The 134,050-nt window shown below is 48.1% G+C and overlaps 3 protein-coding genes across 3 annotated transcripts; 2 read left to right on the forward strand and 1 right to left on the reverse strand.

Moving 5' to 3' along the window:
• The first annotated feature begins 6,222 nt into the window (after positions 1-6,222).
• On the forward strand, positions 6,223-52,617 carry ACOT11 (acyl-CoA thioesterase 11). The gene is made up of 16 exons (XM_019742864.2): positions 6,223-6,388; positions 29,223-29,430; positions 30,417-30,486; positions 34,132-34,192; positions 35,196-35,294; positions 35,750-35,885; positions 37,752-37,908; positions 39,053-39,172; positions 40,616-40,760; positions 42,147-42,202; positions 43,038-43,104; positions 43,460-43,543; positions 44,190-44,323; positions 46,352-46,483; positions 47,104-47,230; positions 48,455-52,617. Exons 1-16 carry the CDS (start codon positions 6,260-6,262, stop codon positions 48,608-48,610), a joined length of 1,881 nt encoding a protein of 626 aa, XP_019598423.2. The 5' UTR covers positions 6,223-6,259; the 3' UTR covers positions 48,611-52,617.
• FAM151A (family with sequence similarity 151 member A) lies at positions 48,749-60,153 on the reverse strand. Its single transcript, XM_019742866.2, has 8 exons — positions 60,030-60,153; positions 58,816-58,962; positions 54,936-55,088; positions 53,593-53,752; positions 51,572-51,796; positions 50,691-50,830; positions 49,812-49,955; positions 48,749-49,422 (listed from the first exon to the last, which is right to left on the reverse strand). The coding sequence occupies exons 1-8, from the start codon at positions 60,151-60,153 to the stop codon at positions 48,749-48,751; spliced, it is 1,767 nt and encodes a 588-aa protein (XP_019598425.2).
• Positions 60,154-87,052: 26,899 nt separating this feature from the next.
• MROH7 (maestro heat like repeat family member 7) lies at positions 87,053-132,048 on the forward strand. Its single transcript, XM_019742859.2, has 22 exons — positions 87,053-88,283; positions 96,582-96,655; positions 98,874-98,957; positions 99,858-99,937; positions 100,265-100,394; positions 102,303-102,398; positions 102,892-102,996; positions 103,206-103,341; positions 106,401-106,513; positions 106,873-107,049; positions 107,420-107,574; positions 109,803-109,941; positions 112,969-113,156; positions 117,581-117,718; positions 119,529-119,643; positions 123,830-123,970; positions 124,624-124,803; positions 125,367-125,522; positions 125,785-125,907; positions 128,915-129,017; positions 131,144-131,206; positions 131,756-132,048. Exons 1-22 carry the CDS (start codon positions 87,053-87,055, stop codon positions 131,998-132,000), a joined length of 3,972 nt encoding a protein of 1,323 aa, XP_019598418.2. The 3' UTR covers positions 132,001-132,048.
• Positions 132,049-134,050: the final 2,002 nt, after the last annotated feature.

Here is a 134,050-nt window from a genome sequence, read left to right on the forward strand (position 1 = left end):
CATTAAAAAGGTTTTTTTTTTAGTTTTTTTTTTAATGGATACCCATAAAAGCAAGGACAGTAGTATGTCTTGCTCAGAACCTCATTCTAACACCCAGCAGCAGTGTTTGGCACTTAGTAGGTACTCAATAAAGGGGTGAATGAATAGCGTATTACTTTTCAAGACTGTGGGGCTGGATTAGCAGTAACAGGGAAGGGCTTTGGCACCAGGGAACCTACCCCACTCCATGTGGACCCACCAGGTTCAGCGCCCACGTTTCTGCCTTTGCCGGGTGCCTGAGATAGACGCCTGCTTCGCGGGGGCGGAGTGTTTGGCGCCAGCCCTGGTGCCCTACCTCTTTGTGATCCGCAGGATAGGCAGCCCTGGGGCCGCCCCACCCGTGTGGGTGAGGGGAGGGGAGGGGACCAGTCTCGCCCAGGAACTCGCCGGTCTGCCGCCGCCTGTACCTCTGCTCCCGCGCTTCCTGCGCCTGCCTCCAGCTTCCTGCAGCGTTTCCCTTAGACTCTGCTCTAGGACCTCGGTTGCCTGTTTCAGAGCCTCTCCCCGCGGACCCGTTTCTCTGCCGTCCCCAGCGGACTCCCCTGGCCTCGGCCCTACAAGCTGTTGGGTCTAGAGTGTCCCACCACTTGGGTAAGGGCCCAGCTAGCTTCCCGCAGCCCCTCCCCCATCTCAGTGCCTCAGACGGGCCACTTTCCCTGGGATCCTCCTGCTGCCGGCTCCTCCTCAGTCCAGCACCCCCCTTAGCAGAACTGCCTCTACCCGGTTGCTGGGCTCCAGACAAGCCAGATGGTGCCTGGCACACTGGTGTTTGCGCAGGCTGGGGCAGAACGCATCTGGGATTTGAGCTGGGATTGGTGGGCCTCTCAACAGGATGGCGGGGGCTGGCCCTGGGGAGGGCCTAGGGGCACAGGACTCAGAGTTCGGAGGGTGCAGCCACTGTTGACTCACTTGGGCATGGGGTGGGGTGAGGGAATATGAGCCCAGGTTGTGAGCAGCTTTCCTGAAAGGGCCCAATCCAGGGTGTCAGGCTTGGTCCAGTCCCCACAGTAGGAGGTGGTGAGAGGGGGAAGGGAGGGCACAGTTGAGCCCCCCTGGGCAGGATGGAATTCAGGACTGGCTGGCCAGCATCCTCAGTCTGGCCTCCATGACTTGTTAGCATTCCCTCCTCTCCATCTCCACCAGGTGACATCTTCTCTCCCCTGGACCATTGAACTGGCTTCTCACTGCTCTTCTAGTTCAGCTTTTCCTTAAAGGGCTGTGGTTCTGAGGGAGGCCTGGCCTGGAAGTATTAATAACATTTACTTCACCTGTACTTCCTCTCTTGCTGGTCTCACTACCCCCTTCCTTTGTTCCTCCTTCTTGTCCCACTCCCCATGTCTCCCACCACTTCCTTTATTCTGTCATGCCATGCCCAAGGAGCCCCCAGAAGGAACTAGGAGTATTCAGCTTGAAGAACAGGAGAGGATGACCATTCTTGCATTTATTCATTCACACAAGTATTTACTTCCATTCAGTCACATGTTCTTTCATTCTTCCCCATTCATTGACTCATTTCTTCATTCTCTGGGCACTGACTGAGCATCTACACTGATCAAGGCCCTGAGTGTTTGGCGGGAGGGGGGCAGGATAGTCTGATGAATCATTACCATCCTTGCTGCCAGCTTGCTCAAGGTCAAGAAGGAGAAATCAGCACAAATCAGCCCAACTGAAGAGAAAAAGCAACGTGGGAGAGAAAGAACAGGCAGTGAAGAGGAATAAAGGGCTGTGAAGTGTGTGCGTCCTTGTGTGTGGGGATTAAGGGTACAGAGGAGGATGTAATTTCCAATTAGGAGGGGCCCAGAGGACTTCTTGGAGGTGGTGTCATTTGAGCTTGGCCTTGATGGGGGCAGGGTTTGGATATAGAGTTATATAGTATTAGAGAGCATCAGAGTGGTGGGAACAGCAGGAACAGAGGAAACCTCAGGTGTGTGAGGCACTAGTGGGAAGCTCCGTTCATGGCTTGGGAAGATTAGAAATAAGTCTGGACAGAGAGGCCAGGGTCAGGCAGAGGGTAGGATGTGTGCTCCCATATCTCTGCCATTGTCACAGGCCAGGGAAACAGCTTTATTCTGGGTGACCCAGAGCCATGGTCATGAGGTGATGGCAAGACCCTTCTGGCTAGTAAAGCTCTTTAATTGTATAGGCAGCCTTAGATGGAGTGAGATCTTCAATTGTGGAATTATGTAAGTGAAGGCTGGGACACCAGGGGTGAGTGTGGAGTGGGGAGAGCTGTCGGTTCTGGCCCATGGACAGTGCTGAAAGCAGGAGCTGGAGTATGTGATGTCAGAGGTCCCCTTCTCCCCAGAAAGTCTGTGGTCCGAACTGGGAAGGCCAAAGTTCCAGCAGCGGGAATTCCTGGGAGTTTGGTTATTTATTCACACATTCATTCCCTCATTTGCTCCTGTGCTCACCAACTCCTTCCTTCCTTCCATCCATCCTTCCATCCATAACTTAGTCACTAAACCCTTGCTCGGGGCAGACGCTGTGCTGAGGACTCAGAGGATTCAGATGAGGTCTCTGTCCGTGTGAGCTCCCAGTCTGATGGGGGAGACAGACAGTGGCATGTCTGATGGTGACAATGCAGAGTCACCGTGGAATATAGATGGAGATTATTTCATGGTGTTTTTGCCACTGAGTGTGGAGGTAGAGCTGGGACACGGACCTGAACAATTAACGCAGACATTTGTCCTCCAGCCAGGAAGGCCCATCGGTGGGGTCAGATGAAGGACGTATTGTGGGAAAAGAAGTGTTTGCAGGAGAAAAGACTCCCGGTTGACAGGGCTGAAGAGGCAGGCTTTCTGCAGATGTGGCACACCCTAGAGGCCCACTCAAGGACCTTTGGCTGAGGGCACCACAAACTCATCCCACACCAGAAATGAGCATATTGGAGAATTCTCTCTAGAGAATTCCTTGGTTAGCATAAACTAGAAGCAGATTGTGTAGAGTGGTGGTTAAACCTGTGGGTTCCTGACTTAGGTCAGGGTTCAAATTCTGGTGTTAACTCATGTTGGCTGTGTGACTTTGGACAAATCACTCTTTACGTCCGTTCTTTTGTCCTCTGTAGGAGAATACTAATCATAGTACCTTCCTCTTTGTGCGAGGCCCAAAGCTGGTAAGGCACATGAAGTGCTTGCACAGTGCTGGGTGTGTGAGAAGGGCTATAATGACAATGACAGTGATGATGATGGCGGTGATATATACTCTCAAGAGCTGCCTGTAAAATCTCTGGGCCTCGTTCTCCCTGGCTGTAAAAGGGAGGGCTGACCTAGCTCACTGGACCAGTGGCATCAGCATGTTAGAGATGCAAATTCCTGGGCTCTCCTGAAGTTCTGCTGGAGACAGGGCCCAGCGATCTGTTTTTTCTTTCTTTAAGATTTTATTGGGGGAAGGGGAACAGGACTTTATTGGGGAACAGTGTGTACTTCCAGGACTTTTTTTCCAAGTCAAGTTGTTGTCCTTTCAATCTTAGTTGTGGAGGGCACAGCTCAGCTTCAAGTTGTCCTTTCAGTCTTAGTTGTGGAGGGTGCAGCTCAGTTCCAGGTCCAGTTGCTGTTGCTAGTTGCAGGAGTCACAGCCCACCATCCCTTGTGGGAGTCGAACCGGCAACTTTGTGGTTGAGAGGATGCGCTCCAACCAACTGAGCCATCCAGGAGCTCAGCGGCAGCTCAGCTCAAGGTGCCGTGTTCAATCTTAGTTGCAGGGGGCGCTGCCCACCATCCCTTGCGGGAGTCAAAGAATCGAACTGGCAACCTTGTGGTTGAGAGCCCACTGGCCCATGTGGGAATCAAACCTGCAGCTTTCGGAGTTAGGAGCGTGGAGCTCTAACTGCCTGAGCCACTGGGCCGGCCCCAGCAATCTGTTTTTTAACAAGCCCTCCAGGTGGTTCTGATACAGGCAGAAGTTTGAGAACCACCGACTTAGCTATCACTTGAGACCTCTTCTCGGTCTGCCTTTCCAGGACGATGGTTCATCCAGATGTGTTTCATGTTTCCTGCATTTAGGCTCTGGTCTGGGGGCTGGTGGGGAGGGGGTGCAGAGAGGAATAAGATGTGGTCTTAGCCCTCAGGGGGCTCCAGGGTGAGTTGGAAAAGGGAGGCAGATATCCATGGAAATATTCACTGGGGTAACATATACAAACAGAACTGCTGAAGAGATACAAAAATCATTTCTGTAATAAATAGTAGAGAGGAGAGAGACATTTGTGGTTTTGAGGGGTCTCTGCAGAAAGATCTAGCCCTCTGTTGCTTGTTTCTGGTAATAATATTGATTGAACCTTGCTGGAAATCCTGTTATAAGTCTAACGGAAGCCTCTCCTCTTTTATGCCTCGTGGGGTGGGGTGGACAGGGCTCTAGACTTGAGGTGATGACTCCTGACCTCACTGTGTGACTTAGGGGGGCTCACTTTTCATTTCTGGGCCTTAATGTATCCATCTGTAAAATGAGGAGACTAGATTGAGTCCAATGCGTCTGAGACATTGTGGTTCTCTGGAGAGAGGGTACGGTTGGGCACCAGGAGGAGCTCTCTGAGCTGCCATTCCTTCATCTGCATAGTGAGGGGCATGAGGTTGTCCTGGCTGCCTGCCTGAATCCAATGAGATTGGGGATTGAGTGAGATGAGCTGTCCCCTCTCTGGGCCGGTTTCTTTACCAGTCCAGGGTGGTCTCATGACACCTGTCCTTTTTACCTCACAGGGCTTTTATCCTGTCGACCACGTTCTTCATTCTCAGAGGCTTGTTGGTGCCTGGCATTAGAAGCCCTCTTCGACAGATCCCCAGCTTCTTTCTATACGTTGAGGATCCTCACTGCCTACGAGGGCATCCTGTTCTGTTCCCGTTAGGCCTTTCCCCTCAGCCCTCTTCTCAGCCTATCCAAACTTATTCAATCTCCAGGCTAGCTCTAGTACTACCTCCTCCAGGAAGCCTCCGAGCTTGCCCCAACCCTCAGTGCCATCCTTGGGCCATCCAGCAGTCTTTCTGGTGTGACTTTAAATTCTCATTTTCAGATCGTGAACTGCTGACAGACCATAAGCAATTTGAGGGCAAGGCATGAGCTCTTAGGGATGGACATTGGAGTCCTTGACTCCTAAAGCGGGGAGGGCCAGAGACAAGAGAGAGCATGCCCAAAGCCACATAACAAATTATGTGAAAGAACCCGGCCCAGAACTCATGTGTCTCAGCCCCAGGGGGAGACAGTGTTAGATATGTGGTGAGGAAACGAGAGGCAACGGGTGCAGAGGAAAGGGTAGCGGCCTCAGACTTGGGCTGACCTCTGTTGCAGCATGGCTCTGCACTCAATAGCTGTGCCACCTGGGCCATGTCACCTACCCTCCCCTAGGGACTCCCTGTGGCGTTGGAATGAGGACTAGTATGAGGCCTGGCACACCGTAGGTGCTGAGTTACTGTAAGGAACTCGTTATTCCTCCCAGGCCACTTGTCCATCCCAGCTCCTCTGCCTAGAACTCTGCTCCCCTTCATGTCTTAACTGCCAAGCACTTTAGTTTATTGTGCTGTAGTGAGCAGTCCAGTGTGAGTGTCAAGGCCTCCTTGTTAAGTCTCTTGCAGGAGTCCTGCTCGTCGCTTCGTCAGTAGTGGCTACAGATGGGTTAGGGTGAGTGCCAGGGGCTGAGCCCTGTGGGGCCAATGGGGTAGGATTTGGCAGGTGCCACTTTTAGAAAAGTCATACCGCCTATTTTGAGGCAATGAGGGGTGCGCCCTGTCCTTGGCCAGCAGCTGCTGGACGCCAGCAGCCTGGAGGGTGGCGCTCCCAAGGGTGAAGAGTACTAGCAGGTGGGTCTGGTGTTTCTCTGGGACACTACTGGCAGCTCCCTGGCCTCGTGCCACCTTCTGGCCTGACCTCTTGTGGACGGATGGAAGCCTGGTGCCCGTTCTGCCAGTCTTCCTGGTCCCTGGGAACGACCCCAGAGCCAAGAGACCCCGTGGGGAGGATGTCAGGGGCTGGAAGTGGGGGTAACTAAGTTTGGCTGTGGCTGGAAACTAAATGAGTGTCCGGCTAGGTGCCCAGTGGGTGGGTACAGGGCCCCCTGACTTGGCTGTAGCCCAGCTGGCAGCCTCTCTCCTTCCTCTCCACCAGGCGGGCCCAGGAACCTGCTGTGCTGGGACTCTAGGAGGAGGGGGCAGAGGGCAGTCTGAGTGGAGGCTGGGACCTGGAGTCAGGAGGGGCGGGAGCCCAGGAGGAGGAGCAGGCGGAGAGGCAGCTTCATATGGAGCTGGAGCCTGGCCGCTGCTCAGGTGACCCACGTCTCTCTCTGTCCGTGTCTCTCCCTCCGAGGCGACCAGCTAGCGGGGTCTCAGCCACAATGATCCAGAATGTCGGAAATCACCTGCGAAGGGTATGCAGGGTGGGCTGGGGGTGGATTGGAGGCGAAGGGGAGGGGACTGGAGGCTGGGAATCCCAAAAGAGAATTGAAGTTTCTATTTTAAGTCAGAAGTTCTACATCTCCTCTCTCATTTTCCACAGGCCATTTTCTAACTCTCTTTTGGAAGGAGAAATTGCAGGACCCCTGGGCTGGTTTATTATAAGCAGCAATCCCCAAACAAGCCCCAGGGGCCATTAGCCACCCGAGGGCGGGCTGTAGTAAGGGCAGTAATCTTCTGCAAGTTCTTTTTGTCTGGAATTCTATTCCGGGGGTGTGTGTTTCTCCCTCCACCCCAACCCGAGGTCTGTGTGTGTTTCTGCCAGGACATCTGAGCTCTATGGTTGTGTGGTGTTTAACTCTCAGAGTTCAGGGCTCAAAGGCCATGGAGCTAATAGACTATAAGGTTTGAGGTGTGCTTGTGAGTGAGTGTGACTCCGGGGTGAAGCCGGGGGTTCTTGAGGACAATAACCTCTTGGGAAGAATAAGCACAGGAACAAATGAGGGCTGTTGGAAATGTGTCCTGCAAGGTGACCTTGCAGAGAACTTTCCCCTGGAACCTCTTAACAGGGACTCTCAAGCTGAGATTAGATGCTGAAGCCTGAGACAGACCCACATCTGTGGGCTTTTGATCTGGTGAACAGAGAAGGGTTCAGGACAAACTGACAGAGGTTATGCTGGGCATAGAGTGGTTGTCCTCTGAGGATGTTTTCGGGAAAAGCCTATTTCAAAGGAGCAAGTAAAGAAATCTATCTGTCGCCTCCCTCCATCTGTATGATCGCCACTCACCTCAGACCCAGTGTGCCTTCTCCTTCCTGGGTCCCCTGTCCCACGTCCCACCCCCTCTAATCTACCATCCACTGAAGGGATGCTTCTAAAAAGTAAATGTGATTATTCTTCACTTTCTCAGATGGCTGCTCCTGTATAACTTTCACATTCCTTACTTGATACAAAAGGATTTGGGTAATCTGCCCCTGCCGACTTCTCCCTCCTCATTCCACCTTCCCCACCCCTATGCATCCAGCCATCCTGGACTGCTTGTCCCTGCCTCAGTGTACCACCTTTGTTCTCTCCTCCGTGGTGTTGTACATAATGCGCTTTCTGCTAGAGTGACCGCCAGTCTCCTGTGGCTCACAGCTAACTTGTCTCCCTGGAAAGGTGCTTCTGAGCCCTCAGTTCCCAGCTCAGATGCTGCCTCCTCTGGAAAGCTTTCCCAGATTTCTCTCAGCACAGCGAACCTCTCTCTGGTGTTAGATCCTTCTCACCCTGGATTGTGTGGTGGACACACATGTCCATCTCTTCCACCAGCCAGTGAGTTCCCCATGGCTGTTCTTCGTGTGCCCAGCACAGTGTTGGGTATGACCAGAGTACCCAGGAACGCTTAATGAATGAATGGTCACAGGCAACTTTGCAGCAAGGCCAAGGGTGGGATCTGAGCAGCAGGGCGTCTTGCTTCTGTTCCCTGAGCATAGAACAGAAAGCATCTTTCAGGTGGGTAGGGCTGTTTGTCCTCTTGTACCGTGTCATCTTTAACCCTTTATGACTCTTTCCCCATTGAACCTCATCAGTAACTGGCGAGAAGGCAGTGGGGGAGGGACATATCACTGTCACAGAGATAACAGTATCATTTTATAGAGCAAATCCTTACGTAGCATTGATAACACTAGGCACCAGACCATGCATATATTAACCCATTCATTTCTCTGTGAGGTAGGTAGAGTTATCATCCCCATGTCCTAAGTGAGGAAACTGGGGCTCAGAGAGGTTGAGTGACTTGCCCAGGATCACACTGGTATGAAGTAGCAGAGCTGGGATTTGAACTCAGGCAGTCTGGCTCTAGAGTTCCTGAGCTCTTAGGGAACCAGAGGCTCAGCAAGATGAAAGCCGAGAGATTCCAATTCGCATGTCCTGATTTGGAGCCCAGCTGGCATTCTGCTTCCCCTTACTTCCCCCCACTCCCCACTGAGTGTGGGAGTGGAGGTGGGTGTGGGGTGTGGAAGTTGGGTCCACAAGGTGACACCATTTACCTCATTCCAGCTGAGAACACTCTGGCCTGGATTGCCACCTCTGGCCTGTCGCCTGCCTGGCAGGTCTCCCTGGACTCCCCTTGTTCCCTCCTGAATTCCCTAAGTTCCCCAGGAAAATGGGAGGGCTGGGGACTATTTTCTGGGTTGTTACCAAAGCTGTTTTTAATGAACAGCAAGCAAACCAGAAAACCCCACCGAGCTCTCTTTACTGGGGACTAAGGTTAAACCAGGAACAGAAGGGAGGCCTGTGTCACAGGGTTGGGGGCCCTTGTCAGTATCTTGTTGTTCTACAGACAGTGGGTGTTTGGAGTCGGAATGTTCTGGCTCTTACCCACCACTGGGTACCCAGCAGGCACTCTGCACATGAAAGTGAGTGAATGAGGTGGTGTGTCTGCTGCAAAGCTGGGGCAGGGGGCTGGGAGAGCATGGAGTGTCTGTCCAGTGGTGCTAGAAAGGTCCTCCTGTCCTGTCTCTCTCAGTGGAGACTCTTCTCCTTCCCCCATTCAAGGGTCAGTCTATACCCGGCACCAAGTCCCACACCCCTGGGCTGGCAGGGAACTGCTGGCCTACGAGTGGGAGGCCGGGAGGCTGGCTGGGTATCTCTACTCAGCATGAATTCTAGCCCAGCCCAGGATAGCTCCCAGGCGGTCCAGGTACTTCATTTACTCTGGAAACAAGCATGGGGCTGTTTGTCCAGCTACCCTGAGAACCCTGTGTGGGGCAGTGCTGCCGACAGGGCGGTGGAAGACCAGGAACAGCATGTCTGTGCACTCCTCGTGTACCCACACACCTACACGCTACTCACCACCCGCTGTGGTGACGCACTGCTTCACCTTGAAACTGAGGACCGCTGCAGGTGCTCCTCCCCACCCCAGCCGCCCAGTCTCGTAAGGGATCTACTTCCCAGTGTACGGAGTTTTAGGGCACAATGTTTGGTCGCCCTGGATTAGAATTTTATCTTCACCCCATTGCTCACATGTAACATTGGGCTAGATGCTTCCCCTGTCTGGGTTTCTCTGAGGTCCCCACCAGCCTTGACATCTTTGGAGTCTGGATGTTTGTGAAGGATTTGTGCATCACCTTGTAGTTGGTCCTGATAGTGAAAGGCAGGGGCTGCCTATCTAATAGTGAAAGTGGGGCCACAGTGAAGACCCCACTGTGTGGCTGTGGAGGGGAGACCCATAGACATAGTAGGAGTGCAAAAACTACTGAATGAATGAGTGACAGTGGGAGCTTAAAAGGGGCCTGAAGTGGTCTCAGAAGGCTTCCTGGAGGAAGAAGACTCAGACATGCAGCTTCAGCCTATTTGGGAGCCACATTCGAACCCTAGTCTCAGCTGTGGACAGACTCCCTTAGTGTTCTCAGTCCGTCTTGGAGGACTCTTCTTTATCCTTTAAAACATGGCTCAGCCATTATTTCCCCTTCCAATTCCCCATCCTGTCTGCTCCCAGAATTAATGTCGTTTCCTCAGGAGGTTGTCCTGACTTCAGTTGTTTTGTCCATAGGGATTATCACGTGTCAGGTGTTGAGCATACTGTGATGAACCCAGGCTGTTGTATGGAGCTGACAGCTAATGAGGGAGACACAGTGAAAAGGTAGTCAAAGAAATACACAAGGAAAAGCTGTGCTAAGTGCTTTGAATAGTAATAATAGGAGTGAATATGATTAAAGTACTAGCTATGTGCTAAGCATGCATGAACTCAGTCAGTTATTCCTTATAACAACTCTGTGAAGTAGATACTGGTATTGTGCCCATATTAAAGATGAAACTGAGACAGAGAGGTTAAGTAACTTGCCCAAGGTCACACAGCCACTTGCTGGCTCTGCTGAGATTAAACTCAGAGAACTGAGAACTGTTAGAGAATAATGAGAGAGGTCAGGGGAGAGCTCTTTGAGCAGGTGACAATTGAGCAGAAACCTAGCCAGCCGCTGGGAAGGAGGCAGCCATGGGAGGAGCTGGGGGAAAAGCATTACAGGCAGAGGGAACAGCAATCATTTGCAGGCTCCAAGGTAGGGGGAGTTTGGTGCATCTGAGCTGCTGAATGGAGGCCAGTGTGGCTTGGAGTGGAGTGAGTGAGGGCAGAGCAGCTGAAAGAGGCTGAGACATGGCTGCCATGTGCAACAAGCTGGGGGTGTGGGCCCTGTAGGCGGGGTTTGGGGTTTGGAATGGGTTGTATTGTCTTGCCCACCAGACTGTGTACTCTCTGAGGACTCTCTGGTCCTCCAGGCTTGGTGCCAAGGTACACGGTCCCTGCACACTGAGCTCAGGAAGCCAGGAAAGCACATCATCATGGTTCCTCTCCTCTGAATGGCCAGTCTCCTGAAGGTCCCATCTGCCTTTCCATCTACCCTGAGCCCTCATAATAGGGAGGTGGGCATAGGATCACTCTCCCCCCACCCCAGTACAGATAAGACATGGAGTAATAAAATGATTTGCCTGGGTTTGTACAGCTGCCAAGGGACTCAGAATCTCTACCTACGAGGCTGGGACCCTTTTCCAGCCACTGTCTTGACCTGGAAGGCATCTCTAGCCTCTGTGCACCCGGAACGTGGTTTTACTGTCTGTCATACTTAGACCCATCTCCTCCCAGCGTCCTTTGCTCACTTCATACACTGACAGTGCAGATCCAAGGCTACCTGCCTCCCGTACCTCTCATACTCGAGGGTCCAGGGAGGCTGCCCCACCGCCCTTCACCTATCCCTTGTCCAGGGGGGGCCAAGCTGGCCTCCCTGGCACCTCTGGATGGCAGCTCACTGCCCTGCCTCACAGTGTCAGTGTCCAGAGACCTGTCTTGGAGACACTAATTCACTTCACCCCTGAGGCCTCAGTTTTCTCATCTGTGAACCAGGTCTGTTCCTGCAGATCTTGCTATAGTATTGGTGAAATGAAAGATTTTGGAGGAACGTAGAACTTGGCACATGATTTGCCATGGTGAATCTTGGTTCTTTTCATCTCATCTGGACTTCAGTTTCCTCAATGGATTAATGACGGGGTCAGTTGGTCGGATGAGAAGGTAACAGTTAGGAGTACCTGCTAAGTGTCAGGCATGTTTAAACTTCCCAACAGCTCTGCCAGGCTGCTGGTATTATTCATCTGGCTTTACAGATACGAAAACTCAGGGTCTGGCATTGAGCTGCTTTGAGCTAGTTAGATAATTCCCCGTCTTGTCTGACCCAGGCTGTAGCTGGGCGGGCACTGGTGCTGTGGCTCTTCTCCTTGTCCTGGGCCGACCTGGCTGAGCCGAGGAACTGACACTGTTGCCTTATGCCTGCTCTGTCCTGCGGTTCCAGGGACAGATGGTGCTGGCGGCTAGGTCCTCGGCCAGTTCCCTGGCTGTGGGCCTGCGTGCTTCTGCCATTCTCTAGGAGCAGCTTCCTTTCGAGTAGGAGGTGGCATTAGGGCAGTGATGGAGAGGACCAGAGTCTGGTGCTTTGGGGACACAGGGATGAGTCAGACTGGGCTGTCTTCAGGTGTCCCCAAGCTGATGGGGAGACAGATGAACAAACTGATGATGACAGCACAGTGTGGCCACAGTGAGGGAAGCCCAGAGGTCTAGGGCGTAGGGCAGGCTCCCTGGAGGAGGTGATGGGTTAGCCCTGCAAGCTTTTCCAGGTTAGGAAGCATAGTCCAGGTGGAGGAACCCATGTAGGAGATGTAGGAAAGAGCGCATCCACAAGGAATGGGGAGAGAATTAGGCAGTGACCCTTGAGGAGTCTCTCCCTGGCCCCCTTGTCCAAGTAATATGTACATCCTGTGTGGGGCTTCTTCAATAACAATAATTTGACCTCAGCAAATCAGACATTAAATATTAAGCATCTCTTGATTGTGGTAATCATTTCACAATGTATAGCTATATCAAAACATGACATTGTGCAACCTAAATACATACAATTTTTTGTCAATCATTATCTCAATAAAGATGGAAAAAAAAAGTGTAGTGAGGCACTGGGTCTCTACAGAGACGTGGGACCTGGCCCCTGTCCTCATGGAGTTTCTTACTTCCTCATGTGTGCACCCACTTTACAGTCTAGGAAGCACATGTACGTGCTTTACCTTGTCTGGTTGTTTAGAAGCCCAGAGAGTCAGCAGGCGGCCGGCAGCACCTCCCCTGGGGCCCATCACTCAGGATGCCATGCTCACTGTGGGTGGCAGTACCAAACCCCAGATCTCTCCATTCCTTGTCATTGACCTATTTGTGACCTCTGGAACAGGCTACAATCCTCCCTGGGGTGTGGACACCCAGGTGTGGCCCTGCTTCAGGCCTGGAAACTGGTCAGAGGTCAGAAGGGGAGTGGCCCATAGGCCTTTCTAAAGCAGCCTGAGGTTTCCAGCACACGCCAGGGCTGAGCCGGACCAGGTGGGTCTCTACTTGCTTTTGATTCCTTAGGGAGGGTACAGAGAGACCCCACTCCTCCTTCTCTGGGGATATTGCCTCTGTGAGCTGTGGAAGGGACAGATGGATAGTCTGGAGTCAAAAGACTCCGGCTGGCTCTTGGCTAGTGGGTGGCAGTGACTCCTTTCCCAGCCTCAGTTCCCTCATCTGTAACATGGGACGCAGGGGTAATAATGGTCCTTGTCACGTGAGCCTGCTTTGTGCTAAGCAGTTAGCTCTCTGCTGGCATTTACACAGAAAAGATGAGTTTTAAAAGATTGAATGGCATGCCTACACACCTTGAGAGTAGTGGGGTACATGGAAAAGGGGTGCCTGGAGAGAGGAAGGGGCCTGAAGATTAAATTATTTTGGGCAAGGGGAGGGACCCTCCCCTGAAGAGAGCAGGACGGGGGCAAACACAGCACTGCTTCCCTGCACCCCTCCACCCCTGCCCTGAGGGCCTCTGGGACTCTGGGTTTACCTGATCTCCACTGCCCCACCTTGTGTTTGAAGATAAAAGGAGAACTGGGCAGCCAGACTAAGAGAAGTGTGTCTTACTGTATAAACTGGTTCTCAGCTAGGCAGTCGGGAGGCTGGGAGGGACTTCTGGGCCTGCTCAGCCCTGTGGATAGGCCGTAGTGGGGTGATGATGGTGGGGGTGCTGAGATCCCCATAGCCCACTCCCCCTCCAGCTCTTTTCCAGATCACCTGGAAGGAAGGAGAGCTGAAGGCAACCCACAGAGGGTCTCCAAAGTCTCAAACTCTGGCTTAGAAGTCCTGTGGGCTGGTGACTGGATCTCCCTCCAGGGCTGGTATCCCCCCAGCAGCACCCCCACTAGCTCTGGAGTCAGAGAACCCAAGTCCAATCTACCATCTGCGTTTTACTGGCCATGTGTCCTTGGATGGATCTTTCCATGTTTCCTGAGTTTCCTTTTCCTCAACCGTAGAATGAGAACTCCTGCTTTAGAGTGGTGAGAATTAAAGGATCCCTAAAGACGAGGTCCGGCACACAGTAAGTGCACAATAAACGGCAGCCATTGATTTCTAAAAAGGGATCTTTGAGCGTCTGTGAGGCAGTTTTTGGGCAGTCCCTGGGCTCTAGCAGCTCTCTGGCTCGGGGAACTCTCTTCTACTGGCTCTGTCCCATTCGCAGACAAATGAACTCTAATACCTCCCAGCCTCTCCCCCTGTCCCCATGTCCCCTTCCAACTCATCTCTTGTTTCTTTGCTCCCCTTTCCCACAAGTCTCTAAAAGAGTTTTCTGCAGTCCCTGCTTTCACTTCTTTCTATCTCCTGCTTTCCCTAATCCGCTCTCACTGGACTCCTTTCTTTCTCTGCCCTTCTTCTGCTCCCTTGCAGCTTCTCTCCCCATCTGCCTGGATCTCTCAGCAGGTGCCCCTCCTTCTGGAGATCCCCCTTCGCCTGGTGCTCCTCCCCTCTCATCCAATGCTCCTTCTCAGTCCTTTGCAGGCTCCTCCTCCCGCCTGAGCTCCAAACAGACTGTCTTTGCTCTCTCCTTAGATGATCTCTGTCCTAGTTACTATGGCTGTGTGACAAACTACCCCCATACTTAGTGGCTTAAACCAGGAACAATTTTATCATATCTTGAGATTTTTGGGTCAGCAATTCAGGCAGGGCTTGGCGGGGTGACTCTTCTGCTCCATGTGGCATTGATGGCGATTACTTGGTGATATTCAGCTGGTGGACAGGCTGGACTAGGGAGTCCAAGATGGCGTCACCGGTATCTGGCTGGTTGGCATGGCTAGCTGGTTCTGTTTTCCCAGCACCCACATGGAGCCTTTTCCAAATGATGGTCTCAGGGTGGTCAGATTTCCTATCTTGCAGCTGGCTCCATCAGAGCAAGGGTTCCAAGAGGCATAGGTGGAAGCTAAGAGGCTTCTCATGATCTAGTCTCAGAAGTGCCAGTGGAAATGCCACTATGAGTGACCCAGATTCAAGGGGAGGGGATTAGACTTGACCTGTCATAGAGTAGCAAAGAATTGGCAGCCGTGTTTGATCACAGGGTGCTGTGGGTCTTAAATGCCCATATACTCTCATGTATCCAGGTGCAGCCTCTTCAGTGTGCTCTAAACTGGAACTTTCAGTTACCTTCTTGGGTAGCTCTCTTTAAGTGTTTAATAGGATCTCAAAAATTGTTGATTCCATCCCGTACTTATTTCTCCCCTGGTCTCCCCCAACTCAGTAACTAGCACCATCATCCACCAGCCATTTGTCTAAAGCCTGGGTCCTTCCTGCAGCCTCCCTTTCTCTCACCTTTCACAAGTGGAATCCATCGGCAAATCATGCTGGCCCGTGTCCCAAGTACTCCCTTGGGCCATCACCTCTCTGGTCTCCAGTGCTACTAACCCAGCCCAATCTCCATCATCTCTCCTTAGACTGCAGTGGCCCACTGAGGAGTCTCTCTGCTTCTTCTCTCACCGTAAAATCCACCCCCACACAACAGCAGAGTGATCTTAAAATGCAGGTCAGGTCTCCTCACTCCCCACTTGCAGCGTCCAGTTCTTCCCATCATGCTTGGAGTAAAATCCAAACTCTGTTGGGACCTACAAGGCCTTGGGTGACAAGGGCCCTGTCTGTTTCTTTGACTGCACTTTCTACCACACCCCCTCCCTGACAATGCTCCTGCTACTCTGGCTGCCCTGCTGTTCCTCTGGCAGCCAAGGTTGTCCTTGAGATCTTTGCACCCGTTTCCCTGCCTGGAAGCTGGTGCCCCCAGAGCCTTGACAAATCACCCCTTCTTGTCATTCATTCAGATCTTGGCCGTGAAGCCTCCCTGATAACCCAACCCAAACTACCTCCTCCCCATCCATCACCTCCTCTCTTGATCACATCTGCTGTATTTGTTCCTTAGAGCATTTTTCACTCTAAAATGACCTTGTTCCTTTTTTTGTTGACTGTCCATGAGAGAAGAGTTTGTGTCTTTGTTCAATGCTGTCATCCCAGCACCTAGAAGGAATGAACAGGAGTTTTAAAAGGGATCAGTGTTGATCCCCAGCCAGAATTGTCCTCTTTCTAACCTTGTCCACCCCTGTCTGGTCTTGGTTTTGTACCTTGGTTTTGTACCTAGGACCCTTCCTGTCCTCTGACCCAGCTGGTCCTTAGATTTGCAGCCAGAGGCCTGTCACTCAGGCCACGTGTATAGGCCAGCCCCTCCCTGTCTCTCTTAGGGCCTGGCTGTCCTGTGCCACTCCCTGTTCCCTCTGTTCCCCTTCACAGGGCTGGGCCTCATGCTGCCTACCATACCCCAGAGGGAGGCTGTCTCCTCCCTGCCACGAAATCTTCCCTGCCCTAAACACGCCCCCACCCCGCACCAGAGCAGAAGCCTTCAGTCGCCACCGGGTGCCCGTTTGGTTATAGCAGAAGTTGTCACTGTTGCGTTGTTAACAGATGAAATCATGTGGTTGTTTTTTTTCATAAAGAACCATTAAGCTAGAGCCACCCCAGCATGCATACAACTTACAGCAAAGTGACTGCAACGGAAAAAGGTAAATGCAGCCCCACACCATGAATCTTGTTTCTTTTCATCTGCTTGGTTTTATGTTTGTTGCAGTATTTCAGGTGGCCATCTAGGACTGCCTGTGTCTTCGTTCAAGCCATTTGATCAAAATGTTGAACAGAGCAGGCAAATGTGGCAGGCCACTGGAGATACCTCCCAGGTTCAATTTCACATATGTTTACTGCACACTTACCATGTTCTGGGTCTGTGCAAATGAAAACCATGCAAAATATGTCTTTTGTTGCCCCAGTGATCTCTTCCCTTGTGCCTGGAATGCCTTGACCCCAGTGAACCTGAGCTGGTTTCTAGTGATCGCCACCTTCTATTCCGAGAAGCCATTTCCTTCATGAGGCATCTTAAGCCTCCCTGGGGCCCAGCAGTCCCTGAGTCTGGTTAAAAACTCTGTGCGGTTAAACATCTGTGGGAGGCCTCTGTGGAGTGCCACAGACTCGATCCTGTTCAACGTCTTGATTCGTGGCTGAAATGAAGCCCTGGTGCTAGACAGATTGCACGGTCACCTGGCAGTGATTGCATAGAATGGGGAGGAAAGGCCCATTTCAGCCCCACCATTGCTGGGAGCTTCCCTGCAGCTCTCCTGTCCACCTGAAGGTGGGTCTTCATCCTTAAGCTTGGTGAGGGCTCTGCAAAGGCTGCCTGGGGTCATGGTGGATGTCTCTTATCCCTGAGGACCTGTACAGCCTCCTCCTGGTTCGGATGCTTTCCTGTGTCATTCAACAATGCCTCGCTTTTTAACAACATGAAGAGCTGACATTTTTCAAGCACTTTCAAAGGGTCTGATCCTGTTCTAAGCACCTTGCACATAGAACCTCATTGAATCCTGTCTATGATATTATTATTCCCATTTTATAGATGCAGAAAGTGAGGCTGAGGATGGTTTACGTAAACGGCCTAAGGTTTTCCAGGGAGATGGGAGGGGCTCGGATTCTCACACAGCTTTGTCTGCTGGGCCTTGCTGCGGCCTTCCTGCCAGCCCTGTGGGCCTTCCTGTTTTTTATGTTCTCTCTCTGTACCCTGCTCATGATTTCTTCAACAAAACTTTTTTGTGGGCTGAGATTCATCTGAGACAGTGCAGGGCACATGATGGTGGAGGTGGAACTAGGACAGGTACCTTGCAGCCAGAGAGCTTGAGGCTGAGGCTGGAGTGCCCAGTGGAGAGCCGGTGACACACCTGCTCAGCTCAGTTCAGCAGCCCCTGCCAGAGATGGACCTGGCAAGCCCTGGGTCTCACCCTTAGACCTGGGGACTCTGGACCTTAGAAGCAGCCCCTGGAGGGTGGGTGTCTCCTTGCTAGGCCTCATTCTGAGCCCTGGTCCACCCCTCACACGAGGAAGGGAATGTATTCATGGATGTCAAATCCAGCTCCGCTGAGGAATGGTTTCTTGAACACATTGGGGGGAAAAGTTGGTGTGTTGTTCGAGGGAAAGCTGGGTACGAAGACAGGAGGATTGCAGATCTGGGCAGCAGGAGAACTGGGGTCTGGTGCCTTGAGTGCAGGGGATGTCACCCCTGAGGTGCTGCCTGAAGAGGAGCATGGGTAGGGTGGGGGTTGTGGGAGGACACCATCCCTCGGCAGAAGGGGCCTGCAAGGGCTGGAGGAGTGGCTGGGCCTCCAAGGGGCCACCCTACGTGCTGCCAGCTTCCTGGGGCAGGAAGTTCCAGCTGTGGCCAGAATCCTGCAGGGCTGAGAGGAGCAGCTCAGGCCTGAGGAATGTATGCAGCCTGGGAGGGTGAGAGGGGCCCCTTTCCTGCTTCCGTTACTTCTCTCTGGGGGGGAGGAGGAGTGAGGGAGTGAGAGAGAGAGAGAGAGAAAAGAGAAGAGAGAAAGAGGTGCTTTTCCTCTCTTCTACTTGCTCTGTTCCCTACCAGCCTCTATTCTTTGACCTCATGGTTTTTCTATTCTCTCTGTCTTTTCAGTCCCTCTCTTTCCCTTCTTGCTTTGTCTCTGTAACTTGTCTCTTCTTCTCCCCCTTTCCCTCTTCTCGTTCTCTCTCCCTCTCCCTTGCCTTCCTGGAGGGGACTTGTGATCCTTGTAGCTTGTGTGCCCAGCTCCAAGGTTAAACATGGTTGTTGGATGGCCGGGCCTGACACATCACCTGGCCACCCGTTGCCATGGTGACCCAGAGGCAGTGGCAAGCAGCAGCCTTAGCTGTCTGGCAGGGAGGGAATGAAGGACTCGGAGAAGAGAAAGGCTGGGCCTGTTTTTCACAGTTTCTGAAGGGCCCACCCCACTGCCAGGAGTTCCAGCATGCGGGTCTTGCTCGTGAATGTAGGTTCCAGGCTGGGTGCTATCAGAGCAACTCTTCTGAAGGGCCACAGGCGCTATCAGAGGGATTGGGGCCAGTGATTGGGGCCAGTGGGACTTATGGTCGGATTGCCTGTGTTCAGATCTCCTGCCTCTTTGTGGGGTCTGCTGGAGGTAGGGGATGGGATGTGGCAAATAGCCCCAAGGGAGGAAGCCACAGGGAGGCAGCTGGCAGCTGTGTGGAGGGAATGGAAGAACTCTGACAGGCAGACCTGCTCCTCAGTGGAAGGGTCTATGTCATAAGGGAGTGAGCCTCCTGTCTCTGGGAATGAGCAAGCTCATGTTGGAAGCCACTGGAGGGAGCCTGGTAGGTAAGATTCCTATACCTGAGAGGGGCATATCTATCTGACTAGGAGGTTTCCTCACCTCCTAGTCAGAGAGTTGAGGATTTACAAAGTCCTGTGTTCAGCTCACAAAGAGCTTGCAGTTTCCTCTCTGGAGGTGGCCACCTCATAGGCTTCTGGGCCTTGAGTACCCAGTAGGACAAGTGCCTTTGCCCTGGACTGTGCTGGGAGGAGGTATTGATAACATCACCGTTTCCTGCAGAGGATGTGAAGATGGACAGAGCATCCCTGTATAGGTCCCAGCCTGGCATATATGGTGAGGAAGGGCCGTGCCTGGCATTAATACCTGGGATGTAGCAATAACTACTTTCCCTGTCAGATGAGACAGGCATTTACAGTAAAGTAGCCAAGCAGCCTCAGCCTTTGAGTTAAATAGACTTGGTTCAAGTTCCAACTCTGCCCTTTACTGGCTGTGTCATTGTGTGTGTGTCTATGTGCAAGTTACTTCCACTTTCTGAGCCTCCGTTTCCCCATCTATAAAATGGGAATAATAATAACATTCAACGATTAGGGCCATGTGAAGACTGAATGAGGCAAGGCATAGAAAATGCTTACAGCACAGTGCCTGGCACATATTAAATATTTAAGCAAGGGAGAGAGATTGTTCTCAATCTCATCTGCACACCTATCCTTTCAATTTTATAAAGGAGGAAGCTGGGGCCAGAGAGATGAAAAAACTTTCTAACGTCTCATCGGTCTTTACTTGTGGGGCATACTGCTGGGACAGCACCTAAATAATACAGAGAAAAGGTGAGGTGTTGGTTGAGACTAAGTTGAACCCACAGCCCCACAGTGCCAGTCCCTTATGCCACAGGCTCTGCACACATACCCCTGCGGCCCCGGGTCTAACAGCACCTCCTAAGTCACCCCTTGTTCTATTGCGGTCTTCCCACCTAGACCTTGGCTCTGTGAGGATGAGGACCCACTCAAGCCTGTCCACTCAGGCTTATCCACTCAGGCAGCCCCTGCTCAGACGCTCAGGAAGTGCCAGAATAAAAGGAGGGCAGAACCTTTGCGATTTACAAAGCACTTTCCATATGTCCCCTCCTCTGCACCTCAGGACAACTCTGCAAAGTACTTATTCATGTCGTTTTACAGACAGGAAATGGGCCTGTGGGGGTACTCAGTTGTTGAACACATGACTAACTGGATGAAAGGGGAAATGAGTTGGCTGCCACCCCTGTGTTTCTGAGGGTAGATCTGGGGTTGTCATGCAGCTGCAGAAGCCACGATCCCACGCTGCCTCCCTTCTCCACATTTCCATTTCCCCAACGGTGAAAAACAAAGGCTGCTGGAGTCTGTGGTGATTTAGGAAAGACAAGCCCTAGTCCAGCCCAACCGATCCATCCTCTCCAGCCTCCTGGAAAGGATGCTCCCTCACATACACATAGCACTTCACAGTTAGCTGGGTGCCTTTAGTTTGGGGAGCTCTTTGGGTTCTCACACTACTCTTGGATGAGATGGAGTGGGGATGTTTGTCACAGTTTCTCAATAACTTATCCAAGGTCTGCCTGACTCTAGGCCTTTTACTTAAGACCTTGGACCGGTAACACCCCCATGCCTCAGTTTTCCCAGCCATACAAGCAGGCAGTTGTCCTCCTTACTGTCATGGTGAAGGAAAGGGCTGCTGTGTAGGTAGAGGCAGGAGGCCTGTGCTGAAGCCCAGCTCTGTGGTGCAGAGCAGGGGGACCTTGGACAGGACTTGGGACGTCTCTGGGCTCTGGTCCCCTGTGTACCTCGCCAATGACAACACCACAAATATGTGCTCATGGGTTAGATGGGTTCGGAATGGAAAAGCATTCAGGAAATGCCCTCTCCCTGCTCTGGCTCCCGGCAGGCTCCTCCCTGGGGCAGGGGAGTTCTGAGGACCCGGCTGAGGGTAGGTGTCAGATTTCAAACAAGGTTATTTTTTACCCTGGGGGTGTGGAGGGGGCCAGGTGATGTTCAGGCTCTCTGTTCTAGAACGGGGTGAAGGGGCAGGGGTGGGAGCCCAGCCTCTCCTGGGGAACCTCTCTTGACCTCATGGCCTGCGTTCTCCCTGCCTACGTGGGCTGACACTAGTGGGAATCTGGGACTCACTGAACAAACTCATTCGTTTGGTCCACGAAGGCTCTGTGCTGGACCTCATGTGAGATAGAGGGCTCCAGTCTGGTGGATCTTCTGGTCTGGTGTCAACCAAATACTCCCTCAATAAAATGAACATTGTCATTCATTACAGGGGAAGGCACACAGTGCCCGGAGTATGAGGATGGGGGAAGACATAATAGAACTGAAGTATGATTAGGCAGACGGAATGGCACAGGCAAAGGCCCTGTGGTGGGCGGTGGCATGATGAGTACGAGGAACTGAAGAAGCCTGAGAGGCTGGGGGCGCGTGGTGTGAGCAAGCCTGGAGGTTCTGTGTGGGGCCTTGAGGCCTTGTTGAGGAATTCCTCCTGGGTGCTAAGCCCTGAACGGTAGGAAAGAGTCCTGGAGGCTAGAGTTAAATGCTCCAAGATGAGGAAACTGAGGCCCAGAGAGCTAATATAATAAAAGCTACCTACCATGTTTACCACGTTCCAGGTACCATGCTAAACAGTCTGCTTCCAACATCTTTTTTTGTTAACGTAGTTGGCATTTTACATTTAATTTAATTTAATTTAGCAGACTTACCTGATATTTATCTAAAAGGTTTTTCTGAAGAATTAAAACAATTTATCAAAGTGAAATATAATATACAGTTACCCATTTTAAAGTGTAAAATTCAGTAGCATGTAGTACATTCACCATGTTGTACAACCACCCCCTCTGCCTAGTTCCAAAATATTTCTATCACTCCAAAATAAAACTCCTTACCTATAAAGCAGTGTCTCCCCATACCTCCTTTTCCTAGCCCTTGGCAACCACCAATCTGCTTTCTGTCTCTATGGATTTATCTCTTCTGGCTATTTCATATAAGTGGAACCATGCAATATGTGTCCATTTGTGTCTGGCTTATTTTACTTAGCATAGTGTTTTTGAAGTTCGTCCACATTTTAGCATATATCAATATTTTATACCTTTTTATATGTAGTATTCCATTACCGTGTTTTCCCCAAAATAAGACCTAGCCAGACCATCAGCTCTAAGGTGACTTTTGGAGCAAAAATTAACATAAGACCCAGTCTTATATTATATTAGACCCAGTATTATTATATTATATTATACCCAGTATTACATTATATTGTATTACATTATACCCGGTCTTACATTAAATTAAAATAAGACCTGGTCTTATATTAATTTTTGCTCCAAAAGACGCATTAGAGCTGATGGTCTGGCTAGGTTTTATATATATATATGGCAATCTGTTTATTCATTTACCAGTTGGTGGACATTTGCACTGTTTCTACCTTTTGGCTATTGTTAATAGTACTGCTGTGAACATGTGTGTCCATGTACTATTTGAGTACCTGTTTCCAGTTCTTTTGGGAACATGGAATTGCTGAGTCATATGGTATTTCTATACTCAATTATTTGAGGAATCATTCAACTATTTTTCAAGCATTTTACATTCCCACCAGCAATGTATGAGGGCTCCTTTTTTAAAAAATTAAATTTTATTTTTTTACATTGAGGTATAATTGACATACAACATTATATTAGTTTCAGGTATATAACATAATGAGTCAATATGAGGGTTCCTTTTTCTCCACATCCTCACCAGCACTTATTTTCCATGATTTTGCTTATACCCATCCTAGTGGGTTCATTTTCTTGTATAATCCTCACTATAACCCAGGTTCTTTTATTATCCCCATTTGGCAGATGAGGAAACTGAGGTATAGAGAGGTAATATAACTTGTCCAAGGTCTCCTGGGGATGATGAGCTGATAAACGTTTCATTATTACTGAGCCTTACAGGAGGGCACTCCACTGAACATGCCCCCGTGTAGCTCTCCTTCCAAAGGAGAGGTGGGGCTGGACTGGAGAAGGCTTGTCCTCAGCTCAGAGTTTCCAAGCTGCCTTCCTCACCAGATTTGGTGTGCCTTCCAGGACTAGAAGGCCGAAGGCCCTCGCACCCACTGTCTCCATACTAAGAAGGCCAAAGAGCTGGCTGTCAGAGGAGGGAAGCCCACTGCCTGATCAGCCTGCACCAGGCTGTGGGCTCTGGACGGAGACTCAGGGCCCTGGCCTCTGTTTTCTCCTCGGCCACTGGCTGTCTGTGTGACTTGGGGTAGTTTGCTTCCCTTCTCTGAATCTCAGAAAGAATTTCTTCCGTTTTTCCCATCTCCAAGGCCTATGGAGGTACTATAGAGACGTAAACGTGGACTTTGGCTTGTGGATCTGGGAGTGTCTTAAACTCTATCACTTCCCAGGTACTCAGAAGCAATATACCTGCTCCCAGCCTTGGTTTGCTTCATCAGTAAAATGGGTAGAATAATACAGGGTAGATATGAGAATTACTGAGATAATGTATCTGAAAGCTCCTAGCATAGAACTTGAGACATACTAGGTGTTCAATAAATGTTAACCAAATGAATGACATATAGAAAAGAAATACTGGTTTCGTTCTTTACCTTTTCTACCCCAATATCTTGAAAAATGTAAAGTGCCAACACACCCTGTAGCTAGAAGTAAAATGAGGATGTTTGTATAGGGCACTGGGACTATAGAATGAAGATATGATCTGATTTTATATGACAGTCAGAAGCTTATGGAACAGTCCACTGGTGTCCTTTCCTCAGCCCTCAGGCTGGCCGCATGGGCGAGTGCTCCCTCTTTTTAGCTGAGTTTGGGACCCACTGCTACCCTTTTATCCCTCATCTGCTGGGACTCTCAAGACCCAGTGCAGTTCTTTGTGGCAGCACCTCTGTGCCATTGGATTCCTAACTCAATCACTCCTCCCTTATTTGGTTTCTTAGCTCTGTTTGCATTTCGGCTCCTGGCGCATGTGTGTCCTGTGTGTGTGTGCAGGCTGCCTTAGAGCCTTTTGTGGGAGGAAGGTCGTGAATAGACCTGAAGGGGAGTTTAGGATGTTGACAAATATGCCTGCTTTGCTGGTGGGGAAACCAGAGGGAGGCCATGCTGGTCTCTCTAAGAGGCTGGAGCCACCTTTGTGGGGACAGGGCATTCGTTTAGGCAGCTCCCCAACAAATCTGCGTGGTCTGGCTCAGACAACCAGGCCTTTCATGGGGCCTGGCTGTGGGCCCCCAGCTTCGGCCAAAGGCTGCTTTTCCCTGCCCCTTGGGCCTGCCTCCTAGTCCCCACCCCCTGGGAGAGGCAGCAGGGGGAGTGGGAAGAACAGGCTTTATGGTCTCCCACCCTGGGCTTGAGTCCCTGCTCCGCTCTCGATGGCTTTTTGAATTCTCACAGAACCTTTGAAACAGGCTAACAGTCTTGCCCCTTCCCCGTAAAGCTCTGGTGAACTCATGGGTGAGAAAAGTCTATATAAAGTCCAGTGTGAATTATGTTTGGGTCTTTCCCCACTATAGTTCTGTAGGAAGTCTAATCTCAACTTTATGATGCTAACAGTAAGTGCTCAACAAACGTAAACCATATGGCAGGTATGTGCTAGGAGCTTTAAACATTGAATCTCATTTAATTTCATCCTCAGGTTGACCCCTGGAGGCAGGTACTATAATCTCATTTTTACAGATGAGGAAACTGAGGCCCACAGAAGTTGAGTGTGAGTAGCTTGCTCTAAGGTCACACAAGTTAGCTGTGGAATTGGATTTGAACCCCGGGCCAGGCCAACTTCCAGTGCCTGCCATGGGTTTAGTGGGTTAGTTGAGAGGTCACCCAAATCTGCTCCTTCCTGCCAGGGCTGGTGGGTCCCTCTGCTCTAGGCTTGCTGTTCCTGGTGGTATCTCTGCAGGCTTGGCTCCTTTTCTAACTGACCACTGTAGGCCACGCCCCTCTCCAGCAGTCTTCCATGGTTTCTCGGCCCCTTTCCCTCTGTCTCCATCCTCACAGGTACCTAGTACTTTACCTCATGCTCCCTCTGCCACAGCCGTTCCTATCACTGGCGCCATCACCATTTCCACTTCCCCTTTCTGCTGCCTTCATGTCCTCTCTGCACCTCAGCCCTTCCTCATCTTCAGGTCTCAGCTCCAAGGTGGCTCCTGTCATCAGTCTCTTCCATAGGCGTTTATTTGGCACCTGCTCTGTGCCAAGCCTGAATTTGTCCTTGTCCTGTGGGAATGCCTGTCACATGGGAGAAGCGGCTACAAAAAATAGTTACTGCATCACTTGGTCAGTGCTGTGATGGAGACAAACAAGGCTGCAGGGGCCAGGAGGTCCTGACTCTCCCTGGGGAAGACACAGGGATGGAGAAACTCGAAGAAGGAGGAGGAGGGACTCAGTGGCAGATAGGGCAGATAACAGGGTCCTAGGCAGGAGCAGCACCCACATGGCAGACGAATGAAGGGGGATGAGAGTAGTGCTCTGAGTGAGGAACTGCATGTGGTCAACCTGGGAGAGCAGCTGCTGGGGGTCGTGGCAGGAGCTACAGAGTAGGGCCTTGATCTGGAGAGCAGTAGGGAGCCATCGAGGAGTCTTGAGCAGGGGAGGTGCCTGTCAGGCTTGCTCTTCAGACACGTCTGTGTCATTGTAAGGGACAGAACAGAGTCCCATGGTGGGAGGAGTTGTAAGGACTGGACCTGGTCTCCCTGCCAGGCAGGACATAGTGTTATGGTTGTTGAGTAGGTGGATTTGCATTTTGGAGAGATCCCTCTGGTGTTGCACGGAGGCCGGAAGGAGGTGGAGAGACTGGAGGGCTGTGGACAGACTATGGAAATAATCCAGCGAGTAGCAGTGCGAGGGCCTGAGTGTGTCAGGGTGGTGGGGTAGACTGAGAGCTTTAGGAGGTTGGATCCCTGGGACTTGGCTCCTGGGGAGGGAGGAAATCCAGGTGGAGTTGGTTAATGTGGTACCGTGGGCAAATTGCCTCGAAGGAGCCCTGGGCCAGGAGGGCTCATCCGGGTTCCTGAGCTGTGTGACCCTGAAAAAGCCTTTTCCTCCATGTGCCTCCATGTGAAGGAATTGGGAGAAGTGGCCTCTCCTGCTCTGACCAGCAGGTCTGTGGCGTGGCTGGCCCAGAAGGAGGGACACAGAGCCCATGGTGTTGCCAGTTGAGGCCTAGTCTGGGATTATCAAATCTGGCCAGTGCTGCTGTGGCTGGGGGCCAGAGCCTGGCATGGCTGCCATCTGAGAGGGCACGTCTCTGATCCTCACATGCCCTCTCCACCTTCACGGTAGGCTCTGCCCTCTTTGTCAGCTGCCTTGGCTCAGCCTGTCTGGCTACCACCCCAGAACCTGACTTCATCCAGGGTCTTCGCTCTCCCCGTGACAGGCCCTGGGAGGAGCAGCCTGGCTCTGGGGCCCCATTGGCCAAACCCTGCCTGGCCTGCACACGCCCCTGCCTCCCAGGCTGGCTGCCTGCCCACGTTGGGATGAGAAGGAGGCCTAGCCTGGCTTGACATGAGCAGACTGCCTTGGAGCCAAAGAAGGAGTTGGAGTCTGAGAGGCTGTGTCCTGGGCCACCATTGCTGCTCTGTCCCCTCCGCTGGTGCTCCAGCCTAGGGGCTATGTACTCCTCTCTTTGAGGAGAGTCGGGGGACAACCACAGTGAGGCTTGTCCCTCAGCTTGCAGGGGGTGGGGAGGGTGGGAGCTCAGCCCTGCTTGAAGGAGCTCAGTATTTCCTATCTGACAGGGTGACAAGGCTCCTTAGCTTCCTCACTGGAAATCTCAGCTGGGAGTGCCAGAGCCCTGCAGGGTTAGACCCCAGAATCTTGGAACCAGGGCTGGCATGTCCCTGCCTACCTTGTGAGTGATAGAGGAGGCGCAGGAGGAAAGGGGACTTGCTGAGGATTACACAGCACCTGAAGGACAGGGCTAGAATTTGAACTCACATCTGTCTCTGTTCATCCCACAAACCTTTGATGAGGTCCTACTGTGTGGCAGGTGCTTCTAGGCAGGAGCACTAGAGGAGGAACTTCTCAAAGGGATTGGCCCGCTTTATCTTTGCATTCTCCGTGTTTGGCCCAGGGCCAGTACAGAGGTGGTGCTCCGGTGAATGAGTCAAGGATCCTGCCTCCAGGCAGGTAGAGTCCATTGGAAAGATAGGGACTCCTTTTCGTAAACAGGAAATAGGAGGCTGGTGGGAGTGGGGATTGACCAGGTGAGAACTATTATAGACAGGCTAGGAATTCAGGTGTCCTGATGGCTGGTCTAGGGCTTTTTCCATCCTCAGTTTTCTCATCTGTAAAATGGGGTCAACAGTCCTTACCCTCTGCCTTCCTGTAAGGATCCAGTGAGGCAGTGGATGTGAAATTATGCCTGTGAAGCAGGGACATTGTGTGTGCGTGCTCAGAACTGCCCAGAACCCCCACACGGTCTGCTCTCTTTCTTCTGCCCGCTTACCCTCTGCATCTTGCCTCCCTCATTTCCCAAGCTTTCTCCAGGGCTGCTTCCGGGAATGTTCTGTACAGAACCCCTGGCTGAGGGAGGGGTTTGGGAAGAGTGTGGATGAATGCAGTCTGCCTACCTCATCCCTCTACTGTATCCCACACTCAGAAAGGCAGCCACCCAAATAAAAACAAAAACAAAACAAAAGGCAGCCCCCCTACATCCATCTCCATGCAGGCCCCCAGTGCATACCAGGCTAAAAATTCCTTGGCAGTGGTTACCATGGTTACAGTCCTGCTGCTTGGACCACCGCAGCCTGTGAGATGCCTGCTAGAGCCTGCAAGCCTGGCAGCCTGGCAGCTCATAGGCCTCCACCCAAGCTGAGAACTATCCTCCTTTTTCTCCCCTCAGTGCCCAGCACTGTACCTGGTACCCAGGGGCTCATGGGAATGAGTTGCCTTTCTGGGGACCCACAAGCTGTTCTGGGTCAGACAGGCCTCGTTTAAATCCCAGTTCTGCCACTTAGGGGTCAGTGACCTTGAACAAATCAACTTGGTGTGTTTCGAATTTATTGAATTAGCTATGGAAGCCTCTTAGGGGGAATTATCCAAGCAGTACAGACCCCCAGTACAAGACCTGTCAATGCCCTGAGCTGTCACTGCCCCATCTGCAGCGGTGGCAGGGTCAGCATCGTGTTGTGTCACTCTTTGCTTATGAATTCAGGCCCAAGGCCCTGGCCTTCTTCTCTTCTCGTCCACAGGAGGCCCTGCAGGTAGTGCAGTGTGGTGGGTAGGACTACAGACTGCAGCCAGACCTCTGGGGTCACAGCTGGGCTTTGCCACTTATTTGGACCTCAGTTTCCTCATCTGTAAGATGAGGATAATAATGAACCTACCTTGGGGGTTTGTTGTGTGGATAAAATTGAATTAGTATATGTAAAGTGCTTAGAAGAGTATTTGCTACTTAATTAGTTCTATACAAATGTTGGTGGCAACCGTTGTCGTCACCACAATTGGCAATGGCCATGAGAATTGGAACTCATGTGCTTGCCCCTCCTGTAGTTTTTCTCATACATGCAGAAATATGCAGTTCTGTTCACAGTCTAATTAGGAGAGTGGGCCAGAGAGAGGGGATGGCAGGTTGACGCCCCCTTCCCCATCCCACCCCATCTAAGGGACTGCTGGGCACTCGCCACTTCTTCTGCCTGGGGACTGAGAGAAGCTGGGCCCTGGGCAGAAACTCTACCTCTGATTCATGAGTTTGAGGATTTTCTCAGCTCGTTCTCCAGCTGGCAGCTGCTGCAACCCTGGCCGGGTTCACACAGCTGCTCAGTGACTGCCCAGAGCCCTCCCAGTCAGTAGAGCTAAGTGCTAAAGACAAATGAGCACCCAACAGAGGTGTCATATGAAGAGGAAGGGACCCTTGGGAGATGAAATAGGAGCTGCTTCTTGAAACACTGTTGAGAACAAATCCCCAGGCTTGACGGCTTGAGGGCTCACTAGGCCTCCCTGTGTAGAGAGGGGAATCTTTCAAGAATGAAGGTCAAGCTGAGGCAAAACTTTAAAAAGCTGGTTCACAAACTGAAGCAAGGAGGATTGAATTCTCTGCACGATTCTTCTCTACCGTCCCCCTCCTTTGGGTCCAAGGTCATGTTAACACTGGAGTCCTTGGCTTAAAGGAAGCTGGGTATAAGTGACACCCAGATGGCCCCCTGGGATCCGAGCTATGGGCTGGAGGGTGGTGACCACTCCTGGAGTTGGGGTCCTCTCCCTTCGGCCCTCAGGTCTCACAGATGAGCAGACGAGGGGACCCTGCCGTGAGCTGACCTCTCTGTCCCCCCCCCCCGCCCCGTTCCCCAGGGCTTTGCCTCTGTGTTCTCCAACCGCCAGTCCCGGAAGTCTGCGTCACGTGCAGAGGACAGCAGTGCCATGGCAGACAGTGACGGGTACCGGAACCCCACAGAGGTACAGATGAGCCAGGTGGTGCTGCCCTGCCACACCAACCAGCGTGCCGAGCTGAGCGTGGGGCAGCTGCTCAAGTGGATTGACACCACGGCCTGCCTGTCTGGTGAGCCTGTGCTTGGCATAGCCATGTTCCACCCACTGGCCCACATGCTCAGAGGAGAGGCCTTGATTTTTCTGAGCTAGTTACTGTCCCCAGGAGTGCCACATGTGTCCCTCACCCCTGCCTTTGCTCATGCTGGACCACCTGCCTGAAATGCCTTCTTGACGCTCAGCTCTGGCTCCCCCTCTCCCTCAAACCCCCCAGCTCTGAGTGCCCCTAGGTCCCTGCTCTGACACAGTGTGGCCTTGAATGTGGCTGCTCCAGGACTGGCGGGAGGGCGCTGTGAGCCAAGATCATGCTGCCTGCCGTAAAGAGCTCTCTACACTGAGCTGAATTCAGTGGAGCTGAATTGAACTTTTTTCATTCCTTTTGGTATCCCAGTATTCTCCAACTCACAGGGAGCTCATAGTCTTGGGGCAGGGGCAGACAGGTGACCCAGCTGTCCCCCAGCACTGTTTTATGGGGACTGGGGAAGGGAGGTGAAATTGGGGACGTGGGAGAACAAACCAGAGACACTGACCCAGCCCTGGGGGCAGAGAAGGGATTCTAGAGGGACTAAGGCATGGGAGCAGAGTCCTGAGGGTAAGAATGACTCAGGCAAGCAAACAAAGGTGGGTGAAGGTGGGCAGAGGTGCAGCCGCTCTAGGTCAAGAAGTAGAACAGCAAGGTGTGATCATTCATCCATTCAACAGCTACTTATTGAGTGTCTACTGTGTGCCAGCCACTGTTTGGGGACTGGCACATGGCACTGAACAAGCAGGCAAAAATCCTTGCCCTCAAGTAACTTGCAGTTGAATGGAAGGGAGAGACACTAGGCAGACAAAACTCGGAGGTATAGTGTAACGGTAGTAACCGTGGAGAAGAAAAGTGAAGAAGGGTGGGGGTGCGGGTGAGAAGGCATGGCCTTATCTCAGGGTCTCTGACATTTGCTCAGAGACCTGCGTGACATGGGAGACTGCTAACGCATGGCTTTCTTCCTCTGATGCCAGCGGAGAGGCATGCTGGCTGTCCCTGCGTCACAGCCTCCATGGACGATATCTATTTTGAGCACACTATTAGGTAAGTGGCCCCTCCTGCCTCTCTGTCCTTCTGGGCTCCCCACCATGAGCTCAGGCCCCCTTTCCTGTCTCCTGCCTGGAATCTGACATGACTGACCAAGGGCCTTTGCAGATGGAGCAAGAGAAGCCTCCTGGGGAGCAATGATCCTTCTGCAGGGTCTCTGGGACAGCGGGGGGCTGGGAGCTGGCCTGCTGTTGGGTGCTGTGGGATGGGTTCTCTTGGTTAGGGTGGCGCCAAGGAAGTTGCTTCAGGGTTGGAGTTAGATGCTGTGGAGACAGCATCATGGGGTGCTGAGTGACTTTGGGAAAGTCAGTCTCTGTCTCTGGGCCTCAGTTTTCTCATCTGCAACATGGAAGGGATTACATTCAATCCGTGAATGCCTTTTTGAGCTAGGACATTCTCTGTGGGTCACTAGACTGTAGGGAAGTCCCTAGATAAGGTGCCTTAGCAAAGCCTGAGCCAGAAGCTTGGGTCATTTAATCTCTGCTCACATACCTTCAGGGATGAGGAGCTCACTACCTCCTAGGGCTTTTTTCTTTTTTCTTTTTTTTTTAAATGTCTGTACTAGTAGAAAGCTCTTCATTACACTGTGTTGAGCTTTGTCGTCACAGAGCTTTGCTGGGACCCAAGGAGCACGCTAAGCCCTCAGCCCAGCACCGTAGGGGCTGCATACATCACTCTTGCCTCTGGGCCTGCTCCTAGACTTGCCATTCGTGCCTAGGGCATCAAGTGCAAGGGCTTCCTCAGGACTTCCTGGGTGCCCAGAGCGTTGCCATCAAGGAAGAAGTGTGGCCAGTCCTGTATTCATTTATTAAGTCCTTCGTCATTCCTTGCACATTTTCCAGACCAGGGCCCATGCTGGGTCCGTGGCCCGCAGAGTCTCTGTGCACCAGCAGCTCCCATTCTGCAGGGAGGCAGATGTAGAAACATAATTCCAATTAATAGGAGTAAGTGCCAGGCTAATAATGATCTCTGATATATGGGTGCATTGTAATACTTTTCCTAATATCTTTTATAATGACTCAGTTTTTGATTTACAAAAAAGCTGTAGATAGGACAGAGAGTTCCCATATACCCCACATCCAAATCCTCTATTAACATCTTATATTCATATGATACCTTTGTCACAATTACTGAACCAATATTGATGCATTATTTGAATGCCTTTTTAATCCTCAGAACAACACTATTAGGTCCTGATAATTAGTATCCTCATTTTACAGGTGAGGAAACTGAGGCACAGGGCAGTGAAGTAACTTGCTTAAGGTCGTATAACCAGTGGAGGACCCAGGATATACTACTAGGCAGGCAGTCTGGCCCCACAGCCCTTGTTCTTAACCAGTGGACTACGTTTCCTATATGTCTGGGGGTGGGTGTAGTTCCACAGAAGATAGTCAAGGGGGGATTCCTGGAGGAGGTGTTTGAACTGGCTCCAGTACTGTCAGCACTGTATGTAGTGACACTTTAAAGAACCACAGAGCTGTTCTGGGCCAGCTCTGGGTCTCTGCTGCCAACACAGTTTTTGGCACTCAGAGGAGCTAGGGATAGAGAGGGCTGGCAGAGGGATGCATGCATGATGGATGGACCTGCTGCAGAGCCCAGAAGAGTGCAGGTGAGTCTGGGCAGAGGAGGGTGTGGGTGGAAGGGAAAGCTGGAGAGGATCCTGGGTAGGAAGATAAGCTGGGAAGGGGCCTGGAGCATGGTTGGCGACCAGGAAAGGTGGGGAAGGTTTTTTGTTTGTTTATACTTTTGCAATTTAAAAATATTTCAAAATATCACTAAGGGATAAGAACTCTTTTTAAACTTAACCTCAGGGCCATTATCACACCGAAACAAAATTAGCAGTAATTCTCACAAACATCACATAGCCACACCGTCTCATGAAGTCGTTTCTATTTTGTTTTGCGTCACAGTTTTTGTTAAGTCAGGATGTAAATAAGGTTACAATTGGTTGCTATGTTTCTTAAGTTTTTTTTTTTTTTAACTATAGATGCTACGCCTCCCCCTATACTTTCTCCCCACCATCTGCCTCTCTCCCTTGCCACCCCCTCCTTTTTCCTTGAAATTTATTTGTTGAGGAAACATTGCTGTTTGCTCTCTAGAGTACGCCATCGTCTGGATGTCGCTGTTAGCATCACCATGACATCATTTGACATGTTCCTTTGTCCCCTGAGAGTTAAATTGGTCCTGGGGAAGACCTTGAACAGTGGTCAGATTTGTTTGTGGGAGCTGCTTCTCTGTGATATGGAGGGGTGCTGGGGAGCTAGGGGCTTGAGGGTGCCCCCAAGGAGGCTGGGAAGTGACCTTGGGGAAGGAGCCAGTTTCAGCCTGAGCTGTGGGATGGAGGACAGTCAGGCAGGAAGAGGAGCGCGAGAGTCCAGATGGGTGTCCGCTTGGCTTTTGGGGAAGCTAGAGAGGAGGAGGACTGGTAGGGGGTGGGGAGAGTCACACATTTCTGTCTTTTTTTAAAAATAATACTACAGAAAATAAACGTTTACTTTTATTTTGAGGATCATGGAAGCTTTAATTTAGTGTTTTTTTTTATCATGAAAATTTGCAAAATTCTAGAAAAGTTGAATAGTACGATCACCATCACTGAGAGTCAGCAATGGACATTTTGCTCAATTTGCTTTATCTATGTACAGATAAACACATACATATACTTCTCTCTCTCTCATTTTTGCTAAACCATTTGAAAGTAAGGTGCAGACATCATGACACTTCATCCCTCCACATGTCACTAAAAGTGACAGTCCCTTACGTGACTGTCAGAACAGCTGAAAAAAATGAACAAGTCAGAACAGGGCAGGATAGGTGGCTCCTCCAGGGATTCTAGTTGTGCCTCTGGAGGTGGGCATCCTTCCAGCGGGACAGGCTGCAGCTGCAAAGAGCGGGGCCAGTGCAGTCAACAGAATCAGTCTAGAACCCTGGCTCTGTCACTTTTTAGCTGGGTGACCTTGGGCAAGCAGCTTCCCCCCTCTGATGTTCAGATTCCTCTTAAACCTCTTTGCCATGCTTGTTTGGGGGCTCAAATGAGGTAGTACGTAGTGCTTGGCACATAGTAGCCATCCTTTAAGCGTTTTCATTTTCCTTCCCAGCCTCTGCTAATAGCCCCTTGCACTTAGTAGGCATTCAATAACTGTGAATGCAGTAAGTCAGTGGGCCACTATTTATGGAGGACCTACCCTGTGCTAGGTCTTGAAGAGTCAGTGGTGATCCTTGCCCCAGTGGAGCTTAAGGATTGTAAGGGAGACAGAGGCCAATCTGCTGGAAGAAGTGTTAGGAGGGTGAAACTTCTGGGGCTACAGGAAGGTGGGGAGGGCTTCTGTGAGGAGGGGACCATTGAGTCGAGCACAAAAACAAGTTCAAGCATTCATTGGACAAGGGGGAGCAGCAGAGAGGGGGCAGATGAATGAAATCATGCTACTTCTCTCACCCTCAGCTGCCCCTGCTGTAAAAGGGGTGTTAACACTATGTTGCCAGTTTGCTGTGAGGCCTCAGGTGACACTGTAGACTCAGGTTGTACTCTGTAAGCCCTGACATTCTCCTGCCAGTTCCCCTCAGCAGAGGCCCACAAGTATCTGGGGCCCCTGCTCCCTCCCTCCCTCCCCTCTGGAAGGCTCACCTCCTGCTTTTCTTTCCCAGTGTTGGACAAGTGGTGAATATCAAGGCCAAGGTGAACCGGGCTTTCAACTCCAGCATGGAGGTGTGTGGGGCGGGCACTGCCTTGGGGTGAGTGGGTATTGGGCGGGTTTTCTATCTCCTCTCCATTCTCAGTCCCCAGCCCAGCTGCACCCACACTTGCAGAGCCCTGGTTTAGGCAGCAAAGTTCTGGACCAGCAGCAGCAGGATCCTAAGGATCTTCCTGTCCAACACCCCATAACACAGAAGGGAAAACTGAGGCCCAGGGAGGGGAAGGGACTTGTTCCAGGTCACCAAGCCACATAGCTCCCAATATAGGACTTGACTTCCAGCTTCACACCTAGCCTCAGATCCTCTCTGCAGCAGTCAGGTGGTTGCAAAAATGCAGGGAAGACGATCACTGTGCCTGACCCTGGAGGCTGCGGGGCTGCAGCAGGGAGAGCACTAGGCTTAAGTCCTTTAGCTTACTTTCAACAGTCTCTGTCTCCTTATCTGTAAAATGGGAGCATGATTCCTATGCTGCAGGTTTGTTGAAGGACTCTTTGGTGATGCACAGGGCTCTGTTAGGGACTCTATTTCCCGCCCAGGACGTCAGACCCAGGTCACTTCACCCTGATGGGCCAGTGGTTACTGAGGGGCCACTGAGACTGGGAGAGCAGAGTCCTGACTGTGCCTCTGGGCAGCCCAAAATGCCCAGACACCCCTCAGACACTCCCCACATGTCTGTCCTTTCAATTTAGCCAATACTTTACTCACTTTAAGCCCTTTCCTAGACTTGGTCTCATTTTAATCCTCTCAATAGTCCTGTGAGGGTCGGTATGATCATCCCTCCTTTGCAGACGAGGAAACACGCCCAGAGGAAAGTGGCTTGCCCAAAGTTTCCCAGGGAGCCAAGGGCAGAATTAGAACCCACTCCAAGTGTCTAGCCTCCTAGACTTGATGAGTGATACAGAGATTGCAGAGGCTAGGCCTGGGGTGGGACCTCCTGTCTCACTGGGCTGTGGGGCCTCAGGTTGGTGAGCTGTATTTCTTCCCTCCTCACCTCTCCACCTACTCTTCCTCTCCAGGTGGGCATCCAGGTGGTCTCTGAGGACCTGTGCTCTGAGAAGCAGTGGAACGTGTGCAAGGCCTTAGCCACCTTTGTGGCCCACCGGGAGCTCTCCAAGGTAGGTGGCTACACCTGGTTGCTAGATGCTACTGGGCCACCTGGGTGCCTATCATGACAGGCTTGGACCAGGGAGGTAAAGCTAGCGGTTGGTAGAGGAGTGAAGGTAGGGGCCCCAGAGTAAGGCCCTCCCCCACTCTGATTTGACCCCAGTTGCCCGCCCCCCCCTTTTCCCGTGTCTTCCTGTGCGTCTCACATGAAGCTTATTCAGGTCTCATTCCCTTTCAGGTACTGCTGTGACCCCTCTGCCCATCCTCTGTGCCTTTGCCCAAGAAGGGGGACTGGGGACATTTGGAGGATGAACATGATATGTCAGACCACATAGAGACAGGAAAATGGGGACAAACTTTTAACCATCCAGCAGCCCCAGGCGTGAGATGGTAGCTGCGGTGACAGGCCCTGGTGCGAGTTCAGGGAACCTGTCCTGAGCATCTCCCACCCCACACCTGCCCACAGGTGAAGCTGAAGCAGACCACGCCAAGGACAGAGGAGGAGAAGACTGAGCACAGTGTGGCGGCTGAGCGCCGGCGCTTGCGGCTGGTCTACGCAGACACCATCAAGGACCTCCTGGCCAACTGTGCCATTCAGGATGGTGAGCGGCTGGGGCTGGGGAGGGCACCTGGCGTGCTGTGTGCTCCCCTCTGCCCTGGGCCCCACTGGGCAGAGGGACGAAGGGAATCTCCTTGGGATGTCCATCCACTGGTGGCCTCAGGCCTGGCTGGCCCTCTTGCCTCAAGGCCTCCTGCAAGGAAAGGGGGGTGTTTGGGCCTCTCGCCCAGCTCCCAGCAGCCATGAGGATGGAATTCAGACATGTGGAAAACACTTTGACATTCACAAAATTCATTTGGGTCTCTAGGATTTAAAGTATTTGGGAAGGTAGTATCGAGCTTGGCCTTGAAGACTCTAGAATTTTTTTAAAAGCATGTAGATAGATGATAGAAAGATAGATAGATAGATAGATAGATAGATAGATAGATAGATAGATAGATAGATAGAGGCGTAGGTGTAGGTATAGGTATAGGTATAGTGATATAGATGGAATAAAAAGCAATACTCCTACCCCAAATGCAGCCCCCACTCCCTGCCGGCACTTATTGTTCCTCATTTTGGGGCATCTTTCTAGAAATATTTCCTGCATATTTAAGCACACTGCGTATTATTTAGTGCCCCCCCTTTTACCCAAAAGGGAACATACAGTATATATTGTTCTGTATCTTGCTTCTTTCCCCTTAAAAGTGCATCTTGGAGCTTGTTCTATACCAACACACACAGAACTACTGTGCACTGGTAGGATTTTGACAGATAGAGAGATGAAGAAAGGTTTTCCTGATAGAGGACACAGGTTCAGCAAAGGCCCAGAGGGGGTACCTCGGATTTTTGCTCACTGATCCCCGGAACATTAGGAGGTAGAGTCTTCCTTAAAACCTAAAGGAGGCAATTTTAGGACAAGTCAAAGGTAGTTCAGCTGTCCAGAGTGGGGAGGGAGCAGATGGAACTAGTTAACCCCAGTGAAATGCCCTATTTATGTTGGGCCTGGTGGCTGTGGCTGGGCAGGCCCATCCCTTCCTACCTCCATCGAGCTTCTGGAGCCATCCATCCCACTGCAGCCCTCCTAAGTCCCTTCTGTCTTGACAGTCCTTCTGCCCAAAGGTCAGTCTGAATGCCCCAGCCTGGCATCCAGGCCCTTGGCTGACCACTCAGCCTCATCTGATGCTGTCCCTTACTTGCCCTGAGTTCCAGCTGAGCCAAGGCCTGGTTGCTCCTCGTGACTGCCCTGCCGTCCTGCCTCCAGACCTTGGCTCAGGCCTTTCACCTCCCCTGCTCCCTGCCTACGGCATCTCTGAGCAGCCTGCAAGCCAAGCACAATGTCACCTCTTTGATTGCCCTCCCTGACAAGGTCTTTCTCCCTGGGAGATGAAAGGTGCAGGGGCACCTCTTTGAGTTGGGTGGGGCATGATAGCATCTGCTTCCTTGACCCCCCCAGGGCCCTGCCTCTCCTATGAGGATGTCCTAGTCCCATTGCCTCTGAGGGAAAGGGCATGTCAGGGCAGAAGCAGGGAAGAACTCAGCATGCCTCCTGAGTTTGCACCATGCACTTTAGAACTCTGATCACATTTCATCTTCACAGTCCTATTGGGTTGGGTTTGACATCTGCCCTTTACAGGGGAAGAAATTGAGGTTCAGAGAGGTTACTTGACTTGTATGGGGAGGAGCTGGGGTTCAGACCCAGATGTGTCTTGTCTCAACACTAGCATTCTGTCCTCTGCTCTGTGCCAGCCTCATTGCTCTCACCTGCTTTCCTCCCATTCCTTATCTAGGTCCAGCTCACTTGGTGCTGAGTAAATAAAAGCATCTGGGTGGGGTGGAGTGGTGGTGGTGGGTCCCGGGCTGCGCATGGGGAGGGTCTGCCCTTGGGAAACTGCTCACCTCCCCCCGCCGCCCGCCCCTCCTTGGTCAGATCTGGAGAGCAGAGATTGCAGCGACATGGTACCTGCTGAGAAGACCCGAGTGGAGAGTGTGGAGCTGGTCCTGCCCCCCCACGCCAATCACCAGGGCAATACATTCGGGGGCCAGATCATGGCCTGGATGGAAAACGTGGCCACCATCGCTGCCAGGTGAGGGGAGAGTGTGCTGCCTCTGCTTCTCCTCCTTTCTCCCTTCCTTCCCTTGACCACCTCCCTCTGGGGGAGAAACCCAGGCTTGGTCTTGGCATCAAGGCTTCAGAATCCTGGCTGTTCTGTTAGAGTAACCTGGGACATTCAGACCGAGAGATCCACAGAGCAATGATTACCTGTGAGCTGGCCATTTCTTCCTCGACTTAAAAAGCCCTCCATGGTTCCCATCTCCTGCCTGGGAAATGCCAAGCCCCTGGACCTGGCACCAGGGCCTTTCTTGACCTGGCCCTGCGGCTCTCTTCCTTTTTTTTGCATTCTCTGAAAATCAAGCCATTTGCCCTTCCCCTTCCCATCTTCCACGAAGCCTCTCTGACTGTTCTCTTCTCCCTAGAGGAGAAAATAATTCCTTCCCTTTTCTATAACCTCTGCCTGTCCTGGGCTTATTCTATCCTGAATATTAGGGCATTTTTCATAGTTATGATAGCTGACGTTCACTGACTGACACTCTCGTACCTCCATGACTTCGTACTTGCTGGTCCCTCTGCCAGGAGTGTTCTTCCCAACCCACACCCTCCTTAGGCAAATGTTTCCTCACCTTTTAGAACCCAGCTCTAGTGGCTCCTCTTCTGTGTTTAATGGTGGAACATAATGCATATAAGCAATGGCCTTTTGGGCAGCCCGGGCTGAGTGCAATAAGATCTCAGAGGAAGATCAGAGCCCATATAGTCAGGGAAGGCTTCCTGGATAGAGGAAGAACACTTCAGCTGGGCCTTTGGGTAGCTTGGGTAAGGGGAGGGCTTCCAGGCAGTAGGAACAGCAGGTGATAAGGTATAAAGATTGGAAGGAAAATGGGGAAGGGACTTACTCGAAGCCCTGCCCTAGGCTTTTTTCTGTCACCTTAAACTCAGCTGCTCTCTAGCCATGCACTTAGACCTCAGTATTCTAAGCTGTGAAATGGAACTTTAGCCCTGTTCCTCTGGACAAAACTGTCAATGGGTTGGCTAGGAGTGGGTGGGCTAGAGTGTGGTGCATGTGGTTTTGGCTGGGTCTGGGGATGGGGCCGGGGGGCAGGAGGTTGGCTCAAGCCAGTGGCTGAAGCATTAGGGACATTTCTCCTGTCCTCCCCACCCCTGGCCTCCTCCAGCCGGCTGTGTCGTGCCCACCCTACACTGAAGGCCATTGAGATGTTCCACTTCCGGGGCCCATCCCAGGTTGGGGACCGCCTGGTGCTCCAGGCCATCGTGAACAACGCCTTCAAGAATAGGTGAGGTAGGATGGGCGGGACCGGGGTCCCCCTGGGCTGAGGGCTCTCCCTGACTAGAGAAGGGACCCAGCTGCAAACCTGCCAGCAGCCCTTTGCTCTGCTGCTGAGGTTTAAACCCTGTCCTGCTGCCGGGTCCTTTCCCCATCACCAAGATTCAGCTCTGACGTTCCCTCCTCTGGGCTCCCCCGTCCTGGGCCTCTTGCTGTCGTGGATCGCACCACGTGTTCAGTGCGTGTCTGTCTCCCGGCTCCTGCCTCTGGTCTTGCCACACTGTGGAGGATCAGATCACAGGGCCACCTCTTGCCAGTGTTCTGTCATTATCAAACCTTTTCCCACCCTTTTCCTAAAACAACACTTTGTTCCCCAAGCCCTTACCTTTGGAATGAATTCTGACACTTATTCCCAGACATGCTTACTTTAAATACCTATCTTTTTTTGGCAATTTCAAAGATCGTGTTGTAGTTGTTAAAAGTGAAAGATCTGGAGGCAGGCTGCCTGGGTTCAAGTTTGGCTCACCTCTTAACAGCTGTGTGACTTTGGGCAAGTTACTTAATCCCTCTGAGCCTCAGTTCTTTCACCTGTAAAATGGGGCTCATCACAACTGTCTTATAGTTGTGAGGATTCAATGAAGTGTTACTAGAATAGCAGAGAAAATGTTCAGTGAAGGTCAACCGTTGCTGCTATTATTATTATTACTATTATTATTCGCAGTCTGGCCAGCACACATTCTGCTGCTGTGCAGGGTAAAAGCCCTGGCCTGGTTTCCGGTCCAGATGTTCTTCCTGACTGTTGTGTGACCTTGGGCAAGTTATTGCCCTTTTCTAGGTCTTGGTGTCTCCATCTGTATACTGTCTACATTCTGGGAGCACAGACCTTCTTAAAGGAGGGGGATGGTGGTGGCTGCTATTTTATAATTAATCAAGACAGTCAGATAGAAAGAAACAGCACCCACTGACCTGTCAGGATCACGGCTGTTAGAGCGCTGGCGAATGAGTGTGTAATGAACAATTTTTCTAATAAGGCTTTGTACCTCCACCCCTTTGCTCATGTCCTCCCATAACATATTTTCATTTTCATATTATCATTACGTGTTTTATATATATATATATATATATATATATATATATATATATATATATATATATATGTTTGTTGGCCCATCCCCTGGCTGTCAGCCCACATGGGTGTGGACCGGTCAGGCTTATTCATTTCTGTGTCCCCAGTGAGTGGCACAGGGACAGGCATGCAGTAGGTGCTCTGCAAACACCGATGAAAGGGAACAGTTCTGGGTTGCCTACCGGTGGGACTCTGATCTGCTGCTGGGAGACCTGCAGGAGAGCGTGTGTGTGCACGTGCGCATGTGTGTGCGAGCCCGCGTGTTGGGGGAGGGGCATGGCCTCGGGAAGGTCTGTTCAGCATGAGAGCGGCCCTCCTTGCCCTCAGCATGGAGGTCGGTGTGTGCGTGGAGGCGTACCGCCAGGAGGCCGAGACCCACCGCCGGCATATCAACAGCGCCTTCATGACCTTCGTGGTGCTGGATGCAAACGATCAGCCCCAGATGCTGCCCTGGATTCGGCCTCAACCTGGGGTGAGTCAGGGCAGAACCTGCCCCCCACTAGCTCCCCTCCCTCTCGGCCCAGCTTGGGGCTAGCCCTTAACAGGCCCTGGGAGAATGGGCCCAGCCCTGCCCCTCTGCTGGGGCATAGCCAGTAGTAAGTGTTCTGGTGTGATCCCCAGAGATGCCCCTTGTGCCAGGTGGGCACCTTGTGCTGCCTGAAAGAATTCAGGCTGTGGGTGGGCCCGGCTCATAGTTAGATGTTAACAGGCATTCATGGGCCTGCAGAGTTGGAAGAGCACTGGCTTGGGGGTCAGATGTGGATTGGAACCGCCTGTCATGTTCTAGCAGGTCCCTTCTGTGGGCTTTCAGTCCCCATGTGTAAAGCAGGCATATCTGCAGCCCCGACCTGACGGGGCTGTGGTGGCATCTTGGGATACTTAACCTGGGCCTGGCTAGGGCCTGCAGGCACTCAGGAAGTGGTGAGTGTTATGACAATGGTGACAGGAGAACAAGGAGCACAGGGACAAGAGTGAGGGGCCTGGGTTCAAAGGCTATCCCTTAAAAAATGCTTTCTTGGGCCTCCTCTTGGCCAGGCCCTGGCTTGCCTCTGGGGGGCGGGGGGCGGGCAGGGAGTGACCTTGGAGAGGCCTTTCCCTCTCTCTGGGAAGGTCCCTGCCCTACCTGTCTGCCTCACAAGGTCGAGCACAGGCTGTGAAAAGCCCTTGCTCTGTAGCTGAGTGTTGGGCAGTCAGGACTGAGTGTTGGGTGGAAGAGTAGGGAACCTGGCAGACAGGTGGTATAGTGTACAGTCCCCAAGGTCCTTTCAGGTCTTTGCTATTTAATGCTCATTAGTGGGGAGACATAAGAAGTCGTGATTAAGAGGACGAGCTCTGAGCTAGGCCATCACACTTTTGATCCATGCTCTATTCCTACCCTTGGGACCTTGGACAAGCCACTTAACCTTTTGATGCCTCAGTTTCCCCCTCTGTAAAATGGCGATCGTACTAGTTTCAACCTCCTAGGGTTGCTTTGAGGCCTGGATGAAATTTTGCGTGAAAAGTACTTTAGAAGAGTGCCTGGTACATAGCAAGTATTCAATAAATGTGGATTCGTATTAGCATTGCAAGTACCCTTAAGATCTCCTTCTCTGGAGGAGGAAACAGGTCCAGTGAGGGCAGCTGGAGTTCCCAGAGTCACTCAGGGAGTCTGAGGGAAAGCTGGGGTTGGAGCTCGGTGACCTGGCACTTTCCTGTCCAGGTTGCTCTGACTCTGGCGGTCCCAGTGAGGCCTGAATTCCACTGGAGGGTGGCAGGGCCTCTTTGGGTCCTTGGAGGGGAGTGGGGTATCAGTAATGGGGGCGGGGACAAGCTGGTTTGTCCTGCCTGCACCACAGTCTGTCTCTGCTTCTCTCCCCAGGATGGCGAGCGGCGGTACCGAGAGGCCAGTGCCAGGAAGAAGATCCGCCTGGACAGGCAAGTCGGGGCTGGGTGGTGGGAGGGGACACAGGGCTCAGGGCTGTCCACCGGCTCCCCAGGCCTCAGGGCCTCTCATTTCTGCAGTGCTGCCCCTGTGCTGGGCATTGGCTGGGCCCTTTGCATCCATGCAGCCTCATTCCACAGTGGTCTGACTGGCTCATTGTACAGGCAAGGACACGGAGGACGGAGGGATTAGGTGGCCACAGGCACACAGATAGGAATGATGAGCAGAGTGAGGGTTTGAACCTGGTCGGATGTGGCCAATTTCAAATCCTGTGTTCCTCCCATTGAATCTGATGCCCATTTGACAGATGAAGAAAGTTCCTGAAAGGAGAAGTGATTGCTCAAGATGCAAACCCAGGTGTAAATGACTCTGCTAAGGAAGCACTTTACAAACTTGAAAGAGCTGTAAACACACCAGGGGTCACCATCACCATCCATTGTTAGTAAGGAAAATGTGCATTCCTGGAGTATTTGCCATATGCCAAGCACTGTTCTCATGACAACCCTATGAGGCAGGTGTGACTACTGACCCCATTTCACAGATGAGGATACTGAGGCATAAGGGTGAAGTAGCCTTAGCTTAGCAAGGGTGTGGGTCACTGAACCTTCACCCAACACTCTTAACCCCCTGTCCCTTCTCACCCCTGACTGAGTTTGTATGTTCTCGCTGCTGTGTTCTGTGTGCCTGTCCAGTCTCCCTGGCCAGACAGGAGTCTCGCCCACCTGCTGGGCTGAGCACAGGGCTTGGTACACAGTAGGCCTGCACTGAAGTCTGTCCAAAGAGATGGGCTCCCAAGGGACCAAGGTTGTCCTCTTCCCTCTCTTCCAGGAAGTACATTGTGTCCTGTAAGCAGGCGGAGATGCCTCTCTCTGTCCCCTGGGACCCAAGCAATCAGGTAAGGCCCCCTGCTCCAAGGGTAGAGTCCTTGGGCCCACCGCACCGCCCCCCCCAACTTTCCCCTGTTGTTGGAATGGGTTTGGAGATAGGCCTGAAGGGGACCGGATATTAACACCTCAAGATTGGTATGGTTGGCAAAGGGCTCTCCTGTGTTCCTGTTTGGGGAAGGAATCTGAGCCCCTAAGAGGAGGAGCAGCTTGTCCAGGTTCACTGGGCAAGTCTGGCCAGGCCTGGGCCTCCTTCCCCAAAGCCCAGCTCCTACCCTTCTCCATGACCCAAGTTCCTTAGCATGGCCTCAGCACGGAGCCCCGAGGAAGGGGAGAAGGTGAGGCCTCTGTGTGTGCCCTGTCCAGGTGTACCTGAGCTACAACAACGTCTCCTCCCTGAAGATGCTGGTGGCCAAGGACAACTGGGTACTGTCCTCAGAGATCAACCAGGTAGCTGGTCCCACCTATCATTTCTCCTCTGAGCAACCGGAGGTGACCGATTGCAAGGAGCAGAAACCCTCTCAAACCACTCAGGTCTACAGGGGGTTTCTTAAAAGGAATGGGATGAAATCATGGAAACATACCTGCCCCCACAGAGCCTGGAGCAGAGAACCCCCAAATCTTTCTCTGCTCCCTGCCTGCCTTCTTGCCCCCATTTCTCATTCCTGCTGTTCTCTGCCCAGCTGCTTCCTCCCTCTCTCTCTGCGGGGGTGGGTGGGTGGGGGGGGGGCAGTGAGCAAGCATGGGCTGAGGGAAGATGAGCTCTGTCACTCTTGCCTGAGTCACTTCCCCACCCATGACATTAGGGGGTTGGATGGGCCCCTGGCTCTGAGGATCCATTCCATTGTTGCTTCAGTCACTGCATCTTGGACAAGATGCCTTCTTGTCCACCTGTGCTAAATTCTCTCAACAGCCATTTTCATAGGGAAATGACTGAGGCTCAGAGAGGTTGACTCTGTTGTTCACAGCCACATAGCGAGTCAGTGGCAGCCCTGAGCTTCCAGACTTCATGTCCAGCATCCCGGTCAACCCACCCCACCATCCAACATAGTCTGGGAGGGAGTGCAGGAACGAGGCGGCCCTCTGTCCCCTGCAGGTCTCCCTGTACATTCTGGAGGATGACAAGTACCTCTCCTTCCACATGGAGATGCTGGTGCATGTGGACACAACCCAGGCCTTCCTGCTACTCTCAGACCTGCGTCGGAGGTCTGAGTGGGACAAGCATTACCGGTGAGGGACCAGGCACAGGGGGGCAGGGCCCCTTTTCAGGCCTGAGGGGGAGGGGAGCCCTCACATGTCCTGCTGAGTCATCCCTCATTATGCTCAGCCCTGCTGTCCTTTAGCCAGGGGTGGGGTGGGGGACTGTAGTTATGTGTTAGGTGGGAGTCAGGGTCAGGGCTATTCTGAGCCTTCTGGGAAGAGACTGAGCCAGGAATTGGAGTCGAAGATCTTGTCCTGTTTCTCGTCCAACTAGCTGTGTGACCTTGGGCAAGTCATTTCCTGTCGTAGGCCTTAGTTTTCCTCCTCTTAAAATGGGTACTTGAGGGGAGGGTCATGGATTTGCACTCATGGATGGATCTGTGATTTTCATGCTGTGTTCTATGGCGTTTTTCATTCCAAGAGGAGTTTCAGAAACTAAGGGTGGGAGTAGGAAGGCTGAAGGAGTGGGTGGGACTCCCTCCTAGGTTCAGGCCAACTGATGGCCAATTTGCTGAATTTACCAAGTTTGCCAGTTCTTTTTATGGATATGTACATGAATATGTTATTTTTGAATGTAGTGAATGACTGACTATAAATATTATTCCTGTGAACACATTTGTTCCCCAAATTTACTGATTCTTCATATGAATATCTTTTTGCATTTAGTCAAGGAAGATAAATTTGTTCTTAGAAAAACAGTATTTTCCTAAGATTTCAGTGTTTAATATGAGAATGTTAAATTGAAACTGGTAATTTTTCAAATTCCTTTGAAATCATTTTTTGTTATTGCCAATACCCCATTTTGGGGGTAGGGGGTTCTTTGATCATTTCTCCAATGCCTTATTACGAGGACCCTATATTCTTGAGTTTATCCATAAGGAAGACCTGTGCATTTGGAAATTCAGTGAGTAGGTCGCTTGATTTTTGACAAATTGGCCTTTGCCCTACTGCCCCCATCTGTTCTCATCTGAGCAGGTCCTCTTGTAGCTGCTTATACATGGGCTTTCTGCTTAAGGTTTCTTTGCAAAAGGGCTATGCTGCTTTAAAAAGCCTGGTCTAGGTGACCCCAGGTCTGCTGGCAGTGCCATTCAAGAAGCCTGAGAGGTGATATGGTGGTGAATGCTGTGGGGCAGTGGAGGGTTGGGCATATGGTAGGAAGGCTTCTTGGAGGAGGTGGGCTGGTGTGGGCCTTGAAGGCCAGACCAGATCTTGATACTTGATGGGATTGTGGGGGAGTGGCCTGAGGAGTAAGGGAGCCCCTGACTGCTTCCCCCCACCCTGCCCATAGCCTCCCTGCTCCTGAGGCAGCCTCTGAGGGTAAGTGGGAGAGCAGGGGAGAAGATAGTGGGTCTGGACATGGTCATGCATACCTCTGTGTGGATGTCTTTGTGTGAGCGTGTGTGTGTGTGTGTGTTTTGGTGTAAGACTACGTGTGTATAGGCATGTGAGTGTGGTGTGCCCGGGCCTGAGGGACACAGCTCCGGCATCTGACAGCTGAGCACATTTCAGTGCTGTTTCCCTATTAGTCCTGGGCTGAGGGCGGGTTACTTCCCTGAGTCTCAGCCCTTCCTCTACGTGAGAGTACCTGCTGCTGGGCTATTGTAGGATTAAACTCGTAGTACATGTGAAGCACTTAGAGTAGTGCCTGGTATATGGCAGGCGCTCACTAAATATTCAGTACAACCAGTAAATGATCACACACCTGTGTGGGGCGTGTGAACCTACACAAACATGTACAGATGCACACGGGTCTGTGTACACGGTGGGTGTCTCTATCCATGTGTCTGCATGGAGGTATGCCCGCAGCTATGTGTGTGTCTGTGCAGGTCTTTGTCTGTTCCTGTGTCTGCGCATGTGTATGCATTTGCCTGTGTACATTTGTGCACCTTGGCCAGGCCTTCCTGTTCTCTTGTGGTCCCTGCTGAGCAGTGTAGGGGATGAAATGTCCCCCAAGCATCTGCTTGGGGAGGCTGAGGCAGGGAGAACTGGGCCAGAGCCACTGTCGCACAAGGAACCAGTGTGACGCCCTTGGGCTCTGAGCTCTGGGCCTTCCCACAGGAGCGTGGAACTAGTGCACCAGGTGGACGAGGACGATGCCATCTACCACGTCATCAGCCCTGCCCTCGGCGGCGATGCCAAGCCCCAGGACTTTGTGATCCTGGCGTCCCGACGGAAGCCTTGTGACAATGGGTGGGTGCCTGCCTGCTGGGATGGGACGTGGGCAGGGCTCCCCAGAAAGAATCAGTGCTGTGCTTCCCTTTGGCTGTGGGACCCCAGGTACCACTTGGCTTTTCTGGGCTGCCATGGTTTTACTGTGGGTAAAGGGACAAAGGAACACACCTCCCCTCTGGTCACTCATGCTCTAAAGCAGTATAGTCTCTGTCCCTGGGGTGGCAAGGCCATTTCTCACATGGTGCCTTCTTGGCCTCCATCCTTTGAAAGCCCCATGTTGGTTGAAGGGTGGTGAGCTGGCCAGCTGGGCCATAGTGAGGATGCCAGGACAGGTGGCCTCACTTCTGCTAGAAATAGGTACAGAAAGATGAAGCATGAAAATCCCGAAGCCCACCATTCCTTCCCGAGTGTCTGCAGTAGAGGAGCTTTTCCACAAAATTCACAGTGAAGTCACGCTGGCTTCTGGCGAATTCAACGCTGCTCACACATGGGTGACTCCCCTCTTCAGGCTTTGGGCCTTTAAGAGTTTATATGCCTTAGACTCTGGTGTCAGTGCTGAGGGGAGTTCCGGAGCTTTAGGTGGGCAAAATAGGCTCTCACCTTTTCTTTCTGTGCCCTTCTCTGCTCTTCTTCTCCAGGGACCCCTATGTCATTGCACTCAGGTCAGTTACGCTGCCCACTCATCGTGAGATGCCAGAGTATAGGCGCGGGGAGACCCTCTGCTCAGGCTTCTGCTTCTGGCGCATGGGGGACCAGCTGACCAAGGTGAGGCCATGTCCCCTTTGCCCTCCATCTGGACCCACCCCCAAATCAACACTCATGTACAGGGCTCAGTGCTGTTTGCTCACACAATTCTAGCCCTAGGCCCCCATTTCCTGCCTGCCACCAGGCTGTCTTCCAGCTTGGGGGAACCTAAGAGTATCAGGCTGAACGTGAGATCTAATCTTACCTTGATTAAGATCTCATCCATGCAGAGTAAGTCCAAGGCCACTACAGGGTCTTGGAAAAGCTCTAGACATTGAGGGCAGAAGGCCTGGGTTCTGATCTAAAATTCGTCATTACTTACTTATATACCCCTTTGTTCTAGGAAGGCTTGCTGTGGTTCTCAGGGCCCATCAAACGATGTGGGGAGGGGACTGAAAGTGAGCCAGGGTGGGGATATGCAGCTCCCCTTGGTTCACAGCTGCTGCTAAGGCCCCTAAGACTTGCCCAGGTAATACACTTAACTGATGAGCTTCTCAGGAAGATCTCTAAGGCCCACCTTTTATTTTATTTATTTTTAATTGTTTTTCTTTTCTCCCCTTCTTCCCCCCATTCCCCCCCCCACCGCCCCCTGCCCATTCCGGTTCAAGCCGTCGTTTCTCAGTCTAGTTGTGTATGACACAGCTCCCTGGCCCATGCTGGTATTATGAGCCTTGCGTTCCCCCTAGCTGAGGCAGTCAGTCGCTGGTTGCCGGTTAGCTGCTCATGATGGCTGCTGGCCACTCACGCTGGCATCACATGGCAGCCCGTGGCAGTCCACACCGACCTCTGGCTGTTCACAGCAGCCCATCTCCAGGGAGAGCCATTGTTCACAATCTTAGCTGTAGAGGGCGCAGCTCACTGGCCCATGTGGGAATCGAACTGGCAACCTCGGCTTTAGGAGAACGGCGCTCCAACCACGTGAGCCACTGGGCCAGCCAGCTTTTAAACAGGATTCCATGCTGGGCTCTGGAGACCCAGTCCCTGTCTGCCAGGGTCTCCTGGCTGGCTGGGGAGACACATGAAGATGGTAGTATGTAGTGCCAGAGGGAAGTTAAGGTTGTCAGCACCCAGAGGGAGGGGTCTGGAAACCTGCTGGAGGTCATGCCTGGCAGTCCTGTAGTCTTCTAAGGCCCCAGGTGCTGCCCTCCCAGCAGGCTTAAGCAAGGCTGCCTCCCCACTCATGTCCACTGGGCTCCCACTCCCTCCCCAGCCCAGCTTCCCTGAGTGTGGCTTTCTGTCCTGCAGGTGTCCTACTACAACCAGGCCACTCCGGGCTTTCTCAACTATGTGACCACCAATGTGGCTGGCCTCTCCTCTGAGTTCTACAACACATTCAAGGCCTGTGAGCAGTTCCTTTTGGACAACCGGAATGATCTGGCCCCCAGCCTCCAGACCCTCTAGTCACTTTCAGTGGCCAACTCACTCCCACCCCATCCTGCCAAGGACACATGTGCAGTGCATTGAGAAAGGCAGACATTTATTTTTCCTGCCTCCCTAATGGGAAGCCTTGACCCAGGGGTCCTTCCTTCCACTGGGTGATCAGTTTCTGCCAACATCTGCCAGCAAGTCTTCGCGGTAACTCTGGGGCAGCCTGTAGTAGACCCGGGTTCTGTCCACGGCCCTGGCTGCGAGCAGTACTGTCCGCACAGATGTATAGTTGCCCCCCGTGGAGCTATGCTCCATTGTGACAGTGGCCCGGGGTGAGGCTGCCAGTAGCCTGGCCACAACTCCAGCCATTCTCTGGCCCAGCAGCCCAGCCTGCAGCTGGAAGGACACAGGTTGCCAGAGGCCCTGGCACAGCTCCAGCATATCTGTGAGCAGCTGTTCCCCATAGCCACTGCCCAGCACCTCCTCAGGCCAGCCTGGTGCCACTGTCACATGGGGGAAAACCTCGGCCACAGCTGTAAGCAACTCCTTGCCAGCCACGTGGCCAGGAACCACAAAACTCCCATGGGAGACTGTGGCGCCGACCCATACAGGCCGAGGAAGGTGGCCAAGGGTGGAGAGGTGGGCCAGCACTGCCAGAGACGGCCGAAGGGCTATGGGCTCTGCTATGTGCAAATGAATGCCCCAGCGTCCAGGATGTGTGGCAAGCTGCAGCAGGCATGACTCCAACGTCAGGACACGGCCACCTGGGGCACGTACTATGGGCACAGGGTCCCCAGCTGTAAGCTCCTTGAGGCCAACGTTCAGCAGGATCATGCCTTCTTTGTCTGGAAAAGGCAGTGGAGGCAACAGTGTCTGGAGCTCAGATATCATGGGGATGTCAGAGGCCCTTGTTAAAGGGGTGGAGGGGTGGTAATGGGCAGCCAAGGAGGAGGACTAGTGCCTCTTCTGTCTGGGATCTGGGGACTAGGTCTGGGCCCTAAGTGGAAGGGCTGATTCATAAATGTGCATGGGGCTCATCAGAATGACATGAGAAGCCGTGTCCGCCTCACAATGTGGCTGAGGGCTCAAAGGTGCTGGTCTGAAGGCCAGGAGCCCCAGGCCCTTGGCAACACTGTCCTCTCCTACCTCCTATCCATATTGCCATGGTAACAGAATCCCTGCCCCAAGCAAAGGGAAGCCCCACCATTTAGCTGGGGCTGCAGGCAGACCTCACCTGAGAGTTGCACTGTTGCTGTTGTTCCGTTGCCCTGGATGTCAGGAACCAGCCACATCACACTCAGACCATCACCCCTGGGGAGCTGGAGAAGAGGGATCAGGCTGCCCCCTGTGTAGTAGCTTCGCTTCCTTGTGGCATTCACTGTGGGGCCCCAAATAGCCAAGATGAAGTGACCGCCATTCTCAGAGTGCCTTCTGTGTGCCGTGGCTGTACATGCATTCTCTCTAAGCCTCACAACAACCTACCAAGTAGCTGTAATTTCCCATTTTGTAGATTACAGGAAGTGACTTGCCCAAGGTTCTACAGCCAATAAGCAGAATTGCTGGGATTGGAACCTCCCCCTCACCTAGATGGCTCCCAGGAGAGGGATGTTGAATCTGATGGGTCCCCTGTGAGATAAAGCTTAACTGCCTACCCTCCTAGGTTTGGAGTCAGGGAATGAGGGCTTTGAACTAGGGAACAGGTAGCCTCTGGATCACTGATTAGCAGATACAGCCAAGGGGCTGCTCTCTGAAACATTAGAGTGACCCGCAGAGGAACTATACTGCAAGAGAAAGTATATGGGGTTTGGAATTTTCTGGGTTCCAATCTGAGCTGTACCATGTAAAGACTGAACGACTTTATATACATTCCTTAACTGTTCTGAGCCTAAGTTTTCTATCTATAAAATGGAGTCTCTGCTTCATGATACGCAGCTTAGCATATGATACCAGGGGCTGGCACACAGTAGGTACTTAAAATGATTCCCCGTTTCACACAGGATTTCCCCCTTCCGATGCCCCACACCTCCAGCTCTGCGCCAGTGTCCTCCAGCTGCTGCCCTGTGCACAGTCCAGCCCCACTTCCCGTCCCCGCCCTCCCAAAGCCACTTCCTACTGGCAAGCTGCTTGAACTGCGAAAGGACAGGCTCGAAGAGGTCATAGTAGATTTGGTGGGTAGCACAGTTGTCCCGAATGTAGAGGAGGTCGTCCACTGACACGGGGTCCGAGGCACCCTGCCACAGTGTCAGGCTGTACCTGGGGCCCAGAGAGCAGGCTCAGCGTCTACCTGGGCCCAGCAAGGTTCTCAGCCCCACTCCTGTGCTCAGAACTGGACCCTAGCTGGGCAGGGGCTGAGCATCTGACTTCCCACCAATCCCTTCTCCCGGAGTACTACCCCGCTTCCTGGGGGCAGAAACCACCACAGGGGCTTCAGGAACTGAAAGCAGAGGCCCAGGAGGAGGAAGGGGATGGCTTACGTGCCTCCTATTTCCTATTTCCTGTTTTAGGAAAACGACAAAGATAGAAAGGGATAAGGGGAGAGGTCAGGTGTGAAGGAGGAAGGGGGAGCCTTAGGACTCCTATGGGGAGTGGTTGAGAAATGTGAGGTTTGTCAGCAGGGAGCAGACTGCAGGAGTGGGGGTGAGGGTTCCTCAAGCCCAATAGGACTGCTCTGGGGCAGATGTTGCAGATACACTCTGTGTAGTACACAGCTGGCTCCCATGGGAGAAAGCTGTAGGGAGGCAAACTGTGTCTCAGTATAAACTCCAACGGGCAGAGTTATCCACCAATGGACAGTCGGCTGCCTCAGATGATAGTGAGCAGCCCATCACCAGAAGTATACAAGCAGAAAGCAGGGATGTTGTAGAGAATGTGAGTACTAGGCAGGGGCTATACCAGAATCTTTAAGACCCTTTCAGCCATGAGCATCTGGGATCTTCCTGGAGGCATCTGTGCCTAGGGGTGGGTTTGGCAGGAGCAGGGGCTGTGAGTTTTCACCTGTCAGATTGGCTCAGCAGCCAGCTGAAGTGGGGCCAGGCAGCCCGCGCCATGACAGCCCTCACAGGGAAGGTGACCCTCTGCGGCAGCGCTCCCACCAGCTTCTGCATCTTCTCCACCATGGCTTGGGTATAGGTGCTGTTTGGGAACAGGGGCACATAGAGGGTGGTCCAGCCTGGAGACAGGGTAGCCTCAGGATACTTCTCCTGAACCAAGGCCAGGAACCTGCAGAGAATCAGAGACACTGGTCTTGTAGAGCCTTGCTGGCCTTTTTCTCATTTCCTGGTTTGCATCACTGTGCTAGGAATTGTCAGGACCTATTGAATCTACATGATATAAGGGCAGAAGTAGAGTCCTAAAGAGCAGAAGTGACTTGTTCAAGGTCCCACAAATTGGGCATGGATTTTGGAGTCAAAGGGTCTGGGTTCAGGTCCTGGTTGGGACCTGGGGCAGTTTATTCAACCTCTGATTCTCAAAGACAGAGTTCTTTCAGGCTTGGCAGAGCCTCTTAAACATCCCCATGTGGCCAGAGGTGATGAAATCAAGAGCCCTAGGGGTAGAGATCTGGGCTCTGCTTGCTGTGAGAGCCTCTGAAGCTTCAGATTTTAAAATTTCATTCAGATTTTACCCTGATGCAAATTCTAATAGACAAATAAGTTTACCCCTTCCTCTTCCCAAACTATTGAGTAAAATCAATACTCCAAGAAGACAAACCATATTTATCTTGGGTCACTGACCATATTTTTCAAACTTCTGCTTTCCAAATGCACCTCAGTTTGAGAATCCCCAATACTGGATGGATGGCTTGTTGGCTGGTTGGATGGATGGTAAAAAGCGTGGGGCTTAGAATCAGAAAGAATTAGAATCTTTGCTCTGACAATTACTAGACTTAGGCAGGTCATTTAACTTTGAGGAGATAGTTACTGTATTAATAAAATGAAAATGATAGTACCTACCTCATTCTCATTGTGAGAGTTAAATGGTATTTTACAACTGAAATACTCAAAACAGTGCCTGGGACACATAATAAACTTTCAATAAATTAAGCCTCAATTGTCAGCTTTCTCATCTGCAAAATGAGGGGAAAATACTCCCAACATCTGGTGCCGCTATATAGGGATTGAATCAGGTGTGTTTTTTCTTTTTATGTGGCCCTTCTTTGTAAACTGTAGAGCACCATTCAGCTGATATACATGAGGGCTATTGGTGGCAGTGCTAGGATTTCATGGGGGCTGGGCAAGGAGTCAGCATTTTAGACTTTCCTAGCAGGTCAAGCCCTGCCCTGGTCACTGGGGATACAGAGTATCTCAAATGAAATAAGGGCTGTGTTAGAAGTGTGGTTGTCAACCTGGGATGTGGGGCAGTTTTCAGAGGAGATAATGACTGGGCAAAGATTCTTCAGGAAATGGGGGGAAGGCATTTGAGGCAAAGGAATAGCATGTGTCACGCAGGGCGGCCTGTGGGATCTCTAGTCCTGCTCCCCACATAAGAATGCAGAACATGGTGAGGCCAAAATGGAACACCCACGGAGCCATAGATAGGGGAGTCATGCCACTATAGTCTAGCTGGCAGCTGGGTTGGAGACACAGGAAGCAAGAGCCACACTATCCGTAACCTGCCGTCCGCTTCTCTGTCAACCAACCTCACATGCTAACTGTAATCTACTCTTGCTAGCTCAGCCACCATCTTCTTGCTAGCCCCCATTTAATGCTAGCATAGCCATGACAGTTATATTAGTGGCCAATGGCTCACTGGTTACAGCTGACTGCCAACTAGCCACAGCTGATGGCCATCCAATCACAGTTGATGGCCATTTACTACCTGAGCCAGCACCTTTCCACGTGAGGCCGAGAGCCTGGAAACTGCAATCCTGGCTCTGTCCCTACAGCATGTGTGAAGGCTCAGAAGTCAGAGTTCATGGTGTCTCTAGAGGCAAACTTAGGAAGGGTCACCTGAGCACTTCCTGTGCCAAATGAAGGAAGAGGGCTGGACACAGTTGGGGCAGAGAGGGGACCACTCACCGTGTGGCATTGATCTCGATGGAGATGGGCACGTTGGGGCCTCTCAGGATGTCGGCATTGATCCACACAGGCCTCCGGACTTTCCCGTCCTTTGTCAGCCGCTGTAGGAGATCCAAGGAGGGCCCCACGGCCTTGAGACTCTTGAAATCCAGCTTGATACCTGTGGGGAGGTGGCCGAGAGCTTGGGGAACTGGCCCCTCATGCTCAGGAAAGAAGGAACTGGAAGACAACACTTCCTGGGGCGGAGAGCAGGTATGGTGTGTGTGTGGGGGATGGGGTGGGAAGGGGAGGTGGTAAGACAGACCAGATTCTGGCTGACTGTGAAGGGCTTTCAAACAGACAGAACTAACCCAGAGAGGAAGGGCTGCTGCAGGAGTGAGCTCCCATTCCTTGAGGAGACGAAGCAGAGGCCAGCTAAGGGCTTAGGACTTGGGGCTAGTGCAGGGGTTGTCAAGCATCTGATGAAAAGGGACTGTGATTCTTTGACAGGACAGTCTCAGAGGGTCCTAAGCCACTTGAGCCTGTAGGGAGGTCATTTGGCCTTTAGGAAGGGGCATTTGAATAGAGAAGGGCAATCTAGGGAGAGGATGGACCCAGTGTGAACAGAGGCCCATTCTATTCGGGTGGTGAGGGGCTGGGGAAAGTCAGGAGATGAGGCCGTGAAGTTACAGAGGGATGCTGAAAGCCAGGCCAAGGAGATCATACTTTGTCCTGAGGACCATGGGGAGCCATGGAGGTTTAAAGCAAAGATGCGACATGACAATTGGGATTTGGAAAGCTCACTCAGGTGTGTGTGGTGGTGGCGGTGGTCCGGGGAAGACAAAAGGGACTGAATTTGGAGGCAGGAAGCCAGTGAGGAAGGAGGTCCAGAAGAGATGGTGTGGCTGGGACAGGGGCAGGGGGTTGGATTAGGGTTAGGATTGGCCCAAGTAAATGATGCGGGAAATGGGGGAGAGGGGGATTGTTAGGGTCATGCCTAGATTCTGACTGTAACTGACAAAAGGACGTGGGAGGAGAGGGTGAAGCTTAGCTTTGAACATGTTTGTATCCAGTTGTGTGGATCCAGGAGGGAACACCCTATGTGTTTGGCACTTGGCAGTTTACATCCCCCATCTCACCTGTGTGTCCAGGACAGAGCACCCTCCACATACCCTTTCACATCTTCCATCTCACCTAGAATTAATTCCCTGAGCCCGGGCTTCCGGAACATTGGGCAAGAAAGCCAAGGCAATGGGCAACTTGTGACGGACACTGGACTTACCTCCCAGGGGAGTGATCCCTGCACATGCTCTCTGAGGACCAGCGGGCTGGGGAGCTGGAAGGGGGCCAAGAGAAGTGCTTACCTTTCTGGGAATTGGCCAGCACGGCCTCCAGCCACTGCTGCAGGGTGTTGTCGCTATAGATGGCCGGGGGGTGCGCCATGATGGGGAGCCCTGTCTCATTGGCTGTGTTGAGCCCTTCTATGGTGACATCTGCCTCTAGGACCATGATGTTGCCTGTGCAAGAGCCAGAACTCAGTCAGTTCCTTATTGTTTTTTAAACAATAGTTCTTATCATAAAAAATACTTCATGTTCATTATAGAATACTTGGAAAATACAGAAAAACAGGGAAGGATTTTTCTGTCTGCTGAGATGCCGTTTCCAGGCATAGCCTCTGTTTGGCTCAAATAAACTGTAAAAAAAAAAAAAAAAAGGAGAGAAAGAGAGAGGAAATACAGAAAAACAGGAAGAAACGAAATAAGGAAATATTCATCTACATTTCCATCATAGTTCACGTTTTGATGTATTTCCTTCCATTTTCGTCAATGTATAGTTTTTACACAGTTGAGACCACACTGCATTTATACTTTTTAACCTATTTCTTTCAACATTATGACGCATTTTCAGTTTTTTATGTCTTTTAAAAGAAAAAGTTACAAATGCCTGTAGGAGATCCAGGGAGGGCCCCACGGCCTTGAGACTCTTGAAATCCAGCTTGATACCTGTGGGGAAGAGGCCGAGCTGAGGTTGCACACCACGATTTAGTTAACCCCCTCCTATTCCTGAGACATTCCTGCAGTTTCTAATTTTTTTGTTAATAATGATGCATGTATGATCCTGGTTTTCTGCTTACTTCTGATTCCTATGTGGAATTTGAGTCAGGACAATGCAGGGTGTCATTTTTAGTCCACATTATCAAATTACTGTCCAGAAAAATTGTTGTGGTTCAGGTTCCCACCTGAAGTGCATAAGCTTGCCCATCTCTGCACCTTGATAGCACTGAGCATTGTTATTTTTATCTTTTAAATTCATGCAGTTAACTCAGTCAGGGGGATGTCATCTGATAAGCGCTAAGGCCTTTGCAATGGGAAGCAGATGCTGGGAGACCACCCAGCAGACCACTCTGCATTAGGGGTGTGGTGGGAGGGTGGGGCTGCTTGCAGCTTCTGCAACATCACTGGCAGTTGGCATCAGCAGGGGCCTTTTCTCTAGTTTATGCTCACAGACTCCCGATTATTCCTCTTGTCTCTGGCCCTGATCCCCTCCAAGTCCATTCTCTGCACAGCCACTAGAGTGAGTTCTAAACACGTACCTGAGCATGTCACTTCTGTTAAAAAAACAAAAACAACCCCACCCAGTGCCCTGAAAACCAAATCCAAATTCCTTCCTTGTTGTCCTTGTGGTCCCACCTAACAGGGGCCAGTTCCAATCTGGGGGAGGTAGGGGTGCATTAGGAAGGAGCCGGGACTGGAGCCAGATCTGAGTCCTGGGACCCGCTGGCACTGCTGCTTCCTTTGAGACACCGTGAGCCCCCTGAAGACAGGGTCACGTCCTACTCACTTCTGAACCTTCTTCCTGAGATTGGCCCAGAGCAGGGGCCCAGCAAATACTCAGCAAATTGGACTAAACACTGATGGAAAGTGCGTTTTGGACCTAATCTGCCTCCTTGCAATTGCCACCTGAGTCCAGCTTCTTCCTAGAAAAATTTTCCGTTGTCATTAAAAGCTGTTACCCGCCTTCCAGATGCTGAATCTGGGGGTCCAACTTGCTTGGGGTGGGGGTGGGGGGTATGAAGAATGAGTAGGCCATGAAGGAAAGATCAGGTTCCTGCAGCCACAGCAGGAGCCCTGGTCCTCAGGGGGCACAGTCAGGAAGGAGTGTTGCTCTCCAGAGGGAACAGACGGGAAGTTACCAAGACCCCACCCCCACCCCCAGGATCTGTACACATCCCATCCAGGCAGGAGAGCACTGTGGTCGTGTGCAGACCCTAAACCCATTCTGTTAGCTTCCAGTCCAAGCATTCACACTTGCAAGCTATGTGACCATGGGCAGGTTACTTGGCCTCTCTGTGTATCCTTTTCCTCGTTTACTAGAATTAAATAGTAAAATATCCCTGGTTGGGCATTCACTATGTGTTAATTATTATTTACATGGAGTAGTTCACTTAACTAGGGTAACCATATGTCCCCATTTGCCTGGTATATTTCTGTTATCTCTGCATAATTATTACTGATCTCTTTCACTATAAAAATTGCCCTGGTTGGGACAATAAATGATATAGTCACCCTACCAAACCACACTTCGCAGAGGGGAAAACTGAGCTGCAGACAGGTGAAGTAACTTGTCCCAAATCACTCTGCTGGTACGTTAATGTCCAATGTAAAATTTGAACCCACTTCTGTCTGCTTCTCAGGCCTTCACTCTGGCCCCTCCTCTCCACATGGATGTACAGTCATGTCCGCGATGACGTCACCCGTTTAAGCCTACCACTGGCTAACTAGCAGGATCCCCACCCCAACTGTGGCACCACCCTCCTCCCAGGGGCCTAGCCCAGGGACCTGGCAGGACTGTCAGGAAGAAAATTGGGACTGGGGTCCTCTCTGGACCTCGAAAGCTATGTTAAGAGTGCCTCTCCATGCTTCCGTGCTGTCAGCACTGCCTGGGTGGGTCCTTTGGCTTTCTTCTCGGCCCCGGTCCCAGCCTGGTGGGATTGGCTGTCTGCTACCTCAGGGCTGACATGGGTTGAGCCAGAGAGGTCCTCCCTCTCTGGCCTGGTTCCCTCAGAGGGAAGGGTCTTTTTCTTCCTCATCACCAAAGTCTGACCATTAGACTCCCCATCAGAGGAGGTCCCTGAAATACAGCAAACTGGCTCCCCCCATCCTGTGGTGGCCTCTCCGCTGTTGACTATCAGCCTGCCTCCTCCAGGAAGTTCTCCCTAACCCTTCATTCAGTCATTCAGCAAACCTTTCCCAGGTACTTACTCCCAGGCCGTCTGGTGTGGTGCCCTGTGGGAATGAGCCAGACCTGGTGCCTAGGCCTTGCTCTGCCTCAGACCAATTGTGTGACCTTGGACAAGACGCTCTTACACTTAGGACCTGTTTCCTTATCTGAAATTGAGGGATTTTGGTTAAGCAGGGGTTCTGAAAATGTCCTGAGGCCAGCAGTATCAGCTCACCGGGGAACTTGTCAGAAATGCACATTCTCAGGCCCCACCCCAGAATCACTGAATCAGAAACTCTGGGGGTGGGGCCAGAAATCTGTCTTCTGAAGCAGGCTCAAATTTGAGGACCATGTCTTTCATTTTGGATAGTTACTGCTTTAAGAGTTTATCAGCACGTTCATGAATGTTCTCTACTGAGCATTCTAACAGCCCTGAAGGAGAGGCTGTCTTCCTGTTGAACTGAGCAGGGCAGAGCGTGGGGCCAACTGCTCTGGGTTCCTATGTTGGCTGAGCCACTTTCAGTGTGACCTCGAGCAAGTCACCCAACTTTTCTGAGCCTCCTTTTTATTTCTGTCACACTGTACCTTTGAAACAGGCTGCTTGTGGACCCAGGAGAACCCATGCTCCATAGTGAGCAATCACTGATTGGTTGCCATAATCATTCTGAGTTGGAGACTCAGAGTTACATGATTTGCTTAGGTTTTCACAGCTTGTGTTTGGTAGCCCTCGGCCACAAACTCACATTTTCTGGCTTCCTTAGGCTTTGAGGGCAAAGTCCTCCTTAGCAAGGACAGTAGTCACCTGACAGCTGGGAGGAGGGCAGGACATGATAACTTTGGAATCAGACCTCTGGTTCAAGTCAGAGCTTATCAGCTGCACAGCCTGAGCCAGTCACTCAACCTCTCTGAGCCCCCACTCATAGTGCTACCTCACAGGTAGAGTTGTCTTATCCCAACCTCTGCTTTCCCTCCATCTCTTCCACTCCCACCCTGGCCCATCCCAGCCCTCACAGCTGGACTTACTGTTCAGCGCAGCCCACATCTCTTTCTGGCTGTTGGCAGCGTGGTACCAGGTGACCAGCAGGCTGTCCCGTTGGCTGATCTGGCCCAGGCTCAGCAAGTAGTCCAGCATGTCTGCATCCGGGCGGCAAGCCGCATCCTGCTCACAGCCTAGAAGGAAGCCAAGGAGGCTGCCAGCATCAGTTCTCGCCCCAGCCCAGGAATCCCGTCCGTTACCCACTCTGCCAGCATGCCATCTAGCAGAGACAGTGGGCCCCCAGAGTCATCAGTGCTGCACAGGAGGGAAATACATGGGCTTCTAGGTGCCAGGAAGCTCCTAACCAGCCTGGGACAGTCAAAATGTTTACAGACAAAGAAACATTTAAGGGGGTCTTAAAAGACACGTGTAAATTTGACTAAAAAGGGGATCGGTTATTCCAGACAGAAAGGACATTATAAGCAAAGACTTGGCTGCAGGAAGCAGTGTGGTTGCCTAAAGGAATGGCCATTGGCTTTGTACAGATGGGAAGTATAGAAATGGAATAAGGCAAGATTGGAAAAGAGGGTTGTGATCAGGTTGTAAATGGCCTTGAACTCCAGAAGAGGAGGTGGACATGTGCTGAGGGCAGCGAGTGAGTTTAGTGTTTAGAATGCTCTCACTGGCAGAGAGAGACTGAGTGAGTGGGGAGACTGCCGTAGGGGCCCAGGTGGGGTGCAGGAGGAGCCTGGAAGCCTGAGAAGGCAGGGTGGTAGCAGATAAAGGGTAGGAGGCTGAAGGCAGTACCCTCAACGTGCAGGGCCCAAAGAGACAAGCCTGAGGCAGGACGCGTGGAAGCTGCTCCCAGGTCCCTGTGTGAGTGAATGGAGGAGGCACGGGGGCGAGCAGGTGTGGCGATGAGTTTGGCTCAGTCTGCTGAGTTTGAGATGCCCACGTGACTTCCAAGAAGAAATGTGTCTGGGGGCACAGAAGGGAGGTCTGGGCTGAAGACCAAGATCTGGTGTGGTCTTAAGGCAACTGAAGCCTGGGGTAGGGAAAGAAGGCTAATGGAAATCTCTGCTGGGGAGAAGTCTTGGTATGGTTGGTAAGGGAGAGGCAAATGGAGGGGTGGATGGGGTTGAGTCTCGGTGGGGATACAGAATAGAAGAGCTGTCCCGCATGTTTCAACAGAGCCTTGGTTGAGACAAGGAGTGAGCAATAGGGGAAAGCCAGCATGATGGCATGGCGGGGAGGCCCCTACCTGGCTGGGTGACCTTCTGCAGCGTGAAGCACAGGACCAATCCAATGACACACACCAGAATCAAACTGGCAACGCTGGCAATGATCCACTTGGTCTGCTTTGAGCACTCCTTCAGGTAGGCCATGACGACTCTCTCTGGAGAATGCCTCCCAACTCCTCAAGGCCCAGAGTCCCTGACTGCTCTTTAGCTGGGGTGGGGCAGGAAGCAGGAGCCCCAGCAGTACCGAATTCTCCCCCGGGGCAGGGTAGCTCCTGCAGGTGTGGAATACCCCAGACCACCCCCTCTCTCCTCCTCCCTGCTCCTCTCCCCTCACACTCCCAGGATCTTAACGGTCAAGCAGAAAATCCTGTCACCCCCAATATGACCTTTGAGCACACAGAGGCAGCAGAGAATGTTGGCCCAAGGCCCACGCCTGGCCTGTCTACCCCTGCTTAGGAGTTGAGAGACCCTGTATCTAGCTTGCTTTTCTGGAGACCTGCAGCAAGTTTCTTCCCCTCTCTGGCCCTGGTTCTCCTCTTTGTAAAAGGAAGCAGCTGGATTGTCCTTCTTTCTCTTTTTGCCCTGCCCCAGGAAGTCAAGATCAGGCAAGGGTTGGTGACAAGGACAGATTAGGTCTGCCTGATGAACTTAATTTTCCTTCCATCCCTGATTGTGGCTGATAGATTATCTACTTGAGATTGAAACCGATAGGCCTGGCCTGCTGGCCTGGGTCACTGTATGTCACTCCTGGGGCAGCAAGTCCATGGGGAGGGGCTGAGTCACCACCTCACACAGAGGGTGTCCTGGGGGCCCCGGTGTCGGAAGGAAGTTACAGACTCCCTACATCGATGACCCTGGAGTTTAAATGAGTCCAAGAATCACCTGTAATGCACAGGGACTTCGGCTTATAGAGGTTCACCGAGAAATCCAGCCGGGCTCCTGGCGATTGATTCGAGCGAGTATGTGCGCCTCTCAGAGTTGTGGATTAAAACATGGCCAGTAACCTCACAGGGTGATCTGATCTTAAATTCCTAACTGGACAGGTCAAAGTAGGTAGTTGTGCCCCAGAATTAAAACTTCTTTAGTGAAAGATTTTAAGCCAATTCTGTCCATTGTTCTTGTGTATCTAGTTTAACACACCTTTGAAATACCAGAAGCAATACCCCTGCAGGGGATATTAACCCCCCAGTAGAACACATAATCTTGTTAACTATACTGCAATCCAATCCCCACCTTGCTCCCCCCACCCTCCCCGCACCTCTATGTAATCTTCTTTAGGCTCTTCGCTTAATTTCAAATGCAAAACTGTGATTCCCTGGAGCATTTGAGATCTTGCTTCCCAGCATATATCATGAGTTTGGCTCAAATAAATTCTTATAAAAATTATCTACAGGTTTGGACCTGTTTTATGTGGACAGTGTTTAGAAAGATGAATGCTACCCCTGTGGGCAGATGGAAGGAGCCTGGTGGGTGGGCAGCAAGTTGGGAGGGAGTTTGGTTCAGGCTGGGTGAGTCATGGGGCTGTGGGTCATTCCTGAGGACCTGCCCGGGAGGACACTGGAAATAGAGGTCTGGGGATTGAGATCAAAAATGAGGATGTGAGCATCATTTCCTGCCCAAGGCACAGAGAGGAGTGCATGCAGACCTCTGGAGAGTTAGGGCTGGTGGAAGAAGAGCAATCAGTCAAGAAGAGTGGGACAGAACAGAGATTCTCTAGGTGGGGGAGGGGTCCCAGGAGTGAATGGAAGGATCATTTCGAAAAGAATGGGGTAGTCAGCTATACCTGGAGATGGAGTCCTATAAGGACAACAAGGTGCCGGCAGATTTGACAATAAGAAGAGTGATGGCGATATTGGGGAAGACACTGTCCATGGGTGCCATTTACAATGGGATGGTCACATTTTGGGGGTTATAGTATTTAATACCAATGCTGGACGAACATCTTTCTGAAAGAAAAATCCAGAACTTAGATCTCACAGTTGACGAGTGCTCTCCATGTACAAACAGACCTTGTTTTAGAATTGTTTATTTAGACTTTGTGACACTCTTAAAAGGGAGGCAGCATCACCCCCTTTTTCAGTTAAGGGAATGGGAGTCGGACAGCAGCAGAGCTGGGCGTAAAGCCTGGTCTTTCCATTTAGCAGGCTGTGAGTTGCCCATTCCCCTAACCCACCCCCAGGATGCTCCTCTCTCAGCTCTGAGGAGAGTGTAGGCTGCATCTTGGGGGAAGAGGGACTTTATCCAGCTCTGCCTTTTGGCAGGAGGAACGGCTCTGGGGCTGACTCCAGGCTGCAAAGTACTCCACTGAGTGATATTTCTGGTGAGACAGAGAACTATTTAAGATACTGTACTCCACCCTGTGCCCAGCACTGCACTAGGCTCTGGGGACTCACCCTCCATGACCTATTGTAGAGAGAAGAAAGTAGGGGTGTCAGGGGGCTCCACTATCTCAGATGTGGAGCAGCCATTCTAGAGGTGGTGCTGTAGGAGGGGGCTCACAGCTGTAAGGATGTGCCAATAGCGGGGCCCCCAATAGGGGGCATGATGCATTGAGGAGACCCAGGGGATTAGGAGAGAGCGGAGCCCCAACCTTCTAGGTAGGCCAGGTGGCTTTTAGGAAAGGCATGGAGAACCTGGAAAATCATAAGGGTCAGTCATGGGCTAGGGAAAGATTGTTCAGACAAGGGAGCATTGCAGTGTGACTGGATTGCTGGGTAGTAAACGGGAATACTCAGGAGATAAGGCTGGCGAGGTGAGCAGGTCTGAGTCACCCTGATAAAGAGCTTGGCTCCAACCTGGAGGTGATGGGGAGTCCTCACCTGTGGGATAAGCAGGTATTAAAACCACAAGATCAAAATGGCGTGACTCCTACTGAAAGCCCATGATACCAAACCTAGATTCAGTATCTGACCCAATTGAAGTTTTAACCTCTCCCAGAAACATAATTTTAATCAACAGTTGAATTTTCTGGTCAAGCACCAGTAAGGTAATGGGCCCTTTCCATACCCCATAGAAAGAAAAGGCAATCTGTGTGATAAAAACCCTCCTGATATGGACCAAATGAAAGGGCTTCTCACTATAGAAACTCTAAGTTATCTTTCTTTAGTGTTTTAACTCCATTAGTTTCTTAATCATAAATAATAGATTGTTTTTAACCTGAATCATAGAAATCTCCTACACCTGCTTTAGATAATAACCGTGTTTCCTTGAAAATAAGACCTAGCCAGGCAATCAGCTCTAATGCATTTTTGGAGCAAAATTAATATAAACCCAGTCCTATTTTACTATAAAACTGGGTATAATATATAATATAATATAATATAATATAATATAATATAATATAATATAATATAATATAATATAATATAATACCGGGTCTTATATTAATTTTTCCTCCAAAAGACGCATTAGAGCTGATTGTCTGGCTAGGTCTTATTTTCAGGGAAATACGGTACCCTAAAACTTGTGATTCATACTTGTTGATTGTAATCATTAAAGCCTAGTGTTCTACCCGTTCTGGGCCTAACTCCTAGGACAATTAACAACACCTGAATGACTGGTTGAATGGATTAATTAAAATATATTTTTCCTCATTCAGGGGCCTTGGGGATGCAGAGGATACCCCAGCAAGGTTGCCAGCAACCAAAGAAGCCAACGTGGTCTTCTAGGCGGATCCTGAGACCCTTTCCTCTCATCTGAGATCAGATAGGGCGAGAGTTCCGTGAATCCCTCAATAGGTAAGGACAGCTCTATGCCCCTGTCCAGCAGGAAGGAGATACAGAAGAAAAGACCTTCTGTCCCTCAACTTCCCACAGAGATTTTATGGGGATCATGTCTCTCAAAGGGAAAACAAGGCAGGCAGTTAAGAGATAGATATTAGGTCTCTACATTCCTGCATAATCCACAGAATGCAACTGCCCAAAAGACCTCCCCTCTCTGCCCCAAACTTCCCCTTTTCATTGTAATTATCTACCCCTATGAGGAACAAATGGGTACAAAATACCCAACTAGATTAAACCGGCCACTCATACCTTTTCAGTAAAGGCCACAACGACCTTCATTTCCCCTGGGCCTCATTATACCATCATTACAATATCATACAAATGCCTGGAAGTTCATTAATATCATTATAACAGACTGAATTCTGGGAAAGAACATGCGCAGTCTAACAAGATGAGATAATAGCCTTTTGTCAATCACAGGCGTCACTCAAGTGGTCCCATGCCCAGAAAGGAACATTTGAGAGAAAAGGAGATAAAAGCCACCAAGGCCTCGTTAGTGGGGGCCCTTGAGCCATTGTCTGTTGCTCAGGCCCACTCCTATATTTTCTCTCTTAATAAATTGCTCTTTCACCACTTTATTTCTGTGTCTTGTTCAATTCTTTCCTTGAGACGCCAAGAACCTGGACACCGCGTGGAGAACAGCCCACTCTCTGGTAACACTCCCACTCTTCCCTCAAAGAAACCATGTCCTGGCCCCAAAACAATTCTTTCTTTGCTTTCCCTAATAGCTCTCTTGCCCCATCCTGCTCCCCGTAAAACCTTAATAAGACCCCCTGTCTTCCGCTAAGGGAAGTGGATCTTGACTGAAATAATCCACTCTTTCAACTTCTTAATCTCACCTTCTTTCTGCCTATACAACTCCTTGGAGCGCCCTTCTAGTTGCTAGATGGAATATTGCCCGATTCATGAATAGCTTAATTAGGCCAATTAGATCTTTACATTTACTCTGTTGAAATTTGTTTTTTAACGCAGGAAACATGCTCAGCTTTGCTTTTTGGAGGGTGATTCTGGAACCTGATATTGAGAAATGGCTTGAGAAGACCCAACCCTGGCCATCCTGTTCTAGTACTGCTCCCAACCCTGGCCCCCGACATCCCACAGTGTTGCAGAAAAACGGCAAGGACCGAGAAACTTAAGTGGCATGCAGAGATCAGGGAGAACACAGCTTTATTACACCGGCAGGCTCAGTGGGATCCTTCCCAAAAGACTGAGCCCCCAGCAAGGTTTTGAGCAGGTTTTTATGGGTTGGGGACTTCCTTGAGTCAGGGAAGGGGCAGGTGTCATCTGGTGATTGGCTCAACCTGTGGCTAGGAAGGGGTTATATGGAAGTGGGCTGGGGCTTAGGCTGGGGACTTCTCTCTCCACTGGGGCCACCATTTTAGCTCAGTTCCACGTGGCAGGGAACCATTTTAAGGTCAGTTTCCCCATCAACAGCATTCTGCTCAGAACTACCAAAAGCTGAGGTTTGAGCCCCAGGCTCTGTTACCTGAGTTACTTTGATCCCCGCAAGCCTTCTCAAGTAGGGAGACTAAACAGGAGGTTTTAGGAAGAGCCAAATTTGAGATGTGGAGCGCCATCTTTAGGGCTGGTGCTGCAGGAGGTTCTGCCCACTAACCCTGAGAGGCCCTCACCAGCTTTCTTGGGGCAGTATCCTCCTTCCCTACCTCCCCCACAGAGAAGCCCATCAGAGTGTGGGGAAAAGCAGCCTTGCATTATCTCAGGAAAAACAATTGTTCCTGAATCCAGCTCATGAACATTCAGTGTCCACTAGCTGGGGTCTGCTGAGCCCTGGGAGAATACAACTTGGACCCTGTTCCTGATGCATTTAGAATCTAGTTGCAGTGTTAAGGTCATGAAAGCAGAGAGTCTGCCCCTGGCCAAGGATGAGCATTGTAGAGTTGTTGTGAGGGTTAAATGAATTCATCCATGTAAATCGCTCAGGACAGTATCAGGTAAAAATCAAGTGCTTGATAAAGATGATCTGAGTGGGGGTTCAAAACTGCATGTGCATCGGTGGCATGTGGATTATTTTGAGCTAAAGGCAATGTTGGCTTCAGGCTCAAGAGAAACTTCTGCCCCTCCCTTTAACTACCTAAAAGAACGTGAATGAGGGACCTTGCCCATGATAAGAGATTACCAGCAATAATCTCTTTATGAATCAGGGCAAACTTTTATGGCAGGGCAAACTTTTATTTACTAAACATCTGCTCTTATCAACCTGCAATGACCCTTTGAAGCCCCCAAGTACACTACCTCATCCCAGCTCAGAATTTCTTATATACCTAGATCCCCCTTTCTGTCTGTGAAACTCTCCTGCATGTGGGGTCTTTGATTCTCTCATGGAGGTGGGATTCCCATACATACATATGTATTTGGTTATTTTCTCTTGCTAGCCTGTCTCATGTCCATTTGATTATTAGACTAGCCAGAAGAACCTTGACGGTAGAGGTGATTGATTATACATTTATATACAATTTTTAAAAAATATACAAGTTTGTGTCCTGCTTTTTTCACATTGTAATATGAGCATGTTCCTATGTGTTTGTAATTTTCATCTTTAATGGATGCATAAAATCTCATTAAATGAATGTTTCCATAGTTTATTGAACCATTGCCTACCATGTTGTATATATAGGTTGTTTACAATCTTTTGCTATAATGCAAATGCTCCAGGAAGCATCTGGCCACCTTCTTGACTATGTACCTCAGGAGTAGAATTACAGGGTCAGAGGATAAGTATATTTTGAAAGCTTTTGGAATCTTCTGCTAAATTTCCTTCCAAAAGATTTGCATCAATATGGAGCTTCCCTGGCAAGGTTGGATGGGGTTTACACCAGAGAAATAAGAAGTGCCATTCCAGGTGATGGGCGGGATGACCAAAGGCTTGGAGTGAGATAGTGCAGGGCATCGTAGGGGGGCCAGAGAGAAGGCCTGTTTGATTGGTTATGAAATCTGATTGAGCAAATTGTGGGCAATAAGGCTGAAGGGTGGGGCTGGTCCAAACCATGGAAGAGTCATGTTTGTTTCATCAGTGACTGGCAGGTTTTTAAGCAAGTTAATGGCTGACTTATGTCTGTAATCCAGGAGGATGAATATTTTGGGACAGAGGATAAATCAGGGAAATGCTAAATGGAGGTGGGGAGTCCAGTGAAGAGGCTCTTTCTAGAAGCCAGGTAAGAGAGGTGGAGACCTGAATTAGCTGGGGCAGGAAGAAGTGAAAACAAGGGTGGGTATTTTCAGCAAAGGATCTTTTGGACCTGGAAACTAACACCTGTGGAAGTGGCAGGAGAGGGAGGGAGAAGTCAAAGAGGCCTTGCTAGAAGTTTTCAGCCTGATTCTTTGTAATTGAGAACCACTGACAGAAATAAGGAATTTGGGAGAAAGAATAGGTATTTTTGGAAGGAGATCCAGTTGAGATAACTGAGTTTGAGGGGTCTAAGAGCAGGTACAGGTGTCCTGTAGGTGGCAGGGTATACAGATAGGGATATAGATATAGATATGTGCGGGGCTCTGTTCGTCTAGGGCCAGTATCCGCAGACCCACTCCGCTCTTCCCTTGCGCTGCACTGAATTAAGCCCTGCAGGCTGCGTTTCTCAGCCTTTCTTGTTCCTACCATCAGCCAATGGGAGGCACCTACAGGAACATGGAGTGTGGGAAAAGGGAGAGGCCGTGTATTTGTCATTTCTCTCTCTGCCTCAGGTAGCATCTTTAGCAATGGTGTGTCTCCCTGATGGCTCCAGATCCTGCCAGGTGATTCAGAAAACGGGGCTCTGGTAACCCTGCCTCCTGCCCTCTATCACTGTGTAACCAATTCCCTGAATAAATTCCTTCTGTTTTTCTTAGTGTGGTTTTCTGCTTTCCTGGTTGGACACTGACTAATCCAGAAGCCATCTGCATTGATGCCGCAAGTTAAGCAAGGGATCTGGAAGAGGTCCCAAGTTAGAGAGAAGAAACCCAAGGCCAGAACCCTGGAGGACATAGATGTATGAAGTGGGGGGGAAATGGGGACACCAAAAAGGACACAGGAGAAAAAGAATCTGGGGTGGGAAGAAAACCAGCAGAGTGAAATGCCCCAGAAGCCAAGGAAGGAGAATGTCTTAAACGAAGCATTGCACTTCCTGAGAAGGCAGAAGGATGAAGACAGGACAAACCTTTCAAATGGGAGATTAGGTAGCAATGTCCTCAGAGGCACAGCCTCAATGGAGGGAAGTGGAAGAGACCATATTGTGGGCAGGGAGTGAGTGTGGGAGGGCAGGGTAGGAATAAGACTCATTTCCTCAGCAAATAACTTACTGAAGACCTTCAATAACAGGTATGGACTAGGCCTTGGGTACCAAGCTTGCCAAGTTGAAGAAGACACCATCTTTGTCCTTGAAACATTTTTAGTCTGATGAGGGAAATACGCAAGTAACCAGAAACTTACAGCACACTGTCATAAGTGTTCTGATGTCAGAGCAGAGGAGAAAGTCCTAACCCAGCTGTGGGGAGGGGATCACAGAGGATTTCCTGGGTAAAATACCACAGGGTTTTGAGAGATGAGTAGGAATTATATAGGTAAAGTGAGGGAGAAATGGGAGGGAAAGAGCATTCTGGGTGGAACATTATGAGAAAAAGCACAGAGGCAAGAAACATCACTGTTAGTTTGGGGAAACCATTGTATTTGTTGCTAAAGCAGAAATCGTGTAGGAGATGAGACGGGAACAATTCCAGCAGTATAATGAACAAACTTTCCAATGAAAACAACTTAAATACTGGATAAAATAAAAATAATCTTTTAAAGTGTATCTCAAAGTGGATATAATAATAAAGAAGCCACAAGATCGAAAAATGCCATGAAAGCAGGAGCCGGGAGAGGGAAGCAACTGTCAAGTCTGACTTTGGTCTGGAGGAATTTTGCCAAACCCCAGAGACACTGAGCCTCCATTCTGATGGCTGTACAGGTTGTGGTGACAAGACATAAAGCCTACGACCCCCTCTAAAGTGGGGATTCTAGGAAGAAACACCTTCATAAAATGGTACTGCAAAGGCTACACCCTCAATAAGGGTTAAAAAGAAATCAGCCGACTTACCTATTTTAATATTAGCACTTGGTGGGAAAAAAAATTCCTCTGAAAATGAATAACCATAGGCTCTCCCTCACACCGGTATTTGGTCCAAATTTATACTGTCTGTGTGGTCCCCAAACTAAACGGTGTAATTTAGTTTAAAGTAGTCCCGTGTAGGTGGTGCCCCAAGGTGATGAGCAGAAGCAAAAACAAGTCTTCTCAAGAGGAACTTAGCCTCAACCAGACCTTACAGAATTCCCAGGCCAAGTTTCAAGGCAAACGAGCAGTTCATTGACATTTCCAAAACTCATAAAAAAATAAAGTACCATGAGTGAAAACTGACAGAGTAAACAGCATACTCAGACCCTCAAAGTCTTTTTTTTAAAGAGAATCTTCTATTTGATTTTAAATTTTAATTATTATTATTGTTATTGTTATTATTATTTTTAAGGAGGACGTAGATCACAGTGGCCCATATGGGGATTGAACTGGCAATTTTGGTGTTATCAGCACGACACTCTAACCCACTGAACTGACTGGCCACCCCCCCCCCACACATTCTTTAAAATTCAAAATTATCAGACACAGAATCATATGTTTAATATGTTTAAAAAATAAACCAATAGCTTGAAAATGTGAACAAACAAGAGTAGACTATGTAGAATGATCAAGCAGATTTGAGAAGGAGCCAAACAGAACTTTTAGAAATGAAAAAATAGAATTAAAATTAGAAACTCAATGAGAAGACTTAACATTAAACACAGCTGATTAAAGAGTTAGATAAGATCTGAAGACGTTATCCAGAAATTAGCATATAGAAACAAAAACAAAAAGAGGTGGAAATATGAGAGGTTAAGACAGTGAGAAGAGGAATCATCTAATCAGAGTTGCAAGAGAAAAGCGGAGGAAGAATGAGGAAAACGGAATATTTTCCAATATTTCTGGAAATTTTTGATGAACACCAATCCCTAGGTTTAGTAATCACAATGAATCCCAAGTAGGGAAAGAAAAAAAAAAAGAAATCCATAACTACATATGTCATAGTAAAATTGCAGAACACCAAAGTAAAAGATCTTAGCAGGAGCCGGAAGTAATAGATTGATCACCAAAAAGCTGGTGGACAGACTTCTCAACAGCATCACTGGGAGCCAGAGGAAATGGAATATTAACTTGGGTGTGCTAAAATAAGATAACAGACACCTTAGTATCCTACATGCAGTGAAAACATTTTTAAGCATGAGGATAAAATAAGGATTTTTTTTTAGGTGGGGGTAAACAAAACTTAAAAGAATTACAGAGCTTACTACTTAGAAGCTCTTATTAAGGAATTTATAAAAGCAATTCTTCAGGCATAAGGAAATTGATCTCAGATGGGAGGTCTGAGATTCAGTTTAAAAAATGATCAGGCAAGATATTGATAAGATATTGGTGAAATCTAAACAAACATTGATTGCGTAAGACAATAATGTCTAATTAGTGGGGTTTAAAAAACAGAACAGGAAGAAAATAAAGAAAAACAATAATAGGTAAGTGGGGAGGTGGCTGATTGGAGTCAGTCTTCCACGGTCCTTGTGTTTTTTTAGTTTTTTATTTTTCTGAAGGAGGAAAACAGTTCACTTAATTTTAGACTTATAAATTTTAGAATTTATAAGGTATGCATGTTAAAATGGCTAGAATAACCCTAAAGTACGGCACATTCAGTAATCCTAAAGAAAGTAGAAAGGAGAAAAATAGGGTAACAATTAAAAAGGAGAGAGGCTACTTCTGGAAAGGGCAAAGGAATTCCTATCAGAGCAACCCTCCTAGAGATATTATGGATTCTGAACAAAATATACAAAACAAACTACCTGAAGTCTCTGGAAAGAGATCAAAAGCAGGAAGAGACTAGAGAGGAGCTGGCATTTAGAAGAAGGACTGGCTACCGCAATGTAAAAATATGTAAAATCTCACAAATATAATACTGAACCAAAGAAGCCAAAAACAAGAGTGTTGTTGGGAAGGCTGGTTCGCTCAATTGGTTAGAGTGCAGTGCTCATAACACCAAGGTCGCCCGTTCAATTCCCACATGGGCCTATGAGCTGCGCCCTCCACAACTAGATTGAAAAACGACTTGACTTGGAGCTGATGGGTCCTGGAAAAACACAGTTCCCCAATTAAAAAATAAATAAATAAATAAAAAAGTACTGCTGTATAATTCAGTCAAAAGCAGGCAAATCAAAGGGTGGTGTTAGAAGTCAGGATCAATGTTACCCTTGGTGGGGGGATGGTGACAGGTTTCTGGGGTCCTGGCAACGTTCTAGTTTCTAGATCTGGATACCCGTCTGATTGCCCGTTACATGGGTGTGCTCGCTTGGTGAAAACTCATCAAAATTTACATGATATGTGCAATTTTCTGTATGTATATGATGCTTCAGTACACATTCTAAAAGTCAAAAAGGAAACAGAAACAAGGTGGACATGCAGGCAGGGGAAGACTGTGAAGGAGCCTCACTGCTATGCTAGACCAAGGGACCTGGAAGTGACCCTGCAGGCAGTGGAGACCCTGGAGGTGTTTAGGGGGAAGTGAGCTGCCAGGAAAGCCCCCTTGCTGCAGGATGGAGGTAGCTAGCAGAGCGGAGAGGCTTGTCACTGCTTCTAAAGAGCAAGTGAGGGGCTGCTGGGAGAAGAAGCAAATTTGAGGGAAGGATTTTTGCTTAGAGAGAGAAAAGTTAGCCATGTTTGCAGGCCGTGGGGAAGAAGCAAGTAGAGGAAGAACTTAGATGACATAGGCCCCTAAAGTAGCAGGAGAAAGCGGAAGGTGAAGGGCCAGGAGTGGGCAAGGCAGATCTGAGGTAGGCAGAAGGAAATTCACTGTTGTGGACGAGAAAAGGGGTTCTGTGGAAAGTAACCTCTCAGGGTGATCTGATCATAAATTCCTAATGGGGCAGGTCTCGGTGGGGAGTCCCACCCTAGGCATATGACTTTTAAGTAAGAGGTTTATCTTTGCCTTGAGCAAGCCTTGTCCATTGTTTCCCTGCATCTAGGTTAACACACCTTTGAAATGCCTCTTTTCAGACCCCTTCTAATGTGTGAACCACTCTTTCATATCCCTCTTTCTAAGAAGTAACCATCCTCAAGAGAGCAAATAATCTTAATTATCCCGTAATCCAATCCCTGCCTTGCTTTCTCCAATCTTCCTTCCAACCCCTCCTTAATTTCAAATGTATACAAGAAACTGCAAAACTGTTATTCTCTGGAGCATTTGGGATCTTGCTCCCTGGCATATGTCCTCAGGTGGGCTGAAATAAACTCTTATAAAAATTCTTTGCAGGTTTGGAGGTGACTAGTGGTGAGGATGATGTGAGATGAGGTGGATTTCTTAGCCAGAACATCACATGACGTGTACACACTATCCTGAGGTTTCATGACCCGGGTGAATGGGATTACAGTTTAGTGGACTAGTGGATGGTTCCACTATAATTTTGGAAGTGTGCTCAGTGACGCTTTTCTGCCTAGTCACTGGTAATCTTAATTAGCTTAGTTATTGTTTATCCTTAAAAAGCTTTTCTTTAGAAAGGTGGTGGTGTCTTCATTTCCTTATCACAGAATCTAGGTTTCACTTCTGGGTCTCCTGGCCCTCCCTCATTCCCACCTTGCTCCACAGTGTTATCTGTGCCTGGTGTGGGGAGGCAAGGTAGAGTAGGCAAAAGATAAGACACACAGGCTGTGTCCTAGCTTGTGACCTTGGGCCAGTCTTTTCCGTCTGTGGGTCTCAGTTGCCTCATCACAGACTGCCTGATTGCAAAGCTCTTTGCACATACCACAATAGGCCATCACCCCAAGATAAACAGAAGCATAAGGTCATATGGTGAGGGGCTTTATGGGGATGGTTGAATGCAGGGCAAGACACTCTGTGTTCATTTGAGTGAGGGCATTTCTAGGCAGTGATGGACAGTCTGAAGATAGATCTTTGTTTGGAAGAATAGTTAACTTCTTCCCTACTACGTAGGCACGAACAGAGGCCTCATTGGCTGGGAACTCCTGAGTCATGGTGACCTCACAAAGCCCATAACACTGGCCTAGGCTGGGGGGAGCCTAGGTAAGCTGAGAGGTGGCTCTGGGAAAGTCCCAGGGGTGGGGGCGCCTTCCACAGCCTCCACAAGGCAGTTACCACCTTGACCCCACCACCCCAGGTAAAAGCCTTTACCCTCTGGCTATAACTCCACAGTTAGAACATCATACCTTTGGCTTAAAGCTGAATTTTCTGTTACCATGTGGATGCCCCAGGTGGAGGTAATACACTGAACTTCGTATCTGCAGCTCAAATCTCCTGGAAAAAGAGAGTAAGCTATTACGTTCTGAGAGTGTGATGGGTAAGAATTAAGGGGACGTGAGGGGGAAGAGAGTGAGAAGACCCAGGGAGAGAGTACCACAGACTGGGGGAAAGAGAAGTCAGACAACCTGGAAGCCAGACTTGTTTTTTTTCTCAAGTCTCCCTACCCTACCCTCGCCCATGGGGAGGAAGGGATGATGAGGATGAACACCGTGTTTCCTCGAAAATAAGACCGGGTCTTATATTAATTTTTGCTCCAAAAGACACATTCGGGCTTATGTTCAGGGAATGTCATCCTGGAAAATCATGCTAGGGCTCATTTTCTGGTGAGGTCTTATTTTCGGGGAAACATGGCATTTATTGAGAACCTACTGAGGGCTTGGCTCTGATCATCGTGTTCATGATCCATTTTATTCCCTACAATAATCCTGTGGATTGAGTATTAACAGAAACGCTCAGTGCAGTTAGGCTACCTGCTCGGGCTAACGCAGCTGGTGGGAGACAAAGCAGGTTTTGAATTCAGGTCTATCTGACCTCAAAGCCTTGGGTTTATGCACTATGACTGGGCATCAGGAGAGCTGTGTTGTTTTCATTGGTCTCTTCCTTTCGGATAGAGGCCCAAGAGTGGCAAAGGGAATGGGGAATGAGAAATGGAAACACATAGCATCACTGATTCAAACCTTGGAAATCTGTGGGATATTGTAGGGCAAACTGTGAGTTGAGAGGAACTGGATTTGAATCCTACCTCTGTCACTTGCTGGGGGCTTTGCAAAAATCACTTTAGATCCCTGAGCAGTACAAATTAACATGCCAGTAAATGAGGATAATGATAACCTATCTTGAAGAGTTGTCATTTATTCATTCATTCCATTACTCCATGAATGTTTTCTGAACCTCCCTTTTGGGCTAAGTACTGTGCCATGTGCAGGGAAAACAGAGGTAACAAGACAGCCAGACACTCCTCAAGCTCATTTTCTAGAGTGGAGATATATAAGTAAACAGGACAATCCTCTGATACAGAGTGATCATATGAGGAAGATGCCTCACCCATAATTGAGGATCCCAGGAAGACTTCTTGGAGTAGGAGACTCCTAAGATGACATCTAAAATGTGACTATATGTTATCCAGGGGCAGTAATGGAGGTTTAGGTGGGTAGTCTTGGGGAAGTTTATAGGAAGAAGGAAGAATATTTTCAAAGTCCCCAAGTCAAGAAGGAGGCCAACACATTTGAGGCACTGGGAGAAGTTGAGAATGGTTTGAGTGTGGAGTACCACTTGGTTGAGAGTGGCTCAAGGATTGGACCAGGAAAGGTGGATGGATGTAGCTGGAGAGACGGAAGGGCCTGTGGGCACAGGGTCCTGGTAAAAGAAGCACAGACTTCAGACTGAAGATCAGGTGTCTGCACCAGTAGCCTCCCCACCAGCTCTGTGATAATCACTTTGGGGAAGGGAGGTAGGGGTAGAGCCTGATAAAAAGGCTGATTCCTGGGCCCTCTCAGAGCTACACAGTACATTTTCTGAGAGGGAGGCCCAGGAATCTTTTTAAAAAACATAAGCTCTACCCACACCCCAGAGTCTGGAAACCCATGAGGAGTCACAGAAGGAGTCTAACAGGGAAATGACATGGTTGGATTTGCATGCATTTTTCCTTCATCTGAGGGAATTTTACTTCCCTTTCATTCCTGAAGGATAGTCTTGACTGATAATTTGTGGTTTTCTTTCAGCACCTGAAAAATGTAAGTTCACTTTTTTTCTAGCCTCATGATTTCAGATGAGAAATCCACTGTTATTTGATTTGATGTTCCCCTATAGGTAATGCTCTTTGGCTGCTTTCACAATTTTTTTTTTTTCAGTTATCAGAAGTTTAATCATGATGTTTTGGATTTCTTTAGGTTTATCCCATTTGGGATTTTCTCAGCTTTCTGAATCTGTATGTTTATGTCTTTCACTAAATTTGGGAAGTTTTCAGCCATTGCTTCTTTGAATATTTCTTTTCAGTATTTTGTTCTCTTCTGGAATTGTGATGATAAGAATGTTAGTTTAGGTACTTTGTTTTGTCCCACAGATCCCTAGACTCTTTATTTTTTTCAGCCTATTTTCTCTGTTGCTGAAATTAAGTAAATTTTATTGACCCGTCTTTAAATTCACTGATTTTACCTTCCATCATCACTATTCTACTATTGAGCTCATCTAGCAAGTTTAAAAAAAAAAAAAAAAAAGTTATTGTGCTTTTAAATTAACTTCTATTTTAACTCCAGCTATTGTATCTTTAAATAATTTATTTATTTGTTGAGATTTTCTATTTTTCTTTTGCTTCAAGAAGATTTGTAATTGTGAAGCATTTTTATGACTGTTTTATTTTTTTAAAAATAGTTTTATTGAAATATAGCTAACACACAATATTTATTAGTTTCAAGTGTACACAATAGTTATTCAACATTTATATCCTTAAAGGAGTGATCACCATAAGTCCAGCAACCATCTGACACCGTACCACATTATCACAATAATACTGACTATATTCCCCATGCTGTACATTACGTCCCCATGACTTATTTGTTTTATACCTGGAAATTTGAACTTCTTAATCCCCCTCACTTTTCCCCCCTTTTAAAAATTTTCAGTTACATTTGACATTCAATATTATTTTATATTAATTTCAGGTATATAGTGTAGTGTTAGACATTTATACAATTTGAGAAGTGATCCCCTTGATGAGTCCAGTACCCACGGGGCACTATACATAGTTATTACCATATTATTGACTATATTCCCTATGCTTTACTTTACATCCCCATGACTATTTTGTAACTACCAATTTGTACTTACTTCTTAATGCCTTCACCTTTTTCACCTTGTTCCCCAACCCTCCTCCCACCGATCACTCCAATAAATCTAGTACCCATCTGACATCATACATAGTTATTACAATATTATTGACTATATTCCTTATGCTATACCTTATAACCCCATGACTACATTGTAACAACCAATTTGTACTTCTTAATCCATTTCACTTTTTCTTTTGTTAAAAAACTTTTATTTATTTAAGTGTGTTTTTCCAGGACCCATCAGCTCCAAGTCAAGTAGTTGTTCAATCTAGTTATGGACGACACAGCTCACAGTGGCTCATGTGGGGATTGAACTGGCAACCTTGTTGTTAAGAGCACTGCATTCTAACCAACTGAGCTAACCAGCCGCCCCCACTTTCACTTTTTCACTCATTCCCAAACACCCTTCCATCTGGCAACCATCAAAATGTTCTCTGTATCTATTAGTTTGTTTCTGTTTTGTTTGTTTGTTTAATTTGTTCCTTAGATTCCACATATAAGAAAAATCACATTGCATCAGTTTTTTGCTGTCTGACATATTTCACTCAGCACGATAACCTTTAGGTCCATCCATGCCTTTGCAGATGGTGAGAACCCATTTCCTTCCATGGCCAAGTAATATTCCATTGTATATATCTACCACCTACTCGTTATCCATCGACAGACACCCAGGCTGCCTCCACATCTTGGCCATTGTAAACAATGCTGTAATGAACATATGGATGCACACATCCCCTCGAAGTAGCATTTTGGGTTTCTTCAGAAAATTACCCAGAAGTGGGATGACTGGGTCCTTCTTTGTCACTTGTTATAGCCTTTGTTTTAAAGTCTACTTTGTTATAAATATTGCTACCACAGCTTTTTCTTTTTCTTTTTTGTGTTTCCATTTTCATGAGTTGTAAGAGTTCTTTATATATTCCAGATACTAAACTCTTGTCAGATATTATGATTTACAGATATTTTCTCCTATTCTGTAGATTGTGTCTTCACTTCTTCAATGTCTTTTGATGTGCAAGTTTTTAATATTAAGTATGTCCAACTTATTTTTTTTTTTCTGTTGCTTGTGCTTTTGGTGTCATATCTAAGAAACCATTGCCAAAAGGTCATGAAGACTTACTCCTATATTTCCTTCCAAGAGTTTTATAGTTTTAATTCTTATATTTAGGCCTTTAAGGTATTTTGATTTAATTTCTAAAGTGTGGGTAAGTGTTGCAAATTCATTCTTTTGCATGTTGATATCAAGTTGTCACACCACCATTTGTTGAAGAGACTATTTTTTTCTTCATTAGAGTTGACATTCTTGTCAAAACTCAGTTGACCATAAATACATGGATTTATTTCTGGATTTTCAATTCTATTCCATATGGCTACCTCTATGCCAGTAACACACTGTTGAATGCAATTTTAAAGGAAGATCTTTGTGGCTCGATTTGGAAAATGGTTTACTGGGTGCAGTCCTGAGATGCAGGCACCATTGTTGAGGAAGCAATTCCAAAACCCAGCCCCAAGGTAACGGGAACTTCACTAGGTTCTGGAAGTGGTGATAGAGGTACAGGAAGATATTTAGGAGCTTTCCTGGAGCAAAAATTATCAGACCAAAATTGGATGTGGTGAGTAAGGAAGAGAGGAGTCAAGCATAATACTGTTTCTGGCTTGGATAGTGGTGCCAATTCCTTTCCGTGGAAGAGAATAGGAGGGTCCAATTTGGGGAAAAGATGGCAAGTTCTGGTTTGGGTTCTCTAGGTCTGAGCTGTCCTAATGCCAGATGTATGTGTGCACACGTGTGTTTGTGCGCACATACTCACATGAGTGCCTGACAGTATCATACATCAGATAAATGTGTTCTCAGTGAGGAACTGGAAGATCCCCTGATAGTTCCTCCTCCTGAGAATAGCTGCAGGGGCTGGAAGCTTTCATTGAGGTGGAGGAGAGATGATGGGAATCAGTCAATGATTCTCTCAGTCTAGGATGGGACTAGCTGTTTTATGGCCATCCTCCGCCCTCCCCATCTGGCGCCCCAGGGCCTTGGAGCAAAGGCCAAAAGCCATGTGTTGCTGTCAAGACAGTAGTGAGCTCCTGTAGCTCCCCTGGGTTCCACCTAAGCCGCTCAAGAACCATCACACTTCTCAATGCACAATGGTCCTTTGGTGGAGGGTAAATGTGTGGTTCCAGTCATTGCCAGGCAGCTCTGAATGCGAGACGGAGGATTAAAGGAACAGGAGAAAGTGGGGGGAGCTCTGCTCTTTTCTCGTGGAAGAGCAAGGGTCAGCCAGGGTTGAGACCTGCAGCTTTCTGCCCAGTGAACTTGTACTGTGCATCTGCTGTGTCAGAGGGGCACAGATTATTCTCTTCCACAGCCCAAACCAGTTAGACCTTCCAAATTCCTATTCACTGTGTTATGGGCTGGACCTGACTCATATTTTTCCAGGTTGAAAATGCCTCCCTTTGATAACTATGGTGTGTGTGTGTGTGTGTGTGTGTGTGTGTGTATGAAGGTAAAAAGGGTGATCAAGAGAAGATCCAGGGTTTTTGGAGACTGAATTTTCAAAATAATTTTGAGTCTCCTCTTTAAGTAAAAGAAGACAAAATTGTGACTACAAAATTAAGTACAGTCACTTTGGAAAGGGACTGTGCAAGGAAGGAGCCCTGAAATTTTAAATTACATCAGCTTTAGGGTAATGTTGCTTCTGGTGCTGATGGTAAGCGAACACTTCCTGCTTCTGAGACAGGATGCAAAGCTGGCCACAAACTGCTTGCTTAGAATGAAGTAGCTCCCATTGGTTTCTGCCTTATTCTTCCCAATGCACAACAGGTCTTACTCCTCTCTGCGCACAGTGCTTGGCAGAGAGTAATAGAACAAGTAGCTATCATTTAGAGAGGGCCTTAGGTGGGCCATGTACTCCATGCCAGACTGAAACTACAACCACCCCGGGTAGCAGGCTTTATACTCTCCATATTAGAGATAAGGAAGATGAAATTCAGAGGGGCAAAGTCTCTTGCCCAAGTTCACCTAACACTAGTAAGAAGGTGAGTTTGGATTTGTACCCAGGATAATATGACTCCAAAGCCAAGCTATAAAGATGCACAGCAAAACTTGTGGAGTTAGTAAATGATTTATTGAATGAGTGCATGAATGAATAATAAATGAATAAATGATGAAATCAGTTTGTGTAAGAATGGATGGGCAAATGAAGAAGAGATAAAAAGATGAAATAACAAGCTCATTTATGGAACATTTACTGTGTACCAGGTGCTGTGCTAGACTCTTATGGATCTTATTGTCTAGTGAGGAAACCAGATATTGTGTGCCAAGAAAGGAAAGGAGACCAGATGCCTTGGGAACTTACAAGTGGACCTCACCTGTCTGGGGCACCTAGAAGGCTCTTAACATTTGAGCTGAAATCTGAAGTGGTGAAGCTGTAGGTGTTAGTCAGGGAAGGAGGCTAGAGAAAGGGGGTGCCTGACTTGTGCAAGGCCCAGACCTTACCTAGGAGCCTGGCTCTTTGGAGGAACTCAAAGGAGTTGAGGGATGATGGAATGGAATGGGGAAGGGAGTATGGAGGGACAAGAAGGATGAAAAGGGAGTTGGGGCCAGACACAGAATAGCCTTTGGATTCTGCTAGGGATTGAGGACACTGTCCTGAAGACAGTGGGAAGCCATGGAGGGTAGGCAGACTGGTGGCATAAAGAGATGGTCTTGGCTGCCCTAAGGGACAGTGGGGTGGGTGACCTTCCTCTCCTTCACCCCCACTTCCTTAAGTGTATAATGCAGCAATAATATCTAACTTCTGGGACTCTGTGTATATATGCCTGACCTGTAGACTTTGTTCAGTAAATATTAAAAAAGTAAGTCACTCTTCGCCTGACTTGATTTCCTTCTGTGTTTCCTCACAGGGGCCCACTCCTGATTAAGAACACCATGCATGCAGGTGAGCTGTGGCCCAGGTGTGGGAGTGACACAGGGTCGGGGGATTGGGGAGTTCACCCAGCAGATTGCTGGGTTGAGGCAGGATTTTTATTTTTAAAATTAGTTATTTATCTTTTTCAGTTAGAGTTGACATTAAATATTATTTTATATTAATTTCAGGTATACAGCATAGTGGTTAGACATTTATATAATTTATGCAGTGATTGGTCTAATACCCACCTGGTACTATACATAGTTGTTGAAACATTATTGACTATGTTTTCTATGCTGTATTTTACATTCCCCATGACTATTTTGTAACTACCAATATGTACTTCTTAATCCCTTCCCCTTTTTCACCCAGCCCCCCAGATCCCTCCCATCTATCACCCCAACAAATCTAATACCCATCTGACATCTTACATAGTTATTACAATATTATTGACTATGTTCTCTATGCTGTACTTTACATCTCATGTCTATTTTGTAGCTACCAATTTGTATTTCTTAATCCTTTTACCTTTTTCACCCAGCTCCCCAACTCCCCACCCCTCTGATAACCATCAATTTGTTCTCTGTATCTATGAGTTTTTTTTGTTTTGTTTGTTCGTTTACTTCATTCTTTAGATTCCACACATAAGTGAGATCATATGGTATTTATCTTTCTCAGTCTGACTTGTTTCACTTAGCGTAATACCCTTTAGGTCCACCTATGTTGTCACAAATGGTAGGATTTCATTCATTTTTATGGCTGAGTAATATTCCATTGTATATATGTACCACCTCTTCTTTGTCCAATCATCTATTGACAGGCACTTGGGTTGCTTCCATATCTTGGCTATTGTAAATAGTGCTGCAATGAACATAGAGGTGTAGGTATCTTTTTTGAATTAATGCTTTGGATTTCTTTGGATAAATTGTTAGGTCATAAGGTAGTTCTATTTTTAATTTTTTGAGGAACCTCCAAACCATCTTCCATAGTGGCTGCACCAATTTGCAATCCCACCAACAATGCAAAACATTTCCCTTTTCTCTGCATCCTGGTTAACACTTGTTTGTTGATTTATTGATGTAGCCACTCTGACAGGTGTAAGGTGATATCTCGTTGTGGTTTTAATTTGCATTTCTCTGATGACTAATGACATTGAGCATCTTGCCTTATGTCTATTGTCCATCTGTATGTTCTCTTTGGAGAAATATCTATTCAGGTCCTCTGCCAATTTTTTAATTGGATTATTTATGTTTTTGGTGTTGAGTTTTATGAGTTCTTTATTAATTTTGGATATTAACCCTTTATCATTGTATTATTGGTGAATGTATCATTGGTGAATATCTTCTCCCATTTAGTAGGTTCTCTTTCCATTTTGTTGGTGGTTTCCTTTGCTGTGCAAAAATCTTTTTAGTTTGATGTAGTCCATTTCTTTATTTTTTCTTTTGTTTCTCTTGCTTGAGGAGATACATCAGAAAACATATTACTAAGAGCAGTGTCAGAGAGTTTACTGCCTACGTTTTCCTTTAGGAGTTTTATGGTTTTGGATCTTACATTTAAATCTTTAATCCATTTTGAGTTTATTCTTTTATATGGTGTAAGAAGGTGGTCCAGTTTCATTTTTTTGCATGTATCTGTTCAGTTTTCCCAACACAATTTATTGAATAGACTGTCTTTACCCCACTGTGTTTTTGCCTCCTTTGTCATAGATTAAATGACCACATAGTCATGGGTTTATTTCTGGGTTCTATAATCTGTTCCATTGATCTATGTGTCTGTTCTTATGCCAGTACGATGCTGTTTTGATTACTATAGACTTGTAGTATAGTTTGATATCAGGTGACGTGATACCTCCAATTTTGTTCTTTCTCAAGGTTGTGTGGTTCTCAGGGTCTTTCGTGGTTTCATATAAATTTTAAGGTTGTTTGTTCTAGTTCTGTGAAACATGCCATTGGTATTTTGATAGGGATTGCATTGAATCTATAGATTGCTTTGGGTAGTATGTACATTTTAATTATGTTAATTTTTCCTATTCATGATCATGGTATATACTTCCATTTTTTTTTTGTATCTTTTTCAGTTTCTTTGTTCAGTATCTTGTAGTTTTCCGAATACAGGTCTTTTACCACTTTGGTTAAATTTATTCCTATGTGTTTTTTTTTTAATGTGATTGTAAATGCGATTGTTTTCTTAGTTTCTCTTTCTGACCATTCATTATTGGTGTATAAAAATGAATGAACTGATTATTTATCACAACCAAGTGGGGTTTATCCCAGGGGCACAAGGATGGTTCAACATACGCAAATCCATCAATGTGATACATCACATAAACAAAACAAAGGACAAAAATATGATTATATCAACTGATGCAGAAAAAGCATTTGACAAGATACAACATCCATTTATGATTAAAACACTTAATAAAATAGGTATAGAAGGAAAATACCTTAACATAAGAAAGGCCATATATGACAAGCCCTCTGCTAATCTCATAATTAAAGGTGAAAAACTGAAGCTCTTTGCTCTACATTCAGGAACATGACAGGGCTGTCCCGTCACCTCTGCTTTTCAACATAGTGTTGGAAGTCCTTGCCAGAGCAATCAGGCAAGAGAAAGAAATAAAAGGCATCCAAATTGAGAATGGAGAAGTTAAATTGTCACTCTTTGCAGATGATATGATGCCATATATAGAAAACCCTAAAGACTCCACCAAAAAGCTATTAGAAACAATCAACGAATACAGTAAAGTTGCCAGCTACAAAATCAATGTACAAAAGTCCATTGCATTCCTATATACTAACAGTGAAATCTCAGAAAAAGAAATTAAAAAACCCCACAATTCCTTTTGCAATTGCAGCAAAAAGAATAAAATACCTAGGAATAAACTTAACCAAGGATGTGAAAGACCTATATGCTGAAAACTATAAGACATTTTTAAAAGAAATTGAAGAAGACACAAAGAAATGGAAAGACATTCCATGCTCATGGATTGGAAGAATCAACATAGTTAAAATGGCCATATTACCCAAAGCAATATACAGATTTAATGCAATCCCCATCAAAATCCCAATGACATTTTTTAAAGAAATAGAACAAAAAATCATCAGATTTGTTTGGAACCACAAAAGACCCCTAATAGCCAAAGCAATCCTAAGAAAAAAGAACAATGCTGGAGGTATCACACTCCCTGACTTTAGCTTGTACTACAGGTCTACAATAATCAAAACAGCATGGTATTGGCAGAAAAACAGACACATAGACCAATGGAATAGAATTGAGAACCCAGAAAAAAACCACATAAATATGGACAGATAATTTTTGACAAAGAAGAAAAAAACATACAATGGAGAAAAGACAGCCTCTTCTATAAGTGGTGCTGGCAGAATTGGAAAGCCACGTGCAAAAGAATGAAACTGGACTGCTATCTGTCACTATGTACCAAAATTAATTCAAAATGGATCAAAGACTTAAGCATAAGACCTGAAACAATAAACTGCATAGAAAAAAACATAGGTACTAAACTTATGGACCTTGGGTTCAAAGAGCATTTTATGAATTTGACTCCAAAGGCAAGGGAAGTAAAAGCTAAAATAAATGAATGGGACTATATCAAACTTTAAAGCTTCTGCACAACAAAAGAAGCCATCGACAAAATAAAGAGGCAACCAACTGAATGGGAGAAGAGTTTTGCAAACAGTTCCTCCGATAAGGGGCTAATATCCAAAATGTACAAGGAACTCATGCAATTCAACAACAAAAAAACAAACAACCCAATTGTAGAATGGGCCGAGGACCGGAAGAGACATTTCTCCAAAGAGGACATACAAATGACAAATAGACATATGAAAAAATGCTCAACATCACTAATCATCAGAGAAATGCAAATAAAAACCACAATGAGCTATCACCTCACTCCAGTTAGAATGGCTATCATCAACAAGACAAATAGTAACAAGTGTTGGAGAGGCTGTGGAGAAAAAGGAACCCTCATACACTGTTGTTGGGAACGCAGACTGGTGCAGCTGCTATGGAAGGCAGCATGGAGGGTCCTCAAAAAATTACAAATAGAATTACCATATGACCCAGCAATTCCTCTCCTGGGTATCTACCCAAAAAATCTGAAAACATTTATACATAAAGACAAGTGTGCTCCAGTGTTCATTGCAGCTTTGTTTACGGTGGCCAAGACAAGGAAACAACCAAAATGTCCTTTGATAGATGAATGGATAAAGAAGTCGTGGTATATATACCCAATAGAATACTATTCGATGGTAAGAAAAGATGAAACAGGACCATTTGTGACAACATGGATGGATCTTGAGACAATGCTAAGCAAAATAAGTCAGACAGAAAAAGCAGAGAACCATATGATTTCACTGATATGTGGTATATAAACCAAAAATAACAAAAGAACAAGACAAACAAATGAGAAACAAAAACTGATTGACACAGATAATAGTTTAGTGGTTATCAGAGGATAAGGGGGAAGGGGGGTGGTAGAGGAGGGTAAAGGGGATCAAATATACAGTGATGGAAGGAGAACTGACTCTGGGTGGTGAACACAAAATGGGATTTATAGATGATGTAATACAGACTTGTACACCTGAAATCTATGTAACTTTACTAACAATTGTCACCCCAATAAACTTTAAAAAAAAAACACCTCAAAAAAAATGAACGAATTTCTGAATATTAATTTTTTATCCTGCTACTTTGCTGAATTCATTTATCAGTTTTAATAAGTTTTTTTTTGGTGGAATCTTTAGGGCTCTTTATATTTATAATATTAAGTGACCTGCAAATAATGACAATTTTACTTCTTTTCAAATTTGGATGCTTTTATTTCTTTTTCTTGTCTGATTGCTGTTACTAGGACTTCCAATACTATGTTGAATAAAAGTGGTAAAAGTGGCCATCCTTTTCTTGTTCCTGATCTCAAGGAAAACACTTTTAGTTTTTTCCCATTGAGTATGATGTTAGCTGAGGGTTTGTCATGTATAGCCTTTATTATGTTGAGGTATATTTCCTCTATTCCCACTTTACTGAGAATTTATTATCAATGGATGCTGGATTTTGTAAAACACTTTTTCTGCACCTATTGATATGATTATATGATTTTTATCTTTCATTTTGTTTATGTGGTGTATTACATTAATTGATTTGTGGGTATTGAACCAAGCTTGCATTCCAGGAGTAAATTCAACTTGATCATGGTGTATGATCTTTTTAATGTATTGCTGAATTCAGTTTGCTAATATTTTGTTAAGAATTTTTGCATCTATGTTCATCAGGGATATCAGCCTATAGTTTTCTTTTAAAAAAATGTTTTCATTTGGTTTTGGAATCAGGGTAATGCTGGCCTTGTAAAATGAGCTTAGAGGCTTTCCCTCCTCTTGAATTTTTTGAAATAGTTTGAGGAGGATAGATGTTATTTTTTGAATGTTTGGTAAAATTCACCTGTGAAGCCATCTGGTCCAGGACTTTCATTTGTTGGGAGTTTTTTTTATTACTGGTTCAATGTTGTTAGTAGTAATCAATCAGTTCAGATTTTTTGTTTCTTTTTGATTCAGTTTTGAAAGACTTTATGTTTCTAGGAATTTATACATTTCTTCCAGGTTGACCAATTTATTGGCATATAATCGTTCATAATATTTTCTTATAATTCTTTGTATTTCTGTGGTGTGTCAATTGTCACTTCTCTTTCACTTCTGGTTTTACTTATTTGGGTCCTCTCTCTTTTATTTTTCATGAGTCTGGTTAAAGGTTTATCAATTTTTTTTTTTTATCTTTTCAAAGAACCAGTTTTTGGTTTCATTGATCTTTATATATATATTTTTAAGACTCTATTTCATTTATTTCCACTCTGATCTTTATTATTTCCTTCCTTCTACTCACTTTGGGCTTTGTTTGCAATTCTTTTTCTAGTTCTTTTAAATGTAAATTTAGATTGTTTATTTGAGATTTTTCTTGTTTCTTGATGTAGGCCTTTATTGCTATGAATTTTCTTTTTAGGATGCTTTCACTGTGTCCCGTAGATTTTGGGTCATTGTGTTTTCATTTTCATTTGTCTCAAGGTATCTTTTGATATTTTCCTTGATCTCATTGTTGATCCATTTACTACTTAGTGGCATGTTATTTAGCCTCTATGTGTTTGTGTATTTTTTAGTTTTTTCTTGTAATTGATTTGTAGTTTCATACCATTGTGGTCAGAGAAGATGCTTGATATGATTTCAATCTTCTTAAATTTATTGAGACTTGTTTTGTGGCCCAACATATGGTCTATCTTGAAAAATGTTCCATGTGTACTTGCAAAGAATGCATATTCTGCTGTTTTGGGGTGAAATGCTTTAAAAATATCAATTAAATTCATCTGGTCTAGTGTATCATTTAAGGTCACAGTTTTCTTGTTGATTTTCTGTCTGGAGATCTGTCCATTGGTGCCAATGGGGTGTTAAAGTCCCCTGTTATAGTTGTGTTTCTGTCGATCTCTCCCTTTATGTCAGTCAATATTTCCTGTATATATTTAGGTGTGTTCCTATGTTGGGTGCATAAATGTTTGTAAGGGTTATATCCTATTATTGGATTGATCCCTTTATCATTATGTAATGTCCCTCTTTATCTCTTCTTATAGACTTTGTTTGATGTAAGTATTGCTGCCCCAGCTTTTTGTTGTTTCCATTTACATGAAATATCTTTTCTAGCTCTTTACTCTAAGTCTGTGTGTGTCTTTTGATCTGAAGTGGGTCTCTTGTAGACAGCATATGTATGGATCTTGTTTTCTTATCTGTTCAGCTACCCTACGTCTTTTGATTGGAGCATTTAATTCATTTATATTTAAAGTAATTATTGATAGATACATAGTGATTGCCATTTTATTATTCATATTTATGTTCTTGCCAGTGTGGAGCTCACCACTAAATGAGTCATTGGAATGAAGTGTGATGAATATTTTGCCATGTAGGATGGGGCTAGAAAGGCGGGCGGGGCGTGGTCATGGAGGACCTTGTAAGTTACACAAGGGCTTCATCTTAAAGACAATGGGGAGCCATGGAAAGGTTTTAATACATGAGACATGACTGAATTTACTTTTTTACTCTCTTAGGAGCACAGCAGGGAGCTCAACAGTCGCATATTGGAGAGAAGGGGGCAGTGGCATTGAGAGACCTCCAGACCAGACATGGCTCTGAGTCCAAGGGCTAGTCTGGTCCTCTGTGAAGACCCAAAGATGACACCTAGTCTCAACTCCACTGAAGCCCCAAGTTTAGGTTCTGGCACCATCTCTGCACCCAACCCAGACATGAACCTTATTCCTACCTTAAATCCACCCCTGAGTCCTGGCTTGGCTCTGGTTCCAGACCTTAATCCAATACTGAATACTGTCTCTGAGGAGGGCCCTGGCCTAGGGTCTGATAACACACCCAGACCTGAAGACAGTCGGGCTGCGGCTCCAGCCTCCCTCCAGATCACCACTTCCCACTTTGGTGAAGCCCTGAGCCTGGAGTCGAATCACATCTCAAAGCCTAACTCACAGGAGGCCCTATGTCCAGCTTCAAACCTCATTCCAAGCCCTGGCTCAACCGAGGCCCAGGGTCTGAGCCTGGGGAACCACTCTGGGCTGAATTCTGAAGAAGCTGTCAACTCCCACTCAAGCAACGTTTTTGATTTGGGTCAGAGTAATTCCAATCCTTCCAGACCTGAATCAAACCCATTTATAAGCTCCTCTTCAAGAGAAGCCCTAGTTCTTGGCCACTGTATCTCCAGGCCAGACTCAAAAACACTCCTTATTCCAGCCTCAAACTCTTCTCTGGATTCCAACTCCGGTCAGCTGCTCAGCGCAGACTTAGAAACCATGTCCAAGCTGGACCTGAATGTGGCTCCAGGGTCTTGTGGGAACTTAATCCCAAACACCAGTGAAACCATCACTTTGATTTCACATAACATTTCTAGGTCTGTTTCAAAAGGAGCCTTTGGTGCAGTTTGGAACACGAGTTCCAAGGGAACCGTCAATGTGACTTCAGATGGCACTGCCAGGTCTGATTTGAATACGACTGCCACTCAGGTCTCATGTTTGACCCTAGTTCCTGTGTCCAATGATGGTATTAGCCGGCACTCCAGCACCTGTGAAGCTGACTCCATGCTTTCTCCACCCTCATGCATGACCCTGATCCTGGGCTCCAATGAGACTCTGAGCCTGGGCTCTAGCCTCATCTTCAGTGACACCTCCACCCTGTCACTGAGCAGCCAGCAGGATTATTCTGAGGACAACACCATCCACACCGTGCCCCTGGAGGAGAATCCACAGAGCTGGAGCGCGATGGCTGGTGCTGAGATGGGCCAGTTCCCGCTGGAGTTCCCTGCTTGCGACAACACAGAGAAGGATATCACAGATTTCCAAAGTATCGCTGAGGGTTAGTATGGCAAGGGCGACAGCCTCAGAGAGGGCACTGTCCTGGAAAAACTCTGCATTCACATTTATAGGGCTGGGAGGGGCGAGGTGAGGTGAGAGGAAGGGAACAACGTTCAGGGCATAACATGCAATATTAATTATGCACAAGAGGTCCAGTGCTTAGCCTCGGCTTGCTGTGCAAGTTGGGATGAGCGACTTAAATCTCTCTGAGCTTCAATTTCCTTAACTGTAATATCTCCACGATACTTTTATTATGTCCAAATTGAAAGTCAACCAACTATATCTTTCTTGCAAAAATGTATGCCTCTTTCTTTCTTGATAAATTTCAGACCTGGCTTTTCAGGTCAAAGTTTGACCAGTGGAGCAGGCAGGCTCTAGGCCTAGCTCACCTCCATTGAGTGTTTGCGGTCTCCACCTGAGCGAAGCCTTGGGGTCTTATCTGGAACCTGCACTCACTTCCAATATGCAGCAGTTTTGTAAATTAATCTCTCATCAGGTTTTGCTGTTGTGAAGATCTTATCTCAATTATTTATATCTCCAAATGTTTTTGTTTGTTTATATACCAATACCATATTGCAATTAAAAAAAATTACCATGGCTTTGCAAATATGTATTCATATCTGGTAGGGTAAGAATCCCTCTTAAAAGTTTTTTTCAAAATTATTCTGAGGACATCATCATCCAAACCATGCCTTGAAGGCTGTTAGTAAACCCTCATTCTTCCATATACATTTTAAAATATGTTTGTGTAGGTTCTCAAAAAATCTTGCAGGCATTTTTATTGGAATGTTATTAATTTATCCATCTATTAAAGTTTTCCTTTGCATATAGGATAAAGCTTTTACTGGAATTAAAAAAAATTCTCCATAAAGGTCTTATTACATTTTTGATAGGTTAATTCCTAGGTGCTTTATAGTTTTTTATTACTATCACGAATCATATCTTATTTTTGAGTACAATTACTATTTTGTATTGATGATGCTGATAATATAGAGGAACTTGGTTTTTGCAAGTTGATCTTTTTTAAAAACAGCCTTATTGATATCTAACTTTCATACCACACAATTTACCCACTGTGAGTGTACAATTTAATGGTTTTAAAATATATGCAGAGTTGTGCAACCATCACTACAATCAATTTTAGAACATTTTCATCACCCCTAAAAGAAACCCCAAACCTCTTAGATGTCACCCTCAACCCATCCCCCGACCCCCAGCCCTAAGCAACCACTAATATACTTTCTGTCTGTATAGATTCGTCTATTTTGGACATTTCATATATATGGAATCATACTATGCGTGGTCCTTTGTGATTGGCTTCTTTCACTTAGCATAATGTTTTCAAGGTTCATTCATTTTGTAGCATGTATCATGTACTTTATTTCTTTTTATGGCTGAATAATAATGTTGTACTGTATGGATATGCCACATTTTGTTTTTTTATCAGTTCATGTACACTTGGGTTGTTTCTACCTTTTGGCTACTTTGAAAATGCTACTATGTACATTCATGTACAAATTTTTGTACAGATATGTTTTCATTTCTCTTTTGTGTATGCCTAGGAGTAGAATGGCTAGGTCATATGGTAACCCTATGTTTAATCATTTAAGGAACTGCTAGGCTGTTTTCTAAAGTGGCTGAACTATTTTACACACCTACCAGCAGTGAACAAGGGTTCCAATTTCTCCACATCCTCACCAACACTTGTTATTGTCTTTCTTTTTTATTATAACCATTCTAGTAGGTGTGAAGTAGTATTTCATTGTGGTTTTGATTTGTGTTTCCCTGATGGCTAATGATGTTGAATGACTTTTCATATGCTTATCCACCTCTTATATATCTTTGGAGAAATGTCAATTCAAATCCATTGCCCATTTAAAATATTGGGTTACATGTCTTTTTATTATGGAGTTATAAGCTTATATATTCTTTATATAAGTCTCTTATCAAACCTATGATTTGTTAATATTTTCTCCTAACCTGTGGGTTGTCTTTTCACATTTTTAATGGTGTCCTTTGAAACACAAAAGTTTTTAATTTTGTTGATGTCCAATTTATCCATCTTTTCTTTCATTGTTTGTGCTTATGATGTCATATTTAGGAAATCATTACCTAATACAAAATCATGAAGATTTATGTCTGTGTTCCTCCTAAGAGTTTTATAATTTTAATTCTTACATTCAGGTCTTTGGTCCATTTTGACTTGATTTTTGTATATTATATGAAATTGGGTTCCAACTTCATTATTTTACATGTGAATGTCCATTTATCATCGTGATATAATTCACATATCTTACAACTCACCCATTTAAAGTGTGCAGTTCAATGGTTTTTGATGTTACATTATTAACTTTTTAAAAATTGTGATAGACTATATATAACATAAAATTTTCCACTTTGACCATTTTAAGTGTATAATTCAGTGCCATTAGTCATACACAATATTTTATAACCATTACCACTATTTCTAAAACTTTTCATCATCCCAAACAGAAACTCTAGCTATAAAGCAATAACTTCCATTCCTCTCTCCCCAGTCCCTGGTAAGCTCTAATTTACTTTCTGTCTGTATGAAACTGCCTACACAGGTCCCTCATGTAAGTAGAATCATACACTATTTGTCCTTTTGTGTCTGGTTTATTTCACTGAGCATAATGTTCATTCATGTTGTAGCATGTATCAGTACTTCTTTCCCTTTCATGGTTGAATAGTATTCTAATGTATGTACATACACATTTTATTTTTCCATTTATCCATGAATGGACACTTGGGTTGTTTCCACTTTTTGGCTTTTGGCCAATAATGCTACTATAAATATCAGTGTACAAGTATCTGAATCCTTGCTTTTAATTCCTTTAGATATATATCTAGGAATGGAATTGTTAGGTCAGATGGTAATTCTATGTTTAGCTTTTTGAGGAACCACCAAAGCGTTTTCTATAGCAGCTGCACCATTTTACATTCCTGCCAGCAAGGTACAAGGGTTCCAATTTCTCTACATCCTCGCAATTGAAAATAACCCTTGTTATTTTCCATTAACTTTTTCTTTTCTTTTTTTTATGATAGCCATTCTGAAGGGTGTGAAGTGATATCTCATTGTGGTTTTGATTTGCGTTTCCCTAATGACTAATGATGTTGAGCATCTTTTCATGTGCTGTTGGCCATTTGTATGCCTTCTTTGGAGAACTATCCATTCAAATCCTTTGCCCATTTTTGAATTTGTTTTTTGTTTGTCGTTGAGTTGTAGGAGTTCTTTATATATTTTGTATATTAATCCATTATTGGATATATTATTTGCAAATATTTTCTCCCATTCTGTGAGTTGCTTTTTATTCTCTTAATTGTCTCCGTTGACACACAGGTTTTTAATTTTAAAGAAGTCCAATTTGTATATTTTTTCTTTTATTGTCTTTTTTTGGTGTCATATTCAAGAAATTGTTGCCATATTAATGTCATGAAGATTTTTCCCTACGTTTTCTTCTAAAAGTTTTGTAGTTTTAGCTCTTAAGTATTTGAGTTAATTTTTGTATGTAGTGTAAGATAGGGTCCAACTTCATTCTTTTGCACGAGGATATTCAGTTTCCCAATACCATTGGTTGTAAAGACTGTCCTTTCGCCAGTGAATGGTTTTGGCACCTTTGTCAAATTTCAACTGACCATATATGTGAGGGCTTATTTTTGGATCCTTTATTCTATTCCATTGGTCTACATGTCTGTTCTTATGCCAATACCACACTGTTTTGATCAATATAGCTTTGTAGTAAGTTTTGAGATCAGAAAGTATGAGTCCACCAACTTAGTTCTTTTTCAAGATTGTTTTGGCTATTTGGGATCAATTTTTGTTTTCTAATAGGAACATTTTATTCATTTGCATTTTTTTTAAAAAATGTATTTTTGAATTGTATTAGTCTTTAAAAAACTTTTCAAGATAAAATTTTTTCAAAATTTTTTCAAGCATATCACTGAAATATGTAAAGTGTACTACCAATCTCAAGTGTAAGCTCAATGAATATTTACGTAAGTATACATGCTGGTAACTACCACCCATATTAAGACATAGATCTTTTCTAGCAGCCTAGAAGCTTCCCTTGTGTCCCTTTCCAGTTAATACCTCTTTTCCTAGGACAGCATTTGTTAGCCTTGGCACTGCTGACATTTTGTGTTGGATAACGCTTTGCTGTGTGGATGTGGGTATAGGGGTCTCTTCTGTACATTATGAAATGTATCAGTGGACTCTACTCTCTAAATGCTAGTAGCAACACCCCTTTCCCCTCCACAAGTCATGATAGCCAAAAATGTCTCCGGACATTGTCAAATATTCCAAGGGGGACAAGGTTGCATCCAGTTGATCACCGCTGCAGAGGTAACAATTCTTCTGATTTGCATCACCATAGACTAGTTTTGCCTGTTTTTTAACTTCTTGTCAATAGGATAATATTATATATACTGTTTTGACTCTGGCTTCTTTAGCCCAATATTGTGTCTGTCAGATTTATCCATATTGTTGCATATGTCTCAGTAGTTGATTCTCTTTTATTGTTTTGTAGTTTTCCATCATATGAACATACCACAATTTGTTTATCCATTCTTCTGCTGATGGATATTATGAATAAAGTTACTATAAACATTTTTGTTTGTCTTTGGTACACAGGCACATTTATCTACAAGTGGAATTTCTAGATCATAGCATAAGCTTATGTTTAACTTTAGTAGATGTCACCAGTTTTTTCAAAGTGGTTGAATTAATTTGTCCTTCCATGTGTGAGAGTTTCAATTGCTCCATATCCTCACCAACATTTGGTATTGTTAGTTTTAAAAATTTTAGCAATTCTGATAAATGTCTCGTGATATTTCATTGTGGTTTAAATCTCTTGATGACTACTGATGTTAAGCATCTTTTTATGTGATTATTGGCAATTTGAATATCCTCTTTTGTTAAGTGCCTGTTCAAGCCTTTTGCTCATTTAAAAAAATTGGGTTGTCTTTTTTCTTATTGATCTGTGGGAATTCTTTAGATAATCCAGATATGAGTTCTTTGCCATCTATGTATTGCAACTACTTTCTCCAAGTCTGTGACTTGATAAAGTCTTTTGATGAACAAAAGTTCTTAATTTTTTTTTTAAAGTTCTTAATTTTTAAGAACCCAATTTATTAATTTTTTTATTATTGCTTTTCTCTCGTGTTTAATAAATCTTTGTGTATCCAAAGATTCTGATAATATTCTCATATTTTCTTCTAGAAGCTTTATTGTTTAGCTTTCACATTAAATTTATGATATATCCTGTGTTAATTTTGGAAAACTATGTGAGAGAGGGACTTAAGGTTCATTTTTTTTCCCATATGGCTATCTAATTGTTCCAGACCATTTATTAAAAATACCATAGCGGGTGGCCAGTTAGCTCAGTTGGTTAGAGCATGGTGCTAATAGCACCAAGGTAGCCGGTTCGGTCCCTGCATGGGCCACTGTGGGCTGTGCCCTCCTTAAAAAAATAAATAAATAAAATAAGAAATAAAAAATACCATAGTTTTCCCACTGAATTGCAGTGTCACCTTTGAATTAAATCAAGTGACTGTATATGTGTAGGTTTATTTCTGGACTCTTTCTGCTCCTTTGATTGTCTATCCTTAACCATTGCCTTAATGACTGTGTTTTAAGTCTTGATTTCTAGTAGTGTAAGTCTTCCAACTTTGTTCTTTCTCAAGACTGTCTATTCAAGGTGCTTTACTTTTCCATATGAATTCTAGAAATAGCTTGTCAATTTTCCTAAAATAAAATAAAAATCTGTGAAATTTTCATTGAATCTATGGATCAATTTAGGTAGCATTGTCTTCTTTATAACTGTATTTTCCAATCCATGCCCATTTATATTGATCAGTTATGGATAAATGGATATCTATGTTTATGTTCTTTGCTGTGACTATTTTATGGGGTTTTTTTCTCCTTTTTTGATATTTTTCCCCTCCCTGTTTTCTCCCCTACGTGTATGGAAATTGTATGCAGTATTAAGTCTTTTAGTGATTTTCAAGCTACAGTGTGCATATTTAGCTAATTAAAGTACAAATTAATCAATGCATTTGTCTTCCAGACAGCTTAAGATTTAGGAACATTTTAACCCTATTTAATTACCACCCCCTCTAATTTACATGTTATACTGGTGATATCTTCTCTTTAACCCCATAAATATTATTATTTATGTAATGTTCTTATACTTACTCAAATATTAACAAATATTAACCTCGCTCTTTTACTTCACTGCATGTGGCATCTCAGACCTTCCATCTGGCATTGATTTCCTTTTTCCGGAAGTATATCCTTTAGAATTTCCTTTAGTAAATTGTGCTGATGGTAAACTTTATCATTTTTGTCTGAAAAATGCCTCTTGTTTGCCTTCATTCTTTTTTTAAAGACTTAAAACAATAAAATCTTGCAGAAAATTTGAAACAGTAGAAATGTTTTTTGTAAATAATTTGATAATAAGTTGCCAAATGATGTCCCCTCACTTCTGAATTTTAGTTGGTATTTTTTTTTTACCAAAAAAAAAAGAGACAAAAGTTAACCATCAAAAATCATGAAATTAATATTGATTCACTGCTACCATCTAATCCTCAGACCTCATTCAAATGTCACTAATTGTCCCAGTAATGCTTTTTATGGAAAACAAAAGGATCTAGCTCAGAATTATTCATGACACTTTTTTTTTTTTACCTAGTCTGTTTTGTTTCCTCAGTCCTCAGCCTTTTCTTGACTTTCATGTCCTTGATACATTTGAAGATTACAGTCCAGCTCTTTTGTAAGTGGTGCTTAAGTTTGGGTTTGTCTGATGTTTCCTCATGGTCACATTCATATCGTACATCTTTGGTAAGAATTGAACAGAAGCGATGCTGGCTTTTTCTCATTGCAGCCTATCTGGTGGCATATTATTTTGATTTGTTCCATTAATGGTGATATTCACTTTGATCACTCGAGTAAGATGCATGCTGCCAAGGTTCTCTACTGCAACGTCACTATTTACCCCTTTGTAATAAATATTATGTGGGGAGGTACTTTGAAACTATGTAAATAGTCCATTACTTATCAAACTTCATTTGGTCATTTACTTATTTATATTATTATAGACTTGTGTAGTTTTCTAGATTATTTAATGGGCTATATCATCTGTTCCTACCACTATTTATTGTGATACTCAGACTTTCCCCAATTTGACTAGTGGACTTCCCTTTGAGCAAGCTTTTGTGTCCTTTTGACACATCCTTATCCTTGTTTTCCAGTATAAGATGTCTCAGGCTCATTCTGTACTTTCCCTGCCCAAGTGCTAGAATCAGCCATTTCTCAAAGGCGCCTTGTCCGTTTTAGTGGAGAATGGTACTTAGAAACCAAGATCTTGTGTTACTACTATCTGTGTTACTACTATCTGTTTTACTACTATTCAGGTGTCTCTGCTTCTCCCTATTAGCTCCAAACCTCTGGTGGCCAAGATGGCCCTGACATTCTATGCTGTCATAGGTTCTCAGGAGGAAAGAGGCATGCTCTCTTAAATAAAGAGCTATATTGGCCCAGTTCAGCCAAAAGCCCATCCCTGGACCAATTACTGTGGCTGGGGGCATGGGACTGTCTTATTGGCCAAGCTTGGTTCCAGGCCCACCCCTATTTGAAGAGGGGTGATGGCTGAGGCTTCAGAATTCAGCTACATGGAATGGGTAACCCATGGGGAAGACAGAATCTCTTTCACCAAAAGATGAGGAAATCTGGGGCTGACAAAACAGCAGGTATCTACTATCACAAATAAGAGTTTAATTATAAATTGTGATAACAGTTGAAAGAAAATAATAAAATGATACCAGAGAGGACCACAGTGGGCCCTCCATTAGCCGAAGGTCAGGGGAGACCTCTCTGAGGAGTAACAGGCAAGCTGAGACCTGAAGGAGGGGAGCCAGACCTGAGCAAGGGCTTGTGGCAGTGGATTGGCCCAGGTGGAGGAATCTGCCTGTGCAAAGGCTCTGAAGGAGGCCAGTGTGGCCAGAGGATGGTGAGTGAGGGGAGAGCAGCGGGAGACAAGGCTGGTGAGGGGGCAGGAGAGACTGACCTGGCAGGGGGTTAAAAGCACTGGCAAAGATGCCGGCTTTATGCTCAGTGAAATGGGGATCCCACTGAAGGGCTTTCGGGAGGGGAGCTCAGTCTGGCTGCTGGGGGAGTAAGGATTGGAAGGGCCCAGTTGGGGAGGAGAGACGGGACTATGGCACTAGGTGTACCATATCTTTATCCTCCCTCTTCTCTCCTCATTGAAACTATGACATGCAGGAGCCTTTGATGAAGTGGCCTCGTGCCTGGTGAACCTGCCAGGGAAGAGAGAGGATGGCAACAAAATGACTCTGGTATGCTTCCTGCCCAAACTCCTGCTGACTTCCTAGGATGCGATCGCCCCACCTCCTGCCCTACTCCCCAGCCCTAACCCCAGCATTCCGTTTCTCTGCCTGACTCTTTCTTTCTCCATGGTGCTCATAGCCTTCTGAGGCACACTATGCTTTACTTATTCATCTTATTTCTTGTTAGTCTCTCCCACTATAATGTATTCCCCCACAAATAGGGGATTTTTGTGTGTCTTATTCACAGCGATATTCCCAGCATCCAGAGCACAGCCTGGCACATCATAGGTGCTCCATACATTTTTTTAAAGTGACTGAATTGTGAGAGGGTCTCTAAAGGGGATAGAAAGGCTGGAAAAGGCCTGTTTCAGGACACAGTTCTGACCCAGGTCTTGGCCATGCAGCAGGCCTCGGGAGGCCAGAGAAAGCCAGCCTCAGCAGGACTTGGTGAAACAGTACCTAGCACACAGTAGGGACTCAATAAAATTGGTGAGGGCCAGTGAGGGCAGACTAGACAGGCTGGTGGACATGAGTGTGGCATATGGAGTGTGGGCAACACAGGTTGTTGGACCAAGTCTGGAGGCAGGGAATCTTCCCAGACTAGGATGCATGGAGAAAGGCCCTGTCCTGAGGCTGCTCAGAAGCAAGCTCCAGTCCCTGGGGGAATGCAGGATGGGGAGAGAGTGACAGGTCTAAGAAGAGGTCTTGCATTTTGGGGGCATCTGTCCTCATCCTATCGCATTTTTCTAGCTGTCCACCTGTTCTTGCCACACTGGCCTTTTTCTCTTTCTCACACATGCCAGCCTCATTCTTACCTCAGGGCCTTTGCACTTGCTGTACCTTTTGCCAGAAAGGTTCTTCGCTTCTGTAAGATGGGTGTAATAAAGTTGAGGTGAAGGCTATGTTAGATAATGTGTGCATAGCACTGGTCATGGTCCCTGGACAAAAGAGGTTTATTATTGCAACCTCTCAACCAATTTTATTGAGTCCCTACTGTGTGCTAGGTACTGTTTCAGGCACTAGAGATACAACAGTGAAGTGACATTCTAGTGGGAGACAGGCAGACCCTCTCTCTAGTTCTTCACATGACTACCTCTTTCTTGTTATTCAGGCTCGGCCCGAAAATTATCTCCTCTGAGAGACCTTCCCTGACCTAAATTAACCATCCCTCTCTCATCACTTTTGCAGTAGAAGTTATCCATTGCTGTTTAATAAACCACCCCCAAAATTAGTGGTTTAAAAGTTCTTTCTAGCTACTGGGGCAGGAAGAATGAGAAGGGCCTGATTTCTTATGATTCTGAAATTTGACTGGGCTCCTCAGTGGGGTAGTTCTTCCGCTTTGCAGCTGTGGGCTGAGATCGCTGGGGGAGGAACGGCTGGCACATCCAAGATGCCCCTCATCTTTCAGGGTCTCTCTTTACATGGTATCATCATTCCATGGCAGCTGGGTTCCAGAGGGGAAAAGCTGCCAGTTCCTTTAAGGGTTAGGCCAGGAACTGTCCTAGCATCACTTCTACAGCATTCTATTGGTCCAAGAAATTGGTGAGATGAGCCCAGATTCAAGGGGCCATCTGTCCTCTTGATAGGAGGAGTGGGAAAGGACTTATGGTATCTTTAACCCACCACACTCTCCATCAGATTACCTTGTTTTGCTCTCTTTACTATATGAAGTTTGGTTTTTAAACATTTATTTCATGTTTTTTTCTTCCTTTGCCTTAAGATAAGGAGAATGAATAGATTAATTGGACATTGATTAATGTCTTCACTCTCAGGTAGCAGAATGCCTTAATCTGACCAGGATGTGCCCTTAAGAAGGATAGATACTAGAAGGTCCTTAAGAGGTATTACTAATGTGAGGTTTCAGCTTGAGGTGTTGGGACCCTTTCTGTCCCCTCAGCTGCTGCTCCTTCTGCCTTCATTGACTGGAAAAGGGGAAGTGTTTCGCAGTCCCTGATATCTGTCCTCCTTCAAATGCTGGCCTACAGGAGTCTCCACCCCCCTGCTGCCACCTTCTCAAATCTCACCCTGCACTGCCACCCTCAAGTTCCCCTTGTGGTTTCTCATTTCTCTTGAGGGTTGCAGGCGGGGGGTGGGGGTGGTGGTGGTGCTGGCAGCTGGGGAGGAGCAGGCTGGCTTGCTTGCAGGTGGCAGGTGGCTCATGGGGCTGTAGGGACAGCCCTAGAAAGCTGGGTTCTTACTCATGGCTTTGCCTTCTGTTGCCCCCAAGGTCAAAAATGTCATCACCCTCCAGAAGAGCCAGGATTTGCTGGAAACGGAAGGAGAGAAGAAGACCATGGTGAAGAAGATGATGGTACAGGAGCCACATACATATCGGTGGCATTGGGGTGGGGAAGCGGCGGAAGCCCTTAGTCCACCCACTGATGAGGCGGGAAGAGGACAGATGAGGAGGCAGGACACGGGGATGAGTCTCAGCTCCACCTCTAACTGCCCTCCAGAGGGGGCTCGGGCAGGTCATTTCCCTTCTCTGAGCCTCACTCTTCTCATCTTGCAAATGCCTGTGATAACAGTACCTGTGTCACTGCTTGTTGGGAGGACACAACCCAATGGTTAGTTTATGGTAAAGCATTGTGCACCTGGGAGGAGATATTCTTATTTAATACTGGAAATGCCTTCTGGTGGGGTACTTCTGAGAGTTTCCGTATCATTTTGCTAAATACAGTCACTTCTCAGTTATCCACCAGAATGGGTTGGACAGAGATAACCACTGAATTGTCCAAAATTATATTTTCCTTTGCCCTTGGTACCTTCATTTAACTAACATTAATTGAGCACCTATTGTGTGTAGGTGCTAGATCAAAAGTGAGTAGTAATTAGGAGAACATTTTTAAAGGAATTCAACAGGATCTCTCTCAAGGGCCCTTCATAGTGTTTTTGCTTCAGGCCAGTCCATGGTTGAAATACACCTCCCCACCACGAGGCTGTGGAAACAGTTGTCACTAAGCTCCACATGTGGGGTGCAGCCAGTTAGGGCGTGGGGTCTTTTTGGTGGCCTTGAACTGACTGCTCAGGGTAGGATTGAGTGGTGAGCTGGCTCCTCCCAGTCGAGGCCCGGCAGGTCTTAGAGGTGGGGGCGTTCTGCCCAGGCTGAGGGGTTTCTGCAGCCTGCTCCCTGTGAGGAGGGGTGGCCCTGGCCCTGGTAGTCTGCAGCGGCCTCTATCCCTCACTGGTCCCTCTGCGGTCCCCTGTGCAGAGGCAGATCCAGGAAGAGCCACTGGATTCTCTCTCCAGCTCCGTCCGCCAGCAAGCCATGGAGACCTTGACAAAGCTGAGGTGTCCACAGCCCCTTCCCTGATCCTCATCCCCTTTCCTTCTTCTCATGGGCTCTGCCTGTCTCTTCTGGGTCCTCTTTGCTGTACCTCCACCCCACTCCTGTGCTTTTTCCTCTCCCCTTGCCCAGTCCCTGCCTGGGTGATCTGCCTTCCACACTCACTTCCCTCCTCCCCTCCCCGCCTCCCGCACTTTGTGGCTCTCAATCTCAGGCTGAGCCCTGATCCCCCCTCCAGGAGCCCTCATCCCAGCCCTCCATCCTTAGCTCCGGCCTCTAGCCGCAGGACTACCTCCCTCACTCCATACCTTTGCGTTCTGTCTCTTCCCTAGTCACACCTGCCCAGCCCTGGGTGTGCGGGAAAGGTCAGAGCTGGTGAACACGTGTGTGAAGAGTGTGTTCTCCCTGCCTCCTGTGCAGGCCATGCAGGAGAAAGATGAGGCCACAGCTGAGACCATACAGGTGAGCAGGCCCCTCTCCAGAGGGTCCTTGGGGTTGTCCAGGGTCTTCAGAGGGATGCAAATTTGTGGACTCCTAGCAAGGAGAGAAAGGGTGTTCCAGGAGGTAGATAAGGAGCTTCACCCTCATACTCAAGCTGCGGGGCTTTGGGCAATTCACCTCCCCTCTCTTGGCCTGAGTAGGCCTTCGATACATATTTGGGGAATGAATGAATCTTCAGAAAAAGGATCGATCCCTCATCTGGAATGCTTTGACCACTTCTGGGCCCTGCCCTGTGAGGGGATGTGGCCAGAGGAGGCAGCCAACACTGGGAAGCGGGGCCTGAGGACTGGCCCGCAAGGAAGCAAAACAGGGCTGAGACCCGGAGAAGCAGAAGCTTAAAGGGCTCACTCCTATGAGCATCTTTAAAGCTCTGCAGGGCTGTCCTAGGAGGAATGGGCAGAAGTGACCCTTAGTGCGGGATGTAGGGTCAGTGGGGGAGGTTAAGGAAGAAGGGTTTCACCTCAGGGTGAGCCACGGGCATTCATCGTTTCCTTCATCAAATATTAACTGGGGGCCTACTCCAGAGGTACAGGGGTGAGATACAGTAGGGGCAATGGCAGGGGGGAGATAGACATTATGAAAGAATCATACAATTAATACAAAAGTACCATAGTGGTAAACATAAGCAAGAAGTACTTGGTGCTATAAAAAGCCTGGAATGGGGGCACCTGGCCTAGGTGAGGGTCACGGATCACGGGGCTGAAGCTGAGAGGTTAAAGAAGAACTAATTGGCTGAAGGGAGTGGGGCGGCCAGAAGGAACAGCACACCAGGCAGAGAGAACAGTTTGTACAGAGGTCTGAGGGCAGAGAGAGCATGGTGACTGCATGAATGACCAGGAGGCAGTGTGGCTGGAGCCTAGAGGGCCAGGCAAGGGTGCTGGGAAGTGAGGCTAGAAAGTGGTGAGGGGTGAATCACTGCAGCATGAGGGTTCTGGGTCCTGGAGGTGGTGCACTCAAGGGAAAGGTTGGGGGGGTCCTTGCTGGGTGGGAAGAGAACAGGCCTCTTGTAGTACCAGGCCTAGCCAGCAGAGGTCAGTGATGCACAGCGGTGGGCTGCAGATGGGCGGGAAGGAGGAGGTAGTTGGCCTGTGAGGCTCGCTTGGTGGTTGTGGTGTAACCCTGTGTGCACAGACTTAGGATGCCTGGACAATGACACCCTGGGAGACAGATGTGGGGAGCTTGCAGGAGGAGAGGAGGCAGGGGAGAGAGGATCTTCCCAGAGTGACACAAACTCAGCCTTGTGTACGTGCAATGTCTGCACCTTCATAAGACAATACCAGGCTGTGGTTTGACAGAGGAAGGAGGGAAGCTGGGCAGGGGAGAGATGGCTCCCTGAAGGGGCAAGTTGAAAAATCTATTTGGGTCCAGGAGTAGGAATTTGAAAAAGAATCAGAGCACTTCCCCAGAGACTGATAAAAGTGTATCTAGCTCTTACAGTTCTAGAGCATTTTTCCACCCATCCTCTCGTGTGTTGCTCATGACTTGAAATTTCCTTGTTGTGTGACCTTGGACAAGTGTCTCCTCGTTTGTTAAACCACAAAAACACTTGAGGACGAAGTGATGTGGTTTTCATCGGGCACTCACCTGGCCTGTGGTAGATTCTCAGTAAATGCTGGGTCTCTGCTTCTTCTCCCTGTAAAGTAGGAAGTGCAGCGATAAAAATTACCAATTTATTGATAGGGAAACTGTAACCCGTGGAGGGGAATTAATTTGTCCAATGTCACACATTGTTAGTCTCAGAGCGGGGACCAAAAAGCAGCTCTCCTGGGTCCAATTGCGCCCCCCTCCCCTGACCCATATGAGAGGTTGCCTGGGGCTGGGGTCTGCTCCGGAAGCTCCCTAGTGGCTTGGTCCTCCTCTCGTCCACAGACACTTTACCATCAGACCTTGGATGCACTGCAGACATTGCTCAACACCCTCTTTGTTGAGGACCCCACTCCTGCTGGGCTGAAGAGCATTTTAGAGGTGTGGGGGCAGGGAGGAGAGGAAGGGTGGAGGGGAACGAAGAATGGCTCAGGAGGGGCTGGTAGGGAGGTGGGACCCAGAAGGAGGGGTTTGCCTTCAGGACATTTTGTGCCAGTGTTCTGCCTCCCTGTCCTTACAGGCCCTGCCCTAGACTCCTGCCCCTTTACTCTCTTCCTACCCCCATCCTCCTACTAAAGCTGCCCCCATATCTTTGCTCTCTTCATTCTTGCCCTATCTTTCTCTTTTCTCCTCATGACTCTCCATCTTTCACCTCTCTCCTCATTGACCTTTGTCCTCACTCTGGCCTTTTAATCCTCGTCTCAGCTTCTGGATCCCATGTCTCCCTATGCTCCAAGAAGAAGAGGGCTGTGGGGAGTTGCCTTTATGCCCTCCCCAGCAGCTTTCTGCTGATTGGTGAAGGCTGGCCTGCCCACCCAGGCAGCAGAGGCTGGTAACCAGCCTGTAGCCTTGAGTCTTGCCCTTGTCCTCGCAGCCCCTGGGGCCCTGGATGAACTCTGGAAAGGCCCATGAGCGAGCACGGGCTGTGAAGAGCAATGTCTCTGTGTTGAACCACACACTTCTGACCCTGCCTTTCTTTGTGAGTGACCCCTGGGGGCAGGGGGACACTCCTAAGGAGAATCTTCCCAGCTCAGAGGGTGCCTGTGCATCATCCAGAGATTCCCAGGTGGCCCTTGCCATCCTCACAGGGCTCTGCTATCAGGGACAGACTTTTCAGCTTTGTTCACTCTTTACTGTGTAGCATAATTGAACCTATAAGACTAAATCCTAAGATTACAACACAAACAGATGTCCTCGGGATTCCCTGCACTGGGGCTTCTGCTCGGGAGGCTCATCCTTCGCCTCGGGGATCCTGATGAGGAGATTGGCCGGGAGGCTCTGGATGGCATCATCATCCTCTACACCATCCTGGAGCTCCAAAAACGTAAGCCTTTGGAACGCCTCTGAAGCCAGGCTTCTGAGCAGGCCCTCAGCCTGGGGATTGACTGGAGCCTTAGCTACAAGGCGGTGGTGGGAGCTGGAGGAGACCAACACAGAGTCTGATGGGGTCTGCAGAACCTGGTGCGAAGACTTAGTCTCCACAGGACCAAGGGACAAAGGCTGCAAACAAACCCACTTTTAAAAAAAATACTGACTTTAATAGAAAATATCACATTGTAAACAAGTCCGTTGATCCATTAGCTTAAAACAGAAAGGCAGCACAATCATGTATAAAAGCGAAAGACACAATGCTGGTAGCAAACACAGCACTTAAAGAGAAGCCTAAGCCAGGCTCTGAAAGATCTTTCCCAGAAAGAGAGGCAGCAGCACCTTGAAACAAGCATAAATTTGGGGGGGAGGAGGCAGCATCCACTCCATGAAGGCTTAAGAGAGAAAGAGGAAGACAGAGCAATAGACTCATCTTGTGAATAACGGGTGAAGGATAAAGAGGCAAAAGGGTCAAACAAATTTTGATTTAAGCAGTCCTATCTAAGCCTTTCTTCATCCTTCCAAGTTTAATTTGTGACTCTCATTTTCACATTCCCATAGCACCATGTACACCCAGGCATGATAGCTCTAATATCTTGTTTCCTGGTCTTTCTTCCCCACTAGACTATAACCCCATTTGAGAGCAGGGTAAGGCTGTGTCTTTGTTCACCACTATATCCCCATGGGTTAGCCCTCGGCCTGACATATGGTAGGTGCTCAGTGAATGTTTATTGAGTGAATGAAGAAAGAGCAGATCTTACCTTAGAATCTGGAGTGGCTGAAGCCTATAGGTGGGAGAACAGGCCAGGATTCAGCTTCAGGGAGCTAGCGATGTGCTATGGGCTGACACGAGTACCCAGCTGGCACTGTACGCAGACGTGCACAGTATGAGTTGTTGCTTCCTTCTTTTTTTCCATAGTTCCAACTCTGCCCCAAACCAAGGGACTTGGCATGTTGTTTAAACTTCCATGGCTCTGGAAGCAGGGTGGCCTAGATACAAAACCTGGCTGTGTGACCTCAGGCAAGTACTTCTCTGTCCAGGCCTAGATTTCCTCATCTGGAAAAAAGGGTATAGTAGGATATAACTCACAAGCTTTTTGAAAGATTAAATGAGATCATATATATATATGTAAAGAGATCAGCTCAGTGACACACATTATAGGCATTTGTCAAATAGAGTTCCCTTTTTCCCATCCCTACAAGGATCATCTTACTAGTTTCAGCCTTTTGGGATCTATGTGGTATCTCTGCTTTTCTTGACCTCTAGTATTTGGTGCAAAGATTTGGACCCTGGGAAATTTCCCCTGCTGCTGAGGAACCACTCAGGCCTCCTGTGCGATGGGTGAAAGTGATACAAGCCACGTTAATCATCAGCCTCAGAAGCGAGGATTGTAGAGACCAAATTGCTATTACTAGATTAAGCAAATAAAAATATAGGATACCCAGTTAAATGTAAAGTTCAGATAAACAATGAATAATTTTGAGTATATTTGAGACATACTTTCACTAAAAATTATTTGTTTATCTGAAATTCACATTTAACTGGGTATCCTGCATTTTATTGGGCAAACCTCGGCCAAACCCCCTCTGTTAGATTTTCCAGGAGTGAAGGGGTCTGTCCAGGTTCCCTGATTATAGGAAGTGGAGAAGCTAGTATTTGACTCTGGGTCTGCCTGATTCTGGGTCTCAAGCTCTTTCCCTTTACAAAAAACTTACTCCATGTGGTCACTCCACCTTGATGGACCTTTCTTATGCCCATGTCTTGCATACTGTGGGGGATCCAGGTAGAACCCAGGCCAGGCCACACTAAGGGCTCAGGAAATGCACCTGAAGTGTATTTTCTTCAACAGGAAATACAGAGTCATCATGTGCCAGGTATCATTCTAGGCACTGGGATACAGCAGTGAAAAAAATCAATACAAAATTAATTAACTAAATAATCTCCCCTGTCTTGCTTACCTTTTGGTGCTACTACCTTTGTTTCTGGGAAAGATCTTTCAGAGCCTGGCTCAGGCATCTCTTTAAGTAATGTGCTGGCTACCAGCATTGTGTCTTTAGCTTTTACACGTGATTGTGCTGTCATTCTGTTCTAAGCTAATGGATAAATGAACTTGTTGAATAAAATAAGCAAGTAATTCATATAGTGAGTCAGATAATGGTAAGTCCTAAAGAAAAAAACAAAACAAAACAGAAAAGGGGGATTGGGAATGCCAGGGGTAGAGGATTGCAATTTAAAAGAGGTATTGGCATATAAACACCAGAATGGCAAAAATGAAACCCACACACATTGCTATGCGCTAGTGAGGTGTGAGGCCACTGGAACTCTCATACGCTGCTGGTGGGAGCATAATGGGTCCCCCCAGGAGAAAACTGTTAGCCTCCCCTGAAGCTGAACCTATGCCCACCCTAGGACACGGCATTCCTCTCCTAACTATTCACCTAACAAATGTGTACATATATTCACCAAAAGGCTAGTAGAATGGACTAGATATACTACAATGTTCATAGCGGCACATGTGTAATAGCTGGAAACAACCCAAATGTCTGTCAGAAGTAGAACAGGTACATACATTGTAGTATATTCCTACTGTGGACAATTACGCAGAACTGAGAATGAATGAAACAATGCTACTTGCAACAGCGTCAGTGAATCTCATTCACATGCTGCTGAATGAAAGCCAGACACAAAAGATAACATACTCTGTGAGTCCATTTATGGAAGTGCAACAGCAAGGAAATCTAATCTGTGGACTGAGAAGTCAGAATAGTGGTTACCCTGGGTGGGGGAGGGAGAGAGTGGATTGAAAAGGGGCACAAGAGGGATTTCTAGGGTGCTGATCATGTTCTGTTTCCTGACCTGGGTGCCAGCTACATGGATATGTTCATTATGTGAACATTTATGAAGCTGGTTACCTATGATTTATACATGTCCTTCATCTTTGTTTAACAAAAAGTTGTTTTTTTTAAAAAAAAATTGTGGTCAGGCGCTTCATTGAGAAGGTTCTCTTCTTGCAGGAGCCAGAGATAAGGAAGAGACCAACAAGAAGGAGCTGTATGAGACCAACAAGCGTTTCCTGGGGCCCTACAACCCTGTCAGCCCATGCCAGAACATTCTGCGTGTGATCGCGGTGACTGCTTGCTGCCCGTCAGCCCCGGGCCTCCCTGGGGATGGGGAAGAAGGGCAGCACCAATGCCTTCTCCTCCCCTTCCACCTTCCCAGGCCCAAGTCCCCTTCACAGGAGGCCTTCCTCGACCACACAGGCCATCCCGAGTGTCCCCAACCCTTCTGGTCTGTGCCACGGCCTGTGGGCCATGTCCCCCAGCTCTGGGGACAGAGGCTATGTCGCCCCTGGTTTTGTGGCTCTTCCCCAGAGTTTGTGGGCCCTCCATGCTGAACTCTGTGTGTGTCTGGCAGTCTTGGTGCATCTGTGTATGGTTTACTTGGGGTCTGCCCATATGTGTTAGTATCTCTGTGCCTTTGTTTCAGGAATTTGGAGACTTCCTAGGGCCCCAGCAGGTAAAGGACCTGTTGCTAGCAGCCCTGGAAGGGCTGAAAGGTGGCTCAGAGGCTCAGGGGAAGGACTCAGGAGAGATGATGCAGCTGGCCTCGGAGATCACACTCAGCTCAGTACTGGAGTGGTATCGCCACAGGGCACTGGAGGTGGTAAGGCCCCTAGGGGCAGGGGCTGGGCTGGGAGACCCCACAGCATCTGCTCCTCCCTTGGGCAGGGTACGGGTGGTTGGGGCTGAATTTTAGGAGCTTCCAACTTTCAGGTGAGAAAGAACTCACTTAACAGCCACCAAGAAAACATTCCAATCTGGTGTGGGGTGAGGCAGGGTGGGAAGACAGAATGGCTTGTTTCCAGGGAAGCAGCAGGCGCTCTGCCCTCCTCCCCATTCCTCTCCTGTTCACCCACCTCTCCTGTCACTCTGTCTTATCACCCCTCCCTTCCTCTTCCCATCTCCCTGCCCCCACACCTCCCTTGGCTTTCCCTGGGCCCTCTGCCTGTTCATGGCCACCCACTGTGCCCCAGATCCCAGAAATCATGCAGGCCATCTACGTGCAGCTGAGACACATCCAGGAGCCACGGGCCCGGGAGGTGGCCCTGTTGCCCGTCTCTCTCCTGGCTAGCTCCTTCATGACCGAGGTCGTCGTGGCCCTGCTCATGTGTCCCCTCCCATTGGACAGGTACCAAGTAAGGGGGTTGTCAGCTACTGTCAGCTACTACATCTCAGAGGGTTGAAGCAGCCCCCACCCTAGGCTGTAACTCCTTCCTTCTGCCCAGAGGAGCCCCTTCCCTCCCGAACGGCCCCTTTTCCATGATCTGTGGTGCATATGACAACCATTAAGCACTTCCTGAGCACTGCTAGGTGTCAGTGCTCCGCATGGGGTATGAGAACCCCATTCTACAGATGAGGAAACTGAGGCTCAGGGGACTTTTCTTGCCCTAGGCACCCACTGAGCAAGCAGCGGAACAAGGGCCTAAACTCAGATCAGACCAACTCCAAGCTCAGAGCTCTTTAATGATGCCATAGAAAGGAGGCCTGAGTGGCAGTCCTAACTCTGCCTTCAGCTGCTGTGTGGTTTTGGGTAGCCTGCTTTCTCTCTCTGGGCTTCAGTTTTCCCCCATAGGCAAAAAGCGGATATCATTCCTGTTCCCATCCCAGGTGGGTGGTCATGACACGTAATGCAGTCAGCTGCACTGAGCGCCTGCCAGGACCTGCGCCTGTGCAGGAGGACGTACCATGTTCTCAGCCTTCAGGAAGCTGGGGATCTGATGGGCAGACAGTGAATGGGCAGGAGAGACCAGTCTGACTACTCCAGTCTCCCAGCCCGGGAAACTCTCATTCCTTTGAATGAATAAAACAAGGCAAGATGTGCGATCCACATCTTAAGATGGTTGGTTGAGAATGAATGTAAAAGAATTGTGTAGAGCTGTGCAAATGGGGTGTGCTTCTAATAAGGAGAGTTGGTGTCATTCATAGAAGCCAAGGTCAGTGGGGATGGTGAGGGCCAGGGTGACACATCCTCTTACTCCCTCCGGTAAGAATTTAACTCTTTCTGGCTGCACTCCCCACCAGGGTATTTTCTTTTTGGAGCCACTAAATATTCAGACTCACAAAGCAGCTGGGATCACACATGACATCAGTGTTGCTCAGAATATAGTATCAGTATCAGAGATTTCTCTTTTCCAAGAGTCCTTGCAGCAGCCCATGAAGCCAGCTAGACAGAGCTGGAACAAAATTTAAGGAGGCCCTTGCTCTCAGATGCCACTTGCATGAGCCTGGGAGTAAGGGCTTCCTTAAATTTTGTGCACTAGATGCTTTACTTTCCTCACTCTAGTCTTGGCCTTGGGTCCAAGAGTTGGTCTCCTGGGACTCCCAGGTGAAAAGAGCAGGAGTTGCTCTGGCTTAAATGGCTCAGGCCTCACAGAACTAGTATCTCTTACAATAAATAACTCTATAGACTTTGCCTCCAGGGTCCCCACAGGGACAAAACCAGTCACAAGAGTCACTGCACCCCAGGAAACTCAATGCTACGCTGTCCCCATTGGCTCTTATAGTTAATTTATAGTTCCTCCCACCCCAGATGCAATTTACCAATTGGGTCATTTTTACCATAAGCAATGTTGCCTAGCAACATAGTTGACATACTATCTTTATCATGTTTCCAGGGAAACAGAGCTAGAAAGTTAAGGGAAGGTTCAAATGCTTATGCAGAGGGGGAAAAGGGTTTGGTTAACCCTATAGTGCACTGGCCTGTCAGTGCTTTCAACTCCATATGATAAGTGGGCACGCAGGCTGGTGCCTCCTGGCACGGATGCCTTCCCCTGCCTGGTATACTGCCTTCTAACGGACAGGAGTGGGGACTCCTGGATATTATGTGACAAATGCAAGATCCAGGCCCGAAAGGGCTTCTTGGCATAGGAGATGGGACAGAGGCTTTGGAGACATCAGACCTGGTGATTTCTTGACAACAACAGCTCATTAGCTGTGTAGTCTTGGACTGGTGATTTCACCTCTCGGAGCTCAATTCTGTATCTGTTAAATGGGAATAACAACCCACATTGAAAGTCTTGGTGAGAATTCAGTGACCTTGAATGGCTTGAATATCTCGTTCATATCTGTATCCCCAGAGATTTGTCTAGTGCCTGGCAGACAGCAGATGCTCAATATTGGGTGAAGTAATAAATCATACGTAAAGCACCTGGCATAATACCTGGGAAATAGGGTTTTCGATTATGTTAGTCCCCTGCCTCTTAGAAAGTGTTTTCTGGACCATCCCAGAAATTTGCTGGCATGCCCATGGATTCCATTTCAAGGGCATGTTCCCTTCTCCTTCCCCAAACCATTGGGAGGCAGGGTGGGCCCCAGTGTCCTCGTCTTGGCTAATCATCCCTGCCCCTTAACTCTCAGCAATGGAGCGGAGATGTGGAGGCAGCTGGTACTGCGCAAGCCCAGCTGTGATGCCCGAGACCTCCTGGACCTGCTCCTGACCAGCCTGAAGGAGAAGCCTGTCACCAAGAAGGGCCGGGCCTCCATCGTGCCCCTGGCGGTGAGACCTGCCTACTTACCCCTGCACTGCTCTGTCTTGCCCTCCCCTGCTGAGCTCAGCACACCCAGCTTCCAGTGCCCTGCTCTGCCACCAGCTAGTTGGCCTTGGACAAGTCTCCGTCTCTGGGCTCTTGCTTATGATCCACTACATGACAAAAATACTGCTACTTACAGTGACAGCAGCAGCCCCTGGCGTAGTGGAAATGAAATGACCTGGGATTCACAGACCTTAGTCTGAGAACTGGCTGGCTTACTCTTTTGTAACCTGAGCAAGACACTTTACCTCTCTGAGGTTCAGTCTCTGCATCTATAAATGGAAAAAAATAATACCTGCCTCATATAGCGGTTATAAAGATTAAATGGGATAACTCATTCCTTCATTTAGGTGACACAAAATATTTAAATGCTTCTTCCTGCTAGGCTCAGAGCTCAGCTCTGACTGGGAACACGGAAAGAAAGGGATCTGACTGCAGGAAAGTGGCTGGCTAGAGAGATGGATTTCTCTCTGCCTCTATCACCACCACCCTGATTCAAGCCAGCTGGATAATACCTCTGCTCATCTCCCTGCTTCCATTCCTGCCCCTCCGTTCTGTACCTCAGCCAAAAAAATCTTTGAGAAATGCACAGCTGCTCTTCTCAACCCCCTCAATGTCTTCCCATTTCCCTTGAGTAGTAACACAGTGCTGCTATCTGTGCTGTAAGGCTCTGCACCCCTCACTGCCTCATCATACTCCATGGTCCTCTTGCTTGCTTGGCTCCAGCCTCACTGTATGATGCTCAACTTTGTTAGAGCATCATACATGTCATGCTATCTTCTGTCACAGAGCCTTTGCACTTGTTCCCTCTTCCTAGACTGTTCTGTACCAAGTTAACATCTACTCGTCCCTCAGCTCTCAACGTAAGCATCATCTCCTCAGGGAAGCCCTCCAGGATTTCTCTGACCAGATCAAATCTGTGCATACTATACTTTGTTTCTCATATATTATCTTGGGAGAGTTTATCCCAGTTGTGATTTGACAGTAGTGGAGGGGGTCATTTGATTAATCTGTGACCTGCATGAAGACAGAGCCTGAGCCTGTTTTGTTCACCATGATATCCCCAAATGTGTAACATAAACCTGGCACATAGCAGACACTCAAAAAATTTTTGTTGATTTATTCAGTAAATATTTATTGAGCACCTACTCCGTGCCAGGCACATTCATAGGTTCTGGGGATTCAACAGAGAGCATGACATTTTGATGGAGGGAAGTAAATAAACAAAGACATAGGGGATGGGAGAACAAGTGGTATTACCCTTTACAGAGGAAGATACTTCTGCTCAGCAACAGTCCATGTTTCACCTGAGGTCACACAGCTAGTGAGTAGAGGTGCCAGGATTCAAACCCAGATGTCCTACCTCTGAATCCATGATCTCTCTGCTTCTCTCCCCTAGCCCATGCCTTCCCTTATTTGGGCATTCATCCAGTCCTCCTTCAATCAGTGTGTGTTAGTGTATTTTTGAGTCAATCATTCATGCTTCTTGTTCAACAAGTGTAATTTGAGCATAGATACAGCCTGGACTAATTTTTGTCTTATAGTATTGATAAACCAGTTGAGCAAGACTGAGCCAAGAGTGGAGCCTTATGGCATCTCACCACTAGAGATTTTTTCCTATACAGACTGTTTTCTGGGTACAGTCATTAGCTTTGGGCTACTGAAAAAGTGTAAAGACTTTGAGTCCAAGAGGCTTGTCTTAGCTCTGCCACTGCCTCACTATATAACCTTGGTCACTCACTTCCCCATCTTTAGCCTTGGTATTTAGATCTGTAAAATGGGTAGTAATAATGCCTGCCTTGTCTGTCTTACCTGTTGAGAAGAGTGAAATAGTGTGTGTGAAAGGGATTCCTAAGCTGTAAAGTACAAATATGAAAGTGCCATTTATTGAGCCCACATTATGTCACTTATTTCCATGGGAACAGGCCATGAGTTCTTTCATTTCACAATTCAATGCTTTTCCCTCAGGCCAGCAGCATGGGGTCTTGGTGGCACTGATCTAGAGCATTTCTTTACAAAGCATTCTCCCATCTCCCTCATTCAATCTCCTCCACACCTGTGCAGCCGGCTGGATGAGGCCCAGTGAGCCCACTTTAGGGAGGATGGATCTGAGGCCCAAAGAGGGGCGGGGAGTGGAGGAGCCAGAATGAGCCCATCACCAGTCCCCACCCCCTCCACTGTCCTCCTGCCAGTCAGAGAGGACTTGGTAAGCTGAGTGCCAGGAGGGGGCCCAGGCCAGGTCCAGAGCTGGACTGGCAGGTTGAGAAATTGGGGGGTGAGTGCATATTGGGTCCCAGGGAACCTGGTGGGCCAAACACCAACAAAACCAAGTTCCTGGGATTTAGAGGGCTGGTGTGGGGAGATGCTGTGGTCTGGAAGGGGCAGGCGTATCAGGGGCAAGGGAGTGTGGAGTGACAGAGTCCAGGACGGGTCCTCCCTGGCTCCTGATGAAGGCTGAAGTTTGTTTCTCTTGCCAGCTGGCCACATGGGGAAGCAGTAAGGGCGGCCTAGTTCAATGGCCCAAATGAAGAAGCAACTGCTGTCCCCTCGTAGTCTGTGCACCTGTGTCATGAATGAGGAAGAGGCAGGGCATGATTTTCAGATACAGCCATATCTGACACCCTGGGTTCAAGCCCCCACTCTGCCCCCAAGGGGCTAGGTGACCTTGCCCTCCCTCTGAGTTTGTCTCCTCACCTGCACAATGGAATCAAGATTCTACCTCACAAGAGGTGGGGTGGGATCCCTCCACCATGATTCTTCCAGGGGTCTGTTAACATCAGAGAAGTGGCTGCTGTTCTTGTTTTGGGGGCAGGACTCACCCAGAGAGCCAAGAGCTGGGGTGCAGTGGGGCAGGGAGTGCGGATCTGGGCTTTCCCAGCTGGGCCAGAGAAGAGCAGACCCAGGTCCGACCTCCTCGTGAAGCAGTCTGTCCCCTGCCAGGGGTGCTGAGATGATGGGCCAGGACATCCCACCAGCCTCCCCTCTGCCCCCAGGCAGCCAGCGGCTTGTGTGAGCTCCTGTCCGTCAACAGCTGTGTGGGCCGCGTGAGGCGTATCTACCCACAGCTGCTCCTGGCCCTGCTCATTCAGGTCCATTACCACATCAACCTCAGTCTACCTGGCTGGGTGGCTTCCCACAAGGACGCCAAGGACGCGCAGCCCTCTGTCTTCGTACCTGTGCGGTAAGCTGCTGCTGTCCCTCGCGGGCTGAGGGGAGGCACCTAGCAAGGGACCTCCCAAAAGTCTTTAGAGCAATTGATCAATAGAAATTAGCTTTGGGACTAGAAGAGAAAACAGAAGCACACTTTTATGAGAGAGAGCCAGTAATTTGTTCAACAAGTATTTGTGAGCATTTGCTGTATATGTCAGACTCTGCTTAGTGCTGGGCTGCAGGAGAGAATCAACCCTCCCCAGGAACTCCCCCATTTCATTTTCCTCCTCCCTCCCAGAGATATTATTTGTATTAGGTATGTATACAAGGCCCAGCCATTCAATTTAAATGATTAATTGGAATAGGTAATATATGCCCACGGCAAAAATCTCAAAAGACATTAAAAGTGAGTCTCCTTTCCTCCCCTTACCCCAGTTACCTTCCCCCAAAGAACCGGGTTCTTTCATGCCCTTCCAGAAGTGGGGTGTGCAGAGATAAGCGCACATGTTTATACTCTCTATTTTTATGCCAGTGGTAGTGAACCTTCCACAGTTAATACATTTTCACTTTTAGTATATCTTGGAGAGCAATTACATATAGAGCTGCCTCATTATTTTTTAACAACCACATAATATTCCTATGTAAAGAATTCCACTGTACCCTAATTAATTTAACCAGGGTCCTCTTTATTTAGGCACTTTGCAGCCCTTTGCAATTATAAACAATGCTGCAGTGAGTTTGCTTTCATATGTCTGTACACACACAGGCAATTGTATGTACAGGAAGAATTCCTGAAAGTGGAATGGCTGCATCAAAGGGTTTCTGCATTTAAATATGAAAGTGAAAAAGGAATATGTGGTGGAAAGAGCTCTTGACCAGAGCGATGAAAGGGGAAATGGAATACGTCCTAAATTAGCCCCCTATTTGCGACATTGCCTCCCTCAGAGGGCATTCATACCATAGTGTATGAGAGAGTCTATTTCCTCACGCATTTACCAGCACAGTGTAGTATAAAACATTTTCATCTTTGCCAGTCTGAAAGTTGGAAAAAAAAGGTATTTTGCTGTAAGGTTAGTTTGCGTGTCTCTTATCATGAGTGAGGTTGAGGCTAAAAGGCCATTTGTGTTTCCTTTTTTGTGAACTACCTGTTCTTGTTCTTTGACCAATTTTATGTAGGACTGTTGGGAATTTTTCTTATTCATTTGTAAGAGCTCTTTATATATTAAGGACATTAACTGTTTGTCATTTGTATTCCAGTTTGTCACTTAACCTGCAACTATTTTGATGTAGTCAAGTTTGTCAGTCTTTTCCTCTTTGGCTTCTATTGTGTGCTATGCTCAGAAAGGTGTACTTTGAGGGGCAGAGGGCAAGCAGTTGTGTAGCTGGGCTTGAAGTCAGAACACCTTGGATCTGAGTCCTGGTTCCATCACTTACTCCTTTGTACTTTGGGTAAGCTACTTTAATCTCTTGATGGCTTGATTCTCTTGCCTATGAAATGGGGTGATTCCTACCCCACAGTTGTGTGGTAAGGACCAAATAAAATCGTGTCACAGCATGACACCAGTGCCAAGGGCTGTGGCACCAATTCTGATTCCCCTGGCACTCATAGGTGCTACCCTAAATGCATCATCCTGACTCAGAAAGCTGGTGGGCTCTGGGGAAAACAAAAGCAGAGGAAAGTGGAGGGGGTGATGGAGGAGGAGGAAGAGAAACACGTAGTGGACAAGTTCTAAACTGTCAGTGATGAAGGTGTGACCTCTTGGTGTGGAGGGCTTCCCTCAGCTCATGTTCATGTGAAGAAGCTGGAAGAGAGCCTGAGTGCCCACCCTCACCTCTGACTCACAGAAAGCGTCCTGGGAGACAGAAAAAGAAGAGGCAGGCCAGTGCCATGCTGAAGGGCACCAGAAGAGACATGAGGTGGTACCTGGGTATAGTGGGCTGAGTGGTCGCCCCCAAAGATATGTCTACCTGGAACCTATGACTGTGGCCTTGTTTGGAAAAAAAGTCTTTCAAGATATAATTAGGGATCTTGAGATGAGATCATCCTGGATTAACCAGGTAGGCTTTAAATTCAATGACAAGTGTCCTTCTAAGGAAAGACACACACACACTGAGGGGAAGGCCCTGTGAAGAGAGGCACTGATTGGAGTGTTGCAGCCACAGCCAAGGAATGCCGTGAGTCACCGGGGAAGCTGGAAGAGGCAAGGAAGGATTCTCCCCTAGACCTTCAGAGGGAGTGTGGTCCTATAGACATCTGGAGTTTGGACTTCTGGTGTCCAGAACTGTGAAAGAATAAATTTCCATTGTTTTAAGCCATCAATTATGTGGTCATTTGTTACAGCAGCCACAGGAAACTAAGACACTGGGGTGTGGAACCCGAGGGGGCCATCAGTGCTCCAGACTCCGGTGATGGAATGGGACGTCTCAGTGAAGCTGCCAAATACAAAGAAATTGTCACACCCTTCCATGAGGGGAAATGGGTGTGGGCACCAGGCTTGCATGCCAGCCCCTGTCACACGGACTTGAGTTTGGAGGGCAGGGGAGTGGAGTCTTGCTGGACTGAGCACCATAGATCCAGCCTGACAGCGCATCCCATGACGTCCGGCTTTCGGGCCCTGCAGCAGCTCAGGCTTTGACTCGGTGTTGGATCCCTGTCCCTCCTCCCAGTGCGGGACAGGGCAACTCTTGCTTCACTTGGATGGGAAAAGCCGGGAACCTTCAGGAAGTTGAAGCTTGCAGAGGGGGTGTTCAGGGAGCCAAAGGAGATGCTCCGCCCTCAGCTTCCTCCCCAAAGTGTCCCCTCTGCCTTTTAACACAGCAGCGCGGGCCTCATTTGGGGGCTTTTACAGGTGTATCTTTGAGAGTGAGGGGGTCCCTTTTGTTAAATTTTGGAGCCTGATTGAGGAAATGATAAAGCAGACGAGAGCACAAACTAGTAACTATGCAGCTGTGTTCAGAAGCTTCGGCCTAAATCTACATCCCTCATTGGCTGCACAGTGGGGCACTGCAGGTCTGGATAAAAGCTGTGACCCTCTGAAACCTCTAAGTCAGGTTGTTCCCTGTGGCGTTTCTGAGCCCTGAACTCCACGCTGTCTCCAACCCAGTTAGTGAGAAGGCGATCAACTGCCCCTGGAGATGGGGACACCCAAAAAAGAGAGGGTGGTGAAGTTGTAGCGATAGCATGCACAGGTGGCTCATTCTGTTTTAAAGATGCTAATGCTTGAAATGGAAGTTATAACCTTCCTTCTCCAAACAAAAACGAAAACGTATAAATCTCAACTTGGCCATTCAGCCAGTGCTTGGAATTTCCTGGGCAAGGGAAGGTAGGGAGTTGGGAGAGGTAGGGAGGGTGAGCCCCAGTCTTTTAGGGTGGACAACACCTGGAGCCTGTCTCCCTTCGTGTGTGTGTGTGTGTGTGTGTGTGTGTGTGTGTGTGTGTGTGTGTGTCTTCAAACTCTAGAGGCATTGCTTAAGGGGGGCTGTCACTGACAGCACATGTTTCAAAGAATCAGCACAAAGGTTTTATAATTCTGAAAGCCCCTGGCTTAGGAGAAGCTCAAATTTTCACACTGGACTAATATTCATTACAAAACCAAAAATGTGAAAATGAAGAGCAAATTCCTCAACATTTCCTGAGTTCCGAAATGCTTTGATGCTTTGTCTTGAATCATGAGAACCACCAGCTCTCGGTATCACTTGAGGTGTAAACCTTATTCTGCACGTTGTCAGTTTTCATTTGAAGAAAGGTTTATACACACATATAAATGTATATATAGCAATACATATACATAGCCATACATACGCATACACCTGCAGATACCTCCGCAAATACCCAGTACTATACCAGGCACGCAGTAGGATGTCAATTCATAGCAGTGCCCTCCTCCTCCCTCACAGCAGGGCTTCTCAGGAGGAGCTTCCAAAGCACAGAGGCGGGCGTCCCAGCCTGGTCAGTACAAGTTGCACAAGCTCCCCAGGGACTTTTGCTGTGCATCTAGGTTTGGGAATCACTCCTTAAGTGTCCCGAGTGGATGAAGGACTCCAGGTTGGACAGGAGACTGTGTCCAAGCGAGCAGAGAGTATTGTCTAGCCATGGGCTTCAGGAGAGGTGGAGGGGGAGGGTAGGCAGGACGGGGGGTGGGGTTGGGGGTGGGGTTGGGAGGCCTGGCTGTGACCTATCCTTCCAGTAAAGAGGCTCAAGTGAAAAGGGAGGGTAAAGAACCAGCTCCAAAGGGAGGGGAATTCTGCTTCTGTTTCCTCTCTTGTTCTCAAAGCGAATCACAGTAAAAAGCCACCCTTTGTGGGTGCACTGAACACCATTATCTAACAATTAACATGGTGGAGAACAACTTACCTGGCCAGATGGGAGCTGATGGTGAGAGAGGCTGGGGGGGAGGGAGGGGCGGCCTCTGGGGAGGAGGGTGATGTGAGGTCTCAGCCCCCTTGTCTTGGCAGCTGGGTGGTCAAAGTGGTAAAAACCCTGCTGCTGAAGATGGGCTGCTCATACGAGGCCACCTTTCTGGAGGACCAGGGCGGCTGGGAGCTCATGGGGCAGGCGGAGAACCACCATCGTGGAGTGTCGCTTCTGGCAAGGTGAGGCTGGACCTCCTCCCCTCCCTCACCTGGGGCAGGGTACAGGGGGAGGGGAGAGGCCTCAGTATCTTCAGACAGATTTGGGTTTGCATCTCTCTCTGAGCAAGACCCTTCTGTTAGTCCATCGTCTCTTCTCTAAAACCAGCAGAGTGTTGCCTATCTCGGCAGGTAGACAATACAGATGTGAAAGATGGCATACACTCTCCGGAAGCAAACTGTGGTTATCACAGCCCCTGGCAACCACGGAGTGCTTAGATTATGTACAAAGCACCTTTCCTCCCCGCATTTTGTATTTAGTTCCCACACCAATGCAGAAAGGATGGGATGGCTGAGTAGTTCAGAGTGGCCTTGGAATCGGTCTGTCTGCGTCTGAACCCCAGCTAGCCATTTCCCAGTAGTGTGACTCAGGGCAAGTTACTTCCCTGTCTGGCTCTCAGTTTTCCCTTCATTGGTATGGAACTAATATTAGGACCCAATTCGAGATTTGGGGTGAGGGTTAAATAAAGTACTTGGAAGAGCCCCTGGCATATGGTAAGAGCTCAACACAGGATAGCTTTTACTATCATTGTTTTGACTGGTGGGGCAAGGATTACTAATGCAGAGGAGGATGCCAAGGTCCAGAGAGGGACACTTATGTACCAAAGGTCACACAGCAAAAGCTGGGAAATGACCTGCTGACCCAGACAAGGGTTCTTTCCCCCAACCACACATAGCCTCCTATCGTTTCAGGAGGGGACACCTGATTTCAGTGATGCGACTTCTGTAGGAATAGCCTTGCACCTGAGTGCCCAGGATGCTGCTCTCCTTGGGGAGTCTCAGGATACATTTATTGAGCACTTACTATGCTCTAGGCACCATGCAAAGAGCTGCATATATGTGGATTATTCCATTTAATTCTCACCATTACTGATGAGTAGCCCTATTGTTATCCCAGTGTTAGCCCTGAGGAAACTGAGGCCCCGAGAAGTTTAGCGACTTGCCCAAAGTCACACAGCCAGGATGTAGTGGTAGGGCCAGGACTTGAACCCAGGCTGTCTTATTCCAGAGTCTGTGCACAGCTGCCGCACTTCCCTGGTTTCACTGATGAATGGAAGGAGCATAGCGCAATGGTTCTCAGACTTGAGCGAGCATCAGAATCATCCACTGGGCTTGTTAAAACACTGATTGCTTGGTCCCACCCCAGAGTCTCTGATCCAGTCGGTGTAGGGTGGGGGCCCGAGAATGTGCATTTCTGATGAGATCCTAGGGATGCTGATACTGTTGATCCAGGGACCACACTTGAGAACCCCTGACTCGGTATAACAACCAAGGTAGCTGGAGTGGAGAACCCTGGGTTGGGGCCAGCCCTGCCTTTTTTCCACCCCTGTGACCATGGCAGGTCACACTTGGAGCCTGTTTCCTCATCTATGAAAATGGGTGTCATGACAGTAATCTGGCTCGAAGCTTACTGGTGAGGGGCGAATGCAATAACAATGTGAAAACATCTGGCTGCTGCCGGCTGCTTCGCGAGTGGGTCCTCACATGCTCTCCTTCCTGTGTCTTCCTCCTGAAGGGGTCCTGTGCAGTCAGGGGTCGTAAGCCTGTCTCTCTTACTGATTTGCCTTGTGTCGTTGGGCAAGTCACTTTCCCACTCTAAGCCTCAGTTTCCGCATCTGTAAAACAAAGCAGACTAGATAGCCTGTGAGATTCTGTCCCGGTGGGAATCGGGAACGCAAGAAACCAGGTGACTCTGCCTTGTCCAGAGTTTCGAGACCCCCACCAGCAGGCCTGCTGGAGAGCCTGGGGGACTGCTTCCTCTTCCCTGTGCCAGGGCCATGGTGTACTACTCCTGCCAGGAGCTGTGCCGCCTCCTCTACCTGCTCATCCCGCTCCTGGAGCGAGGCGACGAGAAACACAAGATCACCGCTACCGCCTTCTTCGTGGAGGTACAGACAAACTGGGCTCAGGGTACCCGGGGCGACTCCAGGCCTTCCCCTGAGCAAAGGCCTCAGGTCACATTACTGGCCTTTTCTCCTGTGCAAACAGTACTTAACAATTTACAGTCGTGAGCATGATTTCTCTTGAACATGAAGCCCTCCCTCCTCCCTCCCTTTCTCTTCCTCTCTCCACCCCTTTACCCCAGGCTACCCTTCCCAGACTCCCCTAGTGCCCCAGGCAACCACCGTCCTTTGCTGGACGCTGCTGTGTGCCTGGCACCAGATTGGAGATATAAATAGAAATTTGACTTCACTCTGCCCTCAATGAACTCTTGGTGTAACAGAGGAGACAGAGGACACCCCGATTATAACATGGGATGTCAAAGAGTGACATGTGCTATGAGGGGGGCCGTCCAGGCTATGTTGGGACAACAGGAGACTTGAGGTGGTTGGATAATCAAAAAAGACTTTCTGAAGGAAGCGGGTACTGGGGGGTGTGCTGGGGAGAGATACGTCAGGGAAAGATTGATAGGGTCAGACTCAGAAGGCGAGACTCACCAATAATAACAGCCAACATTTATTGAGCAGTTATTACCTTCCAGGTACATTCTAAGAGCTTTACACATATTGGTTTATTTAATCCTCATACTAATGCTATGATGCAGATATTATCCTACCCTCATTTTAGAGGAGGAAACTGAGGCACAGATTGAAGTAACTTTTCTAAGGTCTCGCAGCTTGTAAGTGAAAGATTTCAGGTTTCAAACCCAGACCGTCTGGGCTCTTAAAACACACATGATCTCATTCTCTCTTTAGAGTGTGTGTGTGTGTGTGTGTGTGTGTGTGTGTATGTGTGTGTGGCGGGGGGAGAGGGGGAATACATGTGCCATAAAAGTTACCATTTTTACCATTTTTAAGTGTACAGTTCAGTGGCATTAAGTGCATCCATATTGTTGTGACTGTCACTACCATCTATTTTCAGAACTTTTTCATCTTCCTTCCAAAACTGAAACTCTGTACCCATTAAATACTAACTCCCCCTCACCTCTCCCCCTGGCCCCTGGCAACCAACATTCCACTTTCTGTCTCTGCGAATCTGACTATTCTAGGTTTCATATAAATGGAATCATACATTATCGGGCTTATTTCACTTAACATAATGTTTTTATGTTTCATCCATGTTGTAGCATGGGTCAGAATTTCATTCCTTTTTAAGGCTGAATAATATTCCGTTGTCTGTATCTATCACATTTTGTTTATCCATTCATCTGTTGATGGATACTTGCAAAACCCGCTCTCTTAACCCGCCCTTGCGTGCTCTTGTGACCTGCTGGTTGTCATATAGTGGGTCCGAGCTATCATCAGGGTCTGTACAGTGGGGCTCAGAGGCAGAAGGCTTGCTGTCTGCTCCAACAGTGGAAGGTTAAGGAAGGCTTCCTGGAGGAAGTGCCATTTGAGCTGGGCCTTGACAGGTGAGCGAAATTTATCAGATAGACAGGAGGCAGCATGACATTCCAGGTACTTCTTGCATCTTTTCTGCCTCTCCACCTGGACTGTGAGTCTGGAGAGCAGGGACCAAGTCAGGTTTGCATTGCATCCCCAGCCCCAGCCCTGAGAGGGCCCCAAGAAGCAGGGATTAAACGGATAACAGAGGGTCTGAATGAACACTTTGCCTGGCTCTGGCACCAGCAGAATGTGTCACCTCCAGGACAAGCGTGGGTCTTGGGGTCAGGAGTTCTGGTTTCCATCCCCAGCTCTGCTGGGTTCTACTTCTAATTTCCCACAAGGCCCTGATGAGGAATGGGAAAGTACCATTCCTTGAGGGCCTACTAAGTGCGCTGACCACTTTCATATGTTAATTACCCCACTAATCTGCACAGCAGTGGTTCAAAGACAGATTTATAATGCTCACGTTTAGGTGAGGTCAGGAGCATTTCTCAAGGTCATGCAGCTCACTCAGTCCAGAGAGATTCAGACGGATCTACCTGACTGGCTCCTCTACACCAGTCAGCCTCGTAGGAGAGGTACTTCTCTTGAAGTCTGTTAGTGGCTGCGACATCTGTTCCTTGGGGAGGTGGTGGAGGTTAGACCTTGCCAGACCTCAGGGGATGCTCCCATGTCTACCACAAGGTCAAGGACGCTAGGCTTAACCTTTCCCAGCATTCCCCTGGAACCCTGAGCTGTGGCCCTTCTTCCCTGGAGCAAGTGTCCTCCCCCAGGTTCAGTGCTTCTCCCACTCCCCGGAAGAGATGGCCTGTTCCTGGCCAGAGCCGGGCCTGCCACATTTACTGTGATGCTTTGATGTAGCTCAGATGTCCCTCCCTGGCTACCCCAGCGCCCTATGCTGTGACTGTCTTGTGTATACTCGCTTCTCCCGATGGTGAGTGAACTTCTCAAGGGAGCTGTGTGACCTTGGGCAAGTCACTGAGCCTGCTTGTGCCTCAGTTTCTTTACCTATAATATGGGGATAATGCATTGCCCATCTCGTAGGGTTTTGATGAGGATTCAGTGAGTTCATGTAAAGCACTCAGAACAGTGCTAGCACATAAGAAGTGGTCTCTGCGAGTCAGCTCTGTTGCTAATGTTAGTGTTATCATTACCCTTTAATGTGTCAATAGTGCCCATGGCCCTGTGCCCAGAACCTGGTGCAGAGCAGACCTGAGTATCTCTTGTATGGATGGGTGGAGGGTCGGCTATGGGCGGGGCCCTGCCTTTCCTGTTCTTTCTCCCCAGTTCTCTCTTCTCATCATACAGACACATGGTCTCAACAGTTACAGTAAATGTAGGGCACTGGAGTAGGAGGGAGAGGTGATTGTGAGGACGGCGAGGCAGAAATGGAAGACCTATGGCTGCGATGGGGGGGAAGGGTGACAAGGAAGATGAAAGTGATGCCTGTTTTGGGGCTGGGACGATAGGCAGGGTGCTGGTGGTGCTAATCCTGCAATGGGGACCAGGAGGAAGGGCAATTCTAAGGAGAAAAGGAACCAAATTGCATGTTTTGTGCAATAGTGTTACTGAAGCACATATTCCGTATCACAGCTTGCATTAGGTAATGGGGACCCAAGGAAAAACACTCATTTGTGTCCTCAAGGAAACCCCGAGTGGGATAGGGGAGGCAGACGCATAAGCAGATGAGGGCACTAAGGTCTCCCTGGTCAGGGCTCCCAGATACCAAGATGGGGGCCATCACCCTAGGTGAAGCCTGGGAGCAGTTAAACATGGCTTCATGGGGATGGGTCGAATTTTGGATGGGGCCATGTAAGGTGGGGGTGGGGGCTAGAGTGGAGGTGGGTGCCCCAGCAGAAGGGCATCGTGCCCGCACTGAAGGGACAAAACAGCCTGTGTCATTGCACAAACAATGAGCGGCTTGGTTAGAAGGTGTGAACCAGACCCCAGAGCAAGCAGGCAATGTGGAAATGGGGGGCTCTGAGCTGGAGAGTGACACGTTCAGTGACATGAGGTGCCGATGGACATTGGGTGGAGATGTCTGGTGAACTATTGGTTTTCCAAGTTGTTAGCTCTGGACAGAGGCTGAGGATGAAATATAAAAACATTGTGTTAAGTGAAATAAGCCCGATAATGTATGATTCCATTTATATGAAACCTAGAAATAGAGACTTGGGAGTTATTAGCCTAGGGACAGCAGTTAAAATCCTGAGTTGGGGGGGACTAACCAGGAGAGTGAGCAGAGAAGATAGGGACCAGGGCTGCCATCCCCGAGCACTGGGTGGAAACAGAGGAGCCACCGGCTATCATTAACCAGACCTGCACTGGCCAGTACGATGGCCACCAAACACACGGGGCCTATTGGGCCCTTGAAATGTAGCTGTCTGAACTGAAATGTGTTGTAAGCATAAAATTCACACCAGGTTTCGGGCTTGGTTCGAAAAAATTTTTAAGCGTTAAATATATCAATTTTTATATTGGTTACATGCTGAAATGATAATATTTTAGATATATTGGGTTAAATAAGATGTGTTATTAAAATTAATTGTACCTATTTCTTTTTTAATGTGGCTACTAGAAAATGTAAACTTCTGCATGCGGCTTGCATTGGACAGCACTGACCAGACAGCACTCGCTCATGCCCCGCACTCAGCCCCTGGTTACCTAGCGTGTACTGCCAGTGCATGGGGAGCCGGGAAGGGGGCTACCTGCCCCTTTGGCCCAGGGACTAATTACCGGTACTCTTCAGCTCCTCCAGATGGAGCAGGTGCGTCGGATTCCTGAGGAGTACTCTCTGGGGCGGATGGCAGAAGGCCTGAACCATCGTGACCCCATCATTAAGGTGCTGTCCATCCGAGGCCTGGTCATCCTGGCCCGCAGAACTGAGAAGGTGAGCAGAGGGCAGAGGAGAGCCCGGCCCAGCCAGGCCTTGGGCGGGTGGAAGGATGGAGCTGGCCATCGTCAACTCTCAGATGCTGGTGGCTGGAATCAGAGCCCTTTTCTGTCCCTGCTTCAGTTGTCCCATCTGTAAAATGGATATCCCTTAATAATTCCCTACATACTTTATGTTTTTAAAAATAGTTTCTAATCCAGATTTTTCACAATGACCCTAAAGGCAGTGTGTGTAGGTGAGCCTGGGGGTGGCAGTAATTATTCCTGTTTTACAGATGAGAAAAACAAGGCCAGGATTGTTGTGGCATCATTAGCATTTTAAAAAGTGCTTTGTTTTTGTCTACCAGCCACTGTTACAGCTTATATTTGGTAGCAGGATGAAAGGACAGGACACAAAACTAACTAACAATACAAGGAAGGGAGTAGACAGCGAAGGGCCTCAGGTATCCAGGCCAGGAAGGAGCCAGCGAGGCCAAAGAGGGCTTTGGGGAAAGCAAGAGCTTGAATGTGGGCATTCCAGGCAGGTGGGATGGCGTAAGCAAAGGCCTGGAGATCGGACTTATTTCACCAAGTTCTCAGTGCATCAGAGGCTGGGTCTCCCACCTGTTAGCCCAGGTAGGCGCCCCCATCCCAAATGCTCCTGCCTCGCAGACGGCCAAGGTGCAGGCGCTCCTGCCCTCCATGGTGAAGGGCCTGAAGTGCATGGATGGGCTGCTGGTGGTGGAGGCAGGCCACAACCTCAAGGCCATCTTCAAGGGGCAGGAACGGAAACTGAAAGACAGCTCGGTCTATGTGGAGGTGCTGCAAGTGCTGCTGCCACACTTCACTGATGTAAGGAACCCTATGGGGGTTGGGAGTGGGAGGGGTGGGGTCAGCATGTATAGGCTGCTTTTTTACTACCCTGGGGGCTGCAATAGCTGCCATGACCCGTTGGGACCTGGGCAAGGCTGAGTCAGCGCAGGGGAAGGGGCACCGTGCTCCAACTGGTCCATGTCTTCTTGTAACTGGTTGGCACAGAGAAATTTCCTTTTCTAATTGGTTCTCACAGAGGGAGCTCTTTTGTAATCAAGTTTTCCAGGGGGAGCTTTTTTTTTATTGGTCCTGGCAGAGGGGGCATTTTTCCACTTGGCACGAAGGCACCTTCCAGGTGAGCAGGAGCCCTGGCTGGCAAGAGTGGGTGGAGCTTCAGACCTAGGCCCTAATGAGGGGGATGCCAGCCTCAGATCAGCCCCCCCCCCAGGTGGCCTCCACTGTTCTCTGCCTCTGTGCCTCTTGGGCCTGGAGTGCCCCATAGAATGAGTGGCAGGAAGGTCACGGTGTCTTCACATGGAGCTCAAAGGCCCAGGCAGCCTTTTGGAGGAGGGAGCGTGCCTGAGCCTCTGGGTCTTTCCTAGTCACGGGAGGACGTGCGCTCCTCCTGCATCAGCCTGTATGGCAAGGTGGTCCAGAAGCTGCGGTCACCCCACACTCCAGCCATGGCGGAGCAGCTGGTCAGCGCCTTGGTGCCTTTGCTGCTGATCATGCAAGAGGGCAGCGCCAAGGTGGGCCAGGTGAGTGCGCGTAGGCACTGGGCCTTGTGGGTGCACCTCCCTTTATGGACACTGATCCAGAGTCACTAACGATCTGTTGTGGGAATTCTGTTTTCCAAAAGCACCCATGTCAGGATTCCTCCTCAAAACAGTCAACTTCACTTGTACATTTCAAATAGGATTGATTTTCCAAACTCCCGTTCCACGTAACTTATTTTCTGGAACATGTTCTGGCTGTCCTGGAATGCCACAGCTCGGGTATTCTCTTCCTGTTGGTCCCCAGAACTGTGTGAAGACCCTGTTCCGCTGTTCTTGCTTCATGGCTTGGGAATTGCCAAAAAGAGCTTATAGCCGGAAGCCCTGGGACAACCAGCTGCAGACAGTGGCCAAAATTTGCAAGTACCTTGTGAGTGATCCCAAGACTATAGTGGTTCCCTATGCGTATGTTGGAGGTGGGCAATTCTTTCCTTTTCTTTTCTTTCTTTTTACATCCTGACTATCAATTCCACGACCGCCCACAAGTTATTGGCTTCTGAGTGTTCATCTCCGTCTCTGACTTCTCTTCTCATTCCTAGCATGCCCTCTCCAGGAGCCTACTGACACCTGCTCCATTGACCCACATGCACTGCAAGCTCAGCATGTCTCGTCTGAACTATGGCCTTCCCATTTCAATTCTGCTCTGTCCCTTTAGATATCCAAAGCTGAAACCTAGACTCATCCTGGACTCCTTCGTCCCCCTCACCTTCCATATTGGATCAATCTTAAATGTCCTAAATATCTCTGAATCTGTTTTGCCCTCCCCCTCTGCATCATCATTGCCTTTAGTTCAGGTCATGGATGTCTCTCAGCTGGGCCATGGGTCCCGCCAGCCACTGGGTCTCCCAGCCTTTAATTTCATCTCCATTGGCCACCCAGGTCACCACAGTGATCTGGTTAAAATGCGCGTCTGCCTGTGTTATATTCCTCCTCGAAGGACTTCATTGGCTCCCTTTTCTACAACAGTAATTCCCAGGGGTATTGTCTATGACACCAGTCCTATAAGATATGCCCCACCGGGGAGAAAAGAAGTTGTAAAACAAATAAGTTTGGGAAATACTGCGTTGTCATCTTCTTCTTGGAGATTTGCAATGTCATCAGCTTGTGAAAGGCTCTGAGATTTTCTGTGCTGAGGAAATGTTTCATGGTTGTTGAATTCAAGGTTTCTCAAACTTATTTAACCATAGAACCTCCTTTCTAGGTAACACCTGAGAACATCCTAAGGTAGGAGAGAGCCACAAACACACAGTGCCAGACACAACCCAGTTCCTCATTGTAACATTGGGGAAGCTTTGCCATCTAGTCGCATCTACCTTCCCTGTTGTCATGCACTGAGTTCTCCAGGATGCAGAGTCTGAGACAGAGATACGCATGCAGGAGGTTTATTAGGAGTGGAAGGAGGGCTGGGAGCAGGAGTGCAGAGGGTGAAGTCAAGGCACAGTGTAATTTCAGGGGCGGTCTCAGCCAGCACTACGTGAGATTCCCCAAATTGGGGCCAGGAGTCAGGTCTTTCCAGTCCGCTGGGTGCCAGCCACCCTGGGAAGGGTTGTGACCTGGAGCCAGCAGTTCTCTTCAGCTGAGGCAATCTCCATAGCTGGGGGAATAAATGTTTCAACCCCAAAGGGAGATCTTGGCCTGGCATGCCAGCATCCCCTACACCAACCTAAGAAAAACATACAACGTAACAGGTTGCTGGTAGGATTGAGGAAAGGGCTCAACACCACCATTATCAGTGATGCTCAAAAGCTCCTCAATCCAGTGTCTGATATTAGCATCATTTTACAGAGCGAGAATAAGGCCTGGAGGAAGTGTTTGGCCAGGGCACTATTCAAATACCTACAATGACTGGTGACTGGGCAGAGAATAATCATGAGTGACGTGGAAGTGGTAGTGCCTGTGGCAACCTGGAGGGCCCACTCCTGTTAAAAACATAGGTGGAGTTTTCCGGCTCAGGGTGCAGACACTCTTGCCAGGTTGTCTGGTTTCACACACACAAAAAAACCACTAAAAACCCAGATTTTTATAAGACATTAATTAGTAATCAATTTAACTTGCTTAAAACACTGTGCTGGTCATCGCTCGACAGGCCACTTGTGGCCCATGGGCTGCAAGCTTGTGATCTCTGCATTAGACCCTTCTGGATTCTCAGTTTCTGCTTTCTAGGTGTCAACAGCTTTGCTCATATGAAGGTCAACTTCTAGCCTTAGCTTTAAGAAGGGGTTGATACCCTATTCATTCATTCATTCATCCATCCATCCATCCATCCATCCATCCACTTTCTAGGCACCTGCACCATGCCAAAGCCCTGTCCAGGGTGCTGAGGACTCTGAGCTGAGTAAGATGGCTCCTTCTTTTGGGGGAGCTCTGGATCCAGTGGGAGAGACAGGTATAAATAATCACAGCACAATGTCATAGGTGCTGTGACAAAGACTGCAAGATGCTGCAGAAACATAAGGGTGGTGGGATCAGCTCTGACTGAGGGTTGTGCAAGGCTTCAGGGAGGAGGTGGCTTCTGAGCTGAGAGCCTCAGGGATGAGAGGGAATTCATCAAGTGAAGACAAGAGGAAAGGGCGCTGCAATCAGGAGCACTTGCTTGTCCCCCAGGCTCAGATCTGGGGAGAGCTGGGCCACATCCTGGGACCGGACCATAGTGTGAGCGGTGGGTGAAGACAGTGGTGGAAGTTGAGGCCGAGAAGGAACATGACATGAGGGCCCATGCCACACCCAGGATTTTACTCCCTGACGTGCAGCTTGTCAACAGAAGAGTGGTCAGATGAGATTTATCTTCATTTCGCTCAACAGCCTCTTAGCAGGATGCCTGCCCCCTAGATTCTACTTGATCAAACTCATCCTAAACACCACTGCCAGATTCTTTTGCCCCAAACATTGCTTTGCCATTGCCCTATCAAGAATGAATGCTGACTTCCTGTTTTCTAACCCACATGTAAGCTGTATTCCTGTCTTACTTTTCGGGGTTTTAAGACCCTCCTAACGCTCCATTTTATTCCCAACTACTCTGCAACTTGAATCCTTTACCTGGTCAGACCTGTCTCCCTATCGATTCTGTCCCTCACATGCCATGTCCATTCTCCCCTCTCGCCGGACTTGCATTTTAGAACTTTTCCTTCCAGCTGCAGCAGGGGCTGGGTTGGAATAGGAGATCTCCAAGGCAGGAGACCACTGAAGCGATTATTGTCATCAGCTAAGAGAAGATGAGGCCTGGCTTCTGGGGGCCAGGATGGGTGGCAGAGAAATTTAGGAGGCAACAGCCAGGGCTTGGCTGCCTGATAGGGTCACCATTCCTAGCTTCAGGAGGGGTGGATGGATAATTAATCCCTCTGAGGGCCCAGCACTCTCAGGGGTTCTCTTTGTCCCAGGTGAACACCCACAGAGACAACGCCTTCACATTCCTCAGCCAGAGCCTGGAGTTCGCCAAGAATTCCCGGCCTTCCCTCCGGAAGGTCTCAGTCATGTTCATAGGTAACGTGCCCTGGCACAACTAGGCCTGTTGCTGGGGCTCTATATACTCTCCAGTGTGCTTCCTACCCTTGGAAGGAAGCTACAACCCCTTTTGGCAGCTGGGTGGATGCCTCCCTTTGGGTGCGAGGCTTGGCCAGCAGACAGTCATGGTACAAATTAGAAAGGTCTTCCCTCCTCGAAGATCACTGTTTGGAAAGTGAGTCCCAGGCTGGATTTTGCCTGGAGTCCTTGTGCAGTCACAACTTTGGCAACTGTACCAGCAGAACTACTGTCTCTCCTGGAGAGCAGTTTGGGTCCAGGCCCAGCAGGAGCCTGCCATGGACTATAGCAGGAGGGCCAAGTGGCATAGTGGAAAAGTGAAGTGGAATCTCAGTTCCACGATCCCCTTTCTGAGCCTCAGTTTCCTCATTTGTGAGATGGGGATGAATTCCTGTTTCACAGACTGGATGAAAATATGTTTTAAAAATATGAAGCCTGGCACATCAAGGTGCTCACTCAATGTTAGTTACCTTTATTCTTCTATTTCCCACAATCCCAACCTCTACCTCTGTGGGGAGAAAACCAATAGCAGATTCCCTTCACCCAGAATCCCCCACAGGACCTGTCTGATGGCACGCTGGATATGTCTCCTCTCGCTACCCCCTTCTCTCCCCCACACACCAGCCCCAAGAACCAGGAGACCCTGCTGCAAAGAGGCTTGGAGAGGATGATGTGTCCAGCCCCCCACTTTGTAAAGCGATGTTTCCTTCAGTATCTTTCCCCAAGTCATTTGGGATTTCTCATCCATCCAGTCATCCGTGCATCCCTTCATTGGTTTCTTCAGCAAACAGTGGTTGATCCTCTACTCTGTGTCAGGCACTGTGCTTAGTTAGAGACAAAGAACCCATCAGGAGGTGAAGCTAGTGGGTGTGTGTGTGAAGGTGGCTGTTGGCGTGATCCGAGCTGGGACAGAGGAGCCATGCCTGGGACCGGGGGGAGCCCTCAGAATGTGGGCGCCAGCTCAGAGGCAGCTTCTCACATGGAGTGACATTATTTCCTAGCTGCTAATTTCTCTAAATCTTCCCCCAAACTAATCACTTCTAAAAATATTAGTGTTTAATGCCCCGGAAGTTTCCTCTGTGCCAGGTCCTATGCTGGGGAAACAAAGCTGTGCAGTGCCTGCCTCTGCCTGCAGACAGACCCCAGCATGGTGTGGTGCTTCCAACCTGGGGGTGGGGGCGTGCCGATCTTTTGTGAGGCTCTGAAGAAAGTTAAGAACACTTTCCCTAGAAAAATGCATATATGCATACTGTGCGTGTGACTTTAGGAGTCTGGGAGACTGATCCGCCTACTCCCCACCCCAATGGATCGAAGGGGAAGGAAGCCCTGATCTGGGGGAGAGATTCATAAATCCCAAGTAAAATACAACGTGGTTTATACAGAGAGAGAGAAACTCTCAGGCACTGTGGGAACCCAGAGAGGGGCCTAACCTAGCTTGGGGGTAGGTTCAGGAAGGATGTCCTGGAGGAGTGACTATGTTAAACCGAATATTCGAGGAGAAATAGGAACTAGCCAGGTAAAGAAGTGCAGGAAGGGCCTTCTGAGAGGTATGAGCCCTTTAAGGATCTGCAGGTACTTTGGGAGTCGGTCTGGGAGCAAGGAATGGGTTGGATAATATTGCTGAGGAGCTGGATCTCATCCCCTTCCAGGAGCCCTGCCAATAGCCTGTCTGGAAAGTATGCCAGGCACTTGGTGTCTTTCATGTTATTGTGGCTCAAACTCCTCAGAGAAGGGGCAGCTCAGGCAGCACCTTTACTAAGTCTCACATGAGGACACTAAGGGCCAGTCTCAGGGACCAAGTCTTAAGGACCAAGGGGATCACCGAGCGCTGCCCCTCAGAGTTGGCTGCAGCCCACATCCTGCCCCTGCCCTGGTGCCATTCCTGCCTGCTGGACCTGCCACCTCGCCCAGGACTCCTCTTGGGGAATCGGTCATAGGGTGCAAATGAAGTTCTCGTTTTGTGCTTTTATTTGTGGGGCTGAAAGAGGGTGGGGAGAACTTCTCTGAGGAGGTCTGGTCAGAGGGTGGGATGGGGCTAGGGTCGGAGTCAGGAAGTAGATGTGCTCACCTCTTGGATTATGCTCAAGGGTCCCTGGTTCCCTGCATGGAGAGCATAATGACGGAAGATCGTCTGAATGAAGTGAAAGCCGGTAAGTTGTACCCTGCGTTGGTGAGACTGCAGGGAGCAGTGAGAGAATGAGTAGGCCCACAGTCAGTAATAGGAAAGGGCAGAGATAGGTCCTAAGGCAAGGGTCCTCAGCTCAGTCCAGTTGTGCAAGTCTCTATCCAGGCGAGTGCATGGTAGGTACAGTGGGGTCACCAAGACACAGAACATAGCCCCACTCTAGGGGAGCTTACAATCTTAAAAGCCAGGCTCAGGAAACCAGACCAAAATACCATTTAGTGCAAGGCAAGTAGTTCAGACTCTTAAGGGGGCCAGATTAATTTGCTAACTGGGGAAGCTGATGAAAGCATGAAGGTAGGCTGGGGCAATTTAAGAAGGCTTCCTGGAGGAGGCAGGTTTTGACTCAGACTTTGAAATGTATGAACAATTTAAAGAGCTGGGAGGAAGGTAAGATGACAGATGCTGAGCAGAGAGAGACTAAGCCAAGGCATGGATGTGAAAAGGAAGGATGAGGTGTGAGACCCATGTGGGGACCTGGTCTTAACAAGTGGCTCCTCCCCTCCCCCTGACTCAGCTCTGGAAAACTTGAGGCACGACCCGGAAGCATTGGTGTGCATCTACGCGGCCCAGGCCCAGGACAACATCCTGGCCAGCTGCTGGCGGAACTCCTGGCCACTGCCACATGGGGACTCCTGGGTATGTGACCCGGCTACCACTCACCGCTGGAGCCCGAGCTGTGAGAACCTGCCCACTTCCCACCGGCGGCGCTCCTGGATCATGCAGGCACTGGGCTCCTGGAAGATATCCTTGAAACAGTGATGTCCCAGAGCCCCCAGCCCTCAGGGGAGGCCATAGTCCCAGCCATGCTCACTATAAATGCCGCGTGGCTTACCTCTCCTTTCTGAGTGTTTCCTCATGGGAGATGTCCCAGGGCTGGAGCAGTCGTTGCTCTGTGTGACAAATCTGTGAAAGGAGCAATGCCTTTGTCGTTGACTCAGTTGACATCTATGGACTCACATAGGCTGTTTGTCCACATTTTATAAGTGGGCAGCTGAGACCCAGGAAGGTGAAGCTGCTTGCTCAAAGCCACACAATAGGTCTGCTGGAGGTCCCAGGTACCCCTCTCCCACAGGGAGAGTCTAAGAACAAAAGGAGATGTTGATTCGGGTGCCCTATGGGGGAGGAAAAAAGAGAGACTCCTCTCACCCATTGACACCATGCGTCTCCCAGAACCTTGATCTCTGAGGCCCACCTTCCAGTCTATGCCCACAGAAGTGGCAGCCTGCCACTTATTCGGGCAACATTTATTGAGCAGCTAACTTGGGCCAGGCCTGCTCTGGGTGCTGGAGATACAGACATGAATGAGACCCAGCCCCAGGCCCTGGGCAGTTTATGGTCTGATGCAGTGGTTCCACACCGGGGTTGATTTTGACCCCCAGTGAATATTTGGCAATGTCTGGAGACATTTTGGGTTGTTACGACTTGGGGAAGGAGGTGCTATTGGTTTCCAGTGGGTAGAGGTCAGCGATGCTGCTAAACATTCTACAATGCACAAGAAAGCCCCCACCATGAAGAATTATCCAACTCACATTGTCCTAAGTGCCAGCGTTGAGAAACTTTGGTCTAACGGAAGTGTCAGACATATAAAGACACCAACAGCCCCGCAGCTCAGTGTTTGATGAAGGAAAGCATGGGAGCTGTGGAGTCCTGAGGAGGTATAGAGACCAGCTGGCGGTTGGGGTTTCAGGGAAGGCTTCCCAGAGATGAGATACCCCTTCCAGGGGATTTGAAAAGATGACCACATGGTGGGCGTGTATGGAGGACAGCAGGGCACATGGGACCAATGCCCAACTGCAGATAGGGAGGTGCAATGGAGCCCAAATGGGAGGGGAGTGATAAGGAGGGAGACTTCATCCAGAGAGCAGTGGGAAGGCATGATGGGGAGAAGACAGGCAAGCAGGGAGAGATGTCTGCTTTAGAAAGCTCCCTCCTCATGGGGATACAGGAACTCCTAGGCACTGCTGGTGGGAGGGAAGATGCATGTAGCCGTTTTGGACAGGGATCTGTCTCTTTTCAGTCATATTACGTTTACGTATACCCATGACCCTGTGATTCCACTCATGGGCACATATATATCTCAGGGAAATCGTCTCACAGGTCCATAAAGAGAGATGTATGAGGAAGTCTATCCTCATACAGCGTTACTTGTGGTGCCTGGGAGGGAGGCACCTGGGTATGCGTCCTGGGGGAGTGAGTGAGCGCCGTGGCAGCAGTTAGAGGCAGTGGGGATACATGCAGCACCATGGATGGGAGCTAAACCTAGTGCTGAGTGAAAAAAGTATATTAAAAATGTATGCCCAAAAGACATTGCATTTTGCAAGAACACTTACACGCTGAAAATACACATTAAAACACATTAAAGTGGCATAAAAGGGAATAAATGAAAAAGGGAGCGGAAGAAAGCTCACTTTGAGTGGAATGGAAGGGTGGTGGCCAGCGGGTTGTGTGAACAAGAGCACAGGCAGGGAGACCTATGCTCAGCGGCTTCCGAGAAGAAAGGGGAGATGTGCTAGGCTGCGGTGTGGGATGGAGAGGGTGGCCAGACCTGTGTGAGATTAGGAAGGAGAATTTTTCAGAACCTGGTGGTTGATGAAAGAAGGGAAAGATCAAGGCACCGAGAATGGTGCCCAAGTTTCTGGGTGGATGACTGGGCCAGTGCTATCCCCCCACTGAGTGATCCCTCAAAGCAGGTGCAGGTATGGGGAGGGATGAGTTCCGTCTGGACGTGATGAGCTCGAGGGGCTCGTGCGCCATGCTAGCGGGGGCACCCACCAGGTAGCTGGCTGCATAGGGTGGAGCTCAGCAGAGG

This window comes from Rhinolophus sinicus, linkage group LG06 (genome assembly GCF_036562045.2).
Source record: "Rhinolophus sinicus isolate RSC01 linkage group LG06, ASM3656204v1, whole genome shotgun sequence".
In the NCBI taxonomy this organism is placed as follows: domain Eukaryota; kingdom Metazoa; phylum Chordata; class Mammalia; order Chiroptera; family Rhinolophidae; genus Rhinolophus; species Rhinolophus sinicus.

Coding starts and splice junctions, on each gene's coding strand:
- ACOT11 (XM_019742864.2), top strand. CDS start 6,260: ATGGAGCTGGAGCCTGGCCGCTGCTCAGGTGACCCACGTCTCTCTCTG. Junction 34,193..35,195: donor CTTTCAACTCCAGCATGGAG/GTGTGTGGGGCG, acceptor CTTCCTCTCCAG/GTGGGCATCCAGGTGGTCTC. Junction 43,105..43,459: donor CCTGGGACCCAAGCAATCAG/GTAAGGCCCCCT, acceptor TGCCCTGTCCAG/GTGTACCTGAGCTACAACAA.
- FAM151A (XM_019742866.2), bottom strand. CDS start 60,153: ATGGCCTACCTGAAGGAGTGCTCAAAGCAGACCAAGTGGATCATTGCC. Junction 53,753..54,935: donor GCTGGCCAATTCCCAGAAAG/GTAAGCACTTCT, acceptor ACCTCCCCACAG/GTATCAAGCTGGATTTCAAG. Junction 49,956..50,690: donor GCAGTTCAAGCAGCTTGCCA/GTAGGAAGTGGC, acceptor GGGGCCCCACAG/TGAATGCCACAAGGAAGCGA.
- MROH7 (XM_019742859.2), top strand. CDS start 87,053: ATGGCTCTGAGTCCAAGGGCTAGTCTGGTCCTCTGTGAAGACCCAAAG. Junction 102,399..102,891: donor GGCTGAAGAGCATTTTAGAG/GTGTGGGGGCAG, acceptor TTGTCCTCGCAG/CCCCTGGGGCCCTGGATGAA. Junction 102,997..103,205: donor TTCTGACCCTGCCTTTCTTT/GTGAGTGACCCC, acceptor CAACACAAACAG/ATGTCCTCGGGATTCCCTGC.